Raw genomic sequence first — 105,030 nt, 5'->3', positions numbered from 1 at the left:
GGTAATTTTCAAAGTAAAATATCTGGAATTTTTGTACTTTTATCGAAAAACTGGTGATAACTTTTTTGATTTTTGTTGTACAAAAATGTGTCTAAAGGAAAAGTTGTTTGTTTTTGTTCAAAATTTAAGGAGAAAAGCAGAAAAATATATTTTATTGAAAATTGACAAAGATACCAAACTTTGTAATTTTCAAAGTAAAATATCTGGAATTTTTGTACTTTTTTCGAAAAACTGTGATAACTTTTTTGATTTTTGTTGTCATAAATCTGTCTAAAGGAAAAGTTGTTTGTTTTTGTTTAAAATATAAGGAGAAAAGCAGAAAAATAGATTTTATTGAAAATTGACAAAGATACCAATCTTTGAAATTTTCAAAGTAAAATATCTGGAATTTTTGTACTTTTTTCCAAAAACTGTGATAACTTTTTTGATTTTTGTTGTACAAAAATCTGTCTAAAGGAAAAGTTGTTTGTTTTTGTTCAAAATATAAGGAGAAAAGCAGAAAAATATATTTTATTGAAAATTGACAAAAATACCAAACTTTCAAATTTTCAAAGTAAAATATCTGGAATTTTTGTACTTGTTTCGAAAAACTGTGATAACTTTTTTGATTTTTGTTGTACAAAAATGTGTCTAAAGGAAAAGTTGTTTGTTTTTGTTCAAAGTTCGAGGAGAAAAGCATAAAAAAAATTTTATTGAAAATTGACAAAAATACCAAACTTTCAAATTTTCAAAGTAAAATATCTGGAATTTTTGTACTTTTTTCGAAAAACTGTGATAACTTTTTTGATTTTTGTTGTACAAAAATGTGTCTAAAGGAAAAGTTGTTTGTTTTTGTTTAAAATATAAGGAGAAAAGCAGAAAAATAGATTTTATTGTAAATTGACAAAGATACCAAACTTTGAAATTTTCAAAGTAAAATATCTGGAATTTTTGTACTTTTTTCGAAAAACTGTGATAACTTTTTTGATTTTTGTTGTACAAAAATGTGTCTAAAGGAAAAGTTGTTTGTTTTTGTTCAAAATATAAGGAGAAAAGCAGAAAAATAGATTTTATTGAAAATTGACAAAAATACCAAACTTTGTAATTTTCAAAGTAAAATATCTGGAATTTTTGTACTTTTTTCGAAAAACTGTGATAACTTTTTTGATTTTTGTTGTACAAAAATCTGTCTAAAGGAAAAGTTGTTTGTTTTTGTTCAAAATATAAGGAGAAAAGCAGAAAAATATATTTTATTGAAAATTGACAAAGATACCAAACTTTGAAATTTTCAAAGTAAAATATCTGGAATTTTTGAACTTTTTTCGAAAAACTGTGATAACTTTTTTGATTTTTCTTGTACAAAAATGTGTCTAAAGGAAAAGTTGTTTGTTTTTGTTCAAAATATAAGGAGAAAAGCGGAAAAATAGATTTTATTGAAAATTGACAAAAATACCAAACTTTCAAATTTTCAAAGTAAATATGTATCGGAGTTTTTGTACTTTTTTCGAAAAACGGTGATAACTTTTCTGATTTTTGTTGTACAAAAATGTGTCTAAAGGAAAAGTTGTTTGTTTTTGTTAAAATATAAGGAGAAAAGCAGAAAAATAGATTTTATTGAAAATTGACAAAGATACCAAACTTTGAAATTTTCAAAGTAAAATATCTGGAATTTTTGTACTTTTTTCCAAAAACTGTGATAACTTTTCTGATTTTTGTTGTACAAAAATGTGTCTAAAGGAAAAGTTGTTTGTTTTTGTTCAAAATTTAAGGAGAAAAGCAGAAAAATAGATTTTATTGAAAATTGACAAAAATACCAAACTTTGTAATTTTCAAAGTAAAATATCTGGAATTTTTGAACTTTTTTCGAAAAACTGTGATAACTTTTTTGATTTTTGTTGTACAAAAATCTGTCTAAAGGAAAAGTTGTTTGTTTTTGTTTAAAATATAAGGAGAAAAGCAGAAAAATAGTTTTATTGAAAATTGACAAAGATACCAATCTTTGAAATTTTCAAAGTAAAATATCTGGAATTTTTGTACTTTTTTCCAAAAACTGTGATAAGTTTTCTGATTTTTGTTGTACAAAAATGTGTCTAAAGGAAAAGTTGTTTGTTTTTGTTCAAAATATAAGGAGAAAAGCATAAAAAAAAATTTTATTGAAAATTGACAAAAATACCAAACTTTGTAATTTTCAAAGTAAAATATCTGGAATTTTTGTACTTGTTTCGAAAAACTGTGATAACTTTTTTGATTTTTGTTGTACAAAAATGTGTCTAAAGGAAAAGTTGTTTGTTTTTGTTCAAAATTTAAGGAGAAAAGCAGAAAAATAGATTTTATTGAAAATTGACAAAAATACCAAACTTTGTAATTTTCAAAGTAAAATATCTGGAATTTTTGTACTTTTTTCGAAAAACGGTGATAACTTTTTTGATTTTTGTTGTACAAAAATGTGTCTAAAGGAAAAGTTGTTTGTTTTTGTTCAAAATTTAAGGAGAAAAGCAGAAAAATAGATTTTATTGAAAATTGACAAAAATACCAAACTTTGTAATTTTCAAAGTAAAATATCTGGAATTTTTGAACTTTTTTCGAAAAACTGTGATAACTTTTTTGATTTTTGTTGTACAAAAATCTGTCTAAAGGAAAAGTTGTTTGTTTTTGTTCAAAATATAAGGAAAAAAGCAGAAAAATAGATTTTATTGAAAATTGACAAAAATACCAAACTTTGTAATTTTCAAAGTAAAATATCTGGAATTTTTGAACTTTTTTCGAAAAACTGTGATAACTTTTTTGATTTTTGTTGTACAAAAATCTGTCTAAAGGAAAAGTTGTTTGTTTTTGTTCAAAATATAAGGAGAAAAGCAGAAAAATATATTTTATTGAAAATTGACAAAGATACCAATCTTTGAAATTTTCAAAGTAAAATATCTGGAATTTTTGTACTTTTTTCGAAAAACTGTGATAACTTTTTTGATTTTTGTTGTACAAAAATGTGTCTAAAGGAAAAGTTGTTTGTTTTTGTTCAAAGTTCGAGGAGAAAAGCATAAAAAAAAATTTTATTAAAAATTGACAAAAATACCAAACTTTGTAATTTTCAAAGTAAAATATCTGGAATTTTTGTACTTTTTTCGAAAAACTGTGATAACTTTTTTGATTTTTGTTGTACAAAAATCTGTCTAAAGGAAAAGTTGTTTGTTTTTGTTCAAAATATAAGGAGAAAAGCGGAAAAATAGATTTTATTGAAAATTGACAAAAATACCAAACTTTCAAATTTTCAAAGTAAATATGTATCGAGTTTTTGTACTTTTTTCGAAAAACGGTGATAACTTTTCTGATTTTTGTTGTACAAAAATGTGTCTAAAGGAAAAGTTGTTTGTTTTTGTTAAAAATATAAGGAGAAAAGCAGAAAAATAGATTTTATTGAAAATTGACAAAGATACCAAACTTTGAAATTTTCAAAGTAAAATATCTGGAATTTTTGTACTTTTTTCCAAAAACTGTGATAACTTTTCTGATTTTTGTTGTACAAAAATGTGTCTAAAGGAAAAGTTGTTTGTTTTTGTTCAAAGTTCGAGGAGAAAAGCATAAAAAAAAATTTTATTGAAAATTGACAAAAATACCAAACTTTCAAATTTTCAAAGTAAAATATCTGGAATTTTTGTACTTTTATCGAAAAACTGTGATAACTTTTTTGATTTTTGTTGTACAAAAATCTGTCTAAAGGAAAAGTTGTTTGTTTTTGTTCAAAATATAAGGAGAAAAGCAGAAAAATATATTTTATTGAAAATTGACAAAGATACCAAACTTTGAAATTTTCAAAGTAAAATATCTGGAATTTTTGAACTTTTTTCGAAAAACTGTGATAACTTTTTTGATTTTTGTTGTACAAAAATGTGTCTAAAGGAAAAGTTGTTTGTTTTTGTTCAAAATATAAGGAGAAAAGCAGAAAAATAGATTTTATTGAAAATTGACAAAGATACCAAACTTTGAAATTTTCAAAGTAAAATATCTGGAATTTTTGTACTTGTTTCGAAAAACTGTGATAACTTTTTTGATTTTTGTTGTACAAAAATGTGTCTAAAGGAAAAGTTGTTTGTTTTTGTTCAAAATTTAAGGAGAAAAGCAGAAAAATAGATTTTATTGAAAATTGACAAAAATACCAAACTTTGTAATTTTCAAAGTAAAATATCTGGAATTTTTGAACTTTTTTCGAAAAACTGTGATAACTTTTTTGATTTTTGTTGTACAAAAATCTGTCTAAAGGAAAAGTTGTTTGTTTTTGTTTAAAATATAAGGAGAAAAGCAGAAAAATAGTTTTATTGAAAATTGACAAAGATACCAATCTTTGAAATTTTCAAAGTAAAATATCTGGAATTTTTGTACTTTTTTCCAAAAACTGTGATAACTTTTTTGATTTTTGTTGTACAAAAATCTGTCTAAAGGAAAAGTTGTTTGTTTTTGTTCAAAATATAAGGAAAAAAGCAGAAAAATAGATTTTATTGAAAATTGACAAAAATACCAAACTTTGTAATTTTCAAAGTAAAATATCTGGAATTTTTGAACTTTTTTCGAAAAACTGTGATAACTTTTTTGATTTTTGTTGTACAAAAATCTGTCTAAAGGAAAAGTTGTTTGTTTTTGTTCAAAATATAAGGAGAAAAGCGGAAAAATAGATTTTATTGAAAATTGACAAAAATACCAAACTTTCAAATTTTCAAAGTAAATATGTATCGAGTTTTTGTACTTTTTTCGAAAAACGGTGATAACTTTTCTGATTTTTGTTGTACAAAAATGTGTCTAAAGGAAAAGTTGTTTGTTTTTGTTAAAAATATAAGGAGAAAAGCAGAAAAATAGATTTTATTGAAAATTGACAAAGATACCAAACTTTGAAATTTTCAAAGTAAAATATCTGGAATTTTTGTACTTTTTTCCAAAAACTGTGATAACTTTTCTGATTTTTGTTGTACAAAAATGTGTCTAAAGGAAAAGTTGTTTGTTTTTGTTCAAAATTTAAGGAGAAAAGCAGAAAAATAGATTTTATTGAAAATTGACAAAAATACCAAACTTTGTAATTTTCAAAGTAAAATATCTGGAATTTTTGAACTTTTTTCGAAAAACTGTGATAACTTTTTTGATTTTTGTTGTACAAAAATCTGTCTAAAGGAAAAGTTGTTTGTTTTTGTTTAAAATATAAGGAGAAAAGCAGAAAAATAGTTTTATTGAAAATTGACAAAGATACCAATCTTTGAAATTTTCAAAGTAAAATATCTGGAATTTTTGTACTTTTTTCCAAAAACTGTGATAACTTTTCTGATTTTTGTTGTACAAAAATGTGTCTAAAGGGAAAGTTGTTTGTTTTTGTTCAAAATATAAGGAGAAAAGCATAAAAAAAAATTTTATTGAAAATTGACAAAAATACCAAACTTTGTAATTTTCAAAGTAAAATATCTGGAATTTTTGTACTTGTTTCGAAAAACTGTGATAACTTTTTTGATTTTTGTTGTACAAAAATGTGTCTAAAGGAAAAGTTGTTTGTTTTTGTTCAAAATTTAAGGAGAAAAGCAGAAAAATAGATTTTATTGAAAATTGACAAAAATACCAAACTTTGTAATTTTCAAAGTAAAATATCTGGAATTTTTGTACTTTTTTCGAAAAACGGTGATAACTTTTTTGATTTTTGTTGTACAAAAATGTGTCTAAAGGAAAAGTTGTTTGTTTTTGTTCAAAATTTAAGGAGAAAAGCAGAAAAATAGATTTTATTGAAAATTGACAAAAATACCAAACTTTGTAATTTTCAAAGTAAAATATCTGGAATTTTTGAACTTTTTTCGAAAAACTGTGATAACTTTTTTGATTTTTGTTGTACAAAAATCTGTCTAAAGGAAAAGTTGTTTGTTTTTGTTCAAAATATAAGGAAAAAAGCAGAAAAATAGATTTTATTGAAAATTGACAAAAATACCAAACTTTGTAATTTTCAAAGTAAAATATCTGGAATTTTTGAACTTTTTTCGAAAAACTGTGATAACTTTTTTGATTTTTGTTGTACAAAAATCTGTCTAAAGGAAAAGTTGTTTGTTTTTGTTCAAAATATAAGGAGAAAAGCAGAAAAATATATTTTATTGAAAATTGACAAAGATACCAATCTTTGAAATTTTCAAAGTAAAATATCTGGAATTTTTGTACTTTTTTCCAAAAACTGTGATAACTTTTCTGATTTTTGTTGTACAAAAATGTGTCTAAAGGAAAAGTTGTTTGTTTTTGTTCAAAATATAAGGAGAAAAGCATAAAAAAAAATTTTATTGAAAATTGACAAAAATACCAAACTTTGTAATTTTCAAAGTAAAATATCTGGAATTTTTGTACTTGTTTCGAAAAACTGTGATAACTTTTTTGATTTTTGTTGTACAAAAATGTGTCTAAAGGAAAAGTTGTTTGTTTTTGTTCAAAATTTAAGGAGAAAAGCAGAAAAATAGATTTTATTGAAAATTGACAAAAATACCAAACTTTGTAATTTTCAAAGTAAAATATCTGGAATTTTTGTACTTTTTTCGAAAAACGGTGATAACTTTTTTGATTTTTGTTGTACAAAAATGTGTCTAAAGGAAAAGTTGTTTGTTTTTGTTCAAAATTTAAGGAGAAAAGCAGAAAAATAGATTTTATTGAAAATTGACAAAAATACCAAACTTTGTAATTTTCAAAGTAAAATATCTGGAATTTTTGAACTTTTTTCGAAAAACTGTGATAACTTTTTTGATTTTTGTTGTACAAAAATCTGTCTAAAGGAAAAGTTGTTTGTTTTTGTTCAAAATATAAGGAAAAAAGCAGAAAAATAGATTTTATTGAAAATTGACAAAAATACCAAACTTTGTAATTTTCAAAGTAAAATATCTGGAATTTTTGAACTTTTTTCGAAAAACTGTGATAACTTTTTTGATTTTTGTTGTACAAAAATCTGTCTAAAGGAAAAGTTGTTTGTTTTTGTTCAAAATATAAGGAGAAAAGCAGAAAAATATATTTTATTGAAAATTGACAAAGATACCAATCTTTGAAATTTTCAAAGTAAAATATCTGGAATTTTTGTACTTTTTTCCAAAAACTGTGATAACTTTTCTGATTTTTGTTGTACAAAAATGTGTCTAAAGGAAAAGTTGTTTGTTTTTGTTCAAAATATAAGGAGAAAAGCATAAAAAAAAATTTTATTGAAAATTGACAAAAATACCAAACTTTGTAATTTTCAAAGTAAAATATCTGGAATTTTTGTACTTTTTTCGAAAAACGGTGATAACTTTTTTGATTTTTGTTGTACAAAAATGTGTCTAAAGGAAAAGTTGTTTGTTTTTGTTCAAAATTTAAGGAGAAAAGCAGAAAAATATATTTTATTGAAAATTGACAAAGATACCAAACTTTGTAATTTTCAAAGTAAAATATCTGGAATTTTTGTACTTTTTTCGAAAAACTGTGATAACTTTTTTGATTTTTGTTGTACAAAAATCTGTCTAAAGGAAAAGTTGTTTGTTTTTGTTTAAAATATAAGGAGAAAAGCAGAAAAATAGATTTTATTGAAAATTGACAAAGATACCAATCTTTGAAATTTTCAAAGTAAAATATCTGGAATTTTTGTACTTTTTTCCAAAAACTGTGATAACTTTTCTGATTTTTGTTGTACAAAAATGTGTCTAAAGGAAAAGTTGTTTGTTTTTGTTCAAAATATAAGGAGAAAAGCAGAAAAATAGATTTTATTGAAAATTGACAAAAATACCAAACTTTCAAATTTTCAAAGTAAAATATCTGGAATTTTTGAACTTTTTTCGAAAAACTGTGATAACTTTTTTGATTTTTGTTGTACAAAAATGTGTCTAAAGGAAAAGTTGTTTGTTTTTGTTCAAAATATAAGAAGAAAAGCAGAAAAATAGATTTTATTGAAAATTGACAAAAATACAAAACTTTGTAATTTTCAAAGTAAAATATCTGGAATTTTTGAACTTTTTTCGAAAAACTGTGATAACTTTTTTGATTCTTGTTGTACAAAAATCTGTCTAAAGGAAAAGTTGTTTGTTTTTGTTCAAAATATAAGGAGAAAAGCAGAAAAATAGATTTTATTGAAAATTGACAAAGATACCAAACTTTGAAATTTTCAAAGTAAAATATCTGGAATTTTTGTACTTGTTTCGAAAAACTGTGATAACTTTTTTGATTTTTGTTGTACAAAAATGTGTCTAAAGGAAAAGTTGTTTGTTTTTGTTCGAAGTTCGAGGAGAAAAGCATAAAAAAAAATTTTATTGAAAATTGACAAAAATACCAAACTTTGTAATTTTCAAAGTAAAATATCTGGAATTTTTGTACTTTTTTCGAAAAACGGTGATAACTTTTTTGATTTTTGTTGTACAAAAATGTGTCTAAAGGAAAAGTTGTTTGTTTTTGTTCAAAATTTAAGGAGAAAAGCAGAAAAATATATTTTATTGAAAATTGACAAAGAAAGATACCAATCTTTGAAATTTTTAAAGTAAAATATCTGGAATTTTTGTACTTTTTTCGAAAAACTGTGATAACTTTTTTGATTTTTGTTGTACAAAAATCTGTCTAAAGGAAAAGTTGTTTGTTTTTGTTTAAAATATAAGGAGAAAAGCAGAAAAATAGATTTTATTGAAAATTGACAAAAATACCAAACTTTCAAATTTTCAAAGTAAATATGTATCGAATTTTTGAACTTTTTTCGAAAAACTGTGATAACTTTTTTGATTTTTGTTGTACAAAAATCTGTCTAAAGGAAAAGTTGTTTGTTTTTGTTCAAAATATAAGGAGAAAAGCAGAAAAATATATTTTATTGAAAATTGACAAAGATACCAATCTTTGAAATTTTCAAAGTAAAATATCTGGAATTTTTGTACTTTTTTCGAAAAACTGTGATAACTTTTTTGATTTTTGTTGTACAAAAATGTGTCTAAAGGAAAAGTTGTTTGTTTTTGTTCAAAGTTCGAGGAGAAAAGCATAAAAAAAAATTTTATTGAAAATTGACAAAAATACCAAACTTTGTAATTTTCAAAGTAAAATATCTGGAATTTTTGTACTTTTTTCGAAAAACTGTGATAACTTTTTTGATTTTTGTTGTACAAAAATCTGTCTAAAGGAAAAGTTGTTTGTTTTTGTTTAAAATATAAGGAGAAAAGCAGAAAAATAGATTTTATTGAAAATTGACAAAGATACCAATCTTTGAAATTTTCAAAGTAAAATATCTGGAATTTTTGTACTTTTTTCGAAAAACTGTGATAACTTTTTTGATTTTTGTTGTACAAAAATGTGTCTAAAGGAAAAGTTGTTTGTTTTTGTTCGAAGTTCGAGGAGAAAAGCATAAAAAAAAATTTTATTGAAAATTGACAAAAATACCAAACTTTCAAATTTTCAAAGTAAATATGTATCGAATTTTTGTACTTTTTTCGAAAAACGGTGATAACTTTTTTGATTTTTGTTGTACAAAAATGTGTCTAAAGGAAAAGTTGTTTGTTTTTGTTCAAAGTTCGAGGAGAAAAGCATAAAAAAAAATTTTATTGAAAATTGACAAAAATACCAAACTTTCAAATTTTCAAAGTAAAATATCTGGAATTTTTGTACTTTTATCGAAAAACTGTGATAACTTTTTTGATTTTTGTTGTACAAAAATCTGTCTAAAGGAAAAGTTGTTTGTTTTTGTTCAAAATATAAGGAGAAAAGCAGAAAAATATATTTTATTGAAAATTGACAAAAATACCAAACTTTCAAATTTTCAAAGTAAAATATCTGGAATTTTTGTACTTGTTTCGAAAAACTGTGATAACTTTTTTGATTTTTGTTGTACAAAAATGTGTCTAAAGGAAAAGTTGTTTGTTTTTGTTCAAAGTTCGAGGAGAAAAGCATAAAAAAAAATTTTATTGAAAATTGACAAAAATACCAAACTTTCAAATTTTCAAAGTAAAATATCTGGAATTTTTGTACTTTTTTCGAAAAACTGTGATAACTTTTTTGATTTTTGTTGTACAAAAATGTGTCTAAAGGAAAAGTTGTTTGTTTTTGTTTAAAATATAAGGAGAAAAGCAGAAAAATAGATTTTATTGTAAATTGACAAAGATACCAAACTTTGAAATTTTCAAAGTAAAATATCTGGAATTTTTGAACTTTTTTCGAAAAACTGTGATAACTTTTTTGATTTTTGTTGTACAAAAATGTGTCTAAAGGAAAAGTTGTTTGTTTTTGTTCAAAATATAAGGAGAAAAGCAGAAAAATAGATTTTATTGAAAATTGACAAAAATACCAAACTTTGTAATTTTCAAAGTAAAATATCTGGAATTTTTGTACTTTTTTCGAAAAACTGTGATAACTTTTTTGATTTTTGTTGTACAAAAATCTGTCTAAAGGAAAAGTTGTTTGTTTTTGTTCAAAATATAAGGAGAAAAGCAGAAAAATATATTTTATTGAAAATTGACAAAGATACCAAACTTTGAAATTTTCAAAGTAAAATATCTGGAATTTTTGAACTTTTTTCGAAAAACTGTGATAACTTTTTTGATTTTTGTTGTACAAAAATGTGTCTAAAGGAAAAGTTGTTTGTTTTTGTTCAAAATATAAGGAGAAAAGCGGAAAAATAGATTTTATTGAAAATTGACAAAAATACCAAACTTTCAAATTTTCAAAGTAAATATGTATCGAGTTTTTGTACTTTTTTCGAAAAACGGTGATAACTTTTCTGATTTTTGTTGTACAAAAATGTGTCTAAAGGAAAAGTTGTTTGTTTTTGTTAAAAATATAAGGAGAAAAGCAGAAAAATAGATTTTATTGAAAATTGACAAAGATACCAAACTTTGAAATTTTCAAAGTAAAATATCTGGAATTTTTGTACTTTTTTCCAAAAACTGTGATAACTTTTCTGATTTTTGTTGTACAAAAATGTGTCTAAAGGAAAAGTTGTTTGTTTTTGTTCAAAATATAAGGAGAAAAGCATAAAAAAAAATTTTATTGAAAATTGACAAAAATACCAAACTTTGTAATTTTCAAAGTAAAATATCTGGAATTTTTGTACTTTTATCGAAAAACGGTGATAACTTTTTTGATTTTTGTTGTACAAAAATGTGTCTAAAGGAAAAGTTGTTTGTTTTTGTTCAAAATTTAAGGAGAAAAGCAGAAAAATATATTTTATTGAAAATTGACAAAGATACCAAACTTTGTAATTTTCAAAGTAAAATATCTGGAATTTTTGTACTTTTTTCGAAAAACTGTGATAACTTTTTTGATTTTTGTTGTCATAAATCTGTCTAAAGGAAAAGTTGTTTGTTTTTGTTTAAAATATAAGGAGAAAAGCAGAAAAATAGATTTTATTGAAAATTGACAAAGATACCAATCTTTGAAATTTTCAAAGTAAAATATCTGGAATTTTTGTACTTTTTTCCAAAAACTGTGATAACTTTTTTGATTTTTGTTGTACAAAAATGTGTCTAAAGGAAAAGTTGTTTGTTTTTGTTCAAAATATAAGGAGAAAAGCGGAAAAATAGATTTTATTGAAAATTGACAAAAATACCAAACTTTGAAATTTTCAAAGTAAAATATCTGGAATTTTTGTACTTTTTTCGAAAAACTGTGATAACTTTTTTGATTTTTGTTGTACAAAAATGTGTCTGAAGGATCCCCATCTTTTCCTTTACTATTTCTACTTTCTCTGACTTTTCCCCGAATTTCTTATAAAATTTCCTTTAAATGAATGCCTTTAAAAAATATTCATGTCTGAGTATGCTTTGATATTTACTACTGATTTACTAATGGTATTTTAAAACATTTGCTATTAAGTTTCAAGAAATTTAAAGTATTTCTTCATCGACAGCTTTAAAATTATTGAAATGGGAATCGCCGAGTCTTAGTGTGATCGCCTTTGACTACTAATTTTCAATCTCATAGGAAGAAATTCTAAATTCTAAATTCTATTTGTTATATTAATATTAAATAAAATCTAAATTATTTGGGGCATTATTCGAGCATGCGTTTTCGAGATTTTGTCGTGGAATCCTGTAAATAACACTAATTGAAAATTTCTTGAGTTGTTTTTCACACTTTGTTATCAATTTCTCACCGCCTTGAATGTGTGTTGAACACATAAATAATGTTTTCATGTCGATGCTCACTATACTTGAATCCAGATAAAATCGATTTAAAGTGGAAATGAAAAGGAAGTGGAGGAGGTGAGAGGTGGGTAAAAAAATATATAAAAATATCTTGGCACCGAGCAACTTACCTATATATTTCCCGTGGAAAAACCTCGCTGACAAGTGTTTCACTGTATTTTTATCAAAAGCACATTTAGGTCGTTAAACTGTCCTGAATTGGTAGCTCAAACACTTGGAGGTGCTCTTCTGACTTGTTTGTATTTCGCGAAACGTGACCAGAGCCTTCGTCTCTTTCACCAATTCTCCCATCCAGCAACAACTCGAAAGACATTTGTAGTGGAAAATTTATACATATATGTAGACAATACTTAGGATGTAGTTTTACTTGAAGCATGACAATTATTTTTTTATTTTTAAAAAACAAAATAAGAAAAATATTTTTTTACAGGCACGTGTATATTATAAAAATATTATTTTAAAAAATTTAACATATTGTTACTGTAACTTCATCAAAACTATTTTCATCTTTTCAATTAAATTATTATTTTGTAAAAATTTACAACAATTCTTCTTTAAATTAATTATTTTTTATAATTTTCCAAAAAGTTCTTTGAGAATTATCATATCCATTTGTTTACAATTCAATATTACGAAATTTAACGAAATTTCGATTATTAGGGAATTTTTCAATTAAATATTTATTAAATTAATAAGTAAATTATACTTGACACAAATAAATCATTTTCAATAAGTGAAAGCAAAAAAAATGAGAAAACTCGACAAACGAGTGAATATTATGCAACAGAAAAATCCTTTTTAAATTACTTATGAGTTTTTCAATTAATATTTACATTAAAATTGTGCTCTCAACATAAATAATTCCCATTTACAATGCATGTTTATTGTATTCGTACATTTACGAGAAGCTAATTCATCTGCTTTTTACTGTAAACGAATATACATGCGAAAATGATGATTTCCAGGAGAATCCGATTACATTTTCACCATGAAAGTTTTCATGGATAAAGGGTGAACGGGGGGAGAAGGAGGGAGGGAGAGAGAAGACAAGTGAAGCAAAGAGAAAACCCAGCAAATGTTTTCAGTAAACGAAGTATAAATTACATCCCCGAGCGAAACTAAGCTATAGGAGTACCGATTGCGAGAAGAGTGTACTTATCTCACATGTTCGTGTGCAAAGTGCATGTCTGTATAGACTGTTTAACCCTTACTCGAACTTTCCTTCTTAAACTTCACAAGACAGAATCTCTAAGCACGAGGGATGAGAAAGTTAGTCTTGAGGTTGAGAGACACAAAATTGAGAAAGAGAATAAAATCTAAGTCGTAAATTTATTCTTCACTCGAACACATTTCCTCTTACATACATACTCTGTAAATGCGGAAGATTAAAAAAAACGACCCACATTTTTTCAAAAGAAATTAATTATTATTGAAAAAGAACTGCAATATTTTATGCGGAACATTGAAATATTTATTATTTCGAGATACAGATACGGAAAGTGCTTTTACTTAGAAGAATTTTTACTTGGTTGAGTTTTTAGTTTTTACTTAATTGGGTTTTTATTTAACTGAATTATTATTAACTAAATTTTTACTTAACGGATTTTTTATTAAACTTAATTTTTAATTAACTGAATTTTTATTAAACTGAATTTTTACTAAACAGAATGTTTATTAAAGGGAATTTGTTACTAAATCGAATTATAATTAAACAGAATTTATTTTCAATTAACTGAATTATTAATAAACAGAATTTTTATTAGTAAAAATATTCATAAAACTGGATTTGCATTTCAAGATAATTTCAATTAAACACAATTTTCGTTAGAGAGAATTTTTCTTTGAACAAATTTTCATCGAAAATAATTTTTATGTCAACAATTTTGACAAAATAGAATTTGTTATTGAACGAATTTCCAATTTGCTAATTTTCAATTAACATAATTTTTATTTGAACAATTTTCATAAAATAAAATTTTCTTTGGTACGAATTTTCATAAAATGAAAATTTTTTGAACGCATTTTCCTTAAACAAAATGTTTATTCAAATGGAATATTCGGTCAAGTAAAAATTTTCTAAGTAATTTTCTAAATAATTTTCTAAATAATTTTCCAAATAATTTTCTAAATAATTTTTCAAGTTATTTTCTAAATTACTTTCTAAATTGTTTCTAAATAATTTTTCAAGTAATTTTCCAAATTACTTTCTAAATTATTTTCTAAATAATTTTCTAAATATATTTCTAAATAAAAATTTCATTTAAAATGATTTCGATTGAATGAAAATTTCTGCTAAATATCTCCGTCTTTTGAAAATTTTACTGAAGACAAATTCAGATAAAAATTCCCCCCAATAGAAATTTAATAAAAATAAACCGATTCAATATCTCGTAAAGAAAAAAACTCAGTTAAGTAGAAATTAATACTTTTCCAAATAAAAACCAAAATTCAATTTAAAAAAAATTTTTTTCGCCAACAATAAACAAAAAGAGTTTCTTGAAGCACAACTACTAAATCAAGTTTTAATGGTACTTCTTTGTAGTCTGTGAGGGCGTTTTTGAACTTTTTAGCCGTCATGAGAAGGAGGAAGAATAAAGGAAGAGAGTAGCAGAGGCTTGGGGGAGAGTGTTGAATTTAGGAAAAATGTGAAAGGGAAAAGAAGACAGATAAGAAGGCATCTTCTTCGCCTGAGAACTTTAACGCTTCATCTTTTAACCAGGGCCGATATAGATTTCTGCTTAGTCGTGACAGAAAAGTTGTCCTCGTAAAAATAACAATAATTCCATTTGGCATTCTCGGGAGTCAACAATGCTTGTCACTGGGTGGAGTGAGAGAGTTCGACAGCGAGATGTACGTGGATGGAAACGAAAAACTTTTCCAGCTATTCTTCCACTTGGCGTCTTGTGTCGTAAACAAATCCTACTATCTCGTTGAAACTCGTTATATTTACAACAGCACACTTTGAGGGGAAATTGATCTGTAAAAAACAATTTTCCAAAAGCAATTTCCAATTCTCGAGATCATGATTCAAAATTTATTTTATCCTTATATAAATATAATTATAAATTGTTAATTATTAATTATTATAATTATTATTATTTACCCTTATATATTTTATCCTTACATTTTATTTGAGTTAAAAAAAATTAATTAGAATAAAATAAAATTAAAATATCTACAATTCAATTAATTTTTAAACATTTTCATTAAATTTCCAGCAGAAATTTAATTATTTACTAAAATTTTTATGAAATTCTTTATTAAAATTCAATTATTTTCAGATTTTCAGTGCAATTTTAATCAAATTCGAAAGAATTCAATTCTTTTTACAAATTTATTACAGAAATTCAATTATTTTAAAATATTTTAATTAAATTCTTCGTAAAAATTCAATTATTTTCATATATGATAATAATTCTTGTCAGAAATTCAATTATTTTTAATACAATTTCAATAAAAAATTCTCGAAAGAATTCAATTACTTTGAAAAAATTTAATAAAATTCTTTGAATAAATTTACTTATATTCAAAACTTAAAATAAAATTCTTTTTAAAAATTTAATTATTATTAAAACTAGTAATAAAATTCTTCACACAAATTTAATTATTTTGAAAGATTTCGATGAAATTTTTCTTGAAAAATAAAATTATTTTCAAGAATTCAGTTATTTTCAGTTATTTTTGTAAGAAATTTAATTATTTTAAAGATTTTGGTGAAATTCTTCTTGAAAAATTCAATTATTTTCATAAATAATAAAATTTTTCGAAACAATTCAATTTTTATAAATAATAAAATTTTTGTCACAAATTCAATTATTTTAAAGATTTTTATAAAATTCGTCTTGAAAAATTCAATTATTTTAAAAAATAATAAAATTCTTCTCAAGAATTCAATTTTTTTCATAAATAATAAAAGTTTTCGAAAGAATTCAATTTTCATAAATAATAAGATTTTTGTCAGAAATTCAATTATTTTAAAGATTTTGGTGAAATTCTTCTTGAAAAATTCAATAATTTTCAAAAATAATCAAATTCTTCTCAAGAATTCAATTATTTTAATAAATAATAAAATTTTTTGAAACAATTCAATTTTCATAAATAATACAATTCTTGCCAGGAATTCAATTATTTAAAAAAAATTTAATAAAGTTCCACACAGGGATTAAATTTTTTTGAATGATTTTAATGAAGTTCTTCCTAAAAAATCCAATTATTTTCAAAAATGTTGATGAAATTTTTTATAATAATTTAAGTACTTTCAACACAATTTCAATAAATTTCTGTAAAGAATTGAATTATTTTCAAATATTTTAATAAATTTCTTTGCAAGAATTCAATTAGTTTCATAAATTATAAACTTTTTTTCAAAAATTCAATTATTTTAAAAAATTTCGTTACATTTTTTTATTAGAATTCAATTATTTTTAAAAATCTCAATAAAAGTTTTCGAAACAATTCAATTCTTTTTAATAATTTAAATGAAATTTTATGCAATAATTAAGATTCAAAATTATAAACTCTCTAAAATTGAATTATTAAAAATGTTTACAAATTTGAATTAGTGAATGACTTTTTGTTTTTCAATTAGTAAACTTGACTAATAAATAGTAATTTCTACTAATTTATTACTAAATAATTCAAAGTTTAAAGTGAAAATTATTAAAAATATAACAATATTTTTAACAAAATTTTTTTTAATACAGAAGTTGCCTATATTAAAAAAAATTGTTTCTTTTTATTTTCTATTTTAAACAAAATTTATATTTATATTATATCAAATAATTTTTCCCCTCTATAAAAAAGAGCTTAAGTGACTATTTAAAAATTTACCTAACAATAATACAATTAGCATTAAATTTCCCCAATCCAAGTTGTAAATTAAAAATTCAAAAGACACTGTGTAGGGAAGCAATAATTATAAAAAATTCACAAAAACGTAAATTATTGAACAAGTACTTTTTCCAGAAAAGTAAATCTATTTCTTTCCTTATAAAAAAAAGTAGACTAGACTTTTAAAGTATTAATTTTAGATTCAACAATAAGAATTCATACTTTGAAGCGAAATTGTATTTCATCTTAATTGCGGGTCTTAATTTTTTATAACTCCGTACATTTTCAGTGAAGGGCGGATTTTATTATTTTACTCGATTACTTGGATAATTACTTTCTTACGACTTTCATCCATCAATATTATAGTGCAAAAAATTACAATAATTCCAAGAATATAAAAAGCAATTTTCAAAAATAAACAAAAGAGAAAAGGTTTCTATTAAAAAATTAAATTACTACATTTTCTTTAATTAAAATAATTAATTAATATTAATTAATATATTTTTTATTATTTTATAAATAAGAAAACTAATTACCTAATTAATCAATTAATTTAATTAATTAATCTAATAAATTAATTCATTATTTTAATTAATTACTTTCCTTTTTTTCAGCTTATAATTATTTTCTCCGATTTAAATTTACATTCAAAAATTCTGCACAGAATAGAAATTAAAATGGAGAAAAGTTTTACTTATAAAAATGAAAAAAAAATTCAAAATTGCTTTGTTTTTTCAAACTACTTATAATAAGATTTAAAAATATTCTACGAGATAATTTATTTGGTTTTTGGATCTATATCCTTGAAATTTTCTTAAACCAATCCGTCGGCTTCCAGTTGAGATGGCAGCTTCTTTTGATCCGGCAATCCATTTTATCATAGAATATAAAAGATTTCGCTAGAACGAGTTTTCAAATAGTCATTTGCATAATCGCGTGTGTCTAGGATGCTCCCGAAAGTGACGTGCCAAGTAAATGGCAAAAAGAATTCCACATTTTGGGGGAAAAAATTATTTTCTTTAGAAAAGTTTAAAATTTAAGAAAAATATTACAATTATTTTTCAGATAAAATTTAATTTTTCAGGAGATTATAATTATTCAGAAATTTGAAATTCATTATTTTATATATTATAAATTTAGAGAGAGAAAAAAAGGTCTTTTTTCAATCATTTTTAGTTTCCTACTGTCTATTGTTCTTATTGTTAAATAAACAATTTAAAAATTAAAAAAGAAAATTTTTAAATCATTATATATTCTTTTTCTATTATCGATTGAAAAGAATGCGAATAAAGTGAAAATCTTCCTTTCCTTGCACTGTCAATTGTTATTATTCGAAATTACACGGTGAAAACACACAAGAAAAGTTTATAAAAAAGGAAAATGCCACCGCAAAAGGAACCGTCTGTTTATGATTTAGCCTATCGTGGAAAAACTGCAGCTGTAAAAATCCTAATAAATGAAAATCAGAATCTTAAAACTGAAACTGACGAGGTAAATATTCTTTTTAACTCCTTTGCTTCCGAATTTTTTGGTTATGTTACCTTTTTCTGTGCAGAATAAACGAATGCTAATTCATTGGGCTTCATTAGGAGGACATGAAGATCTTGTTATTTATTTGCTCTCCATTGGATTTCCAGTTGATCCAGAAGACGATGTGAGTTTTTCAATTAATCCACTAATTATTAAAGTTGTGCACTAAATTGCACTTTCCTGTCATGACATGACAAATGACAATGCTTTCAAGGGGGCCGCCATCTTTGATTCGCAAATTCTTTCATTCATTTTGAGTGGGAAATTCAAATCCCTTCTTCGTTCGAAATAACCTGGAAATAACTACATATTTAAAGAAAAGAAAATAAATTAAAATAAGTAAAAATATAAATAATAAAAAAGGAAATAAATAGAACATAAATAATAAAAAAGGAAATAAATAGAATATTAATAATAAAGGAGGAAATTAATAAAATATAATTATGAAAATTATATTAGATTAATAATTTATCTTGTCGTTAATTCAGCCCTGAATAAAAAAATTAATGTTATAAATAAATAAATTACTTTGAAATTGAATGTTTCAGATGGGAATGACGCCTCTAATTCTCGCATCTTCCGGAGGTCGTAAAAGTGTCGTGAAAATTTTGTTAAAAGAAGGTGCTAATGCGAATGCAAAAACGCAAGAAGGACATTCGTCCCTACAATATGCTGCTTCGAAAAATTGGGTTGAAATTTGTGAAACCCTCCTTGAAAATGGGGCAAATATCAATATCACCGATGTCAGAGGAGCCACACCCCTGCATAGAGCCGCATCCAAGGGGAATATAAACGTCGTAAAACATCTTCTCGAACACGAAAAAGATCTGAAAATAAGTGAGTTCCTGTTTCACGAATTTTCACTATAAACGAAATTCAAAATTCAATTTAAAATTCGAATTCAATTAAAACATCAAATTCACAGTTTGAATTTTAAAATCAATTTCAAATCAATTAAAAAAGCAAATTCAGATTCAAATTCAAATTAAAAGAATTAAATTCAACTTTACATAGTTAAAGAAACAAATTCAGATTAAAATTTAAATTTTAAAATCAAATGCAAATTTAAAATTTAAATTCAATTAAAAATACAAATTCCGATACAAATTCAAAATTCACATTAAAAAATTAAATTCAAATTGAAAATTAAAATTCAATTAAAAAATCAAATTCAGATTCAAATTTAAATTTAAAAATCAAATTCAAATTGAAAATTTAAAAAATCAAATTCAGATTCAAATTTCAAATTCAAATTCAAATTCAAATTCAAATTGCAAATTGAAATTCAATTTAAAAAACAAATTCAGATTTAAATTAAAATTTCAAAATCAAATTCAATTTAAAAAAACAAATTGAAAATCAAATTTAATTAAAAAAAACAAATTCAGAATAAAATTCAAATTCAATTAAAAAAACAAATTCCGATACAAATTCAAAATCCAAATTAAAAAATTAAACCTAAATTGAAAATTAAAAAAAAACAATTCAGATACACATTTGAATTTAAAAATCAAATTCGAATTGAAAATTCAATTTAAAAGAATAAATTGAGAATCAAATTCTAATTTAAAAATCAAAATCAAATTGAAAAGTCAAATTCAATTAAAAAAATTAATTCAGATTAAAATTCAAATTGAAAATTCAATTTAATAAAAGAAATTCAGAATAAAATTCAAATTCAATTAAAAAAACAAATTCCGATACAAATTCAAATTCACATTAAAAAATTAAACCTAAATTGATAATTAAATAAAAAAAAAACTAATTCAGATTCAAATTTAACTTTAAAAATCAAATTCAAATTGAAAATTTAATTAAAAAAAACAAATTCAGATTTAAATTCAAATTTAAAAATCAAATTCAAATTGAAAATTTAATTTAAAAAAACAAATTCATAATCAAATTCTAATTTGAAAATCAAATGCAAATTAAAAATTGAATTAAAAAAACAAATTCAGAATCAAATTTAAATTGAAAATTCAATTAAAAAAACAAATTTCGATATAAATTCAAAATCCACATTAAAAAATTAAAATTCAATTTAAAAAAACAAATTCATAATCAAATTCTAATTTAAAAATCAAAATCAAATTGAAAAAGAAATTCAGAATCAAATTTAAATTGAAAAGTCAAATTCATTAAAAAAAACAAATTCAGATTCAATTTCAAAATCAAATTCAATTTACAAAAATAAATTCATAATCAAATTCAAATTGAAAATTTAATTTAAAAAAACAAATTCAGAATCAAACTCAAATTGAAAGTTCAATTAAATAACAAATTCAGATTCAAATTTAAATATAAAATTCTAATAGAAAACCCAAATTTAATTAAAAAACCAAAACCAAATTTAAATTTAAAAATTAAATTCAAATTGAAAATTTAATTTAAAAAAACAAATTCAGATTCAAATTTTAAATTAAAAAATTTAATTCAAATTTCAAATTAAAATTTAATTAAGAAAAATTCAGATTTAAAATTCAAATCAAATTGAAAATTAAAATTAAAAATATAATAAATTTTTTATTTTCCCTGCAAAGTATATTTTAATTAAAATAATTCTGAATTTAAGTAAAATTTTACCTTCTGATCCAAATAAATATTTCTCGATAGATAATAAAAAATATAATTGAATAATTCTAGATGCGAAGGACATTTACGGAAACACTGCGTTACATTTGGCTTGCGAGGAAGATCGCCAAGAAGAAGCAAAATTACTCGTCGCTCACGGTGCCGACGTCTTCTCCGAGAATAAAGAGAAAAAAACTCCTCTGGATCTCGCTTCTCTCGGCTTGGTCCGTCAACTGAAAGAAATACAAAAAAAGTCCGAGTCTACAAAATAAAATCAAAACATAAATATTTATTCAAAAATAAACAATTACCTTCATTTTCATCAATTTTCATATCAAATCCACTATTTGTATTTTCGACCCAAATCTTCAAAAAAAAATGTTTGGAACTTTTTTCTTTCAAAAGAAAAAAAAGATAGAAATTTATTGAGAAATAAAAGAATTTTCTAAGAATTTCAGTATTCAGCATTTATTATATTTTCTCTTGTATACTTAAGATGCAATCAACCCCTTTATGTTCAATCCATATATAAAATGTATCAAAAACGCCATCGCTTCTTTCAATTTATTTCGTAATTTTTTTTTTCTTAAATCGCTGTCCATTTCTCCCTCACTTGCCCGCAGATCTTGGGAGTGCCCACTTCCTTTCATTTTGATTTCAAGCGGTATATATTATATAAAAAAAAAATTAAGGCGATTGCGGTGTAAGAGATTGATTTTTTGATTTTTTTTTTTTTTTTGAAAATTCAAAGCGTACAATATTAAGAAGTGAGTACCCCGAATACATTCAGTCAAGTATTTACATATTTATGGTACTGATTGCGAATTATTGGATCTAAACCCTGGCGAAAGATTGTCACAAGTTCATTCAATTTAAAAATCAATTCTTTCGTTTAAATAATAATTATACAAATAATGTATTAATAATTCTAATCAGACGAATTGTGTTATAATTACACATTAATAATTTTAATCGAAGAATTGTAAATCAGTTTGATTAAAAATGAAGTAGCATTTTAATTCGTATCGATGGATTTCTTCGCCAGGAGCATGCACACTGATAGTTCCTTTTTTTGATATCAAAAAAATACTGAAAAAGTTCTAGATCCACTGTTTCACAGAACAGTATTTTTTTTTATAATAATTATTTGCCGTTTCTTTGAGAAAAAAAGTTTTGCCTAGAACTCTGAAGAAGCTTGGAGTTACAGCGAAGGCTCTATTTTTTCATTGAGAAAAAAAAATTTTTATAAGAAAATTTTAATATAAATATATGTATAATTTTGAATTCTGTAATATTTTGTGTTCTCGCTTGTAGCTACTTGCATCAAAAAATATACTAGCCATTGCGGGTGTGACACCTTGTAAAAACTTTCGAAATACAAAAGAATTTTATAAAATGCCTATAAAAATGCAGGTATAAAATTCCGTCTTTACATCATTTTTTCAAAATTCATCGGTAGTTTACAAAAACTTTTTTTTTCTTTCCTCTACGATCTTAGCATCTTCGTAATTTTTCTTGAGTTTTGAGTAAATCGAACTTGTTTCATTATTTTTCTCGTACATTTTTTTTTAAATTGAAAATTCTCGATATCTATCACTTTTGAGCCTGCAAGACACATTCATTCATTTCATTTCAAAAGGTTAAGTGTTGACAAACTATATCAAGAGCTTAAGTACAATACGAGGAAAAGTCAGGTTTTTTTTTAAGTAACATTATTCGTTTTCTCGAAACACGCGGTGCCAAAGACGGAGGAATGGAAAGAAAAAAAAATCTTAACGACTAAAATTGAGTACATATAACATATATAATATATAATTTATATTATATACATTATATACATGTATACATTATGTATAATGCCAAAAAAAAGAAAAGAAAATTGTATAAATGCAATAAAATAATCTAAGCATTTTTTTTCTATATAATCAAAAGAAGACAGATTTTTTTTCATTTCAAAACAAAAAAAAATGCTAAAAAAATACTGAGAAAAAGGAAGAAGAGTCGATTTTAAACCTTTTAAAATGAAACCAACTTGCACTCTTTGAGGCAGCTCTGTTTCATTATCTTCTCACTTTTGATGATTCTTACATTAATATTAGTTAATTATTAAAATACATTAATAATTACTTGTAGTACTTGTGGGAGGATGCTGATCGTAATAATAGTTATAAAATAATAATAATAATATAATAATAATAATAATATAATAATAATAATATAATAATAATAATAATAATAATAATAATATAATAATAACGTATCAATAATAATTAATGTCTTAATACTACCTAAAAGTGTTATTCAGTTATTTCAATTATGCAGCAAAATCTGCCGTTTTCTTTTTTCTATCCCACGATTACTTCTCATTACCTAAAACTCCCGATTCGTTTTATGATTACAGTCATGCCAGTAATAAAACCGCTCCACGGTCAGTTAGTAAGCTGTAAAGTTATGTACATTTTCATTAAACTCTGTTTTTTTTTCTTTCTTCGTTTGATGGCATCTCACGGAAAAATCGTATAATAATACTACTATAATAAAAAAAAAAGAAAAAATTTATTCCTATCACCTGCATGCGACGTGACGTTGTTTTTTTCTTTTTTGTCCCATTGCCAACAAAATCGCACCGGCAATTCAAAAATGATTTTTTTTGGGACCAATTATCACGCAAAATATGCATTACTTTTTTTTTTGTTTTTTTGTTTTGTAAAATTGGTCACCGAGAGTGATTAATCAATCTAATGACTCACGCTTATTTCTATACATTATATAAATGTTAACTTATGGAGAGAGAAGAGACCCCAGACTCTTGAAAATTCGTTGGACGAATTTATTATGCCGTGTGTTTTTCAAAAAGGTTTTTTTGGCCGCAGATTTAACCGCAGCGGAAGACGTCTGGTTTTTCAATTGGCATTTTCCTCGCCATCAATGCTTTCATCTTGCGTTGTTGAATCGTCACCCGAGCCACCGGTTTGCATTGAGCCACGTTTCAATCTTGATGAACTCAAACTGATTGGTGGTCCTCCACGCCTTTTTTTTAGGGGGGGAAAAATAGAATAATTAATTAATAATTCGATTAATAATTTTGCTTAAAATAAGAGACAAGAAAAAAAACAAATGAAAACAAATAAAACATTACAATTTTTTTTTTTAATGATTTCTAGTGGTATTGTCAATTTGGTTAATTGGAGAAACAAATTAGATGCAGGTGAACACAAAGACATGACTTTTTTTCTCTCTCCTGGATTCGTGTTTCGATTAGTTGATATTTTCTGTACGAATTATTAAGGAAATTTATGACAAAACGAAACGAATAATTACTAATCAAATAGGAAATTTTTTCGATTTTTTCTAAAGTGATTTACTATCGATTTACTGTATAAAAAATATTATTTACTCTACCCGGACAGATTTTACAATTCAGATATATAAAAAATAAAAATAACAAAAATAATTATATATAGAAAAGTAAAATAATAAATACAAAAATAAAAAATTTCTTTCAATTTTAATTCAGGAATTTAATTTTTCAATTTTTAATCTATAGAAATAATTTTTACTACCCCAGTTTTTCTAAGGATATTAAATTGAGACAAAAAACGAATCAAAAGTGTTGCCTCGCAACACTTTTGATTCGTTTTTCGTCTCAATTTGATATCCTTGGAAAAACTGTGATTTTGAATAATAATCGTTAGTAAACTACCTTAAACAAATCAAATTCGATTAAAGATAAAAAGGAATTAATAAAAAGGGTTCACAAATGCAATGCTATTTAGGAAAATAATTTTCAGGCAAACATTCTATTGTGTGGGTTTTCCATGACAATTTAATACCTACACGTTAAAAGAGTTTATAATTTCATCCTTCCAATAACCACGGTAGGAACCCAACGATCTGCTATGCGTCTTTTGTGTCTTTTGATCTACTTCACTGCGCATTCACATTCATTGTATCCAATTAAAAAAAAAAATAATAAATACATCAACTTCGAAAAAAATAAACTCGTTATAATTAAAAAAAAATGTTTCAGTAAAATTTACTATTTTCCTAATAATTAACATACATTAGATGAAATAATAATTACTTCAATAAGATAATATTTTTTGCAAAAAAAGAACAATAAAAGTAAAAAAAAATTGAGTAATAAAATTTAAAAAAGGAAGAAAAATGAAAAAATAGACATTGATGTAATTTAAAACTTGAATGTAGTTTTTAACACCTTAAAATTGACATGAATTTTATTACAATTTTTGAAAATAATTGAATTTGTTAAAGAAATTTAATTAAAATTTGTAATGAAAATAATTGAATTCATGCGAAGCACTTTATTATTTATGAAAATATGAAAATTGCTGACAAAAATTTTATTATTTATGAAAATAATTCAATTTTAATAAAGAATTACATAAAATTTTAACAAATAATTGAATTAATGTCAAGAATTTTATTTTTTACGAAAATAATTGAATTTTAATGAAGAATTTCATCAAAATTTTGGTAAATAATTTAATTGCTGGCAAGAATTTTATTATTTACGAAAATAATTGAATTTTAATGAAGAATTTCATCAAAATTTTGGTAAATAATTGAATTAATATCAAGAATTTGGTTTTTTAGGAAAATAATTGAATTGCTGCCAAAAATTTATTATTTATGAAAATAATTATATTTTTGAGAAGAATTTTATTATTTATGAAAATAATTGGATTTTTACGAATAATTTTATTAAAAACTTTCAAATTAATCGAATTTCTGTGAAAATTATTATTAAAAGTTTTAAAAAGAATTGAAATCTTTCGAGTTTTATTAAAATTGGACTAAAAATGGCATGATAATTAAATTTTAATAAAGAATTTCATCAAAATTTTAGTAAATAATTTAATTTCTGCAACGAATTTCATGAAAATTGATAAAAATAATTGAATTCTATGAAGAAATTTTTTTTAAATTATATTGAATGTAATTGAATTTTTAAAAAGAATTTTATATCAATCTTTAAAAATAATTGAATTTATATTAAAAGAATTTATTAAACTTGTATTAAAAATAATTAAATTCCATCGAAAAATTTTATTTTTTATTAAAAAAATTTAATTCTTGAGCAGAATTTTATTACTTATTAAAGTAATTGAATAACTTGCGAGGAATTTTACTAAAATTATTTAAAATATTTAAATTGTTTCAAAGAATTTTATTTAAATTTTAGAAAATATTGAATACTAATGATACTAATAATTAATCAGTTAATAAGAGAATTTTTTTTTAATTTTTAATTTGATATCATTCAAATATTGAAGTTGATATTTTAAAATAAAAAAATTTGAAATTTGCTTCAAGTTAGTAAAAAAAATTCTATTTTGATTTAATTTTTACAAAAAGGGAACTTTTTTTTCTTTTTGAAACATTCTTTATAATTCTGTATTTTTAATTTTATGTACAAATAGTTCAAAAGCCATTAAGAAATAAGAAAATGAAAACATAATTGTAGAAAATGTTTCAAAGAACAAAATCAGCTCTTACTTGTAAAAATTGAATAAAAATTCCAATTGTTCATTAACCAGGAATAAAACAGAAATAATTAAATAATTATCATTATCAAAACAAATTTTCAACCAAAATAATTTCCTTTAAAGAGTATTCAACCGATTTTTTTTTTCAATTTTACTGAAATTAATTTACTTCCAACTAATTTTCCAAGTACTTTAGTTCGATGTTAAAAATCACTTTCTAGTTTGATGCTAATCCTTAAAATAAATGAGATCTCAAATAAATTATTAAAAAAGCGTCAATTATGAAAAACTTCTGATTAAAGAATTCTTAGAATTAAAAAATTCTTAAAGTAAAAAAATTATAAGTTGATAAGAAAATTTACCTGAGTTTATTCTTCAAATTAGTAACTTCACGTGTCAAAACTTCCTGCGATTCAATCATATCGTCCATTTCTCTCTGAGCTTTTCGCTTAAGAGCCTTGTGCCTACTGATCTCCTCCTCAGCCTCGTCCAATTGTCTCTTGAGACTCTTCATTCTCGTATTAACTTTCTCCATTTGCTCCTTATACTGATCGGCATTGCGTCTCTCGTCCTCCAACTGTAAACTCAATTCCTTCAATTTCTTGTCCAATTTCCGATTGATTTTCTGTTGAGCGAATCTCTCCTTAGCCTCAGTCTCGAGTTGTTCATCCAAATTGTTGATCTTCGATTCGAGAGCCTGAATTGTTGCCTTTGTCTTAGCGCGCTGTGCAGTCTCAAGTTCAGCGAGTTTAGCCTTCAATTCCTTATTCTGACGCTCGAGTAACATCCTCTGCGATTCGAGTTTCTGCGTTGCCGAACGTTCTGTCGCCAGATCGGTGGACAATTGTTCAATACTGATCTGTCCCTTTCGGGCTCGATCGATCAGAATTTCGCTATTCGATTGTTCCTCTTCTAATTCTTCCTCGAGTGTTGCTATTCTTGCGTCTAATCGACGTTTCTCGTCGAGCATCAATGTTCCCTTGTTGACGTTGTTGTTGAGTTCTTCTTGCAGTTCGTCGCGTTCGTTTTCGGCGGCTCTTCTTGCACGTTCACTGCTGGTGAGATCTTCGTTGGACTGAAGGAGTTCGGCTTCTAGACTCTTGACTTTGCGTTCTGCTTCCTTTGAGGCTGCGGCAAGTTCGTCGCGAGCTGCTCTGGCTTCTTCGGTTTCTCTTGTGCAGTCCTTGATTTGCACTTGGAGTTTCTTGAGTTGCTTGAGAGCGTCTTCTTTCACTTTGTTGTGCATTTCGAGTTGTTGTTCAATGTCCTTGTAGTCGGCTTCCATTTTCTTTCGCTGGGCAATAGCGGCGGCGCGTTGCTTTCGTTCGTCTTCTAATTCGGCTTCGAGATCGCGCAGTTGTTTCACTAGACCTCGACGCTTCTCTTCGGCTTGCTCCTCCTTCGCTTGGACCTCTCTTTCTAGTTGAGCTCTGAGTGCTTGCATGTTGACCTCGAGTCGTAATTTCGCGTCTTCAGTGATTTGTAGTTCATCCTCCAGTTCCTCGACCTGAGTTTTCTGTTCGGCCAGTTGGGATTCAAGAGCTCGTTTCGCCTTTTCGAGTTCGTGGACATTTTTGTCGGCCGTTCCTTGATTATTCGCCAATTCGTCCAATTCGCCTTGGAGGACTTTTTTGCATCTTTCCAATTCTTCGACTTTCTCGTGTAATTCGTCGAGTTCGCGGGTTAGGGACAGAGCTCTAGTCTCCTTCTCCCTGGACTCACGTTCGGCATTGTCCTTCTGTTCGAGATATTGTACTGCGATTGCCTTCTCCTCGGCTAACACTTTGTCGAAGTTCTTTTGCTTCTTTTCCAGTTCGATGACTTTTCCCCTTTGGACTTCCAACTCGATCGTACTGTCTTCGAGTTCGGCTTGAATTTTCTTCTTTGATTTGTCGAGTTTGTCATTGGCAGCTTGAAGTTCCTCCACTTGTCGTTGTAGAGTTTCGATGTCCTTCAAACATCGTTTTCTGGCTTCTTCGAGAGCGGTTGCGGCTTCGGATTCTTCATCGGCTCGCTTCTTAGCCTCGGCGAGTTGAATATTCAGATTCAGAACTTGCTTCTCGAGGGTTCGTTTCGCTTCCTCTTCTTCTTCGAGTTGATCGTGAAGGGTCTCCTTCTCGCTTTCGAGGGCTCTTAACTTTGAGCTCAATGCGAGTTTTTGCCGTGTCTCTTCCTCGAGTTGCTGTTGGAGTTCCGTGAATTGCGATTCACAGGTGGTGGAAGCTTTAACAGCAGCTGAGGCTTTCAGTTCAGCGGCTTCTAGTTGTTGAGAAACACTTTCGGCCTCCTGTTGTAGTTTCACAACCTTCTCGGCTAGTTCTTGTTTTACTCTTTCAATTTCGGCGAGCTTTCCGTTCACCTCGACTAATTGCTGTTCAGCTTGCTTGCGTCTTCGATCGCACTCTTGTCGATTGGCACTCACGGATCTTAATTCGGTGGCCATGTCCGCGTTCTCGGCCTCTAGGGTTCCCTTTGCCTTCTCTAGAGTTGCCTTCACCTTTTTCAGGGAGTCCATCTGTTCATTGAGAACGGTCAATTCTTGAGTGTGTTTATGACGCGTGTCCGCCATCATAGCTTCGTGAGATGATGTCTCTTCTTCTAGATTCTTCTTCAGAGTTGCCAATTCCTGTTCTCGTTTAGTTCTCAGTTCCTGTTGAGCCGCTGTGACATCCAGTGAATCGAGCAACTCATTCTTCAGTGCCTCTAATTCTTCATTCAGATCACGTTTCAATTTCTCGGCTTTGCTTCTCGCTATCTTCTCCGCTTCAAGATCTTCCTGGAGTTCTGCCAATTGGGATTCCAGTTCTCTGAGGGCCTTTTGAGCTTGAGCTTTCGCTGCACTTTCTTCGTCAATTTTCGTCATAACTTGCGTGAGTTCCTCTTCTCGTTTACCGAGTTGTAGTTGCAATTCTTCGACCTGCAATTTTCTCTCCGATATTTGCTCTTTTAGGTCAGAGACTTCAGTTTCCATTTTTCTCTTCGATCTGTCAACTTCTTGACGTTGTTGATGGTCCTTCAGGAGACGTTCCTCCAAATCGGCAATTGTGGCCTCGTGTTTGGTCTTCAATTTCGCCAAGTGTTTCGCTTTCTCCTCTTCCTCGGCCAGTGCTTGTGACAAATCATTCGCTCTTTCTTCCAAAAGTTTCTTTTCCTTCAAAAGTTTTTGATTCGTATCATCCGAAAGGGCAATGTCTTCGTCCATTTTCTTAATTTTAGCGTCACACTGAACTTTCTCCAATTGCAATTTCTGTCTGGCAGCTTCCTCCTCCTCTAGTTGTTCCTCCAAATCGCTGATATTGAGTTGCAACTTCTTTTTCTCTTGAATCAAGGCCGAACTTCTCTCCTCTTCTTCTTCGATTCGTGCCTCAAGATCGTGAAGAATCTCCTCTAATTCTTGCTTTCTAGCCGCTAATCTCGCCCGCATTTCTTCAGCTTCAGCGCAAAGTTCAACTTCGGCTTGTAATTGCTCGGCTAACATCATTTTCTCCTCGATAACAAGTTGATATTTTCTCTCATACTCCTTGGCATCATGGACTGTCATTTCCAATTTTTCCCTTACTTGCTTCAATTCATCTTCTTTGAGTGTCAACTTCTCCTCTTGTTTCGTCACCTCCAACAGGGGTTTCACTTTCGTGTACAAACGCCACCATTGCCAGTTTCTTAGTTTCAGATATGCTGAACAATTCCGTTGAATAATACGTATCGCATTTAATTGTTGCAGACGTTTTTGATAATTACGTCTCGCCAGGAAGCCACGACAGAACGCCTGGAAATTCACAATGAGATCCGTGATTTTATAATCTCTTTCTTCTTCCAAATGAGCCAAGACACCAGCACGGAAAAATATCTTCGACTGACCCACACGATACAAATTTGGATCAAGTTCCAATGCTTGAATCTGTAAAATAAATGAAAAAATTTAGAACAAGAGAAAAATAGACAGGATCCTGAATGAAAAAATCGAATACATACCATCTTTTCACAGGCTTTCTTCCCATCCATAAAACCTTTCGGAATCACATTCGGAGTCAAAAGTTCGTATCGCTGCCTAAATTCTTGGAATGGAATTCTATTGGGAAATCCCTGTCGGCAAATACGTATTCCTTCGAGAACTCCATTGCATCTCAATTGATCGAGAACCAGAGGCGCGTCGATTTTACCAGCTCTCTTCTCATGATTCGGAATAATGCACCTAACGAAATTTGGATTAGTATTGCGTAAAGTTGCCATCAATTTAGTCAATTGCTCCTTATAAAGTTGCGAGACAGTTCTGAACATTCCCTTTCTTGTCCTGGCGCCAAATTGCGTGTCGGTCAACGCTTGCTGAGCCATTCCAACAATTTCGGCGTCCTTCCAAATATGACAAACAAATGGATCCTGCGACGCCTGCAAAAGACTCACAACATTCTCATTAAGTGGATCCATATTTTTCATGAGCCACTTGGCAGCCGAGTAATCGACTTTTCCAGCGTAGTGAATAATGGCAAAATCGGCGACACCACGAAAATCTGTCTTCATGAATTTTGGATGAACACTATGAGCACCAACAAGTTTCTCCACAAACGTTTTGTCCGTCGCTTTCGGGAACCAACATTCCTCATCGACAAGTGCCATTATACCCATTGGCTTATCAATCAAATCAATCGTCGGCTGAAGATCCAATCCAAAATCAATGAATTTCCATTCAATTCCCTCACGTTGATATTCTTCCTGCTCGAGAATAAACATTGTGTGATTGAATAATTGCTGAAGTTTCTCATTTGTATAATTGATGCACAACTGTTCAAATGAATTCAATTCGAAGATTTCAAATCCAGCCATATCTAGAATACCAATGAAACTTGCTCCCTGTCTTTTTGTTCTATCGAGTGATCTATTTATCCTATTGACCAACCAACGGAACATTCTTTCGTAGCACGCTTTTGATATTGCCTCGACTGCAAATTCCACTTGTTCTTTTGTTTGTGCTTTCGTCACAAAATCGCGGCCGACTTTAATTCTTGGCTTTAGGAAGGCTTTCGTCATTTCTGTCACACTCAGACCCAATAAATGGGAAATCTTTTGGGCAACTGTATTATCGGGAAGTGTGGCTTGATCGGAATTTCTCTCCTGTCTAAATTGCATCGAACCAAATAACATGACTGCAGAGACAATGCGGAATATTGAGGCAAAATCTTCGTTCGTCATTCCCATTATGTTCATTGCTTTCACAATTGCAGAAAATTCGGCGGAATCGTCCATGCCGGGTACTGGAAGCGCTCCATTCGATAAGAATGGATAATGTTTCGGATCCTCCAAGATAAATTCCTCTGCAAAAATAAGTATATCATTAGATTTATTTGGAATTTTAAATATCAAGTTTTAAATTTTAACAAATTCACTTATTAAATAATTAATTATTATTTTTTTTAAAAATGATGAAATTCTTGAAAACAATTCAATTATTTTCATAAAAAATAAAATTCCCCTCCGGAATTTAATTATTTTCATTATAATTTTAATAATATTTCCAAGAAAACTTCAATTACTATTAAAAATTCTCAAGAAATTCTTAAAAAAAATTCAATTATTTACAAAAAAATTTTAATGAAATTATTCGCAAGAATTCATTTATTTTGTTAAAAAATAAAATTCTTTGTAAATAGGAATTTAATTATTATTTTTAATACAATTTAGACAAAATTCTTGGAAAGAATTCAATTATTTTTAATACAATTTTAACTAAATTTCTCAAAAGAATTTAAAATTTCTTTGAAATAATTTAATTATTTTCAAAAATTTTCATAATATTCTTCAAAGAATTCAATTATTTTTTTAAATAATAACATTTTTCAGGGGAATTGAATTATTTCCAATACAATTTTAATAAAATTTCTTTATAGAATTCAATGATTTTTAAATTTTAATAAAGTTTCTTGAAAGAATTCAATTATTTTCCAAAACTTGAATAAAATTCTTAATAAAAATTCTGTTATTTTTAATATAATTTTAATTAAATTTCTTTAAAGAATTCAATTTTTTAAAAATTTTAATGAAATTCCTTAAATGAATTCAATTATTTTCAAGAATTTCAATAAAATTCTTTATAATAATTCAATTATTTTCAAAAATTTTAACAAAGCTTTATGCAAAGTAATTTTATTTAATTTATTTTTGTTATTCTCTAATCTTCAAAAACATTAAATTAGAATTTCATTAATTATAAAATTCAAAATTATTAAACAAAAATTATAAAAAAAAATTGGTGCAATTTTATTTTAATTAATCGAAAAGTTAAAATTGAATTCAATATTATTTTTGTTTAAACCGTTTAACTAGATTCATTTTTTTTTATCTTTTCCACTAGATTAAAATATACTTAACAAGTAACTTACTCTTTTGTTCTGGTGATGCACCCGAAAGCAATTGGTAAAATATGTGAAACGCTCGTTCATCTTTGGCTTGTCGAATTGCCCTAGATTTTTCAAGAAGATACGTCTCGATATTTGCGCCAGCGATGTAACCAGAAGCGTCAAAATTAATTCTAATAAACTTTCCCTGAAAGCAAAATAATTTTATTATTCTTATTAATTTATTCAAAGTATATATAAAGAAGAATTGAAAAAATTGTAAAAAATCAAGAATTAGAAAAAAATTTGTAATAAAAATAGTTCAGCAAACATCTCATTTGTAAATATTTTAGTTTTTACATTGAAATATCTAACAAGAAATTAAAAAATTTTACTCATAAATATTAAGCGAAAAGAATTTCTAAAATAACTACAAATAAAGAAAATTTAAATATTCATCCACTTTATATTAATAAAGACTCAGTTAACCTTTTGGCATCATTTTTTTTATCGTTGTGTATAAATTTAATTCTTAAAAATTAAACTTCAAGATATTATTTTTTGTACCAATTTCCAATATTTTAATTCTTGTTAATTTGCAAAATAGTTTATAAAATAATTTTTTTGAATTAAATTTTTTTCAACTACAAAAATTCATTAAAATTTAATTATTACTGTAAAGTTTGTGCAAAAATTCGTGCATTTTGAAGAAATGCTGCGAAGGTTTGAAGAATTTACTTAAAAACAAATTTAATGTTTGAATTTCAAAGTATTAAATTTCTTACAAAACGTGAAGAGTTGTCGTTCTTGACGGTTTTTGCATTTCCGAATGCTTCCAGAATAGGATTGGCTTGTAAAAGTTGTTGTTCAAGTTCACCCTGCGAAAAGAAAGAAAACAATTATTATAAAGCTCCGTAAGTATTTATTTATAAATAAAATAATAGAATAACAATAACAATATTAATATTAATAATAATAATAATAATAATAATAATAATAATTAATAATATTAATACCTAATAAAAATAATAATTATAATTATGTTAATAATATTAACGATATTAATAACTATTTTCTAATTGCACACGGTTATAGCAAAAATAAATCTATTTTCTAATTTTCTACATTTACAAAAATAATAATGAATAAATAGAAAAAAATTTTCTGACTAGAAATAGTTTTTGAAAATCATCGACTACATAACTATTTTACAAGGAGAATAAAAAGGTTATAAAATTTACTATGAATTTATGAAAAACAGGTGACTACTTCACATAATAACTGAACTGTATACATTATTCATAATGTCAACTACATCAAGTAATAACAGATGTTTTATTATCTATTGCGAATATCTTTAATTTATTTACATATTCAAAAAATATTTGTTTACAAATGTTACTAGTATTTTATTCTAATTTTCCTGATATTAAAGAAACTAAATCTTCTACAATAATTAAGAAAAAACTTTTGTAAATTCTATCCATTTTTAATGAAAATAATTTAATTTTAAATAAAAAAAAAAAAAAATTTAATAATAACCATTAAAAATTTTCTATCAAGAATTTCAAATACAAAATTCTATTATCAAAATCAATTGACATAATTAAATATTAATAACAATTATCGACTATTATTATTAGACAATTAATAAATATTAATTTATAGTCCTACTGAAGTGATAGCAAAGATTTTTTTCCCACTAATAAATCAAAATAATAAATAAGTTTTTCATTAGTTAAAAATTAGAATTTACAAAAGATGTTTTTAAATTTTATAGAAGATTAATTTTTTCAATATCAAGAAAATTAAAATAAAATACTAATGAAATGTGTTAAAAGTATGAATAACAGAAGGAATAATTATTATGGTTCTATTTTTATTATTTGTTTAGTTAGAAATAAATAATAAAGAAAAAGTTATTGTATTAATTATTATTAATATAAATATACGTTAATGTAAAAAACAAAATAAATAAATAAAATAATAAAATAAAAAATATATAAAAAAAGTGATAAATTAAGTAAAAAATTATTAAATACAGTAAATTTTGAAATCAGTAAATTAAGTACACAGTGCTAATATTAACAAATCACGTAAACAAATATTTCTCACAAAAAACTCTCAAAATGCAAAAAATAGTAATGAAATTTAAATAAACTGGGTTAAAGCTGCAACCCGAGCATAAAATAATTAAACAAAGAAGCCTTAATATGAGAGTGTTTAAGTGTAAAGAGAACCACACCAATATCCGTAATAATTCGTCCCTCTAATTACCGCAAACTTGTCAGCTAATGTTCCAGTGCCCTGGATCCAAAGGCAGCAGAAATGGCAAAAAAAAATTTATATTAAAAAAAAAATGAATGTTAGTAATTAATTAATTAATTAATTATAACGGATCATTTATACCAAAATTTTGTACCAAAAAGCGATTAGAAAACACGAAAAATTTTTCATTATCAAAAATGAAAAGTACATTCTTTCACAATTTACAACACACCTGATAAAATCCAAAACCATTTTTGTTAGTAGGCATTAGTAGAAATTTAGCAAAAATAGAAACAAAAAACAAGTCATCAACAGTTTTTGGCAAATTGATAATATTTCTGGAAAATTAATGTTGACTTACTATGATTAACGCCGGACTTGGAGTCTGGAGTATGCAGCCATCGAGAAATCAGCACCGAAAATAAAAGAATGTTTTACATTAGAATAAAATAATAATCTTTACCTAGACGTTTATTTTTTAATCTCTAATTTTCTCTTATCTTCTAATAAAAAGATTTAATAATTTTAATGAAAATAAAAAAATGTTTTAAAATTCGAAAAAAGATTCCAAAAATTTTCATTGCCTAGAAAAAAATATTAAATTGTATCAAACCTTTTAGTTTACTTAGCAAATTGTAAAAAATTATTTTTTAAATAAATAATAGAAATAAAATAAATTATTTTTATTCTATTATTTTTCTAGAAAAACTTTTTTTTTACTTCCTTTTTTCTTTAATATAAAAAAAAAATTAAAAAACATTGTAAAAAATATGAACCAAACTTTAAGCTCTATAATCATATTTTTTTCTTAATCGTCAATTTTGCGTCAATTATAAATATTGTTGACTGTATACTAATTGGTAAGAAACAATGAAAAGCACATACGTATAGTAACAATAATAATAATTGTCTTCACGAGAGTGAATCTTATCAGTTTGTATTTGTACATTTTGTTTAATTTTTTTCTCCCGACCTTTTATATATCTCGTTCCGGAGTCGTGCAATAAGCGGAATAATTAATTAGTCGTACAATGTTTATTCAAAAGCAAATATGTAAACGATGAATTGCTAGCTTGGAATGTTTGCTTTTCTTTAAACGTCTCTCAACCAAAAAAAAGAAAGAAAAAAAATACAGTGAGCTAACCTGCGCGATAAAAGAATGTAAATTTAGAGGAAAATTAAAAAGAATCGAAAACAGTTTCTCACTTTTAAAAAAATACAACAATTCCCAAATATTTTTCAGGTTCTATTAATGTAATTTTTCTAAGAATCGAATTTTATTCGATTTTTCCGTAAATTGAATGTAATTTGAATTGTTACTTTTTCCATTTGATTTTTTTAGTCCATAAGCAAAAATTTGTAAAATTTCCTCTTTGACTCATTTTTTTTTCTAAAATACCTACAATTTTGACTGTTTTTCCTTCTTTGGAATGTTTCTTTCTTTTTTTCTTTGCAAATCTTTTTTTGGCTTCCCTAAAAAACTTTTTTTCGTCTCTTCTTCATTTTTTTTTTTTGTTTTCTTTTCTTTAGTTGTGTGTTTTCTTGCTACTTTGGAAGTAACGTTAGAATTTTGTAAAAGAGAACGGCTGAGTTAGCTCAGCAATAAAAGCAAGAATGTGCATGTTTCAAAGTCGTAAAATATGGAATGAAAACGCGACAGACTATGTATCGACGTTTTTTCATTAATTTTTGCTTTATTTAATCAGTCTGTCAAAATTGGTCGTCATCGAATTCAATTTTATATCTCGTTGTAAATATTTTCACAACTATCCAAATAACAAAAATAAATTCTCTGCATTCTTTAACAATTTGGCAATTAATTGACAATTTTTTATTTAAATATTAAATAATTAAATTAAAATTAATTAACCAGAAGAATTTATTATAATATAATTAAATTTTAAACAGTAATAAAAAAGGCAAGTTGTGTTTAAATATATGTCAATAAATAAGTAAATTAATTAATTACTTTTTAATAATTAATAAAATAATTACTGTCGAAAATAATTTAAATCGAATGAAATTTGAAAGAAAGTACATATCGAGAAAACTAAATTGTTTCCGAATATAAAATTCCCGTTTTAAAAATACCTATTATTGTAAATCTCGTTGTAAATGATTTGCAACAAATGTGGTAATAACTAGTTAGTGCTGCACTAATGTATTTTTTTACTACAAAATAGTTACGATTTAACGATCATTTAATTGAAACTATTAATTTCACAGTAGAGTAAATTTTAAATACCATTTAGAAAATTAAATTAGTAAAAATTTAAATAAACGCTGTAAATAAATATTTTTGCCTTTACTTTAGTATTTTTTTCATTTTCGAAAAAATTGACATATAAATAAATACGAATACTGATTGAAAGTTCCAATTATGCATCTAAATGATTGTGATTCTCGGAATTTCAAGATTGAGAATTATCTTTACGAGGGTCTTTCGTAGAGTACAAAAAAACAGAGATAAATCACGTAAAAATATTATTATGGTTCGAAAATAATTGAAATAATTAAGAATCTTAGGAGCGACCCGAGTTAATTATTTTATAGACTTGATCTATTTAATATCATGTGAGTTAAGAAATTTTTAATTTTCTCAACTATTAATTTTCAATCTCTCTCGAAAATGGAAATAAAATTCTTGAATTAAAATTCTATTAGTGAAATTAAATAATTTTTCTATTCGACAGATTGTGACAATTCTACCTTTTAGTTTACTTTGCAAGTTGTAAAAATTATTTTTTAAAGAAAAAAAAATATAATTGCACCCGTTAACTTATTTTCCAATAATAATAATAAATTTAATAATAATAATAAAAAACAGAAGAAAATCGAAAAAACTGTTATTTAATTGAAGTAATTGCTTGATATTCGGCGTTTGAAGAAGAAAAAAAAAGAAAAAATAAGTATAAAGTTGAGTTTAAAACAGATAAAATGTATTTGGAGGACAGGACCTTCGAGGCCGATTTTGCAATTCCGTAAACTAGTCACAATATATATAAATCGATTTGGTTTAATCGACATATAAACGACGCTCAGTAGTATTTTCTTTATGGTAAACGAAACTATGTTAAGGTTTGTGAATCTCGCGTGTCCTTCGAATCTGATGAAATGACGAATCAACCATCTCTGGACCCGCATTATTAATTATTAAACTATTTTCAAATTGATAATATTTACAAAATGTACAAACTTTCCAGAAAGAGAAAATGTAATTAAAATTAAAATTACAAACATTAAATAAAATTAATTTTTAGAAAAATTCTTTTTTTGAAAAAGAATTGCTAATAGAAAAATTCTTTCTCGAAAAAGAATTGCGAATAGAAAAAAATTCCTTTTCGAAAAAGAATTGCGAATAGAAAAATAAAATAATCTCTCTCTCCCCGAGTTTAATAGATATTGAAATTAAAAATCTCTTGTTTTCCATCCACGCGAATTTCTGCGAAATAATAACACTTCACATTATAATTGATTATAAATTTCAATAAGAGAGTTAATTAAGCAAACTTTGGATCATTCTATAAAGATATCAGATTGGTTTCGAGAGAGAGACTCGAGTTTCTATTCTCATTTAGCGTCGAATTGTCGATTTGTCGAATCAAACGAGACAATCTCAAGCTTTATAAAATGTTATATCGTCAATCATTTTCTATTGGCGATATATTCGTTAACGAGTGCATTTATAACAATATGACGCCTGGTATTTCTAGACTTGAATTGTAGTTAGTTAAACAGACTATCGAATTTCACATAGGCAAGAGGTAATTCAATGCTACAGCTGAGACGCACGATAAGGGAATCGTGTCGATTAAAAAAAAAATTGACAATTTTCTAACAATCAAGAAAGAAAAAAATCTCTGATTAAGAAAACCAATTAGAATTGCGAATCATTAAGCTACCGACAATAATTAAACGTATAATATGCGGCAAAAATTCTCACAATTTAACGCCCCGAAGAATATTTATGATGTCGATTAATTAATCACTTTTGGAATAAATTTACTTAATAATTAATTTCCAGATGGATTCTCACAATTTTCTTTTTAATTCCATCCTTTATTAATGGTGCAAAAAAAAAGTTGAATAGAAATTAAAAATTTTATTTGCTTCTTTTAAAATTTAAGTTCATATGCAGTTGATATTTTTCCTGCCGACAAAAAATTAAAATTGAAAATTAACAGCAATATTAAAAACTTAAAAATATTAACAAAATAAAAAAAGAATAAAAAATTACAAATATAGAGAAATTCGAATAAACTAAAACCGAGAAAAATTCACTATTATTCATTCAAAGGCGAATTGAAAATTTGTCTCACGACACATTTTCAATTTACCTTTGAATGAATAATAGTGAATTTTTCTTAATATGAAATGAAGAGTTGAAATAAAAAACACAAAAAATAAATTATCTTGTGTTATAAAATTAGATTTCAAAATCTGGAAACAAATAAAAATTGAAAGAGAGAATGTAAATTCCCCGAGAGTCGTGAGATACGGACAATTTCTAAAAATCAAGAAATTAACAAGATCGGCCTTCTGCTTACGTAAAAATTCTAAAATCTCGCGCGTATTATAATTCATCCGCCTCCTGTAGTGATCGCATAAGCTTCTAGTAAACGCAGCTTCTAATGGTTATCTCGACACAAGAATTTATTATTCATGATGTGCATTTCAAAGAACTCACTGGAAAATAAAGGCGCGAGACACGACACACGTGCTTTTATCAAAATGTATCAACTTGTAAAATAAACAAGACAACGAATTCACTGTCAACGAAAAAAAAGAGTTTAAATAAAAATTTATATTAATTATTTTATCCTCTTTTTTTTCCTAAAGGTCATAACTTACCGCGTTTGATTTTGGTTTCGATGCAGCGACATACGCCAAATATTGAATAACTTTCTTCGTGTTTTCCGTTTTTCCAGCACCGGATTCACCAGTACAGAGAATTGATTGGTCTTCGCGATCTAAAAAAAGGAAATTCTATTAGTAATCTATATTACAAATTTACAATACATTTTTTAATTGTTTCATTTTGTATGTAAAATAAAAAATACAAAAAATAAATTAAATTTTAATCATAAAAAATAGTAACTGAAAATAAATTGAAACTATATAAGAAAATGTTTCGTGGAAAATTCAAAATAAATAGTATTTTATTAATAAATAAATTTACCTTTACTTTTTTATAGATTTAACTCTTTTCTAAAATATTATTAACTCCTGAAATATTTATTCTCTACGAAATTTTCATTACATTTTCCATTTTAACTTAATTTGACAATTTAGAATCAATATTAACTCAAAATTCCATTTTTACGCAATGTTATTACGATAAAAATTTTCTTTAAAAAAACGGTTGCCACAAAAATTTTATTCCCCTTTTCCCTGAATTCATGAAATTTTTTTCAATTTTTTCAATGCAGAACAGACAATTATCGGGGTGTCTAACAAGGATTGAGAAAAAAAATAATTCCCTGACTTTTTACTAATTTCATTTCTGCTTTCTTGGGACAAAAAAATGGTAACTAACATATTTAACAATAAATTAATATCTAATGATAAAAATAAACGATAATAAAAATCTTCTAAGTTTTATTAGAGTAAAACAATTTTTTATTCACACAAATTTTAATTTTTATATAAATTTTAGGAATTTTTCTGACTTTCAATGAAATTTTCTGACCTTCCCTGACTGTTAGACGCCCTGTTAATAGTCTCCACCCTTTGGTCAAAAATGGTATTTAGCTTCACTATTTTTGTGCTCTTCGAAAATACTTTACTTATATAATAGTCTCCACCCTTTGGTAAAAAATCTAAAATTATCAAAAATTATCAAAAATTCGAATTTCTTAAAATTCAACATTTTTCCCTCTTTTCTTTGTGAATTAGCTTCACTATTTTTGTGCTCCTGAAAAACACTTTACTTATTTAATAGTCTCCACCCTTTGGTAAAAAATCTAAAATTATCAAAAATTATCAAAAATTCAAAAATTCGAATTTCTTAAAATTCAACATTTTTCCCTCTATTTTATGTGATTTAGCTTCACTATTTTTGTGCTCTTCAAAAACACATTACTTATTTAATAGTCTCCACCCTTTGGTAAAAAATCTAAAATTATCAAAAATTACCAAAAATTATCAAAAATTCAAAAATTCTAATTTCTTAAAATTCAACATTTTTCCTTCTTTTTTATGGCATTTAGCTTCATTATTTTTGTGCTCCTTAAAAACACTTTAATTATTTAATAGTCTCCACCCTTTGGTAAAAAATCTAAAATTATCGAAAATTATCAAAAATTCAAAAATTCGAATTTCTTAAAATTCAACATTTTTCCTTCTTTTTTATGGCATTTAGCTTCATTATTTTTGTGCTCTTTAAAAAAACTTTACTTATTTAATAGTCTCCACCCTTTGGTAAAAAATCTTAAATTATCAAAAATTATCAAAAATTCGAATTTCTTAAAATTCAACATTTTTCCCTCTCTTTTATGTGATTTAGCTTCATTATTTTTGGGCTCTTCAAAAACACTTTACTTATTTAATAGTCTCCATCCTTTGGTAAAATATTTAAAATTATTAAAAATTCTAAAGTTTCTAAATGTTAAATTTAACTTTTTATTTTCTTTTCTTTTTTTATTTAATTATTTAGTTATCATAATTTTTACTGCAATCAGTAATTTATGAAAATATTTTTAATAGGATATATTTCGTTCATTAAAAAGATCAAAACAGGTGGATCGTAATTTTTGATAAAATTTCCTAATTTTCCCTGATCTGTGGCAACCCTGAAAAAAATTCAATTTTAAAATTCAATTCGTAAACAAAAATTTCCCTTATTAAATATTTTTATACATGGAAAATTAAATAAAAATTCTGTTAAATAAAAATTAAAATAAAAAATATTTAAAAATAAATTTAATTTAAATAAAATTTAAATAAAAATTTCTTTAAAAAAAATTTTTTTTAAAAAATTCTACTTTAAAAACTTTGGTTAAATAAAAATTCGTCTGTGCAAAAAAAATACAAATAAATTAAATTGACTAGTGATTTTTTTTTCTATTAGTAATATTCGTATTAAAGAGAAGAATTAATTCTTTGTTGGGGCAGTCACATATCACACTAGCGTCAATGATAAAAAAATGTAATAAAATTACATAATGTTATCAATTATTATGAATATTATTATTATTATTATTACCTTGAAGCATCGAACGATATGCTGTGTCTGTGATGGCAAAAACATGTGGTGGAACTTCGTGCCTTTTGATTCCCTTATACCTCTCCATAATTTTTTCTGTGTAAATTGGCAGCCTCTTGTATGGATTGACGACGACGCAGAAAAGACCCGAATACGTCTGCAAAAAAAATAATAATGTCAATTTTCACTTGTTAAAAAAAATATTTAATTAGGTAGTATTCTAATTAATATTTAACAGTTATTGATAATTGATAATTAATGGTTAATAATTGACAATTAATAATTCTTAATTAGTAATTAATAATTGACTATTCGTAATTAATAATTGAATATTCGTAATTAATAATAGACAATTAATAATTCTTAAATAATAATTTACAATTAATAATTCTTAATTAATAATTAATAATTCGTAATTAATAATTGAAAATTGGTAATTAATAATAGATAATTAATAATTGACAATTAATAATTCAAAAATTGAAAATTCGTAATTAATAATTGAAAAATTGAAAACCACTTTCTTCGGAATGAAATAATTAACCAGAATTCCATCCCGGAAAATATCTTAATTTGTCAAACATTCACAAACTAATGCAAAGAGAAGTATTTATATAAAATGATGAAAATTAATTAACAAAGTGACTCGATGCCAAGAATTTCGATTGAATTAATATTATCACATAAGGGGCAAACCTTGCCAAAAATGTGACAACCCGAAAACCGCTTTGAATTGATTTCGGAGGAGAGGGTGAATTTTCAGAGACGATAAAATACTTTGCCATGGCGGAGATGAAGAACAAAAAAAAATTCCCTTTTTTCTCCTGTTTTCATATATATATTAAAAATACAAATTTTACACTCTCATTATTGTTGTTGTTAATATTTTTGTTTCCTTTTTGCAAAGCAAGATTTATCTCTTGAAGATATGTATGGGCGCCATACGGTGAATATTTATAATGTGGAATGTAGACGCCTAAATCCCTCGACTGCACATTATCAGACTTATTTGCCAGCATTGGCGCCTGAAATAACGGGTCGAGGGATGAATTTGAAATTAGTGTTCATGTCCCAAAAGCAAATCGTTGAGAGGAACACATCACGAAGAAATCGCGTAATACAGTAATTGGTCTTCTCATTCAGCTTTCAGCTGCCACAACAAACCCTCTTATTCTTCGTCTACTTCTTCTAATCATTTTGCTTACACTTCAACGCCTCACTTTTATTTTATTATTTATTGTCTCTCCGAGAAGCGCGAATTTCTCTAAATCTGAATACGAAACAAAACAATTTTACTTTGAATAAAAATATTTATTTCTCCTAAAAGTTGTTTTAATTAAAAAATTTAATTCTGCATTTTTTAAATTTTCTTCAAAAATATTTATGTTTTTTCTTATACTGATAATAACTTGAATTCTAAATTTTTTTAAAAATTCAATAATAATTTTCGAAATTTTAATTTTAAATTCTTCAAAAATAATTTTTAAATGTACAATTTATTTCAATTGAATTTAACAAAATTTCCAAATGATTAAAAATATAAGAATAATTTAAGGAAATTCAAGTATCTTCCAAACATTTTAATTACAATTTTTCAAAAGACGAATTTTTTTCATAATTACCAAATTAAATGACATTTAAAACTTGAATCATTTTTGTTCAAAACTTTAATCATTTCTTTAAAAAAAAGTAAATTAATCAATTGTTTTTAAATAAAAAATTGAATATTATTACAGTTTTACAACAATAAACATTTTCAAAGATTACAATTTAAAAATCTTTTAAAATTTAATTTTTTATTTCTATAAAAATTCATAAATTCTATTAAAATTTAATTATGAACTAAATTTTTAAAATTGAATTCTTATAAAGAATTTTATTAAAATTTATGAAAATAATTGAATTTCAGCGAAGAATTTTATTATGTATTTAAATAATTGAATATTTATAAATTTTTTTCCACGAATTAATTTAAATTTTATTGAAAATAGTTCAATTCTTTTCTAGAATTTTATTAAAAATTTCAAAAATATTTAAATTCCCAAGAAGAGTTTTATAAATTTTTTTCTTAAATAATTGATTTTTTTTGGGGGGGAAAAATCAATGGAAACTTTTTTTTTTGAGAAAATTCAATGAAAAATTTTATTTTTAAACAATTCAATGAAAATTGTTTTCTTAATAATTGAGCTTCTGTACAAATTTTATTATTTTCAAAAATAATTGAATGTAAATGGAATTTTTTTTATTTATTTTTATTTCAATTATTTTCAAATTTAAAGTAGTGTAAATTCTAAATAAATAGTTATAAAAATATTTTCTAACAATATGTATTACGTTGAATACTTTTTTGCAGGTAAAGTTTATTCTTCGCAACTTTCCTTTCCTCACGTAAAACGAAAAAAAAAATCCTAATCAATCCTCAACCGCAAGATCATAAAACCACGAAAAAAAAAAATTTCGTATTAACATAAATGAGTATACACACTTTACGTAATCGTTCAAATAATTTTCTCGAAGATCATAAAACAAAAATAACGTGTCACGAAATTAGCAACTTGACGAAACACGCGCGAGGTCTTCAATTTAAAATCAGAAACTAATAATTATTAATCAATTTCCCTTTTCTTTGCTTCTTACTTTTTTTAATTCACTTTTTACAGTAATTAAACAAAACAAAAATAAAAAAAATAAAAGAATTATTCAAGAATAAGGTACTTAGAGTTTGACAAACCATTTCTGAATTACATTTTAAGAAGAAGAACAAGGAAAAAAGTTATAATTCGCGGAAAGTGAAATGAAAGATATTCCCAGGTTTAAATTACAAGCAAGCGTAAAATGTTTGCTGGAGAAATTTTTTTTTCTCTTTTCCTTTTTTTGTGTAGTCGACAAAACCAGTATATTCTATGAATGTTCAGTGTACTTTGCCAGTGATTTAACGACATCCACCAAGTACCATCAAGTAGCAGAGCAAACATTAAGCTCTGGAAATCATACGTTTACATTAGTCAACAGAAATTACGCAAAACAAGAAATGAGAACTCCATAAGAGTAGAGGGAGAACTATCGCAGAATACAGGCAAAATGTTGACAGTACAATAGAGTCAGGAACAAAAATGATTTTTTTGTTTACAAAAAGTATTTTCTTCTTGTTTTATTGTATTATTTTTCTTTGTACGATTTCGACCGTTTAAATGAATAAAAATTTTTTCTATTCAAATATTTTCATTTTTTTGAATCTAAAAAGGCAATATAAAAATTACTTTTTAGATTTATAAAAAAATTTATTTTGAATAGAATTCAAATTTTAATGAAATATTTAAAAAATTACCTTTTTTACCATGACTCTAAAGAATCCATTTGTTTACAAATCAATTTTACGAATTTTAGATTATTCGGAAATTCTTCGCAATTAAATAAATATTAGAAAACAAAAACTTGAAATAATTTTTCAAAAAAAATTCAACTAAACTTTTTCAAAAAAATTAATTCTTTAAAAGTATGAAAAATTCAAATTTTCAAAGATTTTAATTTGAAACTTTTCAAAATTCAATTATTTCTAAAAATTCATGCTATAATGCTTTTGATACCTATTAAATTATTATCAAAAATTTTAACTAAAATTCATTTTTAAATCAATTTTTATTAAAAAATTCTATAAGAATTCAATTATTTTACTACAAAAATAAATAATTCATTAAATAATTGAATGTTTCTTGAAATTTGAATTCTCATAAAGAATTTTATCAACATAATTGAATTTTTTTTGACAAATTTTAATAAAATTTTCGAGGAATTCGATTAAAATATTGTATTAAGAATAATTGAAATTCTATAGTGAATTTCATTATTCATGAAAATAATGAAATCTCTGTAAAAAATTTTTATTATTTATGAAAATAATTTAATTCCTAAAAAGAATTTTATTATTTCTAAAAATAATTGAATTCTTGCGACATATTTTATTAAAAAATTTTTTTTTAATAATTGAATTGTTTTGGAAAATTTTATTAATAGTAGATAATAAAAATCATTGAATTGAGGAAAATTTTTGAAAATAATTGAATTTTTGCTAAGAGTTTAATAAAAATTTTTGAAAATAATATTGAATTTCGGAGAAGAATTTTATTATTTATAAAGATAATTAAAATTCTGACGCGAACTGTTTTAAATTTTTTAACGTAATTGTATTTCTGACAAAAATTTTATAACTTTTGAAAATAATTGAATTTTTAAGAAGAATTTCATTAGAATCTTTGAAAATAATTTAATTCCTGTGAAAAATTATATTAAAAGTTTTATAAAGAATTCAATTGTTTCGAGTTTTATTAAAATTCTACTAAAAATCTGAAAATAATTGAATTCTCTTGTAAAATGTTATTAATATAGTAGATATCGAAAATCATTGAATGGAATCAGATTTAGAAACATTAGAGTTTAATTATTTATTAAAAAATTAATTCCTCTCTAAAATTGTTGCAATAAATTACACCCATAATCATGAATCGGAATTACTGTCAAATTAAAACAGAAAATTCAGAAATAATTGAAAACTAAATCATTCTCACATAATCAATTTGAATTCATATAAAACGGTGAGAATTTCGCAAATAAGCGAAAAAGTAAAGTCGCGAGAAGTTAAACAAACATGGAAAAGTAATAAATAAAAAGAGTAACATTAACAGAGATTATATTGCAAAATTACAGTTCCGTATGACTTGAAGAACATAAATCAAATTCAATCGAAGGGTAATTAATTTCTAAGGTTTATATACATATATTTATGAAATATGAGAACAGGTGTGGGGCTGATATATTGCAATAATTTTATCAGGAAGTGCAGCTCATATTTTTAAGTACGTGGGCATTAAAGAGAGACATGTATACAAAATAACGTTTTGTTTGTGGTGAAAACTGTCGGTTATCATTCACTCTTGTTTTACAAACTCAACTGTCTTTTATTGTCATTGTCGGAGTATTAAACAGCGGGAAATTCGTTTTCCTTTTTTTGTTTTGAAACCTTTCAGCGAAATTTTGAAAATTTAAAGTCTCTAAATTCCAGTTTTCTGAGGAAGACACACTACTCAACTTATTTGTATAAGTGGCTGTAGATTCAGAGTTGTACTCGCTAGAATTCGCATCTCTCCTGAAATAGAAATCGACCGAGTACGGACTGACTGATTCGAATGCAGGCGAAACTGTAGGACGAGAGACAGACCAATAGGAGAACCTTAAGTCAATAAGGTTGCGTGTCCCGAATCCTTTCATTGATCATTAATTTCAAAATTAATGATCAATGATCAATGATTCATTACTAATGGTTATATTTTCAAAAATGATTGCATGTACTGAAAAAAATGTGAAAAAATGTAAAAAGTAGGGAAAGTTTTTGAACTGCAGACTCCGCAATCGATAATTAATTTTAAAAAAAGTAGCAAAAAGTAGCTTTCAAACTAAAAAAAGTGATAAAAAATTAGCTATTGAAAAATTAAAAATGACGACCAAAAAAACTTATTTTAGACACTTCACGAAACTGCCAAAAATTCTATTCTATATTTTATTTTCCTGACTTTTTCCTAATTTTCATCAAAAATATATACTTCTTTCTTATCCTACAAATAAATTAAATTCCTGCAACGAATTTTATAATTCATGAAAGAATGTAAATATTTATAAAAATAATTTAATTCTCGCGAAGAATTTTCTAAAAATCTTTAAATAATTGATTTCTTTCGACTAATTTTATGGAAATTCTAATTAAAATAATTTAATTTCAGAGAAATTTTTATTATTTTAAATTAAGAATTGAATTCTTACGAAGATTTTTACAAAAATTTTTTTAAATAATTGTATTCTGTTTGGAAATTTTATGAAAATATTAAATATTAAAAATCATTGAATTGCGAAAAGTTTTTAAAAATAATTAAATTTTACAAAGAATTCAATTAAAATTTTTGACAATAATTGAATGTCTGAGTAGTATTTTATTAAATTTTTTTGAAAATAATTGAATTCCTAAAAAGCATTTTATTATTTATGAAAATAATTAAATCTTGCGAACGATTTTATAGGAAATTTTTTTAAATAATTGAATTTCTAAGAAGAAATTTATTACTTTTATAAATAATTGAATTCTTCTAATGAATATTGTTATTTATGAAAATAATTGAATTTCGCAAAGAATTTTATTAAAATGCCTCAATGATTTTCAATATCTACTATTTTAATCAAATTTTCCAAAGGAATTCAAATATTTAAAAAAAATTTAACGAAATTGTGCGCATACATTAAATTATTTCCATAAATAATAAAACTTTCACAGAAATTCAATTATTTTCAAATTTTTTATACATTTCTTAGCAATAATTCAATTATTTTCATAGATAATAACATTTTTACAGGAATTCAATTTTTTCGATAAATAATACGATTCTTTTTAGGAATTCAATTATTTTCACAAATAATAAAAATCATAGCAGAATTTCAATTATTTTTACTTCAATTTTAATCAAATTCAGTGAAAAATGTAATTATCCTTAAAAATTTTATTAAAATTAAAAAAAAATAATTATTTAAAAATTTGTTGATAAAATTCTTTATGAGAATTCTATTTTGAGAAACATTCAATTATTCAATGAATTATTTATTTTTGTATTAAAATAATTGAATTTTCGTAGAATTTTCTAATAAATTTTAATTCAGAGATATGAATTTTAGTGAAAAATTTAAATAATAATTGAATATTAGAAGCATTATAACATGAATTTTTAAAAATAATTAAATTTTGAAACGGTATCAAATTAAAATCTTTGAAAATTTGAATTTTTCATACTTTTAACTGACAATTCTGTAGAATTTTAATATAATTTTTGAAAATAATTACATTTTTGAAGAATTTACTGAAAATTGTATTAAAAATAATTGAAATCCTGTAAACAATTTTATTATTTAGGAGAATATTTGGATTCTTGCAATGAATTTTTTTGCTACATTTTTTAAAAATAATTGAATTACTAAAAACCATTTTATTATTTATGACAATAATTGAATTCTTGCCAACGATTTTATTAGAATTTTTTTTAAATCATTGAATTTCCAAGAATGGAATTTTCGGGAATAATTTTCTTATTTATTGACATAATTGAATTTTTTCGAAGAATTTTATTAAAATCTAAAAAAATAATTGAATTATTCCAAAAAAATTTTAATTAAAATTGTATTTAAAATAATCTATTTCTTTCGAACAATTTTATTAAAATATTTTAATGTAATTGAATTCCTGTGAAAAATTCTAATCATTTTTGTAAATAATTGAATTCTTTCCAGCAACTTAAAACAAACATATTTTTAAATAATTGATTTTTTGAGAAATTAAAATTAAATTTGTAAGAATAATTATATTTTTTTGAGCAATTCCTGTAAAATTGTATTAAAAATAATTGAAATTCTGCGATGAATTATATTATTTATGAAAATAATTGAATATTTGCTAAGAATTTTATTAAAATTTTCAAAAATAATTGATTTCTTGAGAAGAATTTTCTTATTTTTGAAAATAATTAAATTATTGCGTCAAAATTTACTAAAATGTTTAAAAAGAATTGAATTTCAGTGAAAAATTTTGTTATTTTTCAAAATATAACTGAATTCTGCATAAGAATTTTATAAACATTATTTTAAATAATTGTTTCGAAATATTATAAACATTATTAAAATTTTATTTTCAATAATTGAATTCTTGTGGAAATTTTATTATTTATGAAAATTATTGAATTTTGGATGAATTTTATCATTTTTTTTCCTAAGCAATTGAGTTTTTTTTGCGAATTTTTAGGAAAATACTAGAATCTAAAAAATGTACCCAAATAGTAGCATAACGTAAAAAAAGTAGTAAATAGTTTTAGTAAATGAGATTCCAAAGCCTGGAACTGTGACAAAAATTAAAAAGAAGCAAAAAGGTATAATCAATAATAAATGTCGACAAGCTATTAAATTACCCTTCCTTCCTTCCTTTCATAGACATAAACCAACGCAAAACTAATTAAATAAAACTGCACGTCTCGTTATTTTTAATTAGCAAAACTCAGAAGCAATACTAAAAAAAATAAAAAAAAAATCAAATGAACATAATACCACAGAGCTGGTGAAAAATATTCGAGAATTAAATCTGTGTACAATATCGCAGAAGATCTCTGAAATTCCTAATCGGATAATCACACAATCTAATTAGAATCCATTACCGTCTCAATAAGACAGCGAAAGTATAGAATTTAAAAATTTTCTCCAAATGGAATAAAATAAGATTTGTGAGGTCTTTAAAGGCGAGTAAAGTGACTAGTGTCGGCATTGCAACCGGGAAAGTTATTCAAAGAATCTTATGGGTGCATAATGTAGACGGAGACACGAACTTGTATAAAGCTTGGTGGAATGTCAGATCGATGACGTCACGAGGGTATGCGTACGTAACAAGAGAGAAAAAGAGAGAAAAAGAGAGAAAAAAAGAGAGGAGAGAAAGAGGTATACATTTCGCGCCTCGCTCTCTTGGTCGTTTTCTTTCGACCTCTGCGAGAGAAATAATATACATTCTCTCTCCTTTTCTCTCTTTTCCATGGCTTGTCAGTTTCATCCATCTCTACCCAACCTCCCACCGTTTTCTCTCTCTCTCTTATTTCGGCATTGTGATATGCATATAGAACCATTGTGTGTAGTACATTTGCACCCAGACCTTGACAGGGGTCGGTCGACCACTTCAAAATAATTCTCATTTCAATTCGAACCATGAATGAATTTCGAACTCGTTGTAAACTCACAATTCGCGAGACATGCAATATTGGGCGTGGCGTCTCACTTTCGGGAATCGAAGGAGAAAATATTTACCTTGCCCGAAAAAAAGCCTCACGCAAGAAGGCGTGGAGTATTTATATTTTTTTTCAAAATTAATAGAAGATTTTTCTCTCTAAACTTTTTAGAAAAATAAAATTTTATTCTTTAACAATTTTCGACAATATTTACTAATCAGGGTTGCCAGAAAAAATTAATTTTGTTTTTCCCTAAATTTGCCCTGATTTCCAGACAAAATTTCGACTTTTTCCCTGACCCTGAAGAATACTCTCAAAATGATTAAATCCTCAAAAAAATATTTAATACATTTATTTACGAATTTCTTTAATTGTAAAATTTTGCAAAAATATTCATAACTTCTTTTTTAAATAAATATTTAATTATTATTATTTTTCCATAGGAATCAAGAATTAAAAAAATTTCAAATTCAAACTTTTTTGAAATTCAACAATTTATAAGAATCTTATTAGAAAACATGAAGATATCAATCACTTCATGATCGCTATCTTCATGTTTTATAATAATTTAAATTTCCATAAAATTATTCAAAAAAAAAAAAAAAAAATTAAATTATTTAAAAAATTTTAATAAAATGCTTCGCCAGAATTCAAATATTTTTACAAGTAATAAAATTCTTTACATGAATTCAATTATTTAAAACAATGTAATAAAATTCGTTGTATGAATTCTATTCTTTTCATAAATAATAAAATTTTTCATGGGATTTCAATCATTTTTAATACAATTTTAAATAAATTCCTCGAAAAATTCAATTATTTTTAAAAATTAATGCTAAAATGCTTCTAATATTCAATTATTATTAAAAATTTTAACTGAAATTCATTTTTAAATCAATTTTTATTAGAAAATTCTACAAGAATTCAATTATTTTAATCAAAAAATAAATAATTCATTAAATAATTGAATGCTTCTTGAAATTTGAATTCTCATAAAGCATTTTATCAACATAATTGGATTTTTCGGCTAATTTTAATAAAATTTTCAAGAATAATTACATTTTTCGAGGAATTCAATTAAAATATTGTATTAAAAATAATTGAAATTCTATGATGAGTTTTATTATTCATATAAAAAAATTAAATCTCTGTAAAAAATTTTATTATTTATGAAAATAATTGAATATTGTCATGAATTTTATAAAATATTTGTAAATAGTTGAATTCCTGTGAAATTTTTATTATTTATGAAAATAATTTAATGTTTGCTTAGAATTTTATCAAAACATTTTTTTAAATAATTGAATTCTTTTGAAGAATTTTATTAAAATATTTGAAAATAATTGAATTTTTACGAAGAATTTGATTGAAATCTTTTAAAATAATTTAATTTCTATGAAAAATTATATTAAAAGTTTGAAAAATAATTAAATTGTTTCAATTTCTAAAAATATTTATACTAGCAAAAAATTTCGTTCATTTGAACTTGAGAACTTGAAAATGGATCATAAAATATTTGAACTGAGAAAAGGTTTCATTTCTTCTACTCCGTTCATTTGAGCGTTCAAAACTAAGGAAATTAATGATCCGCATAAAAATTCTGAACATTGAAATGAATGAAATCTTTTGTCGAAAATTAATTTAGAAACTTTATAATTTATTTTTCAATACACGACACGCAATATTATTAAAATAAAATTTCAAATTAAAGAAGAAAGAAAATATTATTTTAATTTAAAGAAGAAACAAATAATATTGAATTTAAAAAAAGAACAAATATATTTTGCAATTGTGGGCCATTTAATAAATATTCGAAATTAAATTAATAATTATTAACTAACGAATATAAATTTTGGCAGAAATATAAGAAATAAAGTTAAAAATAAACTTTTTCAATGCTTTTAATAGATTTTTGTTAAGAACAAATGTTCTTAATAATTTAATTAATTTTTTAATTAAATTAATTATTTAATTTAAAAATAATTTAATAAAATTAATCTTCTTTGCCCGTTCAAATTTAAATAAATATATAAATAAAATAAACTTTCTCAGTTTCTTAAGGGATTTTTCTTCAGGACATTTTCCCCTCGAAATTGAAATAAATAAATAAAACCAACTTTCGCCGAGAAGATTGAAATTTTTCTTCCTCAATGAAAACAGACATGAGAGGAATCCCCTTCTAGACTAGACTCACATCATTTTTTGTAAGTCGACAATAAAAAAAATGAAAAGACGATGGTAGTGGAGAAGTCGAGACAGCCCTAGACAGAATCGATCGGTCATTTTTCTCCCAAAAAAAAAGAAAAAAAACCTCCGAGAGTGGTTCTCATCCGGAAAATTTATGGGAAAAACAAACACATTTTCGAAACGACTATACAAAAAAAAGGGACAAAAAACCTAAAATTGACTGATATATACTTCTTTCAATATTTTCCTTCATCGAAGGGGAAGAATTGTAACGAGACACTTTGCAATCAAGAACCAGAGGGAATTCAAGGTTCGTCTTAAGGTCAATTTCCATGAACGGTTTTATTATCACGCTTGCGCAATTAATTAGTGCTACGAGTAATGCATTGATTTGCGAGCATTCCAGAGCATTTTGTACCACGATGCAACCGAATAGTCTTAAGTCTTGCGAAACTTCTTCACTTGCAATATAATATATCCAACCTCCATTTATAATATATTTCTCTTGGTATATTAATTATTATTTGCCAGTGCCTTGAAAATTGCTTTCCAATCAATTTTATTTCTTTTTTTTTCCTTAAACACTAATCATTACTTTTCAATATTTAATAATTTATCATTTTCCCGTGAAAGTTATTTATATATATTATACTTTCTCTATGGAAGCGACAATAAAATGCTAAAACTACGAAATAAAGAGTACAATGATTCAGAGTTCATTAATCCGTAAATGAATCATCGCTATATCAAATTTGATACATTCAATGTATTTTTTCCTGTTTGATGAATCAAGATTAAAAATTTCGCATTCCTTATCTTTTAATTTCAAATTGATTTAATCTAACGATTACTCATTAATCTGTTTTTTGTTTCCTTTATTTAAACATTTTTGAAGTGTTCATTTTGAAAATTAATTTTTAAAAATCATTTTATTATTTTATTATCTTATGCTGTTTATCTATAATTACGCACCGAAAATCAATTTAGTTACGGAAATAACTATTGGATTGTAAATAAATACAGGCTTCGTACTTGATAATTAATTTTAAAAAAGTAGCAAAAAGTAGCTTCAAGACAGGAAAAAAGTAGTAAAAAAGTACCTATCGAAAAATTAAACTTGACTCAATTTTTTTACAATTTCTTAATTACATTCAGAAATAGAACAATTTTTTAAAATAAATATTTAAATATACCTATTTATTTTGTCTACAAGAATTAAAATATTTCAAATGATTTCAATGTAACGCATTTTTGAAATTTAACTATTTCTAAAAATTACAAAAGTAATTCTTTCAAAATTCAATAATTTTCTTTGTTGAAATTTATGAATAAAATTATTCAAAACTTTAATCATTTTATTTTATTCAATTCCAAATAAATTCTTATTAAAAAATTCTACGAGAATTCAATTATTTAAATACAAAAATAAATTTATTGAATATAATGGAATTTTTTTTAAATTTGAATTCTTATAAAGAATTTTATCAACATTTTTTAAAATAATTGAATTTTTACGAAGAATTACATTAAAATTTTTGATAATAATTGAATTCATTCAAGAAATGTAATTACATTTCTGATGAAATAAAATGAATTGAAAATAATTATTACACTCTAAGAAACAAATTAAGTATATCAAATTTCTTTAAATAATTGAATTCTTTCGAAGAATTTTATTCAAATTTTTAAGAATAATTGCATTTTTTGCGGAATTCATTTAAAATTGTATTAAAAATAATTGAAATCCTGCGATGAATTTTAATATTTATAAAAAATTAAAAATTCTTGCAACGATTATTTATTTAAATTAAAAAAATAATTGAATTCCTGAGAAGAATTTTATAAAAATCTATTTAAATAATTGAATTTTTTCGAAAAAGATTAGGAAAATTCTTTTTTAAATAATTGAATTTCTGTGGAAATTTTTCTTTTACGAAAATAATTGAATGTTTGCGAACATGTTTTCTGAAACATGGAAAAAAGTAGCTTTTAGAGTAACAAATAAAAAAAAGTACCTATAAAAAAAAAAAAAAAAAAAGTATCAAGTAAATGAGTGCGAGGCCTGTAAATACTAAAAAATCTCGATACAGTTTTTGTTTAGAGTAAAGACTAAATAGACTGCAATTTTTTGTATAGGGGACGAAGCAGAGATATTTATGGTGGTCAAAGAGGATTTACTTTCACATTCAGAAAAAAGAACTTTAAAAAGGTATTTCATAGAAAGAAGAGATCTACATTCAACTTTCGATTGTAACAAATTTTTCAAACGTTTCATCATAACCATCATGTGCGTAGGTAAGCATACGTGTTAAGGTCACGCACAATCGTTATACCTGCTGCTCCTTAACTTCCTGTTCAATGAATCACCCACTTATATACTTTCCCCGAGGATCTTACGTAGATTCGTCATTCCCAGTAAGCGGAACCGAATCCTCTCCCCAGTCATAACGCAGATTAAAAAAAACCCTTTTTAATACCACTGAATCAAAACCACACTCGACAATTTATTGCTCATGGGATATTATGGGGAATTTTTCCTATGATTCACAACTTTCGCAGCTTTCGAACGAAAATTTCTAACTAAATAAATATTTTCAAAAACTAATTTAACTAATTATTTAATTAAAAATAAAAAAATTAATTAGGTAAACATTATTAAATAATTTCAAGTAATTTCAATTAGTGGCACAATTTCCACTAATTCAGATTTTAATACGAGCAATAAAATTGAAAATTCCAACTGGTCTTTTTGAAAATATAAACGAAAATTAAAATTCAGAGGAAGATTGTCCTGAAATAGATAACGCGATGCTAACAAAAATAATTTTGGATTATTTTGTCCACTTTTTCGGTGCTTGCTCGAAGGTTCTTAAAAAACCGGTCCGTGAAGTCGCGTGTCGTCGACCTATCCAGCCTAGCTTACCGATCTAAACTAAATTCTTTCCACATGATATACAATATTTTCTTTCAATATAATTTCAATTTCAAATATTAAATTCGAAAAAAGATTAATATATACCCAAAATTTGCATCCAGAGATACAAACAATTTATAAGAGCGAAAAAATACGTTTCCCTTCCACCAAGTTCTCTATCAACCAACAAAATTTTCGAATAAAAATCTTCTTAAAGTTATTAAAAAAAGCTAATATTTTTTTCAGGACTGAATACTTTTGATTAAAAATATAATAAAAATAAATAGAAACAAAAACAAAAAAAAACAAAAAAAATCTTTATAAATAAAAATTATTTAGCATACAAATAAATACTTATTTTCTAATTGACAAGTAATCGTTTTTTTATATGAATCAAATAAATTTTGTTCAATTCCATAAATTATACTCAAAATCAACTGCGAATAATTTGTTTCCATTAAATTTTTAAACCAAGTAAAAAAAATCAATTCATATTGCAACAAGAGTTGCACTAGATATTCTTGAAGAGACATTCCTAGAGAGATTAGAATTGTCCAATCAGCAGCACTGGAAAGAAATTGCAACAAAGCTCGATGAAGCCTTATCAAGGCAAATGCAATCAGGAAAGAAAAGAGAATGAAAAAAAAAAAATATATATATATATGAAACAAAGAAACGAGACAAAAGTCATCTGTATTCTATAAGCGAACGTTCGAATACTGTGAGTCAGTCAGTAGTTGTAAATGAATGGAAATATAGCGGAATTTTCAATGATCAATTAAAAGTCAGTGGCACTTTCAAGCTTTCAACTTTGAGAATGCATAATATTGTGATTATTATTATTTCTTGTAACCTTCTCAAGGCTTTTGTTAAAATGTCAACAATTATTACACACGATTTGTAATCTAATTAAGGAAATCGTTAAAATCGTTACGAAAAAATTAATTCATCATATTTTTTTAAATATATGAAGTAAAAAATTTTTTACCTCGAACAACTATACGAATTTTACTATATTTGCGAAATTTTTAATTGCTTCAGTTGTGACTATTGCCATTCTGAAAAAACTTATCGCTGTTCCAGGTGAAACTATTTTTCCGTCTAATATATAATTGATAACAATATAATTAATAATATTTATTTTAAATTAATTAGTATTGTTTGATTAGAATTATTTACTATTGTTCGATTAAAATTAATTAGTATTATTTAATTTAAATTAATTAATATCTATAGAATTTATATTATTAATTGGTAATTAATTAATAAATAACTGATTACTTGTCTATTATCAAATATGTAAATATTTACTTTGATCAAATAATTATTATTTAAGGGTATTTGAACCATGATGACATCATAGCTTTAAAACACATGCTTTGCAGAACCAATGACGTCATAATGGTTCAAATGCCCTTAAATCAAAAACTATTAAGAAATTGAATAAATCGAATGAATATTTATTTGGATCAAATAATTATTAGTTAAATCAAAAACTATTAAGAAATTGAATAAATCGAATGAATATTTATTTGGATCAAATAATTATTAGTTAAATCAAAAACTATTAAGAAATTGAATAAATCGAATAAATATTTACTTGGATGATATAATAATTAATATAATAAAAAACAATTTTTCTAAAATTTCAAATTGAGACAAAAAACAAATTAAAATTGTTGCGAAAATTTATTTTTATTAATTACTTTATTTATTTGATTACTTAAGAAAGAATACGCCACAATTATTAAATTGATATTTAAAAATTAATAAAATTTATAATTAAATTATTATTTATTCAATAATCATATTAATTCACAGATAATAGATAAGTAATCGTTTATTTAAATCAAATAAATTTTTCTTCCAGTGCATTTACTTTGTTATTATTGTCTCATCGTCATTAAAAGCCTTCCGGAACAGAAATAAACTTTTGTCAGGTATACAAAAACAAATATTTATTATTTGAAATTCTTTCGTTTTTAAAACATTCAGAAAGTTATGAATAAGAATAATTTTTTATCTGTACACAATAAATATTTGACGTAAAATTTAATTTAGCAATTAAAAGTTAAAAATTCGTGAAAAATAAATAATTAACATTTTTATAGAGACGCAAATATATTGTAATAAAATAAAAATTTAATTTGAAGAATAATTTTTAAAAAATCCAATTAAACTTTTTTAAAAAATAAATTCTACAAAATTGTTAGTTAAAAGTATGAAAAATTCAAATCTTCAAAGATTTTAATTTGAATTCTTTTTAATATTCAAATTATTCTCTAAAATTTTAACCGAAATTCAATTATTTGGATACAAAGATAAATAATTTATTGAATAATTGAATATTTTTAAAAATTGAATAGAACTTTATCAAATTTTTTTTTTAAATAATTGGATTCTTTCGAAGATTTTGAATAAAATTTTCAAGAATAATTGCATTTTTCGAAGAATTAATTTAAAATTAAATTAAAAATAATTGAAATTTTGAGACAAGTTTTACTAAAATTTAAAAATTTTAAATATAAAATTAAAATTTTTTAAATAATTGAATGCCTAAAAAGAATTTTATTGTTTATGAAAATAATGAAATTATTGGGAAGAAATTTATAAAAAAAATTTGTAAATAATTGAATTTTTGTACAATTTTTATTATTTATGAAAATAAGGAAATGTTTGCGTATAATTTTATTAATTTTTTTTTTTTAATAATTGAGTTTTTATCTAGGACTTAATCAAATTTTTTTTAAATAATTGAATTCTTTTGAAGATTTTGAATAAAATTTTCAAAAATAATTGCATTTTTCAAAGAATTTATTGAAAATTGTATGAAAAATAATTGAAATTTTGAGATGAGTTTTATTAAAATTTCCGAAAATAATTGAATTCCCTAAAAAGAATTTTATTGTTTATGAAAATAATGAATTTATTGCGTAGAAATTTCTAAAAAAATTTTGTAAATAATTGAATTCCTGGGGAATTTTTATTATTTATGAAAATAAGTAGACGTTTGCGTATAATTTTATTAAAAATTTTTTTCAATAATTGAATTCTTTTGTAAATTTTTATTAAAAATATAGTAGATACATATTGAAAATCTATCGAATTAAGGAAAATTTTTGAAAATAATTGAAATTTTACCAAGAATTTTATTAAAATTTTTTGAAATAATTGAATCCCTGTAGAAAATATTATTATTTATGAAAATAATTGAATTATTGCGAAGAAATTTATTAAAAATGTGTAAATAATTGGATTCCTGTAAAATTTTGCCAAGAATAGTAATTTTTCCTACAGTTTAATGAGGCAACAAAAATAAAACCAAAATTCAGAATTTTCTTATGAATTCTAAAAATTGAATTTTTTCCAGTACTTTTAATAAAAATCCCTGATTTTTCCCTGATTTTCTTGACCAATAATTCTTCTTTCCCTGACTTTTCCCTACATTCACTGACCTGTGGCAACCCTGAATAATAAACAAACTAAAAAATATTAATAAATAACAAATAAAAAAATGCTTTTAGATTTTAATAAGAAATTTGCTTTGAAGAAATAATCCTTTGGGGAGAACGAGGCAAAAATCAAATTGCAACATCTATCTGAAAAAAATTCCACCTCATAATGGAATAAATAATATTACGAAAATATACAAAAATGGCAATAAACAGAAGTACGCACACAGTATGTACATGATTACTAATTTCAATTCTGTATTTTGTAACACCAGATTTTACGATCAGCAAGAATTTATATCTTTTAATTTTTCCTAATTAGAAATTGAAATAAATACCTCATGATAGTAATTATACATGCACCGCTGATTCACCTACATCAAGATAGAAAATCAAATATGTTAATTTATATATAATATATTTCTTGTATATTACGAGAAGTCGAGAAATGAAAAACTTTTTTTTATAATTTTGGCACGAGACATGTTCCGCAGTGGAATTTCGCCATAATTCCTTTTCTTTTTATTTAATTTACCGACAAAAGGTTGAATCCAGAGAGAATATGGGTTGGCCATAAAAGGCATTCTCTTCCAGAGTACTTTTATGTACTTTATTTGCACCTACGTGTGTAATTGTATATATACATATATATATATATATATATTATATTCCTTAAGTACCGTATATGTGTGAAGAACTTGGAAGGAAGCGGGTTAAGGACGTACGTCCTTATAAGGATGTTGCTTTACCTTTTGCCCGGTTCAGTATCTCTCACCAAATCTTCATTTCTCTCTCTCTCTCTCGTTCATAAATATGTGTGTATACTTCAGTCAAGATCGAAAGTACCAATAGGATATTCATATCCATGGCGCTTGATTTATACTCCGATAGCAATGGATCAACGGCTCAAAAACTATAATTAGCGTCAAATAAGTATTCCATTTATGAAGAGAATTCTATGAAGGAGGCAAAATCATTATTTTTATTTTGCCTACATTAATTTACACGTAATGAGTAATTATATTCGCCCACAACTTCAGGAATTTTCACATTAATAGGAAAATCAAAATTTATTTCTAAACATTTCTACAGGCTTCGTACTCAATAGTTAAATTCAGACTTCGCACTCGATAATTAATTTTAAAAAAAGTAGTAAAAAAGTAGTTATCGAAAAATTATATTTGACGACTCAATTTTTTTTATAATTTCTAAATTAAATTACATTAAAAACTAGAATAATTTTTTTAAAATAAATGTTTGAATACCAATTTATTTTTCCGCAGGAATTAAAATATTTTAAATGATTTTAACATAAAGCCTTTTTGAAATTTAACTATTTCTAAAAATTACAACTGTATTTCTTTCAAAATTTTGGAACAATTACAATTGTAATTTTTAATCCAATCAATGAAATTCAATCATTTTTTTATTGAAATTTTTTAATATATTATTTAAAACTACAATCATATTATTTCAAAATGAAAAAAAATTTTATTTTCCTGACTTTTTCCTAATTTTTATCAAAAATATTTATTTCTATCTTTTCCTCCTGCTAATAAATTGAATTCCTGCAACGAATTTTATAAATCACGAATGAATTTAAATATTTATAAATATAATTTAATTCTTGCGTAGAATTTCATAAAAATTTTTAAATAATTGATTTCTCTCGACTAATTTTTAAAATTCTAATTTAAATAATCGAATTCCAAAGAAATTTTTATTATTCACGGAAAGAATTGAATTCTTACAAAGATTTTTACAAAAAATTTTTTAAAGAATTGAATTTCTGTATGGTATTTTAATTATTGTTATTTATGATAATAATTTAATTTTACTAAGAATTTTATTATTTATGGAAATAATTGAATTCTTGCGCATAATTTTATTAGAATTTTTTAAAATATTTAAATTTCCAAGAAAAAATTTATTCATTTTAAAAATAATTGAATTCTTCTGATGAATATTGTTATTTATGATAATAATTTAATTTTACTAAGAATTTTATTAAAATGCTTCAAAATAATTGAATTTTCGGGAATAATTTTGTTATTTATTGACATAATTGGATTCTTTCGAAGAATTATTTATGTTAATAATTGAATTCTTGGGAAAAATTTTATTAAAATCTTAAAGAATAATTGAATTACTTCAAAACAATTTAATTAAAATTGTATTTAAAATAAGTCATTTCTTTTGAACAATATTTTATTAAAATATTTTAAAATAATTGAATTCCTCTGAAAAATTCTAATATTTTTGTAAATAATTAAATTCTTAAAAATTTAATTTCAATTCCTCGAAAATATCAATTATTTAAAAAAAATTTTTTTTTTAAATTCTTTGGAAAAATTTAATTATTTAAAAAATATTAGAATTTTTCAGAGGAATTCAATTATTTTCAAATATTTTAATAAAATTATTCGAAAGAAATCAATTATTTGAAATACAATTTTAATTAAAATTTTTTTGAAATAATTCAATTATTCTTTCAGATTTTAATAAAATTCTTTGCAAAATTCAATTATTTTCATAAATAATAATATTCATCACAGGAATTCAATTATTTTTAACAGTAATACATTTTTTTTTGGAGAATCAATTATTTTAAAAAAATTGTAATGAAATCGTTCGCAATAATTCAATTATTTTCGTAAATAATTGAATTATTACGAAAATTGTTATTAAAATAATTAAAAAGAATTGAATTTCTGTGAAATTTTTTGTTATTTTTCAAAATAATTGAATTCTGCATAAGAATTTTATAAAAATTATTTTAAATAATTTATTTTTTCAATTATTTAATTAAAAATAGTATTAAAAATAATTGAATTTTGGATGAATTTTATCAATTTTTTTAAGTAATTGAATTATTGTTTTGCGAAATTTTATGAAAGTAATTGAATCGTTTTAAAGAATTTGATTATAATTTTTTTAAAAATAATTTTTTGATTTTTAGTATTAGCGAATTTAAAGTAGTGAAAATTCTAAAATAAAACAGAAATAGTAACTTTTAGTGGCTGAAATATAAAAAAAAACTACCGATCTGAATCATAAGTGTCCGAAATTTTGCTTTAAAATCACTTAAAATTTACAGATTCTCGAGTAAACTTCCTAATAAGAAAATGTACTAATAAATCAGTCAATTTTATCTATAACTTGAAAAGTAAATTAATAATTAAAAATTGAAATTACAACAATAATTCAAGCGACGAATCAGGATTTCAAAGTAATGAGTTGTTGACACCGAGCGGACGTGACGTTGAATTCTCTATACACATCGACATCGACATTTTGCAGTATCGTTTGTATCCTGTTCGAAAAAGATTCTTTTTTTCTAATATGTCAAGAAGTCAGGTATTCTCTGTATATTTACTTGTCTACATTGTAAATAAAAGTGAAGAGAAAAAAATTAAATTTCCAATGTTACTTTCAATTTGTTCACGTTATAAATTTGTGTGCCAAGTCATTCCGACATTGATATCTTATGTACGATACAATATCACTTTCGCAAAAATAAAGATTAGCGCACAGTTATTCTTTGAACGATTGAAAAGATTGCAGAAGATTCTGATTACAGTTCAATACCAAGTACAGCATGTCTTAAAATTTTTCAAACAAAAAAGCAAAAACAAAAGCATAAAAAATCGAAGTTTTGGGAACATGAAAATTTAACAATAAAAAATCTAAAAATAGAATAAAAATATAGTACCGAAAGAATTTGTGAGTTATCAACTAATATATTCAGTCGACGATTATTACACTATCTTGAAAGTATCAAATTGATACCAAAAATTTGAATCAATTCATTTGATCCACATTTTTGGTATCAATTTGTTGCAATTTGATACTTTTGAGTGAACAGTAACACAGAAATTAATAAATATAAACAAATCGATCACTGCAAAAATTTCATTTTAAATACGCGAAATTACCTCACTTCTGGCATTTATAAAATTTATAAAAACAATAATATTTAAGTATACGATATTTAACGCATATTTCAATTGAGTCAAGCAGAAAATCAATCGATAAATAAATATTAAGTAAACCGAGCGAATTATCCTAAACGAAAAGGAAAAACCAATTTATTCACGTCGAGCATTTTCGCAACTTTGTTTTCACGATAAAAACTCATAAATAAACAATAAACTGTACAAATTTTTTCTTTTTTTAAAAAATCCGTCATTTTATTGTCATTTTTGTCAAGGAAATTTGCAGCAGAGGTTCAATACAACTGGCACGTTCAAATTCTCAAATATCTAGCAGGAAGTTATCGCTTCCCGGAAATAGGATCATGGAAGTTGAAATCTCGCGCAATTGCTATACATACGCGTAATGCATATAATATATGTATATGTATATACTTTAGCCGGTAAAAGGTATAGATAAAGTCAGAATTTATTGAAGCATGAGCTCATACCTAGGAGCGTCACTGATTGATTTCGTGCATGAAATCAAGTCATTGGTCGCTTTTGAAAAAAAATAACTGGAGCAGTCACGTGATAAGATATTCTTGCAAAATTCAATTTCTTTAAAATTACTTCTTACTTAAAAGAAAACTGTTTCGTTTAAAAAAAACTGTTTTATCTTACAAGAAACTATAATTTGATAAACTTTTAAACAAATTCAATTTCTGTATAAGGTTGGCATTTTTCAAATGAACATTTTCCTAAATTTTACTAGAATTGCGTCACTATACGGAAGATAACTAAAATAAAAAAAAGTTTTTAAAAATTTAATGAAAGAAACGAGGACAAAGGAATAAGAAGACAAGAAAACAAAATTCTGCACATTTCAGAAAATTCCTTCGGAAATTATCTAGAGTATAGCCGACTTGACACTGCGAATTGACTTCAGCCTTTCTTAATCAAAAGATCATCACCATCATTTAATGTTAACAAAATTTTACGATCTAGGTCATAAACACCTATAAATCTCTCAATTTATTATCAATAGCATAAATCTTTTTTATGCATCGATTCGAATAATCAGCAAACATTTCAATTATAATTTTTATTGATGCAAAGAAAAAGGAAGAATTTAGGGCTTTATCATCTAATTACTAACTTTAATTTTTAAAGAATTAAACATTTTTAAGATGCAGTGTCTCTTAATTTTCTCAGCTAATTTCATAAATTAGCAACATCCTACAAATATTTTTAATTTGCGACATGCGGATTATGGAACTTAATTATGGATTTAACTTTATGGATTTAAAACAGCTATCTGAGATTAAAACAAAAATTCTCAATAACACACCAAGAAAATTTTTCTAAGGATATCAAATTGAGACAAAAAACGAATCAAAAGTGTTGCGAAGTCTTAATTTGATATCCTTAGAAAAACTATCTAATTTCATATGCTTTAGATGCTTCAAACCGAGGACAAATTCAAAATCACACTGCAACTTTAGATATGTTTCCAAAAATAAGATAAGATTGTACCACCTTTTTACTTTTTTGTTTGATCAAGAAAAATATGTAATACCAGAGAGCAAAATAGTGCAAATATTTAACGTCGTTAAATGTTAAGAGGAAAAAAGAAGCAACGACAGCTTGTGGGCGCGAGTTTAAAAACAATTCCGTTGTAAGACACCTGCCCAATAAACACCGGGCCTTTGGCAGTAAACCAGACAGAGCGTACAAAGAAAAACGAATCTTAAAATCTACTTGACCAACCAGCAAAGTTCCTTACCACCAATATAATTCATGCAGCGAATCCAATTTTTACAACGTCTTAAATCATCAAAAAATGGTGGACAAAAAGATAAACTGGTTTTTCTTCCAAAAAAAAAATGGGTCACAGGGCACTAAAAGACCACACCACATCATGCCTCACGTAAAATCTGATTTTTTAAAAATACAGACAGAATTTTTCATACCGAACCAAGTCCTTAAATTCTTATTTCTTATTCCATTTCTACAAAGAAAAAAAAATTGAAAAGCAACTGAAAATCAATATTACTCGATTTTGATTAAAACCTTGAAGACTCGAAAAGAGAAAAAGATTGAAAATTCGGTATCAACATATTAAGAATTCCACAAAAGGAAACCTGATCTCTTCAAAAAAAAAATAAATAAAAATAACCAAAGTGCAATGTGTCTTTGGTGATTATTATCATTTTTGTTCATGGAGCAACTAGAATGTAAATGGAAGAGAATAAAAAAAAAACAGAATGCTTCTCCTCTTTTAATGTCCAATACTGTTTACGAAGTGACATTCAACGAACCGCTTTTCAGGGACACAATTAAATTTATGAAGAGAGGTAAAAAAAAAGAGACCAAAAATGAGTCTCAATGCTAACCAAGGTGTCTCGATTACGTTGGCTCATCACGGGGCATGCGAGAGACCGACTTGAAGATAAAAGTAACCTGCTTGGATGAAATCCTCCGTGTCCGTTAAAAAGACATGTTCTTTTTTTTTCTTCTCTTTTTTTTTACCTCGACCAGACATGACATCAGCTTCGAGTCCGTATACGCCACAGGCTTGCCCGGGCACACACACTCACACTGACTTTTATAATATCTATACTCTCGTATTCAAGTATTACCAACCATGACGTCATTGTTACCATGTTGGTAACATTATATATACTTCCGACTATAGTCCTTTTTTATACAAAGTATAAAGATTATTTTTTCACGTACCTCAGGCTAATCGAACAATTTTCCATTCATTCTTTTTAAAATTATTCCAGGCTTCCTACTCGATAATTAATTTTAATAAAGTAGCAGACTAAAAAAGGGACCAACTCGGGTCCTTGATGATTTCATTAAAGAAAAATTCAGTTTCATTCAATTCTTTCTAGTAAGTAAATAAACAAATCAAGAACAATTTTTTCAAAAGTGCCCCACATCATAAAGTGAAAATTGATCCGTCCTCAATCGATCCTAATTTCGCGATAAACTTTTGAAGATAAATTTGCATAAATGAATGGTTATTCTACAATGTAATTCGTTTAACGTCAACTATAATATAGATAAGCTGTCCTGATAAGAAAACATTCCTTTTCTTTGCCAGATGTTCTAGTACAGTTATAAAAGAAAGTTATAATAGATGATTGTCATGTAAATCTTGTTTAAAGAAAAACAAAAAAACACCTGTTGTGCGTTCGATAACTGCCCTCCTTTTGTTATATCAAAAAATGATATATTAATAACTACTTTTATAATAAATAAAAGTTCACTTTTTCCACTAAAGCTCCCGACGAGAGTCTCCCATAAAAATTACTTACGCAAATCTCACACATTATTTCAATATTTTAAATTTACATTTTAAATTGAATTGTCAATTTTTTATCAAAACCTGTCAAATTTTTATTCTGAAAAGTAAATAATAATAATTGTATTTGTATAATCGAAATATAATATGAAATATTTGCATTGACAAACGGTGCAACTGAGCAAATAAATTCTCTCTCTACAAGCATGTCAAGATTGTAAGAATCAAATGTAGTTTAAATCTTGAAAAATGATATTCAACATTTTCCTTTATTCCTCTCTGCTTTTAACTATATACAATATAAGACATCGTTCGAGGCTAGCGAGCGGAGAGATTACTTGAACACTTGAACTAATTGAACAACTCGGAAGAACGTTTGTGATGTGCAATTTTTTCTTTTCAATCTAGACAATAAGATATGCAATTTTCAATGGCAAAATAGCAAAAAAAAAAGCTTATAAAAAATTATTTTTGGGGTAAATTTTATTGCATTCGAGGTAAATTTTTACCAGACTTTCCTTTACTTTACTGACACCAACTGATAGTTTATCAGCACCCACCTAATTTTGAAAGTGTTATTTTAAATAATAAAAGTTACTTTTTTTCTATGTACAAAAATCTGTTAACATTTTTTCGAAAGCGATTAAGAGTTATTTAAAGGATTCATTGTCATGTTTTTCAATATTTATTGAGAATGACTCATAAGTGATATATGAATATTTTACCAGAAAAGGAATGAAAACTGTTACGCAACGAACACATTGTACCCAAGTATGCGCATTCCAGTTGAACAATTATGAGAACAAAATTCATTTCAAAGGAAAATTAACCCTTCACTTAAAAATGAAAACCAAATAAATAACGTAGGAATCAAATCTATTCTAAAACAGGCATAAATTGTTCCTGACAACGAACATCATGCATGTTAAATATAGTCTCCGAACATCACTTTTTCGTAAAATTAACAAGCTTTCACTGCGAAGAAACTTTTCAATCATTACCGCCAATAATAATTCTGACCATTCCTGACATCATACATTATAGAATTCTATTTCTAAACAGAATTGAATTAGTAAACCGAATACTATTTCTAAACAGAATTCTGTTTCTATTTTTTCTGAATTCGAAAAGTACTTCTCGCACAATAAAGAATGATTCAAGAGGAAAATTTCCTCCGCACAGAAAAACAATAAATTGAAAATGTTCGACAGCCTGAGAATCCGCAATGACAGACAGGTCTCTGAGTAAATACAAATCATTTTGTCCCTCTTTCTCTCTCTCTCTAAAATTTATTTGTGTAAAATAAATCTGTACGAGTATGGAATTTTAATACAATGTGAAATAACAAACTCTTATGGATGGTGGAAAAAAGAGATTTTTCTTATGGAAAGTTCTGTTTACATATAAAGAAAGAAGTTGAAATTTTAATGCCATTAACTGTTGAGCTCTTTGGTTTGAAACAAGAATGGTTTTCGAAGCACATATGAACCCGCAAGAACCGATAAAATCACACGAATTCACACCATATATGGCGCGAGATAATGAAGTATACCTACTACAACTATACCTACTCATTGCACAATTGTAACGTTTGCACCGGTTGCCAACTGGTTTTTCACGACTCACGATCACAATATGAATTGAATCATTTGAATTACTAATTAAAAATTTTAATATTTCATAAAATTCGGGTTTTCTTTTACTTTCTCGCCGCAAAACAATAACCCTCCCATTGCAAATGGAAAAAGTTACATTTATATTTTTTCTGCGTAAAAAACAAATCGAAATTTCAAAACTAATCTACATTCTCGTTTTTTATTGCCATATTATTCAAAAACAAAAAAATACTTCATATTCAACACCGAAAATCTTTGTATCACGATATTTCTCATCTAAAATGCCTTTGCATTTTAGACAAAAAATATCGCGATACAAAGATTTTCGGTGTTTGACAGAAATGATAAATTTCATCGCCCACGATAAACCATGGTGTGAAATGCTAAAGTCATTTACACGATGCCACGTGGCAAAACAAGTAGCAACGACACGAAAATGACAACAATAACCATTTACACACAAACACATCTAATATATTTCTTCGTGTGTAAAATACGACACACAAACATTAATGTATAAAAGGAAGTGTTAATCTCACTACAATTTACAAACAGCGCAATTCTATTTTAAACATCGTTGTACTTAAAATGCTTTTGTTCATGTCTTTATCTTCATCTTTTTCTTCAAAAAAAAAAAAAAAAAAAAAAAAATTTCTCTTAAAACCACAACCTCACAAAATGAGAATAAAGAAAAAAAATTAAATGCATTTATTGCTCAATGATTCATTCGTCTCGCCTAGACAAGACATTGACGTAAAACAAATCTAATCAACTTATTTTGATCCTTATCGCACTTATTATTATCATTTTGACACTGAAGTTGGAGATAAAATCTATTATTAAAGATTGATAAAGTTTACATATTTCAATATTAAATCAACAACAACGGTGAAAATCTGTTTTTATAAAAATCTCGATAAAAATCGACATTGACAACTTTAGTTGATTCATCACAATGCGATTGTTGACCATCTAAATTAATAATTAAACCTTGCCATTCAACCTCTTCTTTTTATTAATTCAACGAAAAATTAAAATTAGTTTTCGATTTTAGAAAAATTGACGTAATTAGAAAACTAGGGGAAATAATTTCCCCTAGTTTTCTAATTACGTTAATTTGATGAATTAATATCCTCGGGGAAATAAAAATAGATCTGTCGGAAGTAGATTTTTTTTCGTCTCAAGGAAATTTACTTTATGATCAACACACTGTTTTGCCTCATAACGGTGGATCGATTACCGATTCTGCGAAAATTCCTGAATGTTTTACCGCTTATCTTCACGAACGAAGGTTGCATGTAAAATAGTAGTTCCCCCACTCTAAAAGTCATATACACGTTGCTTCATTCGAATACTAAATAATGTCTCATTGAAATTACTGTACGAATACAATTTCGAGTTAACTATGTCGATTTAAACAAAAACCAGTTTTTAAGGATTCTCTTTTCCTTTCAAGAGTTTTTTTTAAGAAGACAACAAAGAAGATTTTAAATTAGTTTCTAAACAGTGCCATCATTTGTTAATTGACAAATGTTCGTTTGAATGTTCGGAACTTTAGGAACGTATTTTGAACTTCTTTAATTCAAATTTAGAGAGAATGTTCGAAACTAGGTTCTTAACAAAGAACTTAGCAAAATTTTAGGTTTTTAACTTTAAATATTAGGTTTACTACATCAAAGTTCGAAATAAGATTAAAAGAGAATAAGATAGAATAAGATTTAAAGAGAAACGAACTTTAAACCATGAGTATTTGGGTTTGGTTTTTCGCAAGAACTCTCTGGTCACCAAAGCACGTCCGGTTGTGCTCGTTTGCTAGCGCATAAACTCAAAAGAGTTTTACGAAACATTAAAGGCATTTTGCTGACGCTTCAAGAACTTTTATAAAATTTTCGCAAGAGTAAACAGCATGTCATGCATTTCGCAGACAAGTCTCGAATTTGCAAAATGGCGTCTTAGGCGAATGTGTTCCTACTGGAGAGCAATCTGTTAACGAATCTCTTTCTCTCTTTCCTTTCATCATCATCTCCTCCACCATCACACATTCTCTCTCCCTCTCTCTAAACAGAGATAACCTCACCTAAGTCTCTCCTTATTGCTTTCACGAAATCTCTACATCTTTTTTTTCTCTCTCTCTCTCTTTTCTCTTCATCCTTCTCGTCTTCTTTTCTCCATTCTCAATCCATCTCATTTTCTTTGTAGCCCTCGCTCTGTTCCTCCCTCACGACTAGTGTTTACTGAATCAGTCACGCGTGAGTCACTTCAAGCCGGTCACGATGGACGTTTTAAGATTTAAAACCTTTGGGAGTTTCATCGATAGCAAAAGAGGTCGTCACGACCGTCAAAAGACTTGCGAGGGAAGAAAATTAGTTCTGTCAAAGAATCGACAGGAAAATGTTTATAATATGGAAAAATCGACCCTCTCGAATAGATGAGGGGGAAAATAGAACGAAATTTTCAATATTACGATTAGTTTTTTCATCCTTATCTACTGTTTGTCTTGGCAAAGCTGTACGATATGCAAACTTCATTTTACACTTCAAGGTTTTCGTGCGTGATTGGTGAGAACATTTTCAATCTATAGAAATTGTTTTCTAAGTTCTGAGAATTATTTTTTTTTCTCTTAAACATCGGAATGTCAAGGATCTTTTACAGGTAGGTCCAAATCGAATCGAACATAATAACAAATCGTGTTTAACTTTCAAGATAATCCAAACAGTGATTGAAATCAAATCCTACATCTACAAAGTGCCAAAATTTTCAGGAATTTTTAATTTGCCAATTTTCTAGCTAAACATTACTGAAAATTTACCTTTCAATTGTTCACCTACCACAAAATAAAGGTCTCAATACGAAAATTTAATGCTATAAATATCAAAAGAAGAACAGTGTCATTTAAAAATCAATTTACGAAATGAATTGAATTTAAAAATGACATTAAAATTATAGCGACTTTCATAAAAATTATTGTGCTGAAACATTAAATAGTTGTCAGCGAAGAAAAAGTATATGTCTTGTTAAAATGTGTGAACAGTAAATTTTATGACAGATCAGCAATCTTTTTATGACCAAAGATGATGCGATGACTTATGAAGTCGCGATAAAATATATCCGGTGAAGTATATTTTTATTGTAACTATATTCAACTGTTGTAGTGCTATTTCTGCAGAGAGAAAAAAGAAGCAAAGAGAGAGAGAGTTAAATGACACATGATTTTAATTATCTACAGTTTTCATAGCAGAAAAATAAATTTTCTTTGTTTATAATGTTTATTTAAAATAAAATTTCTCAGATTTAAAAATCCAATGTAAAGGTATATTTTAAAAGAAAATTGTTACAAAAATTTAATGTAATTAATGTTAAAAATCGCTTGAGTAATTTTTAATAGGGACAGAAATCCATTCAAATTAAAAAATCAAAATGGAAAAAATTAATAAATGATTTATATTTACAAGAAATAAAATTGATTATCGACTCGTCTGCCGGTGAGAGGAAATCGTGCAAACCTTAAAGAAACAGTCACGTACCGACAAGTCAAGGTTCCCTAACCAAAACAAAATCAGAGCAGGGTCATTATTTCAAAGAGAACCAGACCTTTTCCCACGACAACTTTGTCAAAACTAAATAATTTACTGCTATTTTGTCTTAAATTTTAACCAAAGCTAAACAATTTGTTGCCAATTTTACCATTAATTTAAAAACAATACTTTATTTAATTTTATTAAATATTAATTTAGAAAAGCAAATATTGCTCCGATTTTTTAATATTCTTTTTAACAGACGACAAAATGAAAAATAAATGACACAACATAAAAAATAGATGCTAAAATTATTTTTAACTCAAGTATTACTAAAATTAGCGAAACGAATTGAAACTTTTTTTGAAAGAACCATTGTTTAATTTAACTAAGCGTAAAAATACCGCCACTGTTATTTAACTTGTATGAAACGTATCAAATTAAGGAGAAAAATAGTTCCATTGAAATTAAAGAATTTGCTCACAAGTAATACGAGTTATATACTTGAAAAAATTTTAATTTTATCGCAACCGATAAGCATCTCTAGGAAATGGATATAATAGAAATGTCTAAACACTGACAGCAGAGAGAACTGTTTTTATATGGTTTTAGAAAATATTTTACTACCAGTGTTAAAATAATTTATGTTACCAAACATTTGTAAAAATTAAATCCTACACCAAAAAAACAAAATTTACGACAGTAAAAAGTATAGTTAAAAAACAGTAAAACTTTTTTAAAACTAAAATTACAAATTGTTTCTTAAATTGAAAAATCAATTTTTCCTTTTTAAAAAATTTTTAAGTTTATCGACCTCCGAATAATAATTTTTTTTTCCGAAAAATATTCGGACAATTTACAAGAGAAATAAAGAAACGAGATGTAAATTTCACACAGTAAAAATTAAATAGGTATTTGCAGTTTGACCACTAATATTTTATCCTATGACGAAAGAAAAAGAGTTTAATTTTAAAAACCGACACCTATAGAAATCTCTCTCAATTCTCTGAAATAGTTGAATTCATACTACTTTCTTACACTGCTTTTATGTTGATTACATAATTACTTTTGAAAGACATGAATTTTAAATAATACTGCAAATAATCATCATTTAGGAGAGTTTGCCTATTTCACAATTGTGAAATAACTTTTAAAAAAAAGGATGATCTTCATAAATCTTTGGAATTTTCTAGTCATAAAAAATGAAAGTTAAAAAAGTTTACAGTAAAAACAAAGAGGAATTTAAAAAATTTAACGTGAAATTATGTTAATTAGAATATTAGGCGAGAGACAAAAATGAAGAACAGATGATTTTTGACAGCGACTTTAAATCAATTATCTCAACTCGAATATATAAAGCTAATCAAGTTAAGAAAAAGTTGGAATAACGCCCTTCCTCTCGGTCTATCGCCTGCGGATGCTGTACTTGTTGCACAAATGACAGATAGAGATACAATCACTGCGCGAGTACAGTGATCCTCGTACATAGCTATATATTCTACTCATAAATAAAACTTATTCAATTCACGTACATTGTGTAGTATTTAATAAACATATGTTTATGCTCTGTAAATATTCATTATCCACCGATAATAATAGTAAATATCAAAGGAGTAAAAGTGTTTCGAGATTCTCTGGAGAGGTTAGAAACCTCTTCACTTGCAGTTTCATTCTTTTTCTTTTTATAAATAATCAAGAAAAGATCGTGTGCCCATTGCAAAAAATACTCTCGATTCCGCATTACGACGCCTCGTCGGTTCACTTTCCGCCAATGAAACCGAGTTGGTGAGAGTAGGTGTGCTTTATGGTTAGGAAACTCGCGCAGCCAATGGCAGCTGCAAAGGATAACCGTTCTGATCTAACAACCAAATGAGTCTTTCTACAATTTACAACAATTTTCGAAAAATTACAATTCGAATTAACTTTGTATTTAGAACCTAAACAATAGCAGGTAAAAATATTTTCCCCCTAATTTAGAGACAAAGTCATAAAATTTGAGGTTAGATTGCCCGGCATGAAGTCATAACCAATTTACATATAAACCATTTAATAAATCTATAATAGAGGACCTTTAAACGAACCTTAAGTCATCTGGCATCGATTGAAATGTCAATTTCAAATAAAAATGACAACTGTGTTTAATAATAGACAAATGAGTGATGTAAAAATTTGGAGTAACTCACGTAAATTAGTCCGGAGTAGTAACGGTCCTTAAGATTATGTAGAACGGAGGCTTCATTGAGACAGGTGAGTTCGGCCATGTCCTCGACCTTGTCGAACTTGGGCGGATTCATCTTCTGAATATCGTCCTTGGCAACGTGGACCCTTTTGCCGGTCTCGGCAATCTCCACCTCGACCTCGTCTCCACGCTCGCCCTTGATACCGGCGGCAACAAAACCCTGAGTCTCGTGTGGTACCCATACCAATTTTTTCTGCGTCCATTCCGCCTGAGTTGCCGGATCGTTGAAACTGTTCCTGTCCACAGAGAGAATTTTAAGCTCCGGGTCAGAGCGATCTACCCTCGAGTCCCCGTCCGCCATTTTTGTTTAGCGTACACACAATGCGCTTTCTCGCCTCGCCTGTTGGAAAAATATTAAACGCACGCGCGCACGCGTTGCTCCTTGTATATGACTTTACTTTACCACCACACGTTTTGTTATCGCCAGTAACCCTTTTTCGCGAATAATAATCACGCGATCATTTACCACCGACCACTCGTTTAACTCCACGGTTTCGATAAATCTTCTCACGACGAAACCGCACATGTATAGCTTGGCGGTCGACACACTACTTCGCGACACGGAATCCAAGTTCCCGGCTACCCGACTCTACCCATTGCGTTCTCCAGCGTGCTGTCTCCCTCTCTCTCTTTTTCTCTCTTTAAATTCAACAGTACCACTTTCTCTCTCTCTTTCCCCCAGTAAAGGCCTAACCTCTTCTCCCTCTCCCTTTATTGCGGACTCATTTTTCTCGTTTTCTCTCTCACTGTCACTTCAACTCTGTCGGTCAGCAATTTTCACTGCAACATCTTCGCATTTTATTCAAGTATTATTCAAGCATACAATACTCAAATAAGATAGTTTAAGATTCAAATTTGTAAATAGATTCGAATATTATCATGCACGATTGAAAATCAATTGTAATTTGTCACAATTTGCATGCTTTTAACATGATTTTGCTGCTGTCGGTTAAATGCTTGAGGTTTCAGAATTTGCCACTAGTAGCGCCACCGTACGGTCAACTGTCCTTTTTTGAATTTAAATTTTAAAAATTGTTTAGACAATCACATTCTTCAAATAAAGTCTTAAAAAAGTTGTAAATTATTAATAAGTTATTTTTAGTTACACTTTTTTAAATAACATAAAATAAAAATTAATGTTAAAAAGATTAATTTTATCTGAAGGACGTGAAAATAGACAATTTTGATTTATTTTTACACTTGTAAAATTATAAATAAATCTTTTTCAACAGTGATAAACATTTTTTCCTTACATATTTTCTTGTTATCTAATACCAAAAATTTACTCCTTTTTCTCAACATAAGGAAAAAATTGTAAATAAAAAGTGTCTAATTTCACGTCCTTCAAATATAAATAAAATTGATCAATTATTTTACAGCCTATTTTTTTCCGTTTGATAGCAATTTGCACTTTTATTTAATAGTATTTTTGCAATTATTAAATAGTTATCCTATATCTCCTCCATTTTTCAATTTTTATAAAAGAAAATTATAAAAATTTAAATAAATAACAATTTTGATTAGTAAAAATAAAATAAAAATTTCCCCTCCATTTTTCAATTTTAATTGACAAATAATCACCAGATTATTGAAATAATTATTTTTATTGTATTTTTTCCAAATAAAATTAAATTCTTAGTGGTTTTTGTATTTTTGTTAGTTTTTAGTAAATTATTTACTTATTTTTTATTTAAAAGTAAAATATAAAAATTATAAAAATTTTAATAAATATTAATTTCTATTAGTAATAATAAAATAAAATATTTTCCTCCATTTTTCAATCTTTAATAGACAAATAATCACAAGATTATTAAAATAATTTTGCTTTTTATTTTTATTGGAGTATTTTTTCCAAATAAAATAATTTCAATTTAAATTAAATTCTCAATGATTTTGTATTTTTCTTAGTTTTTAATAAATACTCATTTTTTATTTAGAATAAAAGTTTTAAATAAATAACAATTTTAATTAGTAACTTTTATAATTAGAAGAAGTATACGAAAATACAATTTTTTTTAGTTGATTTTTTAATTTTGTTCTTTAATTAAAAAAATATATTTTACAATATTAAAAAAATTATTTAAATTAATTCCAATTATAATTATAATCAATATAATTTAACTAATTTATTAAAATTATTGACAGATAAATTTACTTTAATTTAATTTCTAAATAATTAAAAAAATTCTTTTAATTAATAAATATTTTCTCCAAAGAATTCTATTTCTTTCCTTATTTTTTTGCAAAAATTTTATAAATTACTTCTAATATTAACTACTTAGTAATTAAATCCTTTTTTCCAAAAAAATTGATAATAATTCAAATTCGTAATTTATTCTCAATTAATTAACTGATAAGAATTCGATAATTCTTCTCTAGTTTTTAATTTAAGAGCAAAAAGATAAAAAACGATAAAATAATAGGTGAAGATTAAACAATTAGCGTTTTGTGAATGTATTTCATACATATATACGGATAAATGTCGAAGTTAATAAACCAATTAATTCATCGCATGATAAACGTGTAGTTCTACTTAATATGACGACGCAACAAGTATATACAGTGAATTATCACATTTCTTCTGATAACATTTTCTGAATAATCGCAAAATTCTTTTCAAAAATTACAGTAACTTTAATTTCATTAAATCTGGAAAAAAAAATTCTGCCTAAAAGAGTTAAAATTAACTTGAACAGTTTTTTTTTTTAATAAAAAAAACCAGTTTTTATCGATTCAAGCTTTTACCTTCTGAAAGTCACCAGGTAAGATTAAATTAATGTGTTCATTATTAAAAAAAACTTTCGAATTGGCTTTTAACGACGCGAAACACAAATAAAGTATGTAAACAGTTTTAAATAATTTTTTTTAATATCACGGGAATTTTATTTTGTAATATTCATATATTTTTTTCTGCAATTTGTATTGATTTTAATTTTAATTTCGTTTTATTTCGAATGTTTTTAATTTTGGATATTTAAATTTTAATTAAAAACTGTTAATTAAAATTTGGTATTATTTGACTTCCTACTAGTCTATTTATTGGCTATTAATTTTATTATTATTCACTTGCTTATTGTTAATAAATTCTTTTTAAAATTTTTAAAAATATTAAACAATTTTTTTCTTAAATTTGCTATTTATTTTTCGCTTTACTTTTTATTTTCGAAATTTTAATTTAGAAAAAATCTCTGAAATTGTTTTCATTTATTATTTGGATGAGTGTTTAATTAGTTTCTTTTCAAGTCTGTATTATTATTTTTACTTTATAACAATAATAATAATAATATATTTACAAGTCGAAACTTCAAAAACATCATAATATTTAATTGTTTTCATTTGTCAGAAAAGTTTTTCAAGTAGATACAACAGACAAAAACGGTCGTATCAAATTAAATTGGGTAATTATATTTGACTTCAATTAAATATAGATGAACTGAATATTTTGTATCCTATTTGGCGATTCGAACCATATTTTTCGTTAATCTTGTTAGTTACTTGCCCTGAAATAATTACTTTATTAGGTATGTGGAACTTCGCGTATTAGTGAATCAGAGAGAAAAACTTTTACCATAAAATGTTGGAGATGTTTTCCTTTTTTTAAAAATGGAAAAATGGAGGAGGAGAAACTATGTTTCAAGAATATAGTGCCGAATATAACATTAAAAATTAATAAAAAATTGAAATAATTTCTATAACCATATTTTTAAAAAATGTGATTGCCATCAATATGGAATTAAAAGGGGAAAAAAATTCTATCTCATATTTTGCACATGCAATCAAAAAAAGATTGCATAAGCAAAAATTCAGTTTAAGGTCATGTTTTCGTCGCGACAGCCACTATGAGTGACCATAAATGGACTATGAATCCATATAGTGAATGAATACTGTTTTGAAATCAACAGAGCAGGAAAGTAATCATTGCCTTGTTCGCAAAATGATTCACTCTTTATGAGCAAAAAAGGATTGAAACCTGTATTGCCGATATTTTAATAACGTAATTGAGTCAAATACCGTACGTGTGTTGTACTGCTTCAATTTTCCCCCCATAATAAATTACTATTTTATCGCAGATTCATTATTCGATCATTTCTCACTTTTTTTTTGCTTATCTCGATAAACACGTTGTCTTGCAAGACAATAATCACACGGCGAAAAGAAAAACGAGAGTTATTTAATTAATTTGTAAGAAATGATGAATAGAATAATTATAAACGAGATGTTTTTTTTTCCTTACCAATGTGTTTTAAAACCGAAGAACTTCATCTGATGACTCAAAGATTTAACCTCTTTTTAAGGGAATTACTTTTTATTCATTTGAAGTCCATCGATGTGTAAATAAAAGTTGAACATCAATTTTCACTCGTTCATCGCCTCCAAAATTTGGGTTTTTCTTTCTGAAAATAGAATATTTTTAGTTACCAAATTTCGTAATAGAATAAGAAAATATAATAATAAAATGAATCATTTGTTAAATAATAATTTTAAATAAATTTCATTAAATTAATCATTAAAATTAATCAATAATCATTTTACTTGTTTCAGATTGAGAAAATAAATTTCAAAAATGTACGTTCAAATTGAAACTGAGACGAGTGTAGACAACAATGTAAGTCGAAATTATTCTATTAATTTTCAGATCAATTGTTCATTTTAAATTTCTTGACTTGAAATTTATTAATTCATTTATTAATTTATATTCATTGAATAATTATTAATTAATTAATTAATATTTCAGGTGACTCTAGTGGATTTGCGAAGCGATACAATTAGCAAACCATCAAAATCAATGAGAAAAGCGATGTCTTTAGCCGAAGTAGGAGACGACGTTTTTGGAGAAGATCCAACTGTTAAAAGTAACATTTCTATAATGTTAAAAATAAAAAGAATTTCTTTTTTCTTCTTTAAAGAAAAATTTTCTTTTTCGATAAATTGTTACCTTAATATTATAATTTAATTGACAGGACTTGAGGAACATGCTGCAATGTTAGTCGGAAAAGAGGCCGCTATTTTTGTTACTTCAGGAACTATGGGAAACCTAATTGCTAGTAAGTTTTGAATAAATTGAATCTTTTGTATTTAAATTGGTTCTAAAAAAATCAAAGTAGAACAATTTATTATCAATTTGAAAAAATAAACTAATTATCTAATTTATGCGATTTATACTCTAATAATTAGATTATGAACACAGGCCTCGGATCGACTTTAAGGAGCAAAAATATAGTCACTTTAGTCGATTAACGATACAGAAAAAATGGAAAAAAAGTCGTTTATTTCATTCAATTTTGTCACAAAAATTTAAAAAATTAAAATTCTCTATTTCCTTGACCTTTCAATAATTTCTAAATTTAATTATTCAAAATTTTAAAACTTTTGTAGATGTTTGAATTTTTGGGAATATGTAATTAAAAATATTGAAAATAATTGAATCTATAAAAAATAGAATGAGGAAAATTAAATAAGAATTATACTTTCTTTAAAAAATAATTAAATTGTTACAATTTTTAAATAGTTGATAATAAATTTTTAAACTTTTGTAGATTTTTGAATTTTTGGGAATATGTAATTGAAAATATTGAAAATAATTGAATTAAAAAAATAGAATGAGAAAAATTCCAAGATTATACTTTTTTTATAAAAATAATTGAACCTAGGTATAATTTTTTAAATAATTGATAATAAATTTTAAAACTTTTGTAGATTCTTGAATTGTTGGGAGTATTTAATTGAAAATATTGAAAATAATTGAATTTAAAAAGAATAGAATGATAAAAATTCCAAGATTATACTTTTTTAAATAATTGATAATAAATTTTTAAACTTTTGTAGATTTTTGAATTTCTGGGAATATGTAATTGAAAATATTTTTAAAAAAATTGAATTTTAGATAATTAGAATTGAAAAAAATTCCAAGAATTACTTTTTTCAAAAAATATTCCACTTTAATTTTCGTTAATTTTTGCCTTCAAATTTTAATTTGAAGTTTATTCACTAAAATTTGCTCCTCAATTATTTTCAAAAATTCACAATTAATATTCTTTAAAACTGGATTTTCTAAAAATTTATAAGAAATGCTTTAAAATAATCAATTATTTTCCATAAAATTTTACAAAATTTCAATCATTTAATTTAATCAATTAATTATTTTCAAAATTTTCATTTAAAAACGAAAGTTTTTATTTCGAAATTGTAATTATTTTTAAAAATATTATTCAAAAATAATTTTGCAAAGTATTTTGTTACAATATATTTTTAAGAAAAGTCGAGAAGGTCGAATTTTTCGAAAATGAGTATAAAAAAGTCCGAGACCTGTGAATGCACAAGAAAATAATTCAATAGTTAATTTTAAAAACTAAAAAATAATTAAATATTATTTAATTATTTTGCCTTTAAATGTTATTTAACAAATGCGTAATAAAAAATTATTTCTTACTTAAAACATTAAAAATTTTAAATTGCAGTTGAATAGCATAAAATATGAAAATTTTCGGCAATAATTTTTAATTTAGAAAAAAATTTACAGGGACTTTTAAAAATCGAATTGATGAATGAAATATTAAACGGAATTTTTTAATTAGAAACAGTTATTTCTTTTTTTTCTCATAAGGAATATTTTTTAGAGTTTTGAGAATTAATGAATAAATTAATAAGTAAATAATAAATTATTATTTATTATTAATAAATTAATTAATTCTAACAAAAATTTAATTCTCTTAAAATAAAAAGAGCAATTTACTAAATATTGAATTAAAAAGAGCAAACTTTCGCCCATGATTTAATCCTATTTTTCTTCGATAAAAATCCGAATCATATACTTACGATTAATTACGATTATGTCTTCCAGTCATGAATCACTGCAACATTCGCGGTTGCGAGGCCTATTGCGGAGAAGATTCTCACGTAATGCTACACGAGCAGGGAGGTGCTGCTCAAATAGCCGGCGTTACACTTTGCCCTTTACCAAACAATACTGACGGAACGTTTGATCTAAAAAAATTGCAATCAAAAATAAAAGGCGACAGACAACATGAGCCAATATCAAAATTGGTAATTGTAGAAAATACATTCAATGGTAAAATTGTACCTCAATCCTGGATAAATGAATTGTCATCAATAACAAAGAAGCATTCACTGAAATTACACATGGACGGTGCAAGAATATGGAATGCCTCGATAGCATCTAAAATAGCAGTTAAGGATATAGTTTCTCATTTTGATTCCGTGACATTTTGTCTCAGTAAAGGTTTAGGAGCGCCCGCCGGCTCTCTATTGTGCGGATCAAAATCGTTCATTGAAAATGCAAGATCAATAAGAAAAGTTTTGGGCGGCGGTATGCGACAAGTTGGTATTCTCGCCGCTGCTGGATTAATTGCTTTAAAGGAAATTGTACCATCGCTACACAATGATCATCGGAGAACTTACGCAATTGCAAAGGCAATTAATGATCTCAATTCGAAAATTATAACTGTCAATTTAGACGAAGTGCAGACAAATATGCTTTTTGTGAAAATATCTTCGGATAAAATTACGTCTCGAGATTTTGTCCAGCGTTTGAAAACAACCAACAGCAATCACGATGATGATAAAATAATTGTCCGAGGAATGGCCTTAACTCCACATTCTGCGAGGTTTGTCCTCTATTATGAAATCGACGACGAAATGGTCAGTGCGGCCATTCGTAAATTCTCCTACGTCATAAAAGAATTAGAAAACTGATTATAGTCTTTCAAAAAAGTTAAATTACTTTAAATCGGACCTATCTTACAATAAAAAAAAAAATTCTGGTAGATTTGTTTACTTTTCAACTACTCTCAATAATTCAATAAGTTCTCAACTGAATTTAAAAACTTGAATTGACTATCAAAAAATAGTTAAAAGAACTAATTACTATAATTCAGGGTTGCCAGAAAAATTTAATTTTCTTTTTCCCTGATTTCCAGAAAAAATGTTGACTTTTTCCCTGACCCTAAAAAATATTAAAAAAGAATAATAAACGAATTAAAGAATTAAACCCCGTAGAATTCACTTTAAAAATGATTAGAAACTCAAAAAAAAATGTTTTAATCAAATATTTTTAATGATTTTTCAAAAAGTTCTTTAAGAATTTTCAAATCCATTTGTTTACACTCTGAAAATGATTAGAAACTCAAAAAAAAATGTTTTAATCAAATATTTTTAATGATTTTTGCAAAAAGTTCTTTGAGAATTTTCAAATCCATTTGTTTACACTCTAAAAATGATTAAAAATTTTAAAAAAATGTTTTAATCAAATATTTTTAATGATTTTTTAAAAAATTCTTCGAGAATTTTCAAATCCATTTATTTACAATTAAATATATTTTCGAAAATAAAAACACCACATAATTTCAAAAGAATTGGAATTAGAATTTTTCCAAAAAATTAGTTCTACAGAATTGTTAATTGAATGTATGGAAAATTCAGAATTTCAAAGATTTTAGTTTTAAACTTTTTCAAAATTCAATTATTTCTAAAAATTCATCCTATAGTGCTTTAAGTATAATTCAATTATTATCTAAAATAACTTTTACTGAAATTTATTTTTAAATTAATTTTTATTAGATAATTCGACGAGAATTCAATTATTTAATACAAAAATCTGTAATTTATTGAATAATTTAATGTTTCTTAAAATTGAATTCTCTTAGAGACTTTTATTAACAAATTTTTAAATAATTAAATTCTTTCGACAAATTTTAATGAAATTGTATTGAAAATAATTAAAATCCTGAAGAGAATTTTATTATTTATCAAAAATAATCAAAACTCTGTAAAAAATTTTATTACTTATGAAAATAATTAAATTATTGCGAAGAAATTTATAAAAAATTTGTAAATAACAGATGTGAATTGCTATGAAATTTTTATTAATTTTGAAAATAATTAAATGTTCGCGTAGAATTTTATTGAACTTTTTTTTAAATAATTGAATTCTTATGGAAATTTTTATTAAAATAGTAGGTATTGAAAATCATCGAATTGTTAAAATTTTTGAAGATAATTGAATTTTGGAAATGAATTTTATTATTTATAAAGATAATTAAAATTTCAACGAGAATTTTTTTTTAAATTTATAAACATAATTGAATATTATTATTTATAAAGATAATTGAAATTTCAACGAAATTTTTTTTTTAAATTTATAAACATAATTGAATTTCTGCAAAGAATTTTATTACTTTTGAAAATAATTCAATGATTGCGTAGAATTTTATTAATAAATTTTTTTAAATAATTGAATTCTTTTGGAAAATTCAATTAAAATAGATATTGAAAATCATTGAATTGTTGAAATTCTTTTGACGATTTTTAATACAATTTTTAAGAATAATTACATTTTTCGAGGAATTTGATTAAAATAATTGTATTAAAAATGATTAAAATTCTGTGGGTGAATTTTTATTATTTATAAAAATAATTGAATTCTTGAAAAAAATTTCATCTTTTATGAAATTAATTTAATCTCTGTAAAAAATTGTATTATTTATGAAAAAAATTGAATTATTGCGAAGAAAATAAAAAATTTGTAAATAATTGAATTTCTGGAAAATTTTTCGAAAATAATTGAAATTTTGCCTCAAATTTTATTCAAATTTGAAAATAATTGAATTTCCAAGATAAATTTTAATTTTTTTTTTTTAAAGATAATTGAAATTTTGACGAGAATTTTTGAAAATAATTGACTTTTTGAGAATTTTATTATTTATAAAGATAATTGAAATTTTAACGAAAATTTAAAAAAACTTTTGATCATAATTAATTTTCTACTTTTTTATGCACACTTTTTCTGAAGATATCAAAATTGAGACAAAAAACGAATAAAAAATGTTGCGAAGCAACGTTTTGATTCGATTTTTGTCTCAATTTTATATCCTCAAGAAAACTGTGCAAGAACTAAAAAAACGTTTTTTTTAAGCTCTTAAATTTAATTTTGGAAGTGTTTCAGTGATTTAACACCATTTTTTAGTTTTTTAAAACAAAAAGTTAGAATAGTTCCGATTTAAAGTAATTTTCAACTGTCACACAGTGTCATGGTAATTGTAAATAATAAAAAATTTCATTTGCCAATAAAAAATACCCATTTTCCTCCTTTTATTTTTTATAATAAATAATATAATACTCTATTATAAAAAAATATTATATTATTTCTAGTAAAAAAGTGATAAAAAAAGATTTCAAAACAAAATGGACAAAGTGACAAAAAATTATAGAACTTGATTAAATTCAAACTGAAAAAATTGATTTAGAGAAAATAAATGTCAAGATATTTGACTTCCAAATTGTGCTTTTTTCTTTTATTATCACAGTAATAAATGCTTTTCACAACGATAATAATTATTCGTCCTGGCAATATAAATTACTGTAAAAAATTTGTAGATTCTTGTAGAAAATCAATTGATTGAAACTGGACGTGTCCGTTAACTTTGGAAGGCGTCATTAATAGGTTCATCATCGTCGTCTTCATCGCCCTCGCTCTCGAAAGTATTATCAGGAATATCGTAGAGACGAATCATTGGCTTATTCGGATCCTTCATGATTAGATACTTTCCGTCCTTTTGCTTCATGCAGATGTCAATGATACATCTCAGAATACCCCAGGCATTATCCATATTGAGATTAATTTGAGTTGCAAATTCATTGGGTTTGTATTGTTGTGTGCCGAGAATAACATGTTTGCTTGAGTCGCGTACCATTGCTCTCGAAACGTATCCAAATTTAATTTGATCAGAACCAGCGAGCAGTGCTTGAACTGTCCATTTCGCCAATTTACAGGCGTTATTACGCAATTCATTGGCGAGTACAGCGCCACGTTGTGTGTCCAATTTCTGACGCCATTCAACGCCATTGGCGAGTTTCGAATCCCATTCATTCAATGCTTTGACGGTTAAGAATTGTGTCTCGTTATTTGGACCCTGCATCACGGCGTCGTGTTCGCATCTTGAAATTAATACAATTCCGTTATTTAAATCCCATTTACGATAACGATAAGCGACACTGGCAACGTCGCTCTCCTCCTCTTCGGAAATGAATGGATTACCCTCATCGAATTTATAACGCGGTTCGTTTGATTTAAGAACCTGTTGTGAGAAATTATGATTGATGAATGTGGCTTCCAGAGCCAAATTTCTTGGTGAATTCAATGAATTGCCATCATCTTGCGGTGGCTCAACGCTTGTCTCGTTAACGGTGAGTAAATCAAATTCAGTATTGTCGCGCTTATCAAAGAATAGTTTGTCGCCAATTTTCTCAATGACAATATCCCAGGAATAATTGCTGCGTGTGCAGCACATAATTGTAGCGAGAATTGCGTCGGTGGCGTAAACAGTGCCCTCGGTTTTGGAAAGTTTACGAATCACTGGATCGTCAGTTGTTGTGACAGTGTGGAAAATGCGATCAATTCTTTGCAGGGGTTTCTCATTTTTCACATTGACGCGATCATAGGATTTGTCGTAGTATTCGAGAGAACCACAGCAGAGAACATCCTCGCCGTCTTTGACGCCAGGAAGTGAGAGTTTTGCTAAACGTGGGAAATCCATTTCCTCGATGGTCACCCAATCGGGACGTACAGTGACGGAGGCGTCACGAATCTTAATTGGTGGTTGATTTTTATGATTTCGGAAACCTTGCTGACGACCCCAACGTTTTGTTTGTCCCTTACGTTCACGTTCGCGCAATTTCAACTTGCCTAGTGCTTGCATCTGGTTCATTGCACCACGCTGACTGCCACGACCACGCATGTTGCGTTGATTATGCCTGCCGTAACGTCCTCGTTGATATGGAGGTTTCTGCACCCTCGTGGTGTCCACCAGATGGAATGTCGACTCATCCTCGTCATGATAGTAGGCGTATTGGCTTCCAGAACCAAATTGGGATGCATATTTATCTAAAAAAGAATTATTATTGTAATTTTTGTCCAAAAGCCTATTATAATTATAATTCTATTGTTTTAATTCGAGTACAATTTAGTTAAACGTTTTTATTATTTGAAATTTGCTATTAAATTCAAACTCCAGAAGGTTAACAATTTGGAAAAAAATTTGAATAGAATTAATGTTAATAAACTTGATAGAATTTAAATTTTAACTTAAAAAAAAAATTTAATTTACTATTAGAAATATTATAAGAATTATTAGAAATATTAAAAACTATTAGAATATTAATTAACTTAAAAACAATTCTTCTTAAGGAAGAATTATTTTTTCATAGGAATAAAGATTTTCAATTTTTAACCAAAATTCTTCTTTAAATCAATTATTTATAATAATTTTTTGCAAAAGTTCCTTGAGAATTTTCAAATCCATTTTTACGAAATTTTAATTTATTCGTAAATTCTTCAATTAAATAAATATTAGAAAATAAAAACATTAAATAATTTCAAAAGAATTGGATTATTGAAATAATTAAATTTTATCTTCGAATTTTAATAAAAATTTTAAGGATAATTATATTTAACGACGAATTTGATTAAAATTGTCATAAAAATAATTGAAATTCTGCGATGATTTTTATTATTTATGAAAATAATTGAATTATTGAGAACAAATTTATAAAAAATTTGTAAATATTTGAAGTCCTGTAAAATGTTTATTATTTATGACAATAATTAAATGTTTGCGTAGAATTCTAAAAAAATTTTTTTAAAATAATTGAAATTTTGACGAGAATGTTTTGAAATTTCAGAAAATAATTGAATTTTAGAGAATAATTTTATTATTTATAAAATTTATTGAATTTTTGACGAAATTTAAAAGAAAATTAGAAAATAATTGAATTTCGAGAAGAATTTCATTTTTTTAAAGATAATTGAAATTTGACGAGAATTTTAAAAAAATTTTGAAAGTAATTGAATTTTAGAGAATAAATTTACTATTTATAAAGACAATTGAAATTTTACCAAGAATTTTATTAAAATTTTAGAAAATAATTGAATTTCGTAGAAAAATTTTATTTTTTTGAATGATAATTGAAATTAGACAAGAATTTTAATAAATTTTTTGAAAATATTTGAATTTAGGAAAAGAATTTTATTTTTTTTTAAAGATAATTGAAATTTGACGAGAATTTTAAAAATATTTTGAAAATAATTAAATTTTAGAGAATAATTTTACTATTTATAATGATAATTGAAATTTTGACAAGAATTTAATAAAAGGTTTGAAAATAATTGAATTTCGGAAAAGAATTTTATTTTTTATTTAAAAATAATTGAAATTTAACGAGAATTTAAAAAAAATTTGAAAATAATTGAATTTTAGAGAATAATTTTACTATTCATAAAGATAATTGAAATTTTGACGAGAATTTAATAAAATTTTTGAACATAATTCAATTTTTGAAAAAATTTTTTTCTTTTTTAAAAATGATTGAATTTTGACGAGAATTTAAAAAAATATTTAAAAATAATTGGATTTTAGAGAATATTTTTTGTATTTATAAAGATAATTGAAATTTTGACGAGAATTTAATAAAATTTTTGAAATTTCTGAGAAAAATTTTTATTATTTATAAGGATAATTGAAATTTTGCCAAGAGTTTTATTAAAATTTTTGAAAATAATTTAATTTCTGCAATCATTTGTAAATTCCCCAATATTCAACTTTTTAGCGTTTTTAACTAAAATTCTTCTATAAATCCGTTATTTTTATTAATTATTTAAATAAACATTAAAAAATTTAACTAAATTTCAAAAGAATTTGGATTTTCGTTTTTTAAATTTTGCAAAAAACTAAATTTTTACTACTTTCACTGTCACAGAATAAACTAAAAGCTTATTCACCAGTAATAACAGTAAAATCAATACAACCCAAATTAAATACCAATTTTCTACCAAGTATTTCGCCGTTTGAAATAAAAGAATGCGAAAAAAATACACGCATTCACATTTCCGGAGTTGCCATTTAATTTTTTAAGGTTATGTTTGCCACCATAGAAAACAATGAACTCACTTGTAAATTTCTTATCCTGGAATGCAGATCCCGTCCAATCTGCAATCTGTAAAATCGAGAAATAATTATAAAAACTGAATACTTGGAGAATAATAAAATTTTTAATTATTCTCGTGGGCATATGTCTTACCTTGCCGAGCCTATCTCCTTTGGAAAATGGCTGGTACGGCATGTCTTTGAATGGATCGAGTAATCCAAAAGGACCCCATCCATCTGGATTATCTTGAATTACCGGTGCAACGAAATGAGCCCTATCATCTTTATCATTGGCATCGTCTTGCAAACCACTATCATCATTAAAACTCATTTTTGAAAATGAGAAAATACACCTTTTACACTACAAACGCGTCAACACTTGCACCGCACCGGATGTCGGGATGAAGGAAATACTTTAACCGCCATGACAGTTTGCAGATTAAGTCTGCGCAGAATCAAACTTATTTAAACTTACCTGCAAAATTTTCTTCTTTATATTTTATAAAAAGATAAAAAGAATTATTAAAAGTAGAAAAGTTTATTTTTTTAGTCACTAATTAAAAGTAATTCCTTTTTCAGTCTGTAATGACTATTTTTAAACATAAAATAATCATATCACGAAAAGGAAAGTTGAACACAGAAGTAAGTTGGGTTATCAATGAGCAGGCGTTCCGAAATGTAAACAATTCTATCAAAATATCTCTAAATTCATATATAGTTTTTTAAGTTTTTTCGAAATTCTAAAATTATTTTTGATAAAATTTTATACATTAGTGAAAAGAATAATGTTTTTGGAAATAAAAGGGCTTGTACAATTTTCGATACGGCACTGATGTAACGATAATTTGCAGGTGGCTAGTCTGTGGCGTCATGTGTTCAGTCGAGGGTTGTTATGTCAAAATCAAAAGTTTGTCTTTTATGAAGTACAAAATGATTTATTTATTACGAAGAGATTTAAAAATTTCGTAGTGTGACTTGCAAAAATGTTGAATGATTACGAATTGTTTGTGCAAATGTGCGAAAAACGTGGAATTTTGGCGCCACTTGACGTTTCAGAGGCTATCAAACTTGGCAGGTGAGTTTAAAAATATTGTTTTGAAATAAATTTTCATTTTATCCGTTCAACAAATATTTTCTACGATACAATTTGAAGAATTTTAGAGACATTACAAATAATTGCAGAAATTCAATTATTTCCAAAAGTAATAGGATTCTTTGCAGAAATTCAATTATGTTTAAAAAAATTTTTTAAATTCTCGTTAAAATTTCAATTATCTTTATAAATAATAAAATTCTTCCCCGAAATTCAATTATATTCGAAAATTTTAATAAAATCTTTGATAAATTTTCAATTATTTTCGAAAAATTTTACAGGAATTCAATTATTTACAAATTTTTTCGCAATAATTCAATTATTTTCATAAATAATAAATATTTTTAGAGGGATTCATTATTTTCGATAAATAATAAAATTCTTTTTAAGATTTTAATTATTTTCATAAATAATAAAAACTTATCACAGAATTTCAATCATTTTTAATATAATCTTAATCAAATTTCTCGAAAAATGAAATTATTCTTAAAAACTCTATTAAAATTAGTCAAAAGAATTCAATTACTAAAAAAATTTGTTGATAAAATTCTTTATGAGAATTCAACTTTAAGAGACATTCAATTATTTAATAAATTATTAATTTTTGAATTGAGATAATTAAATTTTCGAAGAATTTTTTAATACAAATTTTTCTAATTTATTTAAATTTTGTATTTAAAATTTTGAATAATAATTCAATATGAAAAATATTAAAACATAAATTTTTAGAAATAATTGGATTTTGAAAAGGTTTCAAATTCAATTATTTTCAAAAGTAATAAAATTCTTTGCAAAAGTTCAAGTATGTTTAGAAATTTTAATAAAATTCTCATCAAACTTTAATTATCTTTAAACAAAAAAAAAATTGTTCTCTGAAATTCAATTATTTTCAAAAAGTTAAATAAAATTGCCATAAAAAATTCAATTATTTTCAAAAATTTTTTTAAATTCTCGTCAAAATTTTAATTATTTTTAAATAAAAATGAAATTGTTTTTCAAAATTCAATTATTTTCTAAAATTTTAATAAAATTCTCGTCAAAATTTCAATTATTTTTAAATAAAAATGAAATTGTTTTCCAAAATTCAATTATTTTCTAAAATTTTAATAAAATTTTTAGCAAAATTTCAATTATTTTTATAAATAATAAAATTCTTTTCTAAATTAATTTATTTTCCAAAATTTCAATTATCCTTTTAAATAATAAAATTCTTATCTAAAATTCAATTATTTCCAAAAATTTTTTTAAATTCTCGTCAAAATTTCAATTATTTTCAAAATTATTCTTCTCTAAAATTCAATTATTTTCAATTTTTTTTTTAAATTCTCGTTAAAATTTCAATTTTTTTCGAAACTAATAAGATTCTTCTCTAAAATTCAATTATTTTCAATTTTTTTTTTAAATTCTCGTCAAAATTTCAATTATTTTCAAAATTAATAAAATTCTTCGCAGAAATTTAATTATGTTTAAAAATTTTTTTAAATTCTTGTGAAAATATCAATTATTTTCAAAAATTTTCCCCAATTCAATAATATTCAATAAATCTACTATTGTATGAAAATTTTGCCAAGAATTTTATTAAAATTCGGAAAATAATTTTATTTTATGTATTTCAATTTTTTTTATAATTGAATTCAGAGAAGAATTTTATTTTATTTATTTAATTTTGTTTTTAATAATTAAATTTCTGCAATTATTTGTAACTTTACTGTAAAATTCAATTTTTTTAGTGTTTTTAACTAAAATTCATCTACAAATCAATGGATTATAGATTATGCTGAATAATTAATTAAATATGTATTGAAAAATGTAACTAATTTTAGAAGAATTTCAATTTTTAAAAATTTTGAAAACTCTAAGTTCTTTAAAATTGAAAGTAATCGGACTTTATTATAAAACATGAAGATACCGATCACTCCGAGTCGAAGACTCGGAGTCATCTATATCTTCATGTTTTATAGTAATGAATAAATTTAATTTCTACTTTTAAGTAAAATGTTCTCTTATTTAACTAGAACTGATTATATTATCCTCTATGATAATTGATAATAATTTCTCTGTGAGGAAGGAAAAATACAAATTAAATAATTTTTTTCAATTTCAGTTCTACTGGGGAATTGAAATTATCCTGCCTCTCGTTAATAATTCCAGTTTGTGAAGTTTTGAGTCAAATGTTAGCGTCCAGTTCGTCGATAAAACACGTGGATCTCAGCGATTGTATGTTACTGCCAAAAGGACTCAACAATATTCTCAATGCACTCTGCGACGGTTCCAGTGTGACAAATCTCAATCTAAAAGGCAACAGCATCAGCGGTCCTATCGCTCAACAATTGGGTCAAGTTTTCCTCTGCAATAACACTCTAAAATGTTTACATCTCGAATGGAATAGTTTAGGATCAAATGTCGAATCATTCTCCCTTTTATGCGACGGCCTCTCCAAAAATCACAATATTGAGGAAATCGATCTGAAATACAACCAAATATCGCCAAATTGCGCCGATTCTCTACTAAAAGTGTTAAAATACAATAAATCACTGAAATCACTCGATTTAGCCTGGAATACCCTTGGACTCGACGGTGGACACCAAATACTAAATGGAATGCACGAAAATAAAACAATCACCACCCTCAATCTACGAGGGAATTGTTTACCCGACGATCTCATGGAATCCATTGAACAATGCGCTTTTGAGAATAAACGACGACAAGCAATTTCCAAAACAAGTATCGAATTAGTAAAGAAAAATTATTCAAAAGAAAATGTCTCTCCAATTTTCTCGAATGACAATGAAAAAGTGACGAAAACAAAAACGAAATATTCGAAAAAGAAAATACGAAGACGAGACAGAGACAAAATTCTACTTCCCGTATCCGAAGACAATGAGAATCCTCTCATTTCCCCGAGTGACTCAGATTCAGATTCACGTTTAAAAGCTGCCATCAAGACGGCGGAAACAAATTCAAAATCATCCATTCATGTTTTGATGGGCGATAAAAATGCCAAAGATCCGCAAGTCAACTGTAAAATTAAGGAACTCAATCAAATTCTCCATGAGAGAACTTCGGCGATTGATCTTTTAACGAATGAAATTAAATCGAAGCAGACGGAATTAGTAGACGCCAAGTCACAGATCAGTAAACTTGAGGGAGAAATTACAAGACTGAAAGTTGAAAAGGAGGATTTAATTTTACACAAGGTAAAGGAGATCAGTGATCTGCAACAAAATCAAATAGAAGAGAAGGAAATGTGGGAGCGAGGCAAAAAGGATTTGGAAGATTCTTTCACTAATATTCTCTCATTGAAGAAAGATGTTGATCTGAAAGTTCGAAAATACGAGAAAGATATTCACAAGAGTTCGGTGGAAATTCTTGCATTAAGGGAAAAACTCTTGTCTAGCACTCGAGCTTACGAAGATCTCATTTCTACAGGTAAATTCTATTTCCTTACAATTAATTCTATTCCTGACAATAATTTCTTTTCAAATAATTCTTGAACAACTATCATAAAATTATTACTTACAAATTATTTAATGAATAATTTTACTTAAATATTTCAAAATTAATTGAAATTTAAAGTACTATCGTTTAAAATTTTCATAAATAGATAAACTTCATAAGGTTTTAACTAAAGATTTAAAAAAATTTGTATTTTAAATGAATTTAATTCAAAATATTTTTAAAAATCAGATTTTTCAAAAATTTTAATAATTTTTTTTAGTTAAAAACACTAAAAAAATTGAATTTTGAAGCAAATACAAATTATTACAAAAATTCAATTATTTTTAAAAGTAAGAAAATTCTTTGTAGAAATTCAATTATTTTCAAAAATTTTATTAAATTCTCGTCAAAAATTTCAATTATCTTTATAAATTAAAGAAATTAATCTCTGAAATGCAATTATTTAGAAAATTTTTTTAAATCCTCGTAAAAATTTTAATTATTTAAAAAAAAAAAAATTCTTCTCCGAAATTCAATTACTTTCAAAAATTGAAATAAAATTCTTGTCAAAATTTCAATTATCTTTATAAATAAAAACATTAATCTCTGAAATGCAATAATTTAGAAAATTTTTTTAAAATTCTTATCAAAATTTCAATTATCTTTAAAAAATAAAATTTTTCTCCGAAATTCAATTATTTTCAAAAATTAAATTAAAATTCTCGTCAAAATTTTAATTATCTTAATAAATAATAAAATTCTTCGTAGAAATTTAATTATCTTTATATAAATAATAAAATTTTTTTTCTAAAATTCAATTATTTTCAAAAATTTTAATAAAATTGTTTGCAAAATTCAATAAATATCAATAATTTTTAAAAATTCTCATCAAAATTTCAATTATCTTTAAAAAATAAAATTTTTCTCCGAAATTCAATTATCCTTAGAAATAATAAAATTTTTCATTAAAATTTTATTATTTTCAAAAATTTTATTAAAATTCATGGCAAAATTTAAATTATTTTCAAAGATTTTCCTCCTTTCAATGATTTTTAATATCTACTATTTTAACAAAATTTTTTAAAATAATAATTGTATTATTTTAAAAAAATTTAATAACATTACAGAAATTCAATTATTTTAATTATTTATTTTTGTATTGAAATGATTGAATTCTCGTAGAATTTTTTAATTAAAATTGATTTAAAAATGTATTTTAGTTAAAATTTTTGATAATAATTAATAATTGAATATTAAAAGCATTATGACGTGGATTTTTAGAAATAATTGAGTTTTGAAAAAGTTTGAAGTTAAAATCTTTGAAAATTTGAATTTTTCATACTTTTAATTAACAATTCTGTAGAACTAATTTTTCGAAAAAATTTCAATTGAATTTTTTATTAAATTATTTAAAGTTTTTATTATATTTAATTTAAGAATTTCCGAATAATCGAAATTAAAATTTTCAATTTTTCAGGTAAAACGGAAATCCACAGATTGAGGCGCGAACTCAAGGAACGCGAGAGTAGACACAGAATAGAATTAAACATTCTCAAACAATCCCTAAAAGAATCGACCGAATCTCTCGAGCAGTGTCAAAATCAATTGCAAAAAACAAGAACCGAATTGAGAGATTCCTTCGAGAGTCAATCGAATTTAAGAGCGAAACTCAAGGAATTGGATCATTTCGCTCAAAAGTGCGTGAGAATTGAGGATTCATTGTTGAAAGTTAAAGAAGAAAAGGAAGCATTCGAGGATAAATATAGCGATTCACAGAGAACAATTGCAACTCTTCAACGTCAAGTGGCATGTCTTGAGGCCGAATTAGTCGAACCACAAAGACGTTATAATCTCCTGCACGAGGAATTCGATCAGGAAAAGAAGAAGGCCGAGAGATTTAAGGACGAATTAATAGAGGAGCGTTCCAGATTGAGGGAGCAAAATATTCAAATACAAAAAATGTCTTTGCAAATTACATCATTAAATACGCAAATCAATGAAATACAAACGAATCATGTCGAGGAACTTCGCGAGAAGGACAAGGAGAGGAAGCAACTCAAGGAAATTATTGCTCACAAGGAGCGAGATTTAAACGATTTAAAGTGAGTTTCATATTCAGGGTTGCCACGCTTTTGCTTTTTTCAAATTCCCTGACTTTTCCAGATTAAAAAACGGAATTTTTACTGGTTTTTAAAACAAAAATTATTCGAAAATATCAATAACTTCTTTTTTAAATAAATATTTAATCATTATTTTTTTTATAGAAATTAAGATATTCAAAAATTTGAAATTCAATAACATTTAAGAATATTATTATAAAACATGAAGATATCGATAACTCCGAGTCTTTGACTCGGAGAGATCGCTTTCTTCATGTTTTATAATAATTAAATTCAATTTTTCTAAAAATTATTTTTGAAAAACTTCTTTGTGAATTTTCAAATTCTTTTGTTTACAATTTAATTTTACAAAATTTCGATTATTCTCACATTCTTCAATTAAATATATATTAAAAATTAAACACTTCGAATAATTCAAAAAAAATTCCATTAAACTTTTTGAGAAAAATTAATTCTACATAATTTTTAATTAAAAGTATGAAAAGTTCAAATTTTCAAAGATTTTAATTTGAAATTCATTTTTAATCAATAATATTTATTAGAAAATTCTACGAGACTTCAATTATTTCAATACAAAAATAAATATTTTATTAAACAATTGAATGTTTTTTAAAATTAAATTTTCATAAAGAATTTTATCAACAAATTTATAAACAATTGAATTCTCTTGACAAATTTTAATAAAATTTTAAACAATAATTTCATTTTTCGAGAAATTCGATGAAAATTGTATTAAAAATAATTGAAATTCTGTCAAGAGTTTTATTAAAATTTTTGAAAATATCTGGATTTCGGAGTAGAATTTCATTTTTTTAAGGTAATTAAAATTTGACGAGAATTAAAAAAATTTTTTGAAAAGAATTGAATTTTAGAGAATAATTGTAATATTTTTAAAGATAATTGAAATTTTGCCAACAAATTTATTAAAATTTTAGAAAATAATTGAATTTAGGAAAATAATTTAATTTTTTTTAAAGATAATTGAAATTTGACGAGAATTTAAAAAAAATTTTGAAAATAATTGAATTTTAGAAAATAATTTTATTATTTATAAAGATAATCGAAATTTTGACGAGCATTTTATTATAATTTTTGAAAATATCTGAATTTCAGAGTAGAATTTGATTTTTTTTAAGATAATTAAAAATTGACGAAAAATTTTTTAAAAATTTCAAAAATAATTGAATTTAAGAGAATAATTTTATTTTTAAAGATAATTGAAATTTGACGAGAATTTGATTTTTTAAAAAGCTAATTAAAATGTTGACGAGAATTTAAAGAAAAAATTTTTAATCAATTGGATTCTAGAGAATAATTTTATTATTATTTATAAAGTTAATTGAAATTTTGACGAGAATTTTATTACAATTATTCTGAAAAAAATTGAATATGCAAAGAATTTCATTAAAACCTTTTAAAATAATTTAATTCTTTAAAGAAATTTATTAAAAAATGTATTGAAAATAATACTTAAATTCTAATAAATAGATTGTAGCAAAGGTTTTTAAAATAACTGAATTTCTTTGATAAATTTTATTTATTTTATTAAAATTTTTGAACTAATTTTTAAGTCCGATTGTTTGTTTGATTCTTTCCTAAATGTCATAATTTATATTACGAATCTTCATTTTTCCGAATTTTTTATTTTCACGAATTGTCAATTGTTAGAATTCTTAAAATGCCGCATTTTCATTTTATGATTTGTTCATTTTTTATAAATTCGTTCTGAAATCATTTTGCCGTTTTTATTGTTATTCGATCGTTTTTATAATTTCGAACAAGTGTCAATTTGAAAATTCGTTAAGTAGAAATTCTTTTAAGTAAAAAATATTCAAAATGTTTTTGTTACTCTAAATTATGTTTTGCAAAATTTTATAAATAATTTATAAAAATGTGCAAAATAAAAAATTGATTTAGAATTAGACACGAGAAAAATAGTCAAACGTGAAGAATATTCATGTGCATATATGGAAATTATTTATAAATTACATATGAAAATTAATTCAATATTGCAATTTTTTTCCAGAGCGGAAGAAGTTCAAAGAGCAGGTCACCTTTATGCGGCATTCAGTAAATATATGAGTTCAATGGGACCAAGTGCACCAACCTGATATTAAAATTCATCAATAGAATTTTTCGTTAAATTTTATTCCCTAATTTGTAAATTTACTACTTCAATATTATATTTATTAATAAATTTCTATTTTTATCGACAAATTTTAGTGAATAAATACCATTTCTCAACACTCATTGAAAATAAAATGCACAATAATCGAAGTTAGAAATAAACATCGATGAGTAATTTCGCATTGACTATAAAGTAATTAAAAAAAAGCAATAAAAATCATTAATGGCCAAAGCATTCATAAAAAGAACCATCATCAACAAGAATAATTTACATTTTATTCCTGGTAACGGACATCGTGAATGAATTCCAATCCTTGAACTCACGATCGTATGGAAATGGAGATCAACTTCCGCATTGGCGACACTTAACTTCCAAAGAACTCATTTCATTTGTTCGCAGAAAAATTCTTTTTAAAACAAAATACAATTTTAAAAATAGAGAAATACGAGAAAACATAAAATGAAATTTTCAAGGAACAATTTTACCGTAAATTGAAATATGAAAAAAGGATACAAAAATAGACTTACTCTCTCGTTATGATTGAGAAATTATAACTATCAAAAAATAGGATTTTGATAATTAAAGGTCGGTTTTCATCCGTTGGCGATTTTTGCCGAAATAAATATTTGTCGAGGATAAATTGATGTACATAATAGACACACAATTGAAAAGAAAATTGTGTTTGTATAGATGATGATGTGTGTGTGAGTTGATTTGCAGTTAAGGACGACACGACAGGTTTCAAATGTAGGTTGTCGTAATGTTTTGGTTGTTGCAATTGGAAACACTTATCCACGCCTGGGTTTCTCGCTAAGTGATTTTCATCGTTTTCCTCGTATCGTTACTGGTCGCAAAGCCCGCCTACCACGACTTCAGTTTCTCCACGAAATTGCCCAACGTCCTAACGAACTTCCGTTTAGAACATCCTTAAAAAAAATTGAGGGAAAAAATACGTTTCCACAATTCCAATTTCCGGTTCCAATCACAATTTCCCTCTCTGCAATTAACAACTCATTTTAAAATCGAAAAAAAAATTTATTTCATTCAAATAATCGATTCCTTGCCTATCAAATAAATATTCATGTCAATTTCTATATTTGGTAATTAAATGGTATTTTATTCAAATAATAAATTTATTAAATAAAATTACTTTCAAACACAATTTGGTTTAAAAAAAATTTCTTGCTTAAAGTTTGTACTTATTTGACAATAGGCAATTAACCAGTTAATTGAATCAAATAAATTTTTTTTCACTCCTGAAATTAATTGACATTTTAACACCAAATTAATCGTATAAAATAATTTCAATTGTCATTTAAATCATGTGATTTAAATTTAAATTATAGTTATAATTTAAATTTAAGATTATTATTTAAATTATAATTTGAATAATTTCAATTGATCGCAAAGAAAAAGAAACATAAAATTCAAGCGTACATTTGATTTTTAATGCATGACTTTGAGAAGTTAGTGCTTTTGTGAAAAAACAACATCTCATCATTATGTAAATTTTTGAATAGCAATTTACTGGGAAGAAATAAATTTTTCTTTTGACCCAAATGAAATAATCTTTTAACATTTGTAATTACTTGTTTCGCGGAAAGTAAAATACTTTGAAAAATAACAGATTAGAGGTTCAATTGGTATTATTATTTTCGACCGTTATTGGCACACTAATCACTTTAATATACTTTTCATTCCCCATTTTTTTTCTTTTTTTTTTCTTTATTGAAGAGAGTGAGTGTATTATTTGTATCCCTATGAGAATGTTTATAAGAAATATACGAAATGTTTACTGAATGAAAAATGCATAAATTGCACTAAAATATTTTTTTCTCATTTTTTGCATTCTTGACAAGGCGAAAAAAAAATTTCCACATTTCATCGAATGTCAATAAAAAAATATAATCCGAGGCCTATATCGTATATTGTGCGTTGCGTAATATTTCACTTTTCATTAAGTTTGTATTTAAGAAAAACAGTTACGCACATTTTATCGTCTGACGATGACAATAATACAAATAAAATTCCTTCGAGAAAAAGATAACAAAACTTAAAAAATCAAATAAAAATTGTTTGCGTGATTCACATACTATTATTTGTTTGAAAAAAAAAATTCACGGAAATCCAAACTGAGATTTTTATTTTAAGATTATTTATTTTTTTTTATAAATAATTGATTGGAAAATTATTTTCATATTAATGAATTTTTAATTTTTGACTAAAAATAATTTTATTAAAATTTTAATAAAATTTAATAAAATGAATATTATTTTTGAATTATTATTAATTGGAAAATTTGTCAAGTGAGAAATTTTCCGGTATTGCATGTCCTTAAGGAAGTTGTATATTAACGTGATTTTAAACCAAAAACGATATTACAAGACCAGGAAAACAATAATTAAGATTATATATTTCAACACACTTTGAAAGAGTCATTAAAAAAAATTAACATTTTTCTAAAGCTACTTTCAGTGCGGACAATTATTTTTCTAATGACAAATTTTATGTTTCTCTTTCTCCAATTTAAGCAAAAACTTTCGTAATTTTTATCTAATTCTAATAATTGCTTAATCTTCTTAAAGAAAATTTTTCCATTAGCAAATTTATTTATTTTCGCACAAACAAAAATTAATTTCCTTTTCGGAGTTCATTTTAGAAAAATTAAAATTAAACAAAGTTTTTCTCAAATAAAATTATCTATATAAATACCTATAAATAGTTTTAATTTATTTTCTGATAAAAAACTGAAAAACAATTTCTAGTGAAAAATAAAATTTTTTTTTATAAAGTCATGAATTTATTAAAATAAATTTAAATATAGAAAACTGGAGAAAAAAATTTTAATAAACAATTAAAATCTAAAATTCTACAAAGTAATAATTTTTTTTACCAAAATAAATTTAAATTGTAAATTTAAATAAACAATTAAAGAGAAAATTTTCTTTAAATTAAAATCCAAAACTTATTAAAACTTTATACAATAGAAAACTAGAGAAAAAATTTTTAATACAAAATTAAATTCTGAAATTTTATGAATGAATGATTTTTTTCATAAAAACGAATTTAATTATAAAATGAAATTAAACTAAATTAAATTACAAAATAAAATAAATTTAATTGCAAAATAAAAATAAAATAAATTTTAATAAAAACTGAAGGAAATAACTTTTTTAAAAACAATTGAAACCTAAAATTCCATAAAGTAATGATTTTTTCATTAAAATAAATTTAAATTGTAAATTTAAATAAACAATTAAAGTTAAAATTTTTTAATAAAAATTAAAATCCTAAACTTAGAAAAACTTTATACAATAGAAAACTAGAGAAAAAATTAAACTCTAAAATTTTATGAATGATTTTTATGAATAAATGATTTATTTATTAAAATAAATTTCATTATAAATTATAAATTTAATTTTATAAAATAAAAATAAAACAAATAACAAAAAATAAATTTAATTGTAAATTAAAATAAATTTAATTTTAAACTTTTAAAGTAAAATAAATTTAATTTTAAACTTTTAAAGTAAAATAAATTTAATTTTAAAGTAAAAGTAAAAGTAAAAGTAAAAGTAAAAGTAAAAGTAAAAGTAAAAGTAAAAGTAAAGTAAAGTAAAAGTAAAAATTGTAAAATAAAAAGAAAATAAATTCAAATTAAAAATGAAAGATAAAATTTAATAGAAAATAAAAATTTAAATTTTTAGCAAAAGTAACGATTTCATTAAAATTGGATAAAAAATACGACAGAAAAATAACCACAATGAAGGGTTGATAAATAAAAACACACTTATACTGGTAATAAATAATTCTGTAATAATTTAACTTCTGATCTATACATTTTCATTTGTTTTGTAATATAAAATACATGTTCTCGAAACACCTTACTCTTCTATCCTAGGTAAAATTAGATAAAGATCTGACGTAGAACACGAGCGAATTCGGAATAATATTAACAATAATTTTTATTTTTTTTCGGTCCAAAAGAGAATTTAGAACTATAATTAAATATTTCCACTTCATGCTTATATTTCAGTCAAGTAAATTAAAAAACAATTCACTCGTTTAACGTCATTTCATGAAAAAAAAATTTTTTTTTTCAATCCAATAATAATAATAATTATCGGTTTGAACTGGGAACGTATTATTGAATTAACTAATTAATTAATTGGCAGTTTGAGGGCCTCGAGAATATTCTCGAGGAAATACATTAATTAATATTTTTTATATACAGATTGTTTTCACGATTAAAACGATTAACGATCGTTTATTTTCTTTTTTTTTTTAACAATATTTCATTTGAACGTGAAAACTCAATCGCACTTTGCTTCGAACGCTATAATATAAATTCGCAAAAATCTCTAATATAGAGACTGCATCTAAAATATCGAAAAAACAAAATGCTCAGAAGTTCTCACAAACTATTTTTCATTTTATGTAGAATCCTATGCGTTTTGTTTTCCTCTTTTTCTCTTTTTCTCTACTTCTATTTTTATTGAAAATGTGATTAAAAATATAGATTTCTTTATTTTATTATCTATTGCGTTCTGATTCAATTTGTCGTTTGATTAAAATATATATGTTTTCGTTTATATATAAATTCTCGTTGAGAAGAAATTTCCCCTTTTTTATACAGGGGAAAAATATTATTTAATTAAATTAATTGATTACTTGACTGTTATCGAATATATTATTTATTCCCCTTTTTCTATCAAATTTTTTTTTTTAATTATAGAAAAAGATAATTAATTTAATAATTATTATTAGAATTTATCTAATAATAATTAATTAATTATTATTAGACGCAGGAGTAGTTTTTAATATTTATGATTTGTTCCAAATGCAGAATTTAATTTATTTTTTAATTTTTATTTATTTTTATTTAAATAAAAATTTTTTGCCTCAAAGAATAACAGATCAAATAATTGATTATTTTAATAAAATAATATTTTTCCTCATAATATGGTAGAGAGTGTAATTTTTTTCTGAAGCGTACAGTACATTATTATTGAAAATAATAATTTATCCCGAATTCATTAGTTTAGTTTATTTTTTTATGGAAATTTTGTAAAATTTTTATAGATCGTAATCAGAGATGACAAAATTGTTTTCGATTCGATTGACACACTTCTTGTACGTCTGCAATGTTTTTTTTTCAAATACGATATTACGAATTATTCGAATATTAATTTAAATACGGAAATTAGATTTCTGTTTGCTTCTCGACAATCAAAAACAATTTTCGATTGTTTTCGATTCAGTTGACTCAATTTTTGTGCGTCTAAAATTTTTCTTTTTTCAAATACGATAATACGAATTATTCAAATACGGATATTACAATAATTCTGTTTGCCTATCGACAATCAAAAACAATTTTATTATTCATCTCTGACGGAAATTATTCTTAAAATTATTATTTCTCGATTATTTCCAAAAAACTGTCATCGAAATAGTCTAATAAAACTAGAAAAAATTTAGTTAGCCTCAAATTTTACAGTCAAATAGTTAATAAATATACATATAATATCTAAATATGTACCTAATATTGAAAAATATTTTCCAAATCTTTAGGTACATTTTTTTTGCTTTCCAATTTTTTTTCACACATTGTCAAGACAAAAATGTTTTAAAATTTATAAATTTTTGCTAATTGTTCTTAATAATAATGACGACGAACCAAATTAAATTTAAAGCAATAGAGTCAGTATCATTTTTATCAGTTAAAACTTGTCCAATAATTTAAAAATATTTTTTTTTCCTGTGTAGTATTTTCTATTTTTGTTTTTCTGAAAATCAGAATCAGAATCAGAATCAGTAGATATTGAAACGGTAATTAATAAATTAGTCATCGATAAATAAAAATTTATCTTCTATAATTAGTATAATAATTACTGTCAAATTGTTAATAAAATTTGAATTTAATGAAATTTTGATATTGAAAATTAAAAATTTTGATTCGATTTTTAATTTATTTTCTAGTTTGAAATAATTTTCAAATTAAAATAATACCGACTCGAGCGATAATTAGATAAATTCTTAAACGATTAATTTTGGACACGTTATTGAAAACGCTTCAATTTCTTTTCAAAACTATTCGGCAAATACAATAATTTATAGACACACACACAAAAGATAATTATTATGCTTTATCGGCTACATACTTAATGAACGCTGGATAAGAATCGTGTAAAAGAAAAACACGAGAACAATTCGTAATACTACCTATGGTAAAGACCTCTTTTTGAAATTAGATTTCACGACTAAATGAAAATATTCAAAAATATATCAAATATTTTTTTACCATTTTCTTTTTTTTTTACTTTATCTTTTTGATAATTTTTAAAAAAATCTCCATTTCAAAAAGAAGTCCGATACAATTTTGTTTCGCCGCAATTCTGTCTTTGGTCTTAAAATAGTGTCTCATTAGTGTGAAAAAAAACAATAGCTTGTTTTTTTTCTACACTGTAATAAAAATAATAATTGCAAATTGTCTACTTCCTCTTCTTAGAAAGATTTGTCAGAAATTAACAACTAATCAAAGAGGAAAGCATTAAAGAGATTATTTTGACGATTTCAGCGTTTTTTTTTCTTTTTTTTAATGAACTGTAGGCTTCTGTTTCTTTGATATAAAAAAATAATAAAATAAATGTTGTACGTGACATCTCATTATTGAGGTAAATAAACATTTGAGATTCTGATTCAAGACGTGTCTATTCGATATAAATATCGCGTTTACAAAAATATTTAATTATTACTGAACTGGTTGTTTAAATCGACTAAATGGTCGTTTAATGCATTTCCATCATTTTAAACACGATTAAAATTAATTTCAGTTCTAATTTTTGTATTAAACTGTAATTACCAACGCAAATTTGAAGAATTTGAATCTTTTATTATTTTTTTTTTTTTAGTTTTCCATTGGAAAATATTTTTAAGTTTCAAGAAAACAATTCAATGTCCGAGGATTGATGAATTATAATTTTACTGAAAATATTTCTTCGGTAGATTAATTAATAATATACTTGATTATATTGAATGTTCATACAACGCAAAGTGTAAATTTTGAGCAATTTTCGAAGAAAAGCAAATCAAAAATAGTTAATAAAATTCATAAGTCCTTAGGACCAGACGTAGAAATATTTCAGTAATTTCATAATTTATCCTTAGCAAATATAATTTCAATATTAAATCATATTTTGGTTCATTCAGAAATTTATTTCTTTGAATCGAAGAAAATTTCTTTTTAAGTTGTCTTAAGTCTTTAATTAATTTTTTAATTTAGCAATTAATTTAATTCTTTTCAATTTTTCAATTTTCAAATTCAATATTTTTCAATATTTTTTAATATTTTTCAATTTTTCAATTCAATATTTTCCAATTTTCAAATTCAATATTTTTAAATTTTCAAATTCAATATTTTTCAATATTTTTAAATTTTCAAATTCAATATTTTTCAATTTTCAAATTCAATATTTTCCAATTTTCAAATTCAATATTTTTCAATTTTCGAATTCAATAATTTTCAATTTTGAAATTTAAACATTTTTTAATTTTTTTTGTCATCCACTTTTGGATTAAATTTTCCATTAGTAGAAAATATTTTTCTAAATACATTTAATTGTTTTAAATAAATAAAAAAAGAAAATTGAACAATTACTTTTTAACCAAAAAAATAAATTGTTCCAAAGTCTGAATTTAAATAAAAATTGAATCGCAATTTGCAAAGTCAAATTATTTTTTTCAAAATATATACCAAACCCACTGGTGCACTTTTTTGACATTGAAAAATCATTTTTAATTTAGTACCTTACTGATTTTTTTTTATTCATTATAGATTATTATAATAATAATATTAATAATAATACAAGTTTCACAATTAGAAAATTTTCTAAAACAGAAACTTTTTTAATTTAATTTCTTTACAAGCAATCTTTTCAAGATAATGCAGAAATATTTCAATTTTTCAAAAATTAAAAAATTTCTCAATTTTTTTAATCTCATATTTGAGGAGATT

The 105,030-nt window shown here is 24.9% G+C and overlaps 5 protein-coding genes and 1 long non-coding RNA gene across 9 annotated transcripts; 4 read left to right on the top strand and 2 right to left on the bottom strand.

Annotated features, from left to right (window-relative positions):
• Nucleotides 1-18,244: 18,244 nt before the first annotated feature.
• On the top strand, nt 18,245-21,504 carry LOC122504996 (26S proteasome non-ATPase regulatory subunit 10-like). The gene is made up of 4 exons (XM_043616389.1): nt 18,245-18,437; nt 18,502-18,600; nt 19,025-19,313; nt 21,120-21,504. Exons 1-4 carry the CDS (start codon nt 18,327-18,329, stop codon nt 21,317-21,319), a joined length of 699 nt encoding a protein of 232 aa, XP_043472324.1. The 5' UTR covers nt 18,245-18,326; the 3' UTR covers nt 21,320-21,504.
• Nucleotides 21,500-74,865, bottom strand: LOC122504992 (myosin heavy chain, non-muscle). Of its 2 annotated transcripts, XM_043616384.1 has the most exons (10): nt 74,245-74,863; nt 42,359-42,515; nt 40,006-40,124; nt 35,516-35,539; nt 33,672-33,764; nt 32,932-33,094; nt 30,530-31,866; nt 26,920-30,455; nt 24,885-24,977; nt 21,500-24,077 (listed from the first exon to the last, which is right to left on the bottom strand). In XM_043616384.1, exons 1-10 carry the CDS (start codon nt 74,599-74,601, stop codon nt 23,951-23,953), a joined length of 6,006 nt encoding a protein of 2,001 aa, XP_043472319.1. In that variant the 5' UTR covers nt 74,602-74,863; the 3' UTR covers nt 21,500-23,950. The 2 variants fall into 2 exon arrangements, with proteins under 2 accessions (XP_043472319.1, XP_043472320.1); XM_043616385.1 differs by lacking the exon at nt 24,885-24,977 and having other exon boundaries at nt 74,245-74,865.
• Nucleotides 56,702-59,981, top strand: LOC122504997. The gene is made up of 3 exons (XR_006301877.1): nt 56,702-57,337; nt 58,125-58,194; nt 59,779-59,981. It is a non-coding gene; the product is annotated as an uncharacterized LOC122504997 (long non-coding RNA).
• Nucleotides 74,866-75,012: 147 nt separating the features above from the next.
• On the top strand, nt 75,013-82,084 carry LOC122504993 (L-allo-threonine aldolase). Of its 3 annotated transcripts, none has more exons than XM_043616388.1 (5): nt 75,013-75,106; nt 78,843-78,906; nt 79,036-79,153; nt 79,262-79,345; nt 81,142-82,084. In XM_043616388.1, exons 2-5 carry the CDS (start codon nt 78,865-78,867, stop codon nt 82,011-82,013), a joined length of 1,116 nt encoding a protein of 371 aa, XP_043472323.1. In that variant the 5' UTR covers nt 75,013-75,106; nt 78,843-78,864; the 3' UTR covers nt 82,014-82,084. The 3 variants fall into 3 exon arrangements, with proteins under 3 accessions (XP_043472323.1, XP_043472321.1, XP_043472322.1); XM_043616386.1 differs by lacking the exon at nt 75,013-75,106 and adding an exon at nt 76,804-77,062; XM_043616387.1 differs by lacking the exon at nt 75,013-75,106 and adding an exon at nt 77,635-77,698.
• Nucleotides 82,085-84,582: 2,498 nt separating this feature from the next.
• Nucleotides 84,583-88,655, bottom strand: LOC122504991 (eukaryotic translation initiation factor 3 subunit D). The gene is made up of 3 exons (XM_043616383.1): nt 88,392-88,655; nt 88,262-88,307; nt 84,583-86,199 (listed from the first exon to the last, which is right to left on the bottom strand). The coding sequence occupies exons 1-3, from the start codon at nt 88,566-88,568 to the stop codon at nt 84,734-84,736; spliced, it is 1,689 nt and encodes a 562-aa protein (XP_043472318.1). The 5' UTR covers nt 88,569-88,655; the 3' UTR covers nt 84,583-84,733.
• Nucleotides 88,656-89,101: 446 nt separating this feature from the next.
• LOC122504990 (leucine-rich repeat-containing protein 45-like) lies at nt 89,102-97,092 on the top strand. Its single transcript, XM_043616382.1, has 4 exons — nt 89,102-89,312; nt 91,435-92,759; nt 94,246-94,870; nt 96,915-97,092. Exons 1-4 carry the CDS (start codon nt 89,221-89,223, stop codon nt 96,997-96,999), a joined length of 2,127 nt encoding a protein of 708 aa, XP_043472317.1. The 5' UTR covers nt 89,102-89,220; the 3' UTR covers nt 97,000-97,092.
• Nucleotides 97,093-105,030: the final 7,938 nt, after the last annotated feature.

The sequence above is a fragment of the Leptopilina heterotoma genome, unplaced genomic scaffold (genome assembly GCF_015476425.1).
Source record: "Leptopilina heterotoma isolate Lh14 unplaced genomic scaffold, ASM1547642v1 Lhet_329, whole genome shotgun sequence".
Lineage (NCBI taxonomy): Eukaryota > Metazoa > Arthropoda > Insecta > Hymenoptera > Figitidae > Leptopilina > Leptopilina heterotoma.
Note: the sequence above shows the minus strand (reverse complement) of the source record. Positions and strands in the feature narration are given on the sequence as shown.

Coding starts and splice junctions, on each gene's coding strand:
- LOC122504991 (XM_043616383.1), bottom strand. CDS start 88,568: ATGAGTTTTAATGATGATAGTGGTTTGCAAGACGATGCCAATGATAAA. Junction 88,308..88,391: donor AAGGAGATAGGCTCGGCAAG/GTAAGACATATG, acceptor TCGATTTTACAG/ATTGCAGATTGGACGGGATC. Junction 86,200..88,261: donor CCAGGATAAGAAATTTACAA/GTGAGTTCATTG, acceptor ATTCTTTTTTAG/ATAAATATGCATCCCAATTT.
- LOC122504996 (XM_043616389.1), top strand. CDS start 18,327: ATGCCACCGCAAAAGGAACCGTCTGTTTATGATTTAGCCTATCGTGGA. Junction 18,438..18,501: donor TTAAAACTGAAACTGACGAG/GTAAATATTCTT, acceptor TTTTCTGTGCAG/AATAAACGAATGCTAATTCA. Junction 19,314..21,119: donor CGAAAAAGATCTGAAAATAA/GTGAGTTCCTGT, acceptor GAATAATTCTAG/ATGCGAAGGACATTTACGGA.
- LOC122504990 (XM_043616382.1), top strand. CDS start 89,221: ATGTTGAATGATTACGAATTGTTTGTGCAAATGTGCGAAAAACGTGGA. Junction 92,760..94,245: donor CGAAGATCTCATTTCTACAG/GTAAATTCTATT, acceptor TCAATTTTTCAG/GTAAAACGGAAATCCACAGA. Junction 94,871..96,914: donor CGAGATTTAAACGATTTAAA/GTGAGTTTCATA, acceptor ATTTTTTTCCAG/AGCGGAAGAAGTTCAAAGAG.
- LOC122504992 (XM_043616384.1), bottom strand. CDS start 74,601: ATGGCGGACGGGGACTCGAGGGTAGATCGCTCTGACCCGGAGCTTAAA. Junction 40,125..42,358: donor ATATCGTTCGATGCTTCAAG/GTAATAATAATA, acceptor TCCTTTTTTTAG/ATCGCGAAGACCAATCAATT. Junction 30,456..30,529: donor AGAAAGCCTGTGAAAAGATG/GTATGTATTCGA, acceptor TTTATTTTACAG/ATTCAAGCATTGGAACTTGA.
- LOC122504993 (XM_043616388.1), top strand. CDS start 78,865: ATGTACGTTCAAATTGAAACTGAGACGAGTGTAGACAACAAT. Junction 78,907..79,035: donor AGACGAGTGTAGACAACAAT/GTAAGTCGAAAT, acceptor TTAATATTTCAG/GTGACTCTAGTGGATTTGCG. Junction 79,154..79,261: donor AGAAGATCCAACTGTTAAAA/GTAACATTTCTA, acceptor TTTAATTGACAG/GACTTGAGGAACATGCTGCA.